This window comes from Spinacia oleracea, chromosome 3, assembly GCF_020520425.1.
Source record: "Spinacia oleracea cultivar Varoflay chromosome 3, BTI_SOV_V1, whole genome shotgun sequence".
Lineage (NCBI taxonomy): Eukaryota > Viridiplantae > Streptophyta > Magnoliopsida > Caryophyllales > Amaranthaceae > Spinacia > Spinacia oleracea.
The window spans coordinates 153,345,217-153,489,395 of NC_079489.1; the positions used below are offsets into that span (position 1 = coordinate 153,345,217).

General features: G+C 36.3%; 8 protein-coding genes and 1 long non-coding RNA gene across 17 annotated transcripts; 3 read left to right on the forward strand and 6 right to left on the reverse strand.

Moving 5' to 3' along the window:
- The first annotated feature begins 2,582 nt into the window (after window positions 1–2,582).
- LOC110788659 (vacuolar sorting protein 39) lies at window positions 2,583–14,613 on the forward strand. Its single transcript, XM_021993303.2, has 13 exons — window positions 2,583–2,905; window positions 3,319–3,761; window positions 4,206–4,417; window positions 4,676–4,807; window positions 4,927–5,070; window positions 5,711–5,823; window positions 9,585–10,017; window positions 10,474–10,803; window positions 10,947–11,168; window positions 11,298–11,540; window positions 12,638–13,090; window positions 13,620–13,718; window positions 13,959–14,613. The coding sequence occupies exons 2-13, from the start codon at window positions 3,323–3,325 to the stop codon at window positions 14,160–14,162; spliced, it is 3,024 nt and encodes a 1,007-aa protein (XP_021848995.1). The 5' UTR covers window positions 2,583–2,905; window positions 3,319–3,322; the 3' UTR covers window positions 14,163–14,613.
- Window positions 14,614–14,931: 318 nt separating this feature from the next.
- Window positions 14,932–16,053, reverse strand: LOC110788623 (uncharacterized). The gene has a single exon (XM_021993257.2). It carries the CDS (start codon window positions 15,911–15,913, stop codon window positions 15,119–15,121), a length of 795 nt encoding a protein of 264 aa, XP_021848949.1. The 5' UTR covers window positions 15,914–16,053; the 3' UTR covers window positions 14,932–15,118.
- A 1,114-nt stretch (window positions 16,054–17,167) lies between these two features.
- On the reverse strand, window positions 17,168–24,933 carry LOC110788658 (60S ribosomal protein L2, mitochondrial). 3 transcript variants are annotated; one of them, XR_008931273.1, is made up of 6 exons: window positions 24,915–24,933; window positions 21,001–21,124; window positions 20,782–20,861; window positions 19,548–20,324; window positions 17,924–18,000; window positions 17,168–17,739 (listed from the first exon to the last, which is right to left on the reverse strand). XR_008931273.1 is itself a non-coding variant. In XM_021993302.2 (5 exons), exons 3-4 carry the CDS (start codon window positions 20,843–20,845, stop codon window positions 19,561–19,563), a joined length of 828 nt encoding a protein of 275 aa, XP_021848994.1. In that variant the 5' UTR covers window positions 20,846–20,861; window positions 21,001–21,124; window positions 24,915–24,932; the 3' UTR covers window positions 17,168–17,739; window positions 19,548–19,560. The 3 variants fall into 3 exon arrangements, 2 of the variants coding, with proteins under 2 accessions (XP_021848994.1, XP_021848993.1); XM_021993302.2 differs by lacking the exon at window positions 17,924–18,000 and having other exon boundaries at window positions 24,915–24,932; XM_021993301.2 differs by lacking the exons at window positions 17,924–18,000; window positions 24,915–24,933 and having other exon boundaries at window positions 17,168–17,733; window positions 21,001–21,130.
- A 2,434-nt stretch (window positions 24,934–27,367) lies between these two features.
- Window positions 27,368–35,031, forward strand: LOC110788657 (AP-3 complex subunit sigma-like). Its single transcript, XM_021993300.2, has 7 exons — window positions 27,368–27,545; window positions 27,654–27,696; window positions 27,791–27,852; window positions 29,536–29,632; window positions 30,110–30,180; window positions 34,643–34,734; window positions 34,844–35,031. The coding sequence occupies exons 1-7, from the start codon at window positions 27,477–27,479 to the stop codon at window positions 34,905–34,907; spliced, it is 498 nt and encodes a 165-aa protein (XP_021848992.1). The 5' UTR covers window positions 27,368–27,476; the 3' UTR covers window positions 34,908–35,031.
- Window positions 35,032–35,116: 85 nt separating this feature from the next.
- On the reverse strand, window positions 35,117–48,522 carry LOC110788655 (uncharacterized). The gene is made up of 16 exons (XM_021993298.2): window positions 48,035–48,522; window positions 47,783–47,944; window positions 46,764–46,943; window positions 46,594–46,651; window positions 46,230–46,280; window positions 46,003–46,085; window positions 45,070–45,157; window positions 43,824–43,865; window positions 43,661–43,735; window positions 43,453–43,521; window positions 42,440–42,552; window positions 41,256–41,368; window positions 37,078–37,157; window positions 36,198–36,318; window positions 35,725–35,791; window positions 35,117–35,637 (listed from the first exon to the last, which is right to left on the reverse strand). Exons 1-16 carry the CDS (start codon window positions 48,289–48,291, stop codon window positions 35,505–35,507), a joined length of 1,692 nt encoding a protein of 563 aa, XP_021848990.1. The 5' UTR covers window positions 48,292–48,522; the 3' UTR covers window positions 35,117–35,504.
- Window positions 48,523–50,849: 2,327 nt separating this feature from the next.
- LOC130470028 (uncharacterized) lies at window positions 50,850–51,695 on the reverse strand. Its single transcript, XM_056839587.1, has 2 exons — window positions 51,208–51,695; window positions 50,850–51,121 (listed from the first exon to the last, which is right to left on the reverse strand). The coding sequence occupies exons 1-2, from the start codon at window positions 51,325–51,327 to the stop codon at window positions 50,885–50,887; spliced, it is 357 nt and encodes a 118-aa protein (XP_056695565.1). The 5' UTR covers window positions 51,328–51,695; the 3' UTR covers window positions 50,850–50,884.
- A 1,782-nt stretch (window positions 51,696–53,477) lies between these two features.
- Window positions 53,478–68,754, reverse strand: LOC110788653 (ADP-ribosylation factor-like protein 2). Of its 6 annotated transcripts, none has more exons than XM_021993294.2 (6): window positions 68,548–68,754; window positions 64,261–64,344; window positions 64,066–64,176; window positions 63,378–63,540; window positions 55,099–55,179; window positions 53,478–53,786 (listed from the first exon to the last, which is right to left on the reverse strand). In XM_021993294.2, exons 2-6 carry the CDS (start codon window positions 64,323–64,325, stop codon window positions 53,649–53,651), a joined length of 558 nt encoding a protein of 185 aa, XP_021848986.1. In that variant the 5' UTR covers window positions 64,326–64,344; window positions 68,548–68,754; the 3' UTR covers window positions 53,478–53,648. The 6 variants fall into 6 exon arrangements, with proteins under 6 accessions (XP_021848986.1, XP_021848989.1, XP_021848988.1 ...); XM_021993297.2 differs by having other exon boundaries at window positions 64,261–64,347; XM_021993296.2 differs by having other exon boundaries at window positions 64,261–64,353.
- LOC130470578 (uncharacterized) lies at window positions 58,578–59,533 on the forward strand. The gene is made up of 3 exons (XR_008931274.1): window positions 58,578–58,696; window positions 58,770–58,841; window positions 59,283–59,533. It is a non-coding gene; the product is annotated as an uncharacterized lncRNA (long non-coding RNA).
- A 2,138-nt stretch (window positions 68,755–70,892) lies between the features above and the next one.
- On the reverse strand, window positions 70,893–86,487 carry LOC110788652 (uncharacterized). Of its 2 annotated transcripts, none has more exons than XM_021993291.2 (26): window positions 86,210–86,487; window positions 85,971–86,132; window positions 84,783–84,948; window positions 84,541–84,648; window positions 84,302–84,435; window positions 84,061–84,220; window positions 82,657–82,724; window positions 80,712–80,819; window positions 80,505–80,620; window positions 79,435–79,609; window positions 79,233–79,343; window positions 79,076–79,154; window positions 78,836–78,979; window positions 78,616–78,729; window positions 75,555–75,676; window positions 75,341–75,423; window positions 75,096–75,220; window positions 74,888–75,002; window positions 74,677–74,814; window positions 73,714–73,810; window positions 73,485–73,610; window positions 72,887–72,979; window positions 72,699–72,804; window positions 72,128–72,270; window positions 71,404–71,490; window positions 70,893–71,297 (listed from the first exon to the last, which is right to left on the reverse strand). In XM_021993291.2, the coding sequence occupies exons 1-26, from the start codon at window positions 86,351–86,353 to the stop codon at window positions 71,178–71,180; spliced, it is 3,144 nt and encodes a 1,047-aa protein (XP_021848983.2). In that variant the 5' UTR covers window positions 86,354–86,487; the 3' UTR covers window positions 70,893–71,177. The 2 variants fall into 2 exon arrangements, with proteins under 2 accessions (XP_021848983.2, XP_021848982.2); XM_021993290.2 differs by having other exon boundaries at window positions 84,541–84,651.
- Window positions 86,488–144,179: the final 57,692 nt, after the last annotated feature.

Below are 144,179 nucleotides of genomic sequence, written 5' to 3' on the forward strand. Positions count from 1 at the left end.
CTTATCTTTTAAATCAAATGTCGATACTTGAAGGATTCGGAAAACCTCTCGGTCAAACATGACAAATGTGGCACTTCCGCTCTCATCTTCTACGGTTACTTTGACAGTCTACCTATCTCTCAATTAAATAGTTTAGGCTTTAAGAAGATATTCATTTGCAAACCACGAAAAATAGCATACATTAGTTATGAATAAAAAATTTCCTTGGTGGTGCAGATTTAACATGTAAATCACATTTTGAGCACCAAAACCTTCCTCTTCCTTCGTACTCAACCTTCTTGTTACAATTTTTACATGAGTTGTAATACCAATTGGTTTTAGTTTCAATATTGACAATGATAGCTAGTGTCACGGAAGCATTCCTAATGAATTTGTAAATAAGAGTTATATTTTTCTTTTCCTAATATAAAAATATCCGACAGTTCTAATTCTTGTTATAATGACGATGATTTTCTTCACCTTACCTTAGTCCTCTCGCATATTTTCTCCAAAAACACCTTTTCAGACATTACTAAAAACTCATCGGATATGGAATGTGAATTTTGACTTGATAAATGAGTAAGTTTTGTGATTGACAATTATCCGCATTGGTGACACTGCCATTAAAATATTAGCAATTGTAATTTAGTCAGAAAGTAATAGAAACTGATCCATGAAAAAATAAAGAACGCGATCTATGTTAAAATTTTCTTCCACCATCGCACAAGCCACAAGGTTATGTTTTTGAGTTTTAAAATGTTAAAATATCACAAAAAAGAAAAAAGTTTATTGCCCATAAATTCCTTTATTTTAGCAAACTGGATTATAGCAATGACACGTTCTTCACTTTTATGATTCTTATATTTTGACATTTACTAGCTCAGCAAACTCCCCAAACAATACGCACTTCAATATGTTATTGCTATCAATGACAAATAAAAATTTAAACATGTGAACAGAATAGTAATACGAATTAGTAATTAAAAATTGAATTTAATGTAATCAACATGGAGAAAATATTATACCTTAAGTCTCTCATTTTCATCTATAACTTCCAGCTTGACTTAGCATCCTAATTTGCTTTATTTTCTTTATCGCCCATTACGATAACCTCACCAATTACATCTGAAGTCAAATATATAGTTATCGCAATAACATGTATTTCAAGATGCCCTTAGTGATGCTAATAAAAATAAAAGAAGTAAACTATACATGCTAAGAACATGTCATTCAACTCCTTCTTCAATATCGTCTCAAAAGGTACAATTTTAAACCCATGTAAGGGGAGTTTATCATCATCACTTACGACTTCGATTGTAGTTTTGTAGAAAAAGTTTATTTTGTAAGTACTGGGCCGGGTGCCGCTCTATGTTTAAATTTATTTCCGACTACTCCAAAATTAGCAATCACCCGAGTAACACCTTCTTTCAACTCTTTTTCAATTTTGTCAATGAGTGTGCTCCTAATACTGGCTAGAATCTTCGATCTCTGTAATCAAAATAAATTCATTATAAAAGATAATATACCAATTCAAAAACCGGCCAATAAAATAAAATTGTTTAAAGGTTTTAATATACCTTTTCGTCTACCAAAACGGTTTCAAGGGATCCAGGTTTTTCCGGTTGGTAATAATATGGTGCCTCCCATTCATACTCCTAATATTCACACTCTAATTTTCAGGGGTGAGATCATTGAGCATGGTTATTGGAAGAGCCATAGAACACAGAGAAATATATTGCAAGTTGCACATTTGTATGATATATGTTGTGTATTGTGTATCCATGTTTAGATTATATATTGAAGAGAATACGTAATTTTATTGCAATGATTTGCATGATATGTATAGTCCGTATGATATTTGCCGTGGTCATAAAACCGTGAGATACAAACTTGGTTAATTTGTCAAAATATGGTAAATCAAATATTTGATTCCTTCTACTATAATTTCAAAAAGAATAAAATCTTAGTCAACCTTTTCATAATTATTACGATAAATTTGTAAGGTTTGATACAATAATGGAAAGTAAAACAAAGATTTGCTATAAGTTGCCAAACTTAATATACTACGGAGTAAACTTTATCAAATCTTTTAAATTTGTCAACTTTGAAACCTTATGTAATCTTTTAGAAGATAATATACATGCTAATTAAATTAAGAAGAATCCGAAAATATATCATATAATTAAACACAACTAATTAAATTATATCACATTATTTTTGTAAGGTTTGATACAATAATGGAAAGTAAAACAAAGATTTGCTATAAGTTGCCAAACATTAATATACTACGGAATAAACGTTATCAAATCTTTTAAATTTGTCAACTTTGAAACCTTATGTAATTTTTTAGAAGATAATATACATGCTAATTAAATTAAGAAGAATCCGAAAATATATCATATAATTAAACACAACTAATTAAATTATATCGGAGAGAGGAACTTTCCTTTTAGTATAGGTATAGAAGATTCTTTAGGATTCGTTAGAGTTGTATTCCTAGTTAGTTTACAAAGTTTGACTGCAATAAGATAATTTTTTGGGGACGGATAATATAAGACATGATAAAGTTCAAAGAGAAGACTATGCTTTTGTGTAATTTTTTTTTTTCACAAAAAAAAAACAAACCTCGCATTTACCATTGTACCCTTGTTTTAATATCCTTGCCAATTTTCCATTCCCCCAATCGGCCATCGCCTTCAATTCGTCCCTTTTCCTCTCCTCAGCTCTCCTGTCCATCATCACCGCCGTCCACCGCCGTTCACCGCCGTCCACCGCCTTCCGTCCGCCCATCTGACTCCAGAAGAACTTCTTTTGGTTGCACCGGTCACTAATTCGCTTCTCTAATCATCCTATTCCTGAAAGGCTAGGTAAAATAAAAGGCTCAATGATCAGCTGCGTTGGAAGTTAATTTCTTCTCCTCAAAAAGGTAAGACTAAATCTTCACCAGATCTTTTATTCCTATCTGATTTCAATTGAATTCCCAATTTTCATTCATTACCTTGTAGAAATTGCCAATTATTTTGGGTTTTCATTAGATTGAACATTTTTTAAAGGAACTTCTTTTTGTCGAATTGTTGGTGTAAAATTTAGATGATTACAATTCTGGGTAGGGAGGAATAAAAACCGCGTTTATAATTGAAATGATGATAAGAAGAAGAGAACTATTGTTTTGCAGAATAATTTAGGTAGTTTAAGATTGTCAATTCTTACTCATTGAGTAGGATTGTAATGTCTTTGTGAAACTAGTTTCTATTGAATTACTGAAATAGTTTGGATTCTATTAAATGATTCCCATGATATTGGACTTTGTATTGTGTAATTGATCTTGTTTTTGTACAGAGAAATGGTCCACAGTGCATATGACTCGTTCGAGTTATTCAATGACTGCCCCACAAAGATTGATGCTGTTGAATCCTATGGTTCAAAGCTTCTCCTCGGCTGCAGTGATGGATCCCTTCGAATCTACGCTCCTGAATCCAGCTCTGATGCATCCCCGCCGTCTGATTATCGTTCCACCCAATTAGAGCTTCTTAAAGAACCCTACTTTCAGGAGAGAATCATAAATGGCTTTGCAAAGAGGCCAATTACTGCAATGGAAGTTTTGAGTTCAAAAGAACTCTTAATTTCTCTCTCTGAATCAATTTCAGTTCATAAGCTCTCCTCTTTTGAGACTGTTGCTGTAATTTCCAAGGCCAAAGGTGCTAATGCTTTTTCATGGGATGATTCTAGGGCCTTTTTGTGCTTTTCCAAGCAGAGAAGGGTCTATATTTTCCGGCATGATGGTACAGTTTCCACTTAGTAATCTTGTGATTGTTTAAGTAATGCATTCGAGTATTTAAATGTACACTGATGTGTTTATTTAAGTTCATAATGTAGTATGGATTTTTTTTTCTTTCTTACAATTGCATGACCAAAATAATTGAAATGCATACTCTAGATTATGGAAAGATGCTTTTTCACTTGACACGATTTTACCCTTCAACGTCAAGTGATCTTAATACTGTTCAATTATTCATGTCTCCTGTTGTTACTTCATACAAAGTAAGATTTCTTTGGCTACAACAGAAAAATTCTTATATGATGATGAACTATATAAAGATTGGAATTTATACGAAAGAACAAAAAAAAAACAGCAATAATCTGGAGGGTTCATTTTGATTATGATTTTTGCTTGTGGGCTTTCACTTGATGGTGAGTACTTGTTGGTTCTCTTTCTATTTGTATAGGAGGCCGGGGTTTTGTCGAGGTGAAAGACTATGGTGTTCCAGATACTGTGAAGTCAATGTCTTGGTGTGGTGAAAATATATGCATTGGATTTCGAAAGGAATACATGATTCTTAATTCTAGTACTGGTGCATCGTCTGAAGTGTTTTCTTCGGGGAGAATCTCCCCACCTTTGGTAGTGCCTCTTCCCTCTGGAGGATTTCTTCTTGGCAAGGTGAAGAGTGTTTCTTTTTATATATATTTTGTTTGGAGTGAACAAGGATCAAGATTTTGGGAAATAATCCTCCTGGCATCATTACTGAAATATAGTTGACATAAATAATTTGTGGGAAGGACTTTTATGTCATGAATTTCTAGAAGATGTTACTCAGTTGACGGAGGAGGATATGCTTTTAGGTGTCAATTACTTTGGTTTAGAATGATTATTGGGTGCTTACATGATTCTTGCATATATGTTGCCTGTTACTTGCAGGATAATATCGGGGTTTTTGTGGACCAACACGGGAAGCTTGGACAAGAAGGCAGGATTTGTTGGTCTGAGGCTCCCAGTCAAATTGTTATTCATGAGCCTTATGCTATAGGTCTCTTGCCTAGACATGTTGAGGTGAGCTAAGCAGCTAACTAAGCAGTGCAAAATTGAAGCTCAAGAGGAAAGCAATTTTTCTGCTTTTTCTTTGACTTATCTAATACATTAACTTATATTATATCCGACTGTTAATGCAGATACGGTCTCTTCAACAACCATTTCCACTTATACAAACTGTTGGCTTGCGGAATGTTCGGCATGTCATTCGCAGCAACGGTGCTATTCTTGTTTCACTAGAAAAATCCATCAATGGCCTTTTCCCAGTTCCTCTTGGTGCGCAGGTACTGTTTGATCCTTCTAGTACCATGCTCTATACTCAGTCTGATTAATTTAGTTTATTTTTAGTGTGATACAATAAGATGTTGATCTTATGGACCTCCCAACTTATCTAACAGTCACATCTATGTTTTAATTAATGTATTTGCCTCACCTGCTTTTAAATTCACCCTGTGCTGGATTTTACTTGAATCCTCCGAGTTTTGAATTGATGTAGTTGATTCACCATGACATACAAGCCTTTACTGCAGTTGCTTATACCAATTTGAATGTAAATCAAGAAACCATTTTCAGAAGAAAAAAAAAAGTAGCTCAAATTTGTTGCGTGCTTGAATGAATTTTAAGCCGTAAAGGAAAGACACGGTATGAATTAATATTAGATAGCATATAAGAATAGATTAAATCCTGGAAGTCACCGTTTCTGCCAGTGACTGTTGGAGTATTGGATCAGATTGCTGTGTGTGACGAGAACATCAAATTAAGGGTAGTATAGAATTTCGGCCACAAGTTCCATTAATTTTATATAGGCCAGGGTTTACCTTTTCTTCATCCTATGCAATTTATATTCAGGTTCTAATCTTATCATGGAGACAAATTTTGTGGGAATTAGCAATTTGTTGACCCACACAACTTTTTCAAATGCAGATAGTGCAATTAACAGCATCTGGCAATTTTGAGGAGGCCTTATCTTTGTGTAAACTTCTTCCACCGGAAGATTCAAGCCTTAGAGCTGCAAAGGAGAGCTCAATTCACATTAGGTAAACATTTTCTTCATGATTGTGCAGCTTATTTATTAATTCAATATCTACATAGTAAATCAGTAATGTAAGCACAGTTCATTCACGCTCCTACGTCATGTCGAGACTCGAGAGTGTGAAATCTGTAGGATAATATAGATGCATAAAGCGGAATTTCAGGAAACAATTTCCTAACATCTATCACAGGATCACATGCATAACAATAGTATAGATCAAATTAAGACGAAAGAATAATCACCTTTGTAGCGTGTTCGCCCGTTCGTATGCAAGCTTCGAAGATCGTAGAGCCCCACTTGTTGCTACTCTACTCAGTCCACAAGCACCAATTGGATCCCACGTATGCTAGTACGGAAGAGAATGATCAAAATCAGTCCCTTGCTTTGTATGGGAAGAACGGTGTTTAGAGAATGAGAGTTAGGGTTTTTGTGTTTTCCTTTTCTTTGTCGGATATTGAATATTGAATGAACTGGCAAAAGGTTTTAGACAAATTCATGGTATTGACTATGATGAAACCTTCTCACCAGTAGCCATGCTGAATTCCATTAGGATAATCCTTGCGATTGCTGTCTTTCATGACTATGAGATTTGGCAGATGGACGTCAAAACCGCTTTCTTGAATGGGTTCTTGAAAGAGGATGTGTACATGACACAACCACAAGGTTTTGAAGATCCAAACAGTCCAAGGAAAGTTTGCAAGCTTAATAAGTCCATTTATGGGCTAAAGCAAGCATCCCGGAGTTGGAACCTCAGATTTGATGAGGCAGTCAAATCTTTTGGCTTCCTCTGAAATGAAGAGGAATCTTGTATATACAAGAAGTTGAGTGGGAGTAGTATTGCTTTCCTGGTCTTGTATATGGATGACATACTTCTCATAGGAAACGACAAGACCGTGCCTGAATCAGTCAAGGAATGACTTAAAAGTTGTTTCTCTATGAAAGACCTAGGAGAAGCTGAGTACATCTTGGGAATAAGGATCCATAGAGATAGATCCTAAAGGCTGATTGGACTTAGCGAAGAGACTTATATTGATAAGGTTCTTGCAAGTTTCAAGTTAGAAAACTCCAAAAGAGGTTTCATTCCCATGCAACATGGCATATCACTTGGCAAAACTCAGTGTCCTTCGACCCCTGATGAGGTCAAGCGTATGAGTAATGTTCCTTATGCCTTTGCAATAGGATTCATTATGTATGCCATGGTACGCACTCGACCGGATGTTGCGTATGCTTTGAGTATGTGCAGCAGATACCAGTCAAACCCAGGAGAGGCGCACCGGATGGCAGCAAAGAATATCCTTAAGTACTTGCGAAGGACTAAGAATAATTTCTTAGTTTACGGTGGAGATAATGAGTTGGTTGCCACTGGATACACCGATGCAAGCTTCCAGAGTGACAAAGATGATTTCCGATCACAATCTGGTTTCATATTTTGTCTCAATGGAGGGGCTGTGAGCCGGAAGAGTTCTAAGCAGAGTACCATCGCAGATTCTACAACAGAGGCTGAGTATATTGCAGCAAGTGATGCAGCAAAAGAAGCTATTTGGATCAAAAAGTTCATTAGTGAACTTGGGTAGTTCCTAACATTGAAAATGGCATTGAGTTGTATTGTGAGAACAATGGTGCCATTTCTCAGTCCAAGGAACCCAGATCACACCAGAAATCCAAACATGTGCTCAGGAGATTCCATCTTATTCGAGAGATCGTTGAAAGAGTAGATTTGAAAGTAAGCAAGGTTCATACGGAGGATAACGTGGCTGATCCTCTGACTAAACCGCTAGCTCAACCTAAGCATGAGAGTCATACTAGGTCTATGGGGCTTAGGCATATGGGAGAATGGCTTTAGGTTGTTTACTTCATGTTTACAATTGTAAAGACATTTATTATTCCTTGAATGTTTATCAATAAAAGTTCATTCTTATTTAATTGCTTGGTTTAGTATCAAATAAAATGTCCAAATAACTTGTGTTTTCAAATAGGATTATCGAAAACGTTTTGATAATAGAACCCTATAAAGTGAACTGAAATCACAATTTATTAAAGTCCCTAGTCTAAATCACTAAATTGGATATAAGTGATTTATGTAAAGACTAGCATGTAATTAATTGATAGCGCAGTTCCATGGGCTATGGAGACATAGAGATGTCTAATTGATTATATGGATGCATATTTGATGCATTGAGACTTGACCTAACTAGATTCTAAAAGTAGAATCAAACTTCTATATTTAGTGGATTCCTTAGACATGAGTATGTCTTAATAACCATGAGACAATTAGTTTAACTTTGACGCTGTTAAACGCCGCGCCGTAAAATGAGGTTATAAAGGCAGTGTTCAGGTGGGCTAAGAATTGAGTGGGAGTTATGGTCATACAAGAGTGAATAAGTCCTCCTATTTGATAGGAATGGTGTCTGGGCCTCTTGATGAGCGAGAACTGAAAAATTGCATGGCCATGCGGAATAGGATTAAAATGTTAATCTTTATTTGAACAGTTCGAACTCGGCAATCAAGAAACAAGAATTTGAGAATAACATTGTGTTATCAAATTTTGGCATTAAGAGACTTAAGGAATTTAGCATTGCGTTCTTGTTTTCGGACAAGTGGGAGATTGAAGGAATTATGTCCTTAGACATTTCCGGCAATTACTAAATATAAATAGGAATTAATTATGAAGATAATAAGTTAATTATTTTAGTAATCATATTTGCTTGCTAGAGAATAAATGTGATTAGTAGGACAATATTGATTGAACCTACAACTAAAATATATTATTCCTATGAGGTCACACATATAAGCACTAATTGGAATGGGCCCAAAAGGCCCTATGGCAACCGGTCTATTAAGGGAAAGCATGTTGGGTTTTGTTTTGTGTTAACCTAAAACTCTCACATTATAATAGTTATGATGTCAGGGATTTAGAATTAACACAAAACAAAGCCCAACATGCTTTCCTTAATAGACCGGTTGCCATAAGGCCTTTTGGGCCCATTCCAATTAGTGCTTATATGTGTGACCTTATAGGATATATTCCAATTAGTGCTTATAGGAATGTGACCTACAATTTTTTTCTTTGCTCTTAAGCTATCTCCAAGGGTTTTTCTTGAGGCCACTATTATCTCTAAGAATCCCATTTTGGAGACTTTAAATTGTGGCACTGAAACTTTTTTAGGGTTCCAACTTCAGAAGAAAATGCTGATGCGAACTTGGGTTAATTCTATTGGACTCGCAGGGTCATATATGACCGTAGACTCTAGGATCATCGACCCAAATAAAGGGATATTCTATGCTTTGAGGCATTATGAACAAGGGTAAAAAGTGCTATGAGTTGGCTACTCGGCTTAGATTGTAATCATCCAAAATGACCTTGTCTGACCTTGTTGAAGGATATAAATCACTCTTTGAGACCCCTTTGAGGCCAAGCGGTAAATGTTGATAAATATCAACCTACTGTAGTTTCCCAATAGTTGTTTATCTTTCTACGCCACCATAATAACTCAAGGATACACACAGTATAAAGTCACTCTGCCTTTATTCGTAGTGCAGAGGGCCTCACTTTGGCTTTGCTGACGATGTCAGATTCACCTTCATTTTCTGGTTTTCTTGACCAGATTGTAACACTCATTCAGAGATTTCCTTTTCTTTTGTCTGGGTAAAAAATGAGCCTTGATAAAGAACTTGGACAACCTTCAACCAGCTTTCTTTGCTGTTAATGTTGAAACTACATGATTTGGATTCTGTTCCCTTTTCTAATATCTTTGTTTAATGCAGATATGCACATTATTTGTTTGAAAATGGTAGCTATGAGGAGGCCATGGAGCATTTTGGGGCTTCTCAAGTCGATATCACATATGTGCTTTCACTGTACCCATCTATTACTGCACCGAAGTCAACTGCGCTTACTGAGCCACAGAAGGTGATAGATTTCGGTTATGATGCTTCAGATCTCTCAAGGTGTTCGTCAGGCATATCAGATGATATGGAAGCTTCACCCAGAGCACAAAGTGACTTGGAGGAAAATGCGACTGTTGAGTCCAAGATAGTTAGCCACAATACTCTGATGGCTCTTATCAAGTTCTTGCAGAAGAAAAGGTACCATGTTATTGAAAAGGCTGCAGCAGAAGGAACAGACGAGGCCGTGTCTGACGCTTTTGGTACTAATTTCAAATCTTATGACTCCAATAGGTCAAAGAAGTCAAATAAGGTAACTCACTGTGTTTACTGTCTTTTGTTTTGAAATGTTAGACAGCATGTGGCTAATTAGGCTGTTGCCTTAAATCACATTTGATGGCTATCACAATCTTCTACAAGGTGATTGTCTTGATAAACACTTAGAGTAGTGGGTTTAGAACTTAAAAGTGCAATAACTGCCATATTAGTGATTTAATACTATCATTTTAAAATTGAAAATTTTATATAATACGAGGAATGCAATCACTTTCTTAATGTTTGTGTTCTATATGTATGCAAGTACAAGGAAAAAGTGGATTGTTCACGGGTGGTTGGAGGCCTTGATTTGATGGAAGAAGTGAATGGTTCTGTTGTTGTTGTAGTCGTAATATTTTTCACATTAGCTTCGCGTAATATCCACTTTCTCTTCTGAGTAATCGTTTTGTTAATTCAGTATTATTTACTGTTTTATTTGTACTTGGTAATTAAGGGCCGTGGCAGCATTCCCATCAGTTCAAGTGGTCGTGAGAGGGCTGCTATTCTGGACACAGCACTTTTGCAAGCTCTTATTCTGACGGGACAGTCTTCTGCTGCTATGGAACTATTGAGAGGTGTGAACTATTGTGACTTGAAGATATCTGAGGAGTTCTTGCATAAAAGAAATCAATATACTGTATTGCTTGAATTATACAAGTGCAATAGTATGCACCGCGAAGCTTTGAAGCTTTTGCTCCAACTAATAGAAGAGTCAAAATCAGAGCATTCACGACCTGAGCTCACCCAGAAGTTCACACCTGAAATGATCATTGACTATCTGAAGGTGATACTTTTATGCGCAGCTAAATATTTTTAAGATTCTTGCTCTATTTTCTCAGTGAAAGTTAATATACATTTTTTTGATGTTAGTTAATCATACACGTTAAGAACACAATTGAATTTGTATTAGAGCTTCTTTTTATGCAGCCTCTTTGTGGGACAGACCCCATGCTCGTGCTGGAATTTGCAATGCTTGTTCTTGAAAGCTGTCCAAGCCAGACTATTGAGCTCTTTCTATCAGGAAATATTCAAGCAGACTTGGTTAATTCCTATTTGAAACAGCATGCCCCAAATATGCAGGCTACTTATTTAGAACATATGCTTTCCATGAATGAAGATGGGATCTCTGGTAATCTACAGAATGAAATGGTGAGATTTTAATTTGATGCATTTGTTGCAAAGAGCTCTGTGTTTACTTTGAATAACTTGTGCTATAAACCTATCTTGGATCCATGGGGGTATGTATGCTTATTGTCCTTGACTCGTCTGCAAATACAGGTGCAAATCTATCTATCAGAGGTACTTGATTGGTATAAAGAACTGAGTTCACAACAGCAATGGGACGAGACAGCTTACTCTCCAACAAGGAAGAAATTATTGTCTGCTTTGGAGAATATTTCAGGGTACAATCCAGAAGGCCTCTTAAAGCGTCTTCCAGCTGATGCCTTGTATGAAGAAAGGGCTATGTTGTTGGGGAAACTGAATCAGCACGAACTTGCCCTTTCTCTCTATGTTCATAAGGTAATGCCATATTCTCCCCCCCTCTCTCTCTCTCTCTCAAACACGATATGCAATATGCAATTACCTTTCTTTTCCCCGACATCTATGTGTGTGTGTGTGTGTGGAAGAAAGGGGGAGGGGGGATGCCAGGGTTATTGTTGTGGGTGGAAGACAAGCACTTACACCATTATGAAGCTGTATTGCTAACTGTCCATAGTATGTGTTGATTTTACAAGTGATTTTGAGAATTTTTGGTTCTTTGAAGTTTATACAACTTTCAAGACGCAAATATTTTAACTGTATGAAAATTTTCTGCTGATATAACCCATAACTATGCATCCAAAATCTTCTAGTAGTGATGTATCAAAAAGTTTATCAGAATGAAGCTACCCACACAGTGTAAATATGTCAATTGCTTCAAGTTGTTTTAGGTGATCCTGCTAAATTTTATTTACTGAAAGGTGTTTTTGGGTGTAATTCTTGTCAGTTTGGGCAGAGCCTAATCCATTGCAGTGCTAGGCAGTAGATACGCTTTAACTATAAAGGCCTTAGGAAGACATTGTGGGCATCATGACTTAGTTTCCACCACTTGCATTATTTAATTATTGAAAACTATGGTTTACACTTGGGCTCCGTTTTGTAGGGCGTAAAACGTTTTCATGGAAAACGATTTTCCCTTTTTCAATCAGTGTACGTTGTTTGATTTGGCAAAGGATGGAAAATAATTTTCCATAACTACCTCAAAGGTGGAAAACCATTTTCCATTTGAAAGAAAAGGAAACCACTTTTCCATCTTTCCTCCCTACCTCCATCTTCCTTCTTCCCTCAATTTTCACCCATCTTCTCCCATTTTCCTTTTTCTATTGTTTCTTGTAAGAAGCAAAACAAAGGAAAACTAGTTTGTAATTGAGTTTTTCCTTGAAAAAAGTTTTCCATGAAAATTCATTTTTCACTGAAAACGTTTTAATCCTTACCCACTGAAAACCAAACGGAACCTTAATCCTTCGACTAGTTTTACATGTATATCATCTTTCTTAACCGTAGTGGTAAGCGATTGGAAAATTTCTCTCGTCCTGTTATACTTATTCACTGTATCTCTATCTTCAATTTCTGCGCAGCTTCATGTTCCTGAACTGGCTCTTTCTTACTGCGATCGAGTGTATGAGTCTCAGCTTAATCAATCTTCCAGAAAGTCTCAGAGCAATATATATCTTACTCTCCTGCAAATCTATTTGAATCCTAGAAGGTCCACAAGAAACTTTGAGAAACAAAACTATAATCTTGTCTCTACCCCTAATGCTGAAATCAAGAGGGTAAATTCCTCTGCTTCAATCAGAAGCAAAGTAGGTCGTTCAACTAGAAAAATTGCTGAAATAGAGGGTGCAGAAGACGTGCGTTTTAGCCCCAGCAATACAGACAGTGGGAAGAGTGATGGTGATGCAGATGAAGCCAACTATGAAGGGGGGTCCAACATAATGCTTGATGAGGCGCTTGATTTGTTGGGACGCAGATGGGAAAGAATCAATGGAGCACAAGCCCTGAAATTGTTACCAAGAGAAACTAAGCTAAAGGTTTGTTATTTTCTTTCAGAGTACGCCAGGAAATCTGGAAAATAGGTGTTTCTGCATATACCATGTAGGTTGCTTGATATTTGTGATGTGGCTACAATGTGTTACTAACAGGATAAGGTGATAAATCATGATGTTCTAATGAGAGCCTTGTTGGATTGTTCATTGTTGTTAGCTGGTTGCAGATAAAAGATTAATTTAGAGCAGCCATGATAGGGAAATGATGGATAATTTAGTAGTTATATTCAAGCATCAATTAAAAACTCATGATAATATTTTTATCTTACATGATGCTTTCTGTTCATGCATCTAACTTACTTTGAATCCGATCTTTTGCCTTTCTTTCCAACACATTTGAGTTGTCATTTATGAACTTCAGTTTTGTGAGATATGCAGAAAAGTAGTTGCATACATGAATTGATGCTGAATCTTTAGGAGTTTGAACAGATTCCAGGAAATGTGCTTACATGTTATGGTTGTGAACTTTATTTTGCTATTTTTCTAATGTCCGCCTCTAAATTTGTTTGTTCAGAATTTGCTTTCTTTTCTTGGACCACTATTGAGGAAATCCAGCGAAGCATATAGGAATTTTGCAGTGATCAAGAGACTCAGAGAGAGTGAGAATCTCCAGGTACGCACTTCCCTTGTACTTTCTTAAATATTCTCCCCTAAAAATTTAAGTTCAGAAAGTTACCAATAAATTCAGGTAAGTTCAACTTTACATCTAAAATAGGTTTAGATTAGTTTGGATAACTGAGAGAAAAGTGCCCTCAAAAAAAAAAAAAAAAAACTGAGAGTAAAGGAAGAATTATTTTTCTACTAATGTTCTTACTTCGTATGTTCCTTTGTAATTTGGGGTCGGTGTAAGCAGGTTAAAGATGAACTCTACAATAAGAGGAAGGCTGTTGTAAAGGTTACTGGTGACAGCATGTGTTCTCTCTGCAACAAGAAGATTGGAACGAGCGTGTTTGCAGTTTATCCGAATGGCACAACTTTAGTCCACTTTGTTTGCTTCAGGGACTCGCAGAGCATGAAGGCTGGTAGAGGCTCCCAACTAAGAAAAATATCACAGTAGAATTCAAATGTTTCTGTTTCCTTTCCTGTATCCTATTCCCCATCACATACCCAGTAATTTCGGGGCGGTTCGGGTCAGGTTTCTAGTCGGGTCGATTTTTGACAGGTCTACTCAGCAACATTCTCCATCAATAGTTCAATACCTGGTTTGAGCTCAAATTTTGTGGTAGTGAGGAATCTGTCATTCGTAATGCGTGGTGTCTTCCACAGCGAGAGATGCATGAGGAGGTATTCTGATTTCTGTTGGTGTATTAATTTTGTTTTGCTGGTTATACATGAAGTATATATGGGTACAGAGTAATTGGTGAATGTTGTTGTACTTGGTTGATTTGAGAATCTCTTAGATTCTGCCATTTTTTATACGATTTTTGTTGTAATTTTGTATAATGTAATACATGATTAAACTCTAAACACTTGATTTTAAAGAATCATGCATTTTGTTTTGCTGGTTATACTTTTGTTGGTTATACATATCACATATGGTACAGAGTAATTGGTGAGTGTTGTACTGCATGTCTGCATCTGCAAATACATGGTTGATTGAAAATCTCTTAGATTCTGCTATTTTTTATACGATTTTTGTTGTAATTTTGTATAATGCAACTCTAAACACTTGATTATGAAGAATCATGCATTTTGTTTTGCTGTTTATACTTTTGCTAGTTATACTTTTCCTGGTTATACTTTTGCTGGTTATATACATGGTACAGAGTAATTGGATACTGCATGTCTGCATCTGCAAAAACTTGGTTGATTGAGAATCTCTTAGATTCTGCTATTTTTTTAATACGATTTTTGTTGTAATTTGTATAATGTAATACATGATTTAACCCCTAAACACTTGATTATGAAGAATCATGCATTTTGGAGTGTGCCCTCTATTTCAAGGTTTACAGTTGAGTGAGGGAGTCCACTTTTGCTGAAGGAAAAACAAGAAAGTTAAACTAAAGCAAACTTTCAAACACCATTTTCCAATTTTTTCTTGGAAATTTGTTTGCCCACGAAACGGTACACGATTACACCGACTCTCTTCCCGTCAGACGGGGTATCACGGTGGATCACATCCACGTCGAAAAACTTCTTCGCCTTCTTGAAAAACGCCGCCTCTTTCTTCCACCGCTTAAGGTGGGCCATCAGAAACACCACCTCTTCCCCCACCAGAAAATACTTCAACGTATCCAACAACACCTCATAAAGGTGATCATGATACACTACATCAGACCCCAGGATAACATCGTACTCTTTCCCAACCACCTTCATTTGATCCACATTCCCCCAGCTCAGCTCCGTCGCGACAACCGCCCCACCACCGGCGGCGATAATCTCCGCATTCGCCAACACATTAAACTCAAGGTTAGGGATCACGTGAGGGAGGTCCGTGACAGTGACGTCAGCGCCAAGGATCGCGGCAGCTGTTATCCCAACAAGGCCAGTACCCGACCCGAGCTCGAGGATACGAAGGCGGCGGCGGTGGAGGATGTGGTGGCAGGGGAGGTGGGGGTGAAGGAGGTGGGTATCGAGGAGAGAAAAAAGCGTGGTGGCTGCAGGCCATAGCTGGAAGGATAGTCCCTCTGAGGGGAGTTGGCGGCTAATGATGTCGGTGTGGAGGGAATTGACATGGTGTCGCCGGAAATGTGGATCCCCGGCGGCGACTGCGGTGGTGATTGGTGGAGGAGGGAGGAGGGAAGTTAAGAGGCGGTTTTCTCCATCACTAGATTCAGTACTAGAGTGTTGAGTTTTGGGGGTTGACATTCTAGAAAATGTAGAAATAAATTTGAAGGAGAAAGTATAAGCCGCCTCCCTCCCTCCTTACTCTTCGCGGTAGTGGTATGTCGTTGTCTGAAATGAATAGATTTTCCTCAAAATAGTAGTTGTACGGATTATTAACTTATCTTATTAGGGTTGCCTCTTCATCCCTCCCTTTTTCTGTTTATGGAATGGAATTATGGAAGCTTCTAGAATTCATTTATTACTGGAGTGATTAGTAAAAGACGTAAATATTACGTGATGTATATTTTTGATTTTTTTTTTGTTATCCATTGATGTTCTTAAAATTGTAACAAGAACGGGCAACAACAATTTTTTTTCCAAAAGCCAATGAAATGTTGGAATAAGGCGGGTTTTGCGGGAACGTTTTTAGTGAAAAATAATTTAATGTATAACATTTCAAAGAAAAAACGCAATATCAAATTAGTTTAATGCAGGAGCCAAATAAACATGGTTCCGATTGATATTGATCGGGTCATTAATAGATTTCAGAATCACTGGGTCGGGTTGAAGCAGACCGAGTTATCGCAAAACGGTTTTTTATCGGGTGTCAGATCTTAATCGGGTAAATATATCCGAGTTAATTTAGGTTGAATATAATCAGATCAAATCGGGTTTTAATTCACGGGTTATTAACGGTTCAGATTCTGGACGATCAGTTTAACCCAGCGAGTTTAACGGTTCGGGTTGGGGGGTTTCACAACCCTACATACATATTGTGTGAAATGTAAAGAGTATCATGCACATTTTGCCAAGGCACACGAATATCATGTGAAAGTTTTCTTGAACATTTTTGTTCAGTTTATAAATACTGATATTTAAAGTTCATTTGAATTTTGAATTTTCTGTATTTTCTAAGAAAAACAATACTACCTCCGTTTGTGAATCAATACATTACATACACTTTTACACCATTCATGCATTGGCAAGTGAAGCAGTCAAACTAATGCTTTTATTCAGAAATAGAGGGAGTACCAAATGCCCTTGAAAGTGGATCTCTCATAGAAATAAAATGTCCAAGAAATACTTGTTGGATTCAATTTTTTACAGAACAGAAAAATCCTGCCCCAAGGAGCCAAGGGGCAGTTCAATATCTCCCTAGAAAAAGGGAGAAAGTGTGTGACAGCTAAATTAAGTCGCAAATTACGATAGTAATCAATAACCAAGTACATGGATGTCAATTAGCTTAGGTGGTAAAGTTTTGAGGGGGTGATACCCAAGACCTGAGATCGAATCAAATAAAGAACCAATAACAAATTACCATAGACCAACAAATTGCTTCAAAGTAAATTGAATCAGTACAAACTAACAGCAAAAACACCACTCTTTTCCACTCAGCTCTCTTCTATACATGATTAAGTTATTCAAGATGGAAGTAAGCAAACAAGCTTCACAAGTTTTCAATGAGTACAATGCAACAAGGCACTGAAGCCTGATGAGCGATGAGATGAGTCCGATGACTATCCTTAAACCAGTCAAAAAAATGCCTCTGAAATGCAAACCAGTCAAATGTGACAAAATTCAATACATGATTTCCTGAGGCGTCAAGTTAAACAAAGGGAGTAACTCAAACAAACAAGTTGGTATATTCTCTCTATTCCACTTTGGATCTAGAATTGGTGTCCGTACAAAAAAAATACTCAACACTGTGAGACAGCATCCACATTTAGTGGTTCTGTTGATGGTATTGCAGAAATTATGGTCTTGTGAAGGCTATTTGCAACACCTACATCACCAAACAGAACTCACAAGACATGCCTTTTCCACCTTCAAATCAGCTTATTCATTCTACCGTCTTCTTGTACCTGTAACTGTAAGATGTCATTTCTAAGATTTTTTAAACCAAATCCAAATCGAATACTTAAGCAGTGTGGGAAGGAAATCTCTCAGGGAAGTAAAAGGGATGTAATGTGGACATTTGAGGAACTACTGAAACCATCTAATGACTATATGGATTCATAATGACTGATGTCAGGTCATAAAATGAACACATACCTAATTACCTATACACACAAATATACGAACACAAATGAGGAAGGCCACGAGTGCATTAGGCGCATTATTTGACTTGCCTAGATTCAAGGAAATCAAGGAAATGTCAGTAAAATGTCTTAAATCCACTCTACACAGTTGTGTTACGAGCATACTATATGATTATTTTGCTTATTTTCTTCACTAATGGTTTGTCCCACGCCAAAAAGTTGAATAACTTTGGACATTAGGCTTGTTGATCGAGTCTTTGGGTTTCCGGAATAGTGTAAAAAGGTCAACTTTAATATGATGAACTTAACATTCACAACATTCTAAACAAGTGTAAATGTTTTGGCAAGTGCAGGTCTTCAACCAGGCCTAGAACTTAAACCGTCGTGACAGACTCTAAAGTGGATCAGATTACCAGTCATTTGATCAGTGTTAATTCAGTAATAAATGTTAATGATTGAAAGTTGCAGGTGATGTGTTCTAAGCTCAAAAGCCATATAAATTTATCCATTTGAACCATATCCATTACTTTTGGATTGTAATAGACTAAAAAAACACTAAGAACAGCGACAACACAGTTTATTTACTATGAAGAGGCAGAAGGTCAAATGCAGGGATATTGTAAGTAGCATATGATATTCTAAATTCTATACTTCTATTGCTAGGGGTAAGGCTGCGGACATCTACCCATCCTTACCCTGCCCAAGGCAAGAATTTCCTCGGAGGCATTCAAATTATGTTGAAAGAAATGCGAGTGTTCACACAAAAATCACAAACTTTCAAGCAAAAGCCAACATATCTGCAGCAACACGGTTTTTTACATAACAGGTTTATCACAATATTAAAATTTTAATTTCATCTTGCCCATGGTTCATCAAGTAAAATGCAGTAAAAAGAAAAAGGCCACCTTGCCAATAAAGAAAGACGCCTCCTGCTAGTATAACACTATAACTACAACACCAGATCAAGTATTGTAGATTTTGACAATACAAGTAAGCAACCAAGACCAAAGGACCCAATATGAAACAAGAAAATGAAGCTATAGTCGGATGGCGGGATGAGGTCACGCACTGACGCACATACAACATAATCACAATACATCCAATTCTTAAGATTCTAACAACCATCTGAATATAAAGAGAGGTGATTGGGCAACTTCCCTCAAAAACATGTCAACCAAATCAATATTTTGTTTCATGCAAAGCTTGCATCGAATAAAATAATTCACAATCCGTAACTAAAAACTGACTGTATTAGCAAAGGAACCCTACTAAGCACAGCTTCAGGCTACAGAGTAGGGGCACGAACATGAACTTATGGAGAACTTGTGAGTTATGACTAAAAATCTATAGAAAAAGCATCAAACACACTCACCAAAATTCATTAAAAGCAAATCAATATTTTGTTTGATGCAAAGCCTACATCGAATAAAATAATTCACCATCCCTAACTTAAAAAACTGAATGTATTATCAAAGGAATTAAGGAACCCTACTAAGAACAGCTACAGGTTACACAGCAGGGCACAAAGATGTATTTCTGGAGAACTTGTAAGTTATAACTAAAAATTTATAGAAAAAAGCATCAAACACACTCATCAAAAAATTCATTAAAAGCACTTTATCATAAGTTAAACTTACAACTTTCGGAACTTCAGCTGCGAGTAGTGCGTGTGGACCAATCATAGTTCATCACAACCTTCCCCGCTTCCAGTTTGTCACTCGCTAATATATAAGTGAGTGGTGCACGATCAACCATGTTCACATTCTTGGACGACTTCCCACCTGACTTGTCATTCAGAAGAGCTGCCTTGGCAAGCCCCACAGGCTCATCATGGACAAAACTCAACCAAGGTACAGCTGCTTTACGCTTGAGTTTATGATCCCAAAGACTACTATCTTTCCTCCACCTTTGTACATCAGAAACAGAAAACTTTCTCTCATCTTCACTGACTTTCTCTCCATTCTTTGAAGAAAACACAGCTGGTTTTGCCCCGGATACAGCTGCTCGGGGGATATTAGTTAAAGACTCTCCTTTTCCACGTTTAGAGGCAAAAGCAGAAACAAACACATCCTTCACACTACTCATTTTTCCCCCAACATTCTTATTGAATACATTACTACGCAGGAGTCCAGGAGCTAAACAAGCTAACGGGAACTGACCAATTACTTTTGTAGTGATAGGTTCAGTGAACTTTTGTGGAGGAGAGAAGTCTTTATCACCATCCCTTTGATTGCTTGGATGCACACCCTCGATCCATCGAACTAAAGCAAGATTAGAGGAGCGATTGGGATCATACTCTATCCTCTCTACCACACCCATAGATGAAGTGCTCCTCTTTAGATCGACTTTACGCTGCAATCTCTTCGCCCCACCCCCTCGGTGGTAGATCGTAATACGGCCCGCAGAATTACGCCCTTGTCGAAATCAAAGCACCCACAATCAATTTAGACATGACCTCACTACTCACAGTAACAACAAGCATTGATCGAACCCAAACATTAAATCAAAGAACAAGACCAACATTACAATGAACATCTTAAATTGATACCCAAATCATTTGAAGAAAATTTGAAGAGGACTAAGCATAAAATTTGAAGGGAAAAAAAACCCAAATAATTCTACCTCAATATAAGATAAAACCAAGATTAAAATGAACATATATAACAAGTCAATAAGCATTGATCGAACCCAACAGTAAATAAAAAGAACAAGACTAGGGTACTAAGCATAAAACTTGAAGGGGAAAAAACTCAAATAATTTCTAACTCATTTAAGATAAAACCGACATTAACATGAACATAAATTAACATCTTTATTGATTAAAAAAATAAATCTAAAACCGCAAAAGTAAGGAGATGGCAAGAAATTTACCAGCAGTTGATCCTCCTTGGGATACTAATAGCTTCTTAAAGGGCTTCATACTGTTCCACTTCATGATTTCTCAATTTTAGCTGAAGAATCAGAATAAACAAAATGGGGGATAATAAGAAAAGTAGAGTTATAGTTGCTATGATGAAGGGTTTAACAAAAACGATGAATTCACGATTTTAAACAAAAACAAATAAATTGTGTAAATGAAATCTATAATACCTGAAGTTTCTGATATAGGATTGATTTCAGGTGTCGCCGACTCGCCGGAGGTTATATCGCCGACGGAATGCAGGACAAGAGAGAGAAGAACCCTGAAACGGGAAGAGTGAGTGGGAAAGAAAACCTATTTACACTAATATAAACCTGGTCCATGCTAACTTAGCGTGGACCAAGGCAACAGAGTAATTTTTATGGGTAACATATGTAACTGTCATGTGACAGTTATTTTGTAATTTTAAATAGTAACTATATCCGTATTACAGTAACTATGTGTTTTAAAGAGTTACTATGTGTTTTGAAGAGTTTTAATGCGATTTGTGTCTAGCCCACTTTATATACGTTTTAAACTTTTTTATTTTTCAAAATTTCAGATCTACATTCTGTTCATTCTCTTTCATTTTCTCTCTCTTCATTTTCTCTCTATGCTTTTCAAAATTTAGCCCAAATTTCTAGGTTTTGTTCGATTTTTTTCGTAATTATCTTATAATTCTTATGATTGGATCTATTTGACGAGGAAAAATTGGAGGAAGTAGTAGATCAAGAAGGAGGTTCGTCGTTGCCGAAATCGAAACGAAGAATTTGCGCTCGCCTACAAATCTTCGCAAGAATTTTTAGAGATCACATCTCGGTTTGTTGTTTTTTAAAGAATTTTAAGTCTATTTTTATTTAAAATTGAAAATATTTGTTGTTTTGAAGAAATTAATGTTTGTGTTTTACCGAAGTATCGTTTTCACTTCGCGAATTCGATCAGTGACTTCACGATTTTAAATAGTAACTATATGAGTAATACAGTAACTATATGGTTTAAAGAGGTACTATGTAATTTTAATGGTTACTATATGTGACAACAGTTACTATATTATTTTAATGGTTACTATATGTGTACAACAGTTACTATATGTGTACAATAGTTATTATTTTGTTGAGTGATTCGAAATGTTTGTTGTTTTGTAAAAATTAGGGTTAGTATATATATGTGTTTCACATAGTTAGTATATAAATGATATAGTCACCTTTAATTTATGTTGCGAATTAGTGTTTTTAATAGTCACTGGAATGTTCGTTGTGTGTTTATGTTAGTAGTAGTTTTTAGAGTAACTATACTTTTTTTTAAAAGTTACTATAACTTTAAAACAGTAACTATGTGTTTAAAATAGTCACTATATTTTTTAGAAAGTTATTATAAGTTTAAAACAGTAACTATGTCTTTAAGATAGTTATTATGTTATGAACAGTTTATAGTGACTTTTTGATAAATAATAGTTACTATACGATTACATTATGTACTATGTTTTTTAGAGAATGTATTTGTCCGCTTCTTAGATAGTGACTATATGATTATAATGGTTACTATATGTGTTCAATAGTTAATACATTTTAATAATAGTCACTATATGTTTTATATAGTTACTATATGGTTTATATAGTTATTATATATTTGATATTTGTATAAGAAAATAATACGAAGTATCAATCACATGTTATTCCAGGTCCTAAAGTTGCACTATCTAGTGACGAATCTCCAAAAATACTTTACAATATCATTTGTATAAGAAGAAATAATGCCTTAAATTTAGAAAAAAAGAGACAAAGGCTGTGAACTTTAAGAATTGATGCAGCAAAGCACAAGAGGTAGAAATAGTGTTTGTTGTTTGGGTGAAATTAGGGTTAGTATTTCATATATATAGTTAGTATATAAATGATATAGTTACCTTTAATTTATGTTGTGAAATAATGTTTTTAATAGTCATTGAAATATTCATTGTGTTTATGTTAGTAGTAGTTTTTAGAGTAACTATATTTTTTTAAAAATTACTATAACTTTAAAACAGTAACTATGTGTTTAAAATAGTTACTATATTTTTTAGAAAGTTATTATAAATTTAAAACAATAACTATGTGTTTAAGATAGTTAATATGTTATGAACAGTTTATAGTGACTTTTTGATAAATAATAGTTACTATACGATTACATTATGTAATATGTTATTTCGAGTATATTTTTGTTTGCTTCTTAGATAGTGACTATATGATTATAATGGTTACTATATTTGTGCAATAGTTACTATATTATAATAATAGTCACTATATGTTAAGGTAGTTGTTGTGTAATTATAATGGTTACTATATGTGTACAATAGTTACTATATTATTATATTAGTTACTATATGATTGAAATAGGTACTATGTTTATTTTATCATAATGTGTTACCATATGTTTATTTTATTCTATAGTTACTATATTATTTATATAGTTACTATATGTTTGAAATAGATATTATGTTTATTTGATCATGACTTGTTACCATATGTTTATTTTCTTTAATAGTTATTGTACGTTTTATATAGTTACTATATTTTTGAAATAAGTACTATGTTAGTTTATTATGTTATGTGCATGTTTTTATGTTATTCTATATTTTTTAATGATATAGTTACTGTATTATGGATAGAGTTACTATATTATTATCATCACATCAACTATGTCTGCAACTCTGTGACTAAATTACCATTAATAATATTTATAGGTATTATATCTTGTATTATAGTAACTATATGTTTGGTATAGTTTTTTGTGTATATTATAATGTTCTTTTTATGTTCTTTGTTGTCTTCTATGTTATTAGTAATAAGAGTTCCTATGTTATGATCACAACAACTATATGATCATAACAATAACTATATCTACAACCTTGCTCGTATATGACTATCATTAATATTAAGAGTTACTATATCATGTATAATAGTAACTATATATTTTTAATAGTTATTATCTTATCATTATGTTCTTTTTATGATCTTTCTTTGTACTCCATGTTATTATTAATAAAAGTGACTATATTATTTTGACAGTAACTATATGACTATAACAATAACAATAACCATATATGCAATTCTGCAAGTATTTTACCATCGTTAATTGTAAGAGTTACTACATGATGCATAATAGAAACTACACGTTTTACATAGTTACTATGTTCTTTTTTCATATTTAAATGTTAAATTATTAACTTAGTTTAAATATTTTTGATTCAGAAATACAAATATGACAGAAATACAAATATGATGCACCTAGAATTGAAATCGTGCAAAGAATAAATTCTGCAAGGAAAACAAAAGCAGGAGGAGAAGAAGAAAATCCTAACAACAATGGAAACCAAGAACGTGGTAGAGGAAGGACATGATGTGTTGGTGGAAAAAAGAGACGTGGTCCACGTGGACGTATCGATTATTATTTTTTAGTTCAAAAAACATTTGAGTTTAACATGGTTTATTTAATAGATGCAAAGAATTAGAATGTCGTAGCTAAAACAACTAACCAAGTAGTTAATGTTTTCTTTATTATTGTTCAAGAGTTATAATTACTGTTACTTTTGATATAGTTACTCTTTTATATTTAAGTAATTATGTGATATATAATAGAAAAAATTACTATATGACCTCTAAACCATCTATATCATATTGTTAATTTTTATAATATAGTAATTGTTTTACAGCTAAAGTTATTTTTCTATATAATATAGTTAATCTTTGGATAGAATAATTGTTCTCATCGAAATTACTATATTATTATTATTATTATTATTATTTATTTCATAGTTACTATTCTGAAAATATAGTTACTTTACGGAACCTATAGTTTCTACTTATAATTTACTCTTTTTGTCTGCAAGAATGAATATATAGTAGTAATTGTTTTACAGTTAAAATTACTTTTCTATATGATATAGTTACTCTTATGATAGAATAGTTATTCTTATCATTATTATGTTTATAGTTATTATTCTGGAGATATAGTTACTTTACAAAACCTACAGTTTCTATAATTTACTCACTGTTAAAATTACCTAATTACCCTGGTCCATGGTAATCTTATGGTGGACCGGGTCCATGCAAGTGGAATTGAAGAAAACCCCTCAATTGACGTCTTGACGACGACATTAAACGCATCGTTTGCTATTTGATGGGCCTTATTCTTTGGTCTCCTTAATTTAACAATTTTTATGGTAGAGCCCATTGTTTTTATGGTAAGAACTCGGTTAGTGTTCGCGCAATTCAAATTTAACCCCACACACAAAAAAAAAAAAACCGTGAGCCATTAAATCGATGGGAACGCCGCGAGTTTTTTTTTTGACAAAAGGACAACAAATGAACGAACAAACAAACTACAAAACCTAAAACCGATAGCTCAGAAGATGACGTCTACGAGCCGAAACAGCCAGATCATGCGCAGGTTGAATCATAGCACGAGAAACCTTCCGAAGAGACCACTGAAGCGAACGAAGAAGCAAACGAAGATCCCTAACCAGCCACAGAACCTGAATAGGGGGAACGCAAGAAGACAAGAGTAACGTAACCAGGAGAGCGAGTCTGAACATAGTAGAATCCATAGAGCATCATGAACATACAACTAAAGTTGTATACTTTGTACGGAGTATAGTTTGAAGGTTGTTAAAATGAGATGAAAATGTATAGTTTATTGTAAGGAAATAACCAGTGAATGTTTTTCTATCGATTTGCTCTTTGCAAGCCCGACCCTAGGCATAGGCGAGGAGTGCGCCCTCCTAGGACCCAAGTCCGAAAGGTTTTCTAACCGAACCACTACAGTTTTGTACATGTAACAAAATACGCGCGTATGTAAATGATATGGTAGCATGGCGTAGTGGTTGTTGCTACAAAGCTGCATGTTTGCATCGTGGGTTCGAGCTTCAATTGCAGATATTTTTTAGCTTTTACTTTCTTTGTGTTTTTTTAAAATGGAAATTTCTTTTTATTTTTTACTCCCTCCGTCCCTGAATACTTGACCTGTTTTCCTTATCCGACCGTCCCTTAACACTTGACCTGTTTCTAAAAATGGAAATATTCTAACAATATTATATTATTTCTCACTCCGCCCCTATTAACACACCTACCCCCTACTCCATACAAAAAATAATTAAAAATTCAACCCCTACTCTCCCCAACCCCACCCCTTTACACATTTTCCACTAACTACATTAAAATAATACCCCACTATCAACTACTACCTATTAAATTAAATAAGTTAATTCAAGTCCCTTAAACTCTGTGCCGGTCAAACCGGGTCGAGTATTCCGGGACGGAGGGAGTATTTTTTTAGCTTTTAATTTCTTTGTGTTTTTTAAATCGAAATTTCTTCGTGTCTCTTATCAAGAAGATAAATGTGTCTCGTTTTTTTTTTTTTTTTTTTTTTTTGTATTTTTCTCTTTTCATGGAAATTTGTTTTGGTTTCTTATCTAGAAGATAAATCCGTCCCATTTTTTATCTGGATATCATCTATTGATCTATATTTTTTTTTCAGTGAGTCGTTTTCAATATTATAAAAATAACAAAAATATCAAAATATATACTAGTAGTAAATATTTGTTTTGAATAAAATATTGTGATTACATTAGTTGTTTATTCAACCTTAATAGGACTGTGTTAATAAAAGAGACTCAAATAGTATAAGATTAGATTGATTGTAGAAGTAAAATACGAAGTATAAATATTTAGCAATACCTTTTTTTTGTACGGAGTAATTAGTACTTCGTACTTCTTCTTTATTTTTTTCTTTGAAGGGAATCTTAATTCCTATTATTTGGTTGATTAACGTAATTATACATAGTATGGAATATGTTTATTGGAAAATAAATTAAAATTTAACGAAATTCACTTTGGTAGCAATGAATTCTAGCAAATTCTTAATAGTAGAATTTTTTAGAGAAGGGGCCTTTTTTTCTTGTTTTGCCTAGGACCTATAAAATGTCAGAACCGGGCCTGACTCTTTGCATTCTCCTCTATTTATAAGATTTACTATGCTCTTAGATATTACAGTAAAAAATTAGAACACCTACCTATCTACATAGGTTAAAGAAAAACTAAGGAAAACATTAAATGAGGGAATATCATGTATTCAAATTTGTGGGCATTCACATTTTATTTCTCAACACTTCCCCTTAAATGTCCACTCTTCATTGGAATATTGATTGCCTCATTAAAACCTCGAATAAGAACAATAGTCATGGAAGAAGAGAAGACGGAGAAAGAGAGGTAGCACATTCGTTGTGGTTCATCCTTACTTTGTCCATTTCATAAATCTTAATTCGTTAAAATTCCACAAACCTTATTTCACAAGACACAATCACACTTGTCATACACTCGTAGGGAAATCCACCCCTACATGGCTACACTATCCAAAACCCAATTTGACTCGCTAAAATCCAATTGGGAATGAAACTGAGATTACCTGAATCCGATAAAAACTTGACCACTTACAAGTCAAATGAACTTATACCCAAACCCGACTTAATTCCAAATGGACCCTACCTAGTTCAATTTGAACATAAACCTGGCTTAAACAGTTTAAACCCAATCCAATCAAGGGTCAACCCAAACTTCACTCATTTTTCCGAATTGAGAGAGAAGCTGTTGATCAAACCAAATCAAATTGGTAACCTGGAAATCAAATAAATAAAATGATAAAGGCAGTGATAGTGATGAACACCCAAGGGAGGCCTCGGCTCACGAAATTCTACGATTTCCAGGTAATTATGTCTTCATAATTGATTATCCAAATTCAATCGATTTTTTTTTTTTTCAATTTTCAACTTCGAACTTAATTTCGCAATTTTGTTCTCCGATCGAAACTAAAGCATCCAGACAAGCAGCAGGAGCTGATTCGTACTCTCTACTCAGGTATTACAATCTCTCTAATTTTTCTCATATTCATCGTCATTGTAATTACTTCAAAATCGAGAAAGTTGTAATTTCTGGTAATTATTTGATGTAGTATTATGCAACAGGCCTGAAAATGTCAGCAATTTCGTGAATGTTGATTCCATTTTTGGTCCGGTGCGTATTTTAGCTTCGATTCAATTTCGCATTAAAACTTATTTGCAAGTTTCTTGAAGTTTGATGTCACATAATTTTTCTTCGTTGTCATTTCTGTAAATTTGTAGTTGATTGTGATCTTCCAGCCAAACCTATGGATTAAGGCTGTGTTTCTGTGTAAATTGACCTAGATCAACGATTTCATGCTGCCGACTTTTTTGTTCTACTGTAATTAATTAATTAATTTTTTCACCAGTTTTTTGTCTCATAAGTCATAAGTGTATAAGATGTTCCTTTTGGTGATGAAACTTGTGCTACAGTTATCATTACAAGTACTTGTATATTTCCCCCCAACTTTTGAGAATAGTTTTGTAAGGAAATTGTGCAGAATTTGCAAAACCTGACTTCTCTTGAGCTTGGGTGCTATGTGACCTATGTCTGAGTAAGATTCTAAGTATTCGAGACGGATGAGTTCAATAAATATAGAAAGGAAAGGATTAAGCCTAACAAGATTTTTAAACTATAAGGAAACAAGGTTAAATAAGCTACCTTTCAATCTTAGCGCAGCTGACGACTCAGGAGCTACCTTTTGAGTTGCAGCTTAGGTCTTGCTATTGACATATCAAACTTTGACCATATCCGAAACCAAACTCTTGCTGATGGGGTTTCAAGGCTGAGTTGAATTTGTTGTAATGCCGCGTAAAGCTTGTGGTGTAGCTGCTGTGTTCAACAACACCTTTCTCAAGCCCAGGGATGCAAACGACATTCCTGGCATGGAGAGCTCTTGACCCTGTGGGGAAGGGGTAATTTAACCGAGACTATGTAGGCAACTAAATCAGTTGAATGAAGTCCTCCATAACCCTTTCTCTGGTTAAACGGTAGCAAATGCAAATGTGCAGGGTCTTTGGTTACGTGCGGGGCTTATTGATTGTCACAGTAACGCTTGAATGGTTTCAATTATTGAACAAGTAAAAATTCTTCAAGCATAACAAGCCATACAACGTTAGATTTAGAAGCAACTTGAGATATGGCTCTGCATTAGCCTCTGATGAGGATTTTGAGATAATAGTTGCCTTTTAGATTTCTAACTGGTAGGAGATTCATCCAACATAACTAAATGATCCGAAATAAATAGTTTCCTATCTGATCAAGAAGCCAAATTAGAATCATTGTATGCTTGCTGAGTAAATCATTTGAGCTAAAAAGTAAATGTCATGACCAATCTGAGAACTTGATATTTAGCATACAGTTGTAGTTCCAAGGAAGCCTGCATATATTGACTTGTCCCATTTTTGTTTTAGCTTGCAGAGTAAAATAATCTGAGCTATTAAGTAAAATGCCGTGACCAGTCCTTCAATTAGCCATCTGATTTGAGCGTAGTGTTCATACCCATCTTGTTACAAATATTTTCTTTCATGATGAAGACCTCTAAGGGCCCAAGTCTCATAACTCTCTGGAGCATTATCTCCTTTTCATAGCTTTCACCCATTCCGGCAGCTTGAGCAATACGATTTTGGTTCCGTGTGTGTAGTCTCTGCTCTTATACTCTTTTTTTTTTTTTTTGGGGGGGGGGGGGGGGGGGGGGATGGGGTATATTTCTGGTTGACCTAACCACCTATTTTGCACTTGATGCATTGAAATATAGCATTACTACTCTATCGCCTGTCTGTACTCTAATCCTAATTGATGTTTTCTCATTTGCAGGATTCTCAACTCGTGTACAAGCATTATGCAACCCTTTACTTCGTATTTGTGTATGACAGTGCTGAAAATGAGCTAGCGATGCTCGATTTAATACAAGGTACGAACTTGCCCTCACCAAAGGAATAAAAAAGGCTTTTTGCTATTTGATCCCTTATACCATTTACCTTTCCTAGGAGTTGTGATTTTACAACATATGGTGATGAATTTTAAGACTTCTTTGCGCTTTTGCTGCATTATACTCCCTCCTTCCCTAAAAGATTGCTCCATAGAGCAAACTTCACTGTATTAATTAATATGTCGGTGTAAAATGCGCACATGGGTCGGTAAAGTGAACCCTTGAGGAGAGAGATAGAGAGAGAGCAAGTGGGAAATGTTACTAAATAAGGTATGGGGCAAACAAATAGGGACATCTAAAAAAGGAATGTGGAGCAATCTTTTAGGGACGGAGGGAGTAGTAAAGTGTCTGCTTGAAATTTTCTTTGCCATTCCTTATTGCTTCTTTTTGCAATAATGTGCTTTTCATTTCAGTCACTATATGAGATTATTGACACATGGTCCTTGTATTGGATTGTAGTTTTTGTAGAAACATTGGACAAATGCTTCAAGAATGTCTGTGAGCTTGACATAGTGTTCAATTATGGCAAGGTAATGCTAATTATACATCAAATATTACCAAACAGATGATTAATATTTCTTTTAGCACTTCAAATTAATTATTTGGAGGTGTTAAGGAGTACTATTATGATGCAGGAGCTTGGAGCTCTCTGCTAGAACATGGAAATGGAGATTAAAAAATAGAATTTTAGAGAAAGAAAGAGAGAAAGAGTTAGAGAGAGAAGTAGATGATTGTATTATTGATTGATTGATCTTACAAACGAGCTGTCTTAGCTATTTATACAATCTTACATCCAAGCTGTAACTAATCAGCAGCTAAAAAGAATAGCTACAAAATTCTGTTACAACAGAATTGTAACAAATTTTGGCGCCAAAAGCTACAGTAAGCAAAAGTCAACAAGTGACATGAAAAAGTCAATGATTTCTAATCCGCCCTTAATAATCCTTTGCCCTTATGAAGAACTTGTCCTCAAGTTTAAAGGACAAAACAAAAGCAGGAAAATTTTCTTCAAACTTGGAAGCAATTTCCCAAGATGACTCATGGTCAGGGAAGCATTCCCCATTGCACCAAGTATTGCACTTGGGCCTGATTCTGAAACTTGACCACCCTCCAGTCCAATGTAGCCATTGGCTTATATAATGCTCTAAAGTCTTGACCATGGAACCATTGAGGAATGTTTGTAGCAATAGGCAACTCTCCACGAGAAGCCTTAAGTTAGGAAACATGAAAGACATCATGTATTTTAGCTTCACTAGGTAACTTGAGCTTTTACCTTGCCAATGACTGCAGCCACCTGGAATGACCCATAATACTTTGGAGAAATCTTCTGACTGCACCTCTGATGTACAACAGATTGTTGTTTGTAAGGTTGAAATTTAAGCTAGACCCAATCACCCACTAGGAATGAACTATCATACCTATGGACCAGCTTGCTGTTTCATTCTAGATTGAGCTCTTAGAGGGTGACACTTATTGATCTGTTTCGTTTTAGATTGAGCTTTTAGAAGGTGAAACTTGATCAAATTGATAGTTTCCTCCCTCCTACGAAGACGTCTATCCACCTCTTCATTAGAGGAGTCACGTGGCAGATAGGGATAGGGAAAATATAGAGGAGATGATTGTCCATAAACAATCTCATGGGGACTGTGTAGCAGAGTGGAAATGAGTATTTTACGATTTGTACCACCATTCAACCAAAGGTAACCAAGCATTCCACTCATTAGGGTGTTCGCTGCACATGCATATGAGATAACTCTCAAGGCATCTGTTAACCACTTCTGTTTGGCCATCAGTTTCTGGATGGTAAGATGATGACAACAGAAATTAAGTGCCATGTAGACTAAACAAGCCTTTCCATAATTGACTTCAGAAAAGGCATCCCTATCACTCACTATACTCCTAGGCCAGCTGTGTAACTTGAACACATTATCCAAGTAAGCTTGAGCCACTTGAGGTACAGAGAATGGGTGCGATAGTGTAATGAAATGGCTGTATTTACTTATTCTGTTAACAACCACGAAAATTACATCCTTCCCTGCAGATTTTTAAACTCCATTGATACATCAATCCAAACAACTTCAGGGATAGGTAATGGTTGTAGTAAACCATGGCTGCATTTACTTTGCACACTCTACACTCTCACAAAGTGTCTGACATCTTTGGTAAGACCGTACCAATAGAACAAACTTTTAGCCCTTTTGAGTGTCACTTCTCTACCTAAATGGCCACTTTCAGGGCGCAAAATGCAACCAATGAATCACCTTTGTTCTCAAGTTATTGTTAGAACCTATAACCAACTTCCTTATTTTTTTTCAACATCCCATCTTGTAAATTGGACCTACTGTATTAGATTGTTCTAGCTGATTCAGAATTCTTACGAGACCATCATCTATGGCATAGCTTGCTTTAATGAGTTCAGTCAAATCAGAAGACAACACTGATATGACAAATTGACCATATACAATATCTTAGATCCCTGCATTCTAGACAAAGGTCACAAAGCATCAACAACAATATTTTCCTTACCACAGTTATATTGTATTTTATAGTCAAATCAGACCATAACAACAACAACAACAACAACAACAACAACAACAACAACAACAACAAAGCCTTAGTCCCAAAATGATTTGGGGTCGGCTAACATGAATCGTCGTAGGAGATCGTCACTGTCACCAATCAAACCGGAAAGGGAGCAGGAAGTAAAAAGAAAAAAGCAAGGAAGAGAAGGTGGAATTAATGAAAGTAAGATAATAGAAAAATGTATATATATTATAAAAGAAATATTGTAAGAGATAGTCAAATCGGACCATATTTAAATAAAAACCATGGTACATAATTTACATTCAAATTTAATGGGATCAGCTGAAAAGGTATTGATACTTTATGCTATAGTAACCATTTTAAGCTTTTTCTCGTCTGTCCTTATAATGAAGTGAGTACTCATGAGATATTAGTCTCACTTTTAAACAACAAAGAAAATAGCTAGAAGTTCTTTCAATTACCTTAACTTTCTGTGGATGTAATCCTTCAAGTACAAACTGGCTTCCATCTTGTTCAAACTCCATGATCAACTTCTTGAAGTTCCAACATATAGTACCTAAAGTGGCTAGCCATTTGTCACGTGCTGCCTATTTAGAAGCTTTATGCACGCTGCCTGCTAGCATCACAGTCCTGTGAGATCACTAGTCAAAGCAACCCGAGGACTTTGCTAGGATAAGTGTGTTACGAAAAATGGCTAAGTAAGGAAAATTGTAAGCAAGTAAGCAAGAGTATTTGGAAAGGTTTTTAGATTGCTTGAGAATGTTTACAATGTGTTGGCTGGCTGTACAAATGTACAAATGAATGCGGTAACCTATTTATAGGCACCCAAGTCCCTAGAGCCTTCTACTCTAGAACATTCTACATTACTCTTTACATACAAGAGCCTACAAGCTCTTAGATTGTTCCCACCTCCAAGGGAACTTCCTACACAAGAAGGTATCTAGAAACATCTTCCTTAATCTGTACAACAAGGTTCTAGACTCACCCTATCTAGAACCTTCAAGAAACAACCAAGCTAGAGTACTAGAACCTTCCGGTGCACAACCGGAATGACCTGCTGCAAAACGGGCCCTTTTGGGCCTCAAACCCAAAATCTGGCCCAACCATTGTCTTCATTGGGCCAAAATACATGGGACCCCCAAGTTTCAGCCCATTTGGATATCGTTTGGTCCCCGAACGGCCCATTATTACGTTACTGTCATGTGGGTGTTCACTAGGAATTCCCCCATTAAAAATAAACCTCTATAGGGGGTGGGTGCTCCACTTGCTGCCAGCGCCCAGGCACACCCCCATGGCCCATGATGTTGTCCGTGCACCCGATGCACTATGTTGCCTTGCTGACCCACACGACCCACTTTCCGATGGAACACCATGTTGCCCGGTGGTGCCCAACGACCTTGCCGCCACCCTTGGCGGTGCACCGCGATGCCTTGCGATACTCGATATCTTGCATGTTGCTGCATGCGATGTGTGGGAGGCCATCCGTGACGCATTGTACACCTAGCACCATTTCACAAACCCCTAATGAAATCAACATAACATCTGCCGTAAAGAACTTCCCTTGCATTTTGCAACTGAAACCTTTACACACATGTTGACAAGCCAGATAGTTACCATCTGCTACAGCTACAGTTGGGATGGTGCTATGGAACAATCAAAATGTTAAGGGCAGATTAACATTGACTAATGTTCTCTCTGATACCAATGATGCAGGAGCTTGGTGTTTTCTGCTAGAACACAGAAATGGAGTTTAAGAAATAGAAGAGAGAATAGAATCTTAGAGGGAGAAAGAGAGCAAGAGTTAGAGAGAGAAGTAGATGATTGTATTATTGATTGAATGATCTTACAAGTGAGCTGTCTTGGTTATTTATACCATCTTATATCCTATCTGTAACTGGTCAGCAGCTAAACAAAATAACTACAACATTCTGTTACAACAGAATTGTAGGCCAATTTTGGCGCCAAAAGCTAAAGTAAGCAAAAGCCAACAATTGACATGAAAAAGTCAATGATTACTAATCTGCCCTAAACATATTATTCTCTCAACGTATCCTTCAAATTTTTAGTCGTGCGACTGATAACATGTTCTCTAACTACATTGAAGTACTGGATTTGTTTTGTTGTTGTCAATTTTGAGTTACTAATCTGCCCTAAACATATTATTCTCTCAACGTATCCTTCAAATTTAGTCGTGCGACTGATAACATGTTCTCTAACTACATTGAAGTACTGGATTTGGTTTTTTGTTGTCAATTTTGAGTTACTAATCTGCCCTAAAGTATCCTTCAAATTTTTAGTCGTGCGACTGATAACATGTTCTCTAACTACATTGAAGTACTGGATTTTTTGTGTTTGTTGATTTTGAGTTACTTTTCCGATTAATTCTGCGCCGTATATGCGATTTATTTGCCATGCATGGTACTAATGTTCTTTTCTTGGACTTTGCAGCTTCATACAATTGTAGATGAGATCATTTTTGGAGGCCAGGTACTAGAAACGAACTCCGCAGAAGTTATCCGGGCTGTTGAGGCAATATCAAAGTAAGCTTCCACACCTCTCATATGAAAAGGAAAATATCAAAGTAAGCTTCCACACATCTGCCTTGAAAAGAAACACAGGAAAATTGATGTGATGTATCAATGTATATAGGTTGGAAGCATCTTCCACCACCAACCGTTTTGTCCCAAAGTCGGTTTCTAGCTGGCGTAGGTGATGGTGTGAAAGCTGTTGACGACCGTTCATTGTTTATGTGCTAATAGATTCTGAATGCCTTGCCACCCTGAATTATGACTGAAAATTGAGATACTCTCTTTGAAATATTATCACAATTTCTTTTAGTTAGCGCGTTCTCTTATATGGAAAACAAGCATAAAATTACAACGTTAGCAAGATGCTCAACTTTTCTGACTTGGATGATATGCATCCACAAAAGGTTAAAATGTTAAATGAAAATATTATTTGTACAGTAGCTTAATGATGCAATAGTCCAGCATGAAACTGTACAATTCTCCATACCCCTTCATGCTAGGGATGGCAACGATTTAGGCTGAATCCTATCCAGATCCAGATGTATTTTTCATGTATTTTTCATGATCTAGATCCACATGTATTTTTCATTAAACATAAGATTTCTTTTAAAACGGATAGACAGGCCGAATCGGGACCGGATCAGAATCTAAAAAATAGGACTCAGATCCTATCTGTCAGAAGCGAATCCGGATCCACAACGTCCAGAATTTGAAGTTCTAGATCCTATATAACTAATCTGAACAGGGTCTAGGATCCATTGCCATCTCTACTCTGTGCCTTCTTATTTTTTCTTCTTAATATCATTGAGAACTGCATGTGCGGCATTGCGCCCAGGTGCGCCCATAACCCCGCCACCAGGGTGAGCTCCACTTCCACACAAATACAATCCTTCTAGTGGTGTCCTATAATTTGACCTGTTAAAAGAATAGTTGAAAGGGTAAAGAAATAATCACCATTAGCAGGCAATATATCTATAAAGTGAATAATCAAGCAGAATTTACCATCCTTTTGCAGGTCTCATAAGAAAGAGAGAATCTAATCCCATAGCACCATGAAAGATATTTCCTCCTGAAAAACCATTTTGAAAGATGTTTATATATTTATATATGCATTCAAGTTAGAACATGATATAATGCAAGGTCATACTAGGTAGTACTCCTTCCGTCCCGAATTACTTGCCCCGCTTTGACTGACATAGTGTTTTGACATAGAGTTTTGAGATTTTTGAGCAATATAGTTAGACTTCATATTTAATTAGGTGGTAGTTGATAGTGGGGTATTTTTTTTAATATAGTTAGTGACAAATAAACCTTTTTAGAGAGTAAGAATATAAGTAGGTCCTTCAAGTAAGAGAGATTATAAAAAATTAGTAAATTCATGCCATTTATAAAAACGAGGCAGGTAAATTGGGACGACTTTATAAGGAAATCATGACGAGTAATTCAGGACGGAGGGAGTAATACAGCACAAGCACCTGTTAAACCAAATTCACTCTCTAGGTCTGGAGGAGTAAGCATGTCATATCCAAGAATTGATGAGCTGAAGCCAGGTGCATATTCATCAATCAAGGAGAAACACCGTTTTGCAAACGACTCCTGCACAAAGTGGAGGTAATTGTAGGGGGCATTTATGACGAGCAAACTAAATCACAAGAAACTAGTTTTTTATCGCACGGGTTTCCTAATTTAAAAATCTGGTTATATTGGCTATGTAATATAGAAGATGATACGAAAATTTTGAAATAATAAATATGATTAATTTGAAGTACAATGCATTTAAATTAAAATATAAAATAGCCAAGATTAATTTTAAGAGAAAAGAACATCTAATTATGGTGGAGATGTGGAAAGGATGAATATAAAATGATGATTTTATAAATAATAAAATAAATTAAATTAAGAGTGACACGTGGCATCATGATATGCAAAACATTCTGTTTTAAAATATTACTCCTCTGTATTTTAAAAAGAGAAACAGTTTGACCGACAGGTAATTTTAGGAGAGTGAGTTGAATTTATTAAAATAAGATGAAAGTGGGGGTAGTGAGTGAATTATTTATTATAGTAAAAAGATAATGTGAGTAAGTATGAGGACCACAAGAAAAAGAGAAATATTAATATAATTAAAAGTGGGGAACAAAACATGTCAAAAAAGGAAAGTCTATCTCCTTTTAAAATACGGCCGTTTAAGAAAAGTATATGTCTTTTTAAAATACGGAGGGAGTAGTATAGATGTACATAAGGACACCATGAACCACAAAAAACCATAAGCTTAAAACATGTAAAATGCATAAGCTATAGCATATTCATACCATGTTGAACTGACATTGGATATGAAACTGAAAGCGAACTCACCCTGTATGCAGTGTCTTGCCAGCTTCCATCTGATGGTTGATAGGGTGTGTATTGTATGAATAAGTTGATTACATGTTTTCCTATAAGAAATAGCATTCTCACCATTACAAGAAAAGGTGGCGAAGAAAAGTAACAGAAAAAACCCTAAGTTAAAACTACAGCCACCCTCCCTCAGAAATATCTCCAGCCACCCACACACTCGAAGAAAAACCCTTTAGATCTACACTTTCTCAGCCTAATTTAAAGAGTTTTCTTAGATTTCTCTGGCTAATAAAGCAATTCTATGAAGAAATCTCGAGAAAAAGCATGTCAACTCGAATTTTGAGAAGTGTCCTCAGTCGGACCAATTCTCAGCCGTACGCCGGCAACATTTCTTTCACTGGTCGTAGCCACCACCGCCAAAGATCCATGTCCGAAATTACCCTAGCCTCCGAACCAGTTCCCGTTTCTTAGATCTGAGTCGCTCACATGAAAGTATCTTCCTCTCTTCGTCCTCAGCCGGACAATCCCTTTCATCCTTAGTCGGATTCTGTTTCGTCATTATCATCTCTTCAATGCTTTACTGCTCAACGTCCTATTGGCCGGTGGTCAATCTCATTTGCCTCAGCCGGCTTCCCTCGAGATCTTTGCCATCTTAATTTCATCATTATCCTCTATTGATTAGTTTGTATATGATTTGTTAATTTCTAATTCTGTTTAGTCCGTATTTGTTGTATATCTTGTACATTATATTTTTAAGTTAATTTTTTTGTTTTCTTAGCTTTAGATCTATTGGTATTTTGTTTTTTCGTAGGGTTTTTTCTTAGTTTGATGTACAGGTTGTTTATAGTTTAGATTCAGTGTAGTTCTAGTGTAACGGTAGTGTCGGGCTTCGGGTTTGTTTTCTTCTGGAGAATGGAGCGTCATCATATACCGTTCGACTATTCGTCTATCTTTGAAGTCTATTCACCAAGTTTACTTGGAATTGGGGCTGGGGTAGTATGAGGTTGGAGCGTAGTTTCATTGTACATTTTGTTCTACAAGAAGTATTTTACTAGCTCGGAGTCATTGTAATTCACCCATTCGAAAGAATGGTGTCAGGTAGTCCGCCTGGGTTTTCTTTCCTTATCAAAAAAAAAAAAAAAACAAGAAAAGGTGGCGAATTAACGTAATTGCTTGGATGTTTCAGCGCATATAGCACATACAACAAATTCTATTTTCCAAATTCTTATATGAGACTGTCCTCACCATCAACTGATGGTGAGACCAGTTCACACTTGCGAATTTAAGTATGTTACTTATATAGTTTAGACATGTTACTTTTTTTATAATTTTAGAGGAGGTACTTTTTTTAGTTTAGGTATGTTACTTCTATAGTTTATACATGTTACTTTTTTTATACGGAGTAGTTTTAGGGGAGATACCTTCTTAGTTTAGGTATGGTACTTTTATAGTTTAGACATGTTACTTTTTTTTTATAATTTTAGAGGAAATACTTTTTTTAGTTTAGGTATGTTACTTCTATAGTTTATACATATTACTTTTTTTTTATACGGAGTAGTTTTGGGGGAGATACCTTCTTAGTTTAGGTATGTTACTTCCATAGTTTAGACATGTTACTTTTTTTTTATAATTTTAGAGGAAATACTTTTTTTAGTTTAGGTATGTTACTTCTATAGTTTATACATGTTACTTTTTTTTATACGGAGTAGTTTTGGGGGAGATACCTTCTTAGTTTAGGTATGTTACTTCTATAGTTTAGACATGTTACTTTTTTTTATATAATTTTAGAGGAAATACTTTTTTTAGTTTAGGTATGTTACTTCTATAGTTTATACATGTTACTTTTTTTTATACGGAGTAGTTTTAGGGGAGATACGTTCTTAGTTTAGGTATGTTACTTCTATAGTTTAGACATGTTACTTTTTTTTTTAATAATTTTAGAGGAGGTATTTTTTTTAGTTTAGGTATGTTACTTCTATAGTTTAGACATGTTACTTTTTCTTATAATTTTAGATGAGGTACTTTTTAGTTTAGGTATGTTACTTCTATAGTTTAGACATGTTACTTTTTTTTTATACGGAATAGTTTTAGGGGAGGTACATTTTTAGTTTAAGTATGTTACTTCTATAGTTTAGACATGTTACTTTTATTTTATATAATTTTAGAGGAGGTACTTTTTTAGTTTAGGTATGTTACTTCTATAGTTTAGATCTGTTACTTTTTTTATATAGTTTTAGGGGAGGTACGCTATTGGTTTCGCGCTGATTCTATTTACACAAATCATTTAGAAACAAGAAAATGCAATTTAGGAAACAGCAGAAAACTTCTGTGGTGCTCCATCAATGTCAGATTAGGTTTTTCCCAACTGAATACTGAGTTTGCAGCTACAATCAATCATTTTACGGATTTTTCATGAAATACCCCCGAGTTTTGGCGGAATTCACCAAATGCCCCTGGACTTTCAGAAATACATAAATTACCCCTGTTTCAAAACATAATACACCAAATACCCTTATTTCAAAACTTAATACAACAAATATCTTTAATGACGTCATCAAACCTATAATCGACCAATTAACGTCTAATTAACCAATCTAATCCCTAATTAACACCCTAATCAACCCACCCATTAACAAACCTAACTAACCCACCCATTAACCCACTAACCCACCCATTTTTTTTCTTTTCTCTCTCTCCTTCCTCTTTCCTCCTTCCTCCTTCCATCAGCTCACCAAGCAAACACCACTTCCATTGAAGCCAAACCAAGCAAAAAAAAAAAAAATCAAAGCAGTTGAACAAATTCGAAGAAATTTGAAGAGAATCAACGAAAATTGAAGAACGAAGAACTTCAAAGAAAGTGAGCCAAAACTCAGCCACTCATCCTCCCTCTTCCCCTGCTTTCGTCGCTCTTCTCCTCTACTCCTCAAGCAGCGTTGCTCCCCACCTTGCAGTTCCCTCCTCTCTCCCGTCCGTCTTCTTGTGCCTCCTCGTTGCACCACCACCAGCCAACACCACTTCCTCCTCCACCAACTTCGATTTCTCTCTCCTCAAATCACCACCACCTTCTTCCCCACCTCTCCTGCCTCCGCCTATGCATAGGGTTACGACTTCTTCGGCTGATTCTTCTTCTATCGGGGGAATCAGCGCAGCGACGGTGGACGCTAGGGAATTTCGCCCAAAAAATTGATTGATTTTGCTTCTATGCGATTCTAGTATTTGATTTTCTTCTATGCGATTTTCGGATCTTAATTTGCATTCTTGGAGAGCTGGTTGTTAATGGAGTTGCTGAGGGAGATGTCGGAGTTGTTGATGGCTATGTCGGAGTTGTTGAGGGAGATGTCGGAGTTGTTGATGGCTATGTCGGAGTTGTTGATGGAGATGTCGGAGTTGCCGAGGGAGATGAGGTTGATGGAGTTGGACTTGTCGCAACAAAAGGAGAGAAAATGAGTTGGTGGTGATGTTGCCAGCCTGCTTCTACCGTCGTTGTTAATGTTGTTAGTGTTGCTTGGCGGCGATGGTGGCGGCTGGCAAGTCAACAATCTTGGTGGAGATGGAGATCCATGGAAGAAACATGAAGAACGAGGGGGGAGAGAGAAGAGAAAAAAGAAAAAGAAAAAAAAAGGGTTAATTAGGAGTTTAGTGGATTAATTGGTAAAACATGGGTTAATGGGTGAGTTAGATTGGTTAATTAGGGTTGATGACGTCATAAGGGTATTTGGTGTATTATGTTTTGAAACAGGGGTAATTTATGTATTTCTGAAAGTCGAGGGGCATTTGGTGAATTCCGCCAAAACTCGGGGGTATTTCATGAAAAATCCGATCATTTTAAGCAAAATTGTGATTTACAATAAAGTTTTAGCAATGCTAATATACCCTGCTTCCTTCAGCCTTGTTTTTTTGTTTTTTTGTTTTTTGTTGTTGTCATTTCATGGAAATCACCATCTTAAGAGAAAATAACTTATGTCGTTGTTGTTACTGTAGAATAGCTGACTAGGTGAGTAAATAGATTTTCCCCAAATAACTTTAGTAATGGCATGTAACAGATTCTTCCTGACCAATGTATATTCCAACGGCTCAAAAGTTCTTTGAAAAAAAGGGAGTAAATGAGAAAATTTAGAGGCGGGGATTCTTTCTATCAGATCAGAGGTGGTTAATATTCTATCTACCCCATCAGAAATCATATATTGAACGAGTACCTGGAGGGGATATCGTTTTATCTAACACAGAAGGGATCGTCATTTCAATAACTGGTCTTCGTGATGGTAAGCCATTCAAACCGTCTTGACAGGCAGAATGAATCTCCTCCATGCTGTAAAAAGCAGCACCAAAACAAGTCAAAAATAATATTTCATCGTGACTTTTTCATCTCGAGATTACAACATTGAACCATATTTACCAGGCTTTCAAGGGTAAGTTCTTAACAGATTTGCATTGAGGCTCCGTTTGGTTGGGTGTAAAACATTTTCAGTGTAAAATGATTTTCATGGAAAACAATTTACAATGGAAAACACAATTCCAACATTGGTTTTCCGTTGTTTGGTTCCATGTAAGAAAAATGAAGAAACAAAAGGAAAATGAAAGGGAATGTAAGCAAGTAGTGAGAAGAGTGTATAAGGGAGATAAGGCAAAAGGAAGGAAACAGTTTTCCCTTCACGTTAAAGGGAAAATGGTTTTACACTCATTCGCAAACCAAACAATGTAAAATTGAAAATAGAGGAAAACAGTTTTCCCGGAAAATGTTTTACGCCCTACCAAACGGAGCATGAGTGTTCTGTGGCTGTTGCATTTTTGGGTCATCTAGATTCCAAGTCCAAAGGTCTTGGTTTTTCTGTGACACTCTAGATTCCAGGAGAAAAAGGTTCTCTTGGGGCAACTCATCAACTGCTAAAATTCACGAGTGAGTTGGTACCTTAGTGATACTAGTAGATATTTTGCTCAACTGCTAGCAGGATTTGCAGTTTCAAATTCAAAGTAGGGTCTTAAGTTTTAACAATACAATCACAGATATCAATATATGATATCTTTCCTACAGCCAGTCATCACAAAAGCTGCTCCTAACTAAACATGTAAACAAAAACATACACATCCTGTTATAGTACTAGCCATTTTAGAAGGAAAACACGATTGATAAACCCTGTATATTGATTTAAAACAAACACTCAATTTCATTCACAAATCATTTGATCTATTTGACAAAAAGCTCCTATTCTCACATGCAGGCAGCCAGTATAAGTTTTAAGCTGGATTCGAGAGATAAACTAGTTGCAAGGCATGGGCAAAAGCTAGTTTACTACAGATATCAGCATGATTACCATACGTAACAATGTGCAACCATGAGAAGCAGTGATAGTTCGTGCACACCATTTAACTGATACCGTACCTTTCTGAACCAATATGAATAGTACCAACATGCTGAGGGCCGGCATCCATTTTGCTATCGCAACAATCAAACTGGGGCAACTTGTCAACTGCTAAATTTATTTTTGTGGTTCCCTGCTCAAGTATGTCCAAAAGCATCTTAAGTTAGTTTGGAACATTAAGTAGAAGCCATGCCAACAATTGTGGGCTAGAAGATCATTCAAAATGAAAATAACAATGAGATACTAGCAAGTTGTACCGTAGTTTCATAGCAGTTGTGCACCCATGTAATTTATCTAGCAGTTCTTTAGCAAATATGTCAAAGCAAAGGCAAATTATATACCAGTACGAAGAATGAGCCACCGCCAAAAGGTGGCCAACAATTGTGGGCTAGAAGATCAAATTCCATCAAAATAAACTTTGATTGATGCTCATCTCCATCGCAAGTCTTACTACCCAATTCAAGACTAATAAGTGTATCCAAAACATAAGCCTCCACCACTTCCACTAAAGAAAATCTACAGTATATTGCCAGAGGTCAAATTACACGAGCCCATCACTAATAAGGGCATCTGAAAATTGAAGGTAAACCTAAAAACACCACCTCCAAGTCTATTCAAATTTCTCCTCCCCATCACAAGGTTCCTAATCTCAGTTACATTACTCATTCTTAGTTAACCACGGTGCCAGAGCAAGAAAGCAACAAAATAGGTGAGTACCACTGTTGCTATTATTTGAGAGAATCGCAGAAAGCAGACGGAAATAAGATGAATCACCCATGAATAATTTAATGATACAGGTGAACAGACCACAAATTTGGACGTAAATATTGCTATATCCAGGCTGGGAAAATACTTCATATTTGGGCTCTTGATTACAAAAAGGACACTGAATCAAGTTTATAGATCCAAAACTGTCTAAACTAGATCAATATTCAATAAGTATATAAAATCTATTCATCAATAACAAGAACAAGAGACATATAAAAACAATAATGATGTTTCCACTTTTATAGATAATCTGAAATATTCTTACAGAACTATAGTCAGAGTTCTTGATGGTGCGGAGAAATTCATCAGGAAGTTTATGATCTGGCACGAAATCCTGCATTCAATAAGACAATTTTTTATAAGAAAGCCAAGATATCCCCTTCTTAAAAATAAATAATCTACAATTAGAGGACACAGTTGATCTTCTGCGATTCATAAAATTGGACAAATGCTTCCACATCGAGGAAGTTTACCACAAAAGTTTTGTAAGGGGTTGCGTTAGATAGCACAATGGAGGAGTGAACCTGCGTTCCATCAGCCAGCAATACCTAGAGTAATAAAATAATATATGTGTCAGTGTATTGATCCACTACTAGCTGCAAAAGAAAGTTTGAATATCAAAATAGCGTAACCAACCCCCTCTACAGCTCCAGAGTCCCCGGTCATCAGCTGTGAAACCTAGAAAAAACCAAGAATTGTTATTAGTTACCACACATAGAACCAGATTACATAAAATAGTAAACATTTACATATTCTGAACCGTAACTTATTTACACTATATAGAGGCTGTTTATAGAAGACCCCTAATCTGAAAGACAACTGACTCTCCTTTTATTTCACGATACCACAATGTGAAAATGGGTTTTCTTCACTTCTTTGTTGTGAGTTATTACACTTTGCTTAGTTTATCTGAAGACTATTTTCTTTGAATTATTGCATCCCACATTAATCCCACATCCTTTTGCTGGATGTCCTAACCAATCTATTCATACTCTTTTAGTAAGCTGTTCCTCTACTTCTTATTAAAGGTTGTCCCCACACCCACAGTTTTTCTCTCTACTGTTTCACTCTTCTTAATCTCCATATTGATTCACTATGTTCATTCATTATAACTGCTCCTTTTTCAAGAATGACAACCCCATTCCTTTCTTTCTATTTTTATAATACATCCTCAAATTCAGTCTCATTGAGAAGACTACTTTCATGCCTCTTAGGGAAATTATTTGACAATAAGTACAAAGTAAATAGGAAAATCTAGGTAGACATTTGATCAAGTCCATTGAAACCCAAAGCTTAAAATGACTCATTAACATTTCAATAGCATGCCAAATGAAAGTTTTCAGACAGCCATTCTGGAGTGCAAGCTCTTGGTATGTCCTAGGAAGAACAAGATGGGAAGTCGGACACAACGGCCAATCTAATTAGTTACTATATATAGCAACTTGCCATATACATTAGAAATAACATGTATGCTCACGTGACACAGAAGAGGGTGCACGTGCCTTTAAAATGTGGAATAATAAAGGCTACTCATTTAAAAATCATTTCCCTGTCGAACAGAAAATGAACCCAAACCAAAGTTGGACAGCACATTTCTAGTGATCCTACGTAGAAAGGAACTTAAAGCATGATCATTCAAAGATTTATTTGACAACCTCTCGGCTGGTTTTCAAGAGATTTTTGTTTCAGTCTTTAGTGCATGTAGAAGCTGAAAAGAAGCCAGACATTAAGCACTCCAACACCAAAATGGATATGAACAGATGATACCAGCCTCTAATTACCAACAAAATAGAGCAAAGGGAGAAATCAAAATCATGATATAATGAAAAGGAATTCAGGTGCAAGATTTATATGAAAGAAACAATAATAATGTAATACTTACTTCAGCACTGGTCACTACGTGTGCTCCAGCTTCTTTTGCTGCATGGTTGATGGCTAAGGAGACAGAACCCATTCCCCCTTCTACATACCTGAAAAATACAGTAAAGAATATGATTGGCAAAGATATGTCGTTTCATGGTCAGCATGATCTATTTGTCTCCACATTTTAAAGCAAGAAGACAAAGGTTCACAGAAAATACTTTCCCCACTATCCTTTCTAATCATTGGCCGTATCATGAATTTCCATATGATTAGAACCAACCTCTATGATGATTTTCCGTGCAATTACACAAGAATTCAAAGATAATGTAGGTGTCATAAGAAATGTGTGATACTGAATCCAACACGGGTAGGATTCACCAAGCACGGGTTGCTCAGCCACCAATAGGGAACTTAAGCTGGCTTTGTAGTGTTAATATCACTATGAAGTAAGAGACACCACTAGCTTTTAAATTTGGAAATTAAGCTTAGATGATAAGCTAACTGTACGAAATAACTCTTGGCTGGAACAGGCTAAAAACAATGAATGTGGTGTCTAACACTCTAACAGGGGCCCTAAGTAAACACGTCGTTAGCATGGATGGAGTTTAAGGACCATTTTACCAAACCATGGGCTTGAATGCTGGATCCTACATTTAGATATGTTGTTTTAAATTTGTAATAATCCCTTCCCACCTTCGTCAATTATATTTAATCCACATAGATGACAGGTCCTAGGAAAAGGCTAAAGCTAGAGTAAAGAAAAGTGTTTCAGAAAAAGCTTCAGTCTCTCTCTTTTCTTTTCTTTTTTCCTTGGTTGTTGCAAGCTTTTCAGTAATAGATGAGCAGTTGGACAACATACACTGTGAAGCCTTCCTATAAAAAAGACAACTTACAGGCATCATGAATCCAAATGTACAAAGATGAAACTCTGAAAAAAAAAATGAATACTTACGACCATACGCCACGTTCTCCGTTTGTTTCTCCCATCACATGATGTAGTAACACATACCCGCTACCTGGCGTGTGCACACTTGCCTATTAGAGTAAACGATAAATCACATTTAATTTTGTTTAAGTAGGTCAGGCACAACCACCACCAAACAACACAGTACCACCACAACTCTTGTCTCAAATATAAAATAATTGTACCACAGACAGTAGCTCAAACAAATTACATACCATGCTTCCTATTACAGCATCTGTTGCAAGTGTTGCTTTTAGAACATCAGACTGCAAAAAATTAAGGACATACGAAGTTACGGACTCAGCAAAATAAGAAACAACATTAGAATTAAAGGGGAGCTAAATACCAGCAACACGAAAAACAATACAGTGTGTGCATTTATTTTTTGGGGTTTAGTGGTTTGCTTCCAGCAGTAAAACTCCAGGTACAGCTAAGGTAGGTTTGTTTATTGGCCTCAAAAGCCTTCAAAAACAAGAATGGCATTTCATAGTAACAAATTTGATTTAGTGATTAGCGGCAGGTGGTAACTACTAAAGATGCTATACATAGTCAGACAGTAGCAGCTGAAGAAGTTATTACCTCAAACCAGTTATTCAGAACCTTTGAGGCTGGGGACAAAAGAAGGTCCATAAAATCCCTGTGATCCAGCAGGACAGTACATTGCAACAATAAATACTTATAGCTCCCGAACTTCAAACTACCCAAAAATTTGTATACTAGTGTCTTGAATCAGAAAAATGAATTCTTACACCATCTCTTTTTGCCCAAGGGAAGCGGCACGATGAAGGCAGGAAGACCAAAAAGTTGACTTGTACAACTTACTCTTCATCTTGTCACCAAAAGATGACGCACCTTTTAAATTCTCAGGAGTCGGTGAATCCAGAATCGGATCCAAGAATTTACAGAACCGTTCAAGCTGACTCTCGTATCTGCAGATGGACATCAAAATAGCTCAAGATAATAAAATCAAACACCATTATATTGTATAAATGTTATACCTCAATGTGAGAATGATTGCAAGTAAAGAGGTGCACATTGCACAAGCATGAGTTCTTATACCTCATCCTGATAGTGATGAACTTCTAATTATTAAACTTTTTGGCTATCATCCACTGACAACATTCAGTATGCTTCAATATAATCAGTAATCAAGACGGCTCAAGTCTTAAAAATATATGTTATCTTCATTCATCACTTCATGTAATTCATGCATATACATAAAAGAATAGCCAGATTAAACCATTATTATCAAATCAAAACTAAGCAGGGAATAAAATCTAGCATTCTGAAGCAACCAACAAGGAGAAACATATTACAGTATACTAGCATCACTCACAAGCCTCTTCAAACCATTTCCTATTCAAGATGCTCATAGATTGGGTCCAAAATTTACACACATAAACACATGGCATGAAGCAGTATTTAAAAAAAAAATAACGCAACAGAACCAGCCTGCTATCAATCATAGCCATATCAGAAGATTCAGAACCAATACTATTTCACCAATCGGCGTATTCCAAGTTGCACATGATCATACAACAATTAGCCCTAACTTTTGAACAAATTGTTCCAACTTTCAAGCTACAAATGCTCATTCTACAACTTTTCCCTATCTGTTGAACAAATCCTAATTCAAGCTACACATGATCATAAAACAAATTATTGCTACAAATTAAATGATCATAAATTCCTATGTTTTGAACAATATCAATCATTGCACACCAAAAGACAACAAAAATTTCTTGCAAAAAGCTAAAAATTAAAATACCTGGGATAAGCATCAGCATCACTTAAGGAGAACTTGGAGATCTCGGAACGATTAAGCTCCTTATCAGGCCCTAACAAAAGATATCTCCCATCCGAACACGGCGTAAACGACGACGGATCTCTCCTCAGTAGCTTCATTCCATGTCTCTCCAATTCCAACTCTCTATAATTCATTCCACCATCATTCATCACATTAAATAAACATAAATTTATAAATTAAGAAAGGCAGAGATAATTAAGAGAGAGAAAGTACTTGATGATGGAAGGACGAAGAAGACTCTGGAGATAACTACAGCGCGAGAACTTAAACCCAGGGATTAACTCCTCCGTAACAGCAGCACCGCCGACAAGGTGACGCCGCTCAAGGACGGCGACGGATAATCCACCGCGAGCTAAGTAAGCCGCCGCCGTCAAACCGTTGTGGCCTCCTCCGATTACTAAGGCGTCCCACTTTTTGTCTTTTAGCGCGGTAATCGCAGTCGCGGTACTGCTGAATTGCCTTCGCCACATTTGAGGAGAGAGAAACTGAGAATTGAGTGGTGGTGGAAGAGTGAGAGAGTTTTGAGTTAGGTGGAGCGGCGGTTGCAGGCGCCTTCAATGGTGAAAATGCAAACAATGGCGAAAAACAGAATTATAATTCCTACTATTATTCCGAAGGTCAGTACATCCATTTTTGTTTTCCCTGTGAATTGTTTTTTCAGAAGTCTGTGTTATCTTCCCTCAGTTTAGAGTGTTGACTTGTTGACTAATGTTATGATAAAGAAGTAAGAACTAGTATGACTGACAGTTTATAGATCACGTGCCTGGCGGTGAATCGGTGACTGTATTCACTTTCCCTCGTTCGGGGCAAATCATTGGATCATGTACCCACTCAAATGTTTGTGTAACTCAACCCACCAAAAGGTAGAGCCGTAGAGTACTGCAGGAACTCTAAAGGCCCGTTCAGTATAACTGTCAGTTTTCAGTTTTTAGTTTTTTGGTTTAATAAGTCATATGCTTTAGATTGTATTATGAACTAAAAGATAGTTATATCTATTGTAAATCATGTTAATTTAGAAAATTGACAATAAAAAACTGAAAACTATTTTTTCTGGTTTTCATATTTTGGTTTTTGGTTTTGTAAAAAACATAAAAGTGGAAACAAAAAATGATACTGAACGAGCCCTAAATTTTTAGTGGCTTGTGTTTATATGGGTATAAGTGACTCTGTATTGGTGTCTATTAATTTGATATTGGTATTAAGATTAGTGTGGTATAGGTACACTAATATATTGATAAGAAGTACCAGTACAACTATACAAGTCATTTACGTTTTTGGTACTGACATATGTTGTGTTTGTAGTAAAAATGGTTGTATTTGGGATCACAAGCCACTTGAGGTTTAGCCTCAAGAGACTAGAGGAGTAGAGGTTTAAGGTGGTTCGTCCTTATGTGTTTCAACTTTTAAAAAACAGACACTTTGTGTTTGGTTCACATAAATCTAGTGGGAGTGAGCAACTGAAATGTTCGTGCCAAATTGTTCGCCAAAACTAGTTTCCGAGTTCATCCAAATTTAGCTTGGTTCTTCCGAATCTAAACTAGGTTCGCTCGTATCTTCAACTGCCCTATTTCCAATTCTGCAAGCAACTAGATATGTGGCTTGATCTTCGTGATTGATTTTCTATTTGAACCTAGACTATTGTTGAAGCAAGTCTTCTCAAACAACAAATGTAACTATGTAAGGGTCCCACCTTAATAAAAATGAGAGACTTAATCACTTAATAAGACTAATGATATTTCCCTTATTGCCTTATGGTTCTAAGGTAAAATCTCCTTTGAACTTGTTAAATGAACTCTCTCTCTATTGAGACAGGTGTAGTACACATCCGTATTTCACAACTATATACTTTTTTTTATGAAGATAAGATGAAGTGCCTTATCGGATCGGAACCCCGCCCGAGTCGCAACTGTATACTTGTTCCTCTCATTTATAGAGGGTATTCACAAAATTAAACACTTTGAACTAATCCCCATTAATTCATCAAAATGTCCACGCCCTCATATGCATGCCACACCATTATATAACCTATAAGGCTATAAATATGGCCCAAAACACTCCTATTTCTTTCCAAACAATAATAGGAGACAGTACACGATCAACAAACTAGAAGATAGATCAAAGTAGCACAATCAAACTTACTGTCTTTCGAGAGAGGAGACACTGAGAACTGAGAAGAGATTCCAAAAGGAAAAAATAGTCAAATTCCTAATACGATAATAGTTGGTCATTAGATTTCCCAATAAGCCACAACTTAAACTAAGTGATGGGAACAGAATATAAATGGCCCGACTATTAATATGGATCTTCATGTAAACTTATGTCAAACCCTTTATTGCTGACTACTCCCTCCGTCCCTTAATACTCGACCTGTTTTGACCGGACACGCTTGTCAATACACAACTTTGACTACCAATTTCTTTGACTACATATTATAAAAACTTATAAAAATTTTAATATTTTGAAAATATATATTAAGATGAAATTAACAATATATTATATACTAACATTTGTTTTCATATACTAGAAAACAAATATGGTCAAAGTGAAATATGTGAATAGTGCAAAAAGTCAAACCGGGTCGAGTATTAAGAGACCGGCAACTTTTGTGTAAGACCGCCTTACCGGAAAGACCACTTTAGTTGCTTAACTAATTGGTTCAATTTCTTAACTAATTGGTTACATATTAACTAATTGGTTCCGTTGCGTAACTTATATGATACGTATAGAAAAATTTGTATTAAGAGACGAAGGGAGTATTAATTAATCATAAGCCGCAAATTGATTATCAAACAATTTATGAACAATTAAGATAAAAAGACACACATATACTGACTGCACTAAACTGAGTACAATTAAGAGTAACACGCATAAGTTAAAACCAAATACTATCAACCTATATTCTACCCAGAATGCAAATAGTTCTGTTTTTATACTCCAAATTAAAACAGAACCCATGAGTTAAGAATATATACAAACAAACTACATAGAGTAACTCAATTTGTAAAATTTGTAATCAATTAAAAACTGGTTACAAAATCAATTAAAAGTACTTATTATTGTATTTCAAAAAATAAACCTAAGTAACCATACTACAAGATTATTAGCTAAAGCAAACATAATCACGACATTCAATAGTTCTAGTCTGAAATCACCAGCTTCACCATCATCGTCGTCGTCATCGTCATCGTCATCATCATCATCATCATCATCAGCATCATCAGCATCATCGACATCATCGACATATTCATCATCATCATCATATTCAGCATCATCATCATCATACTCATCACACATATAGCTCTGTGGACCACCCTTATTGATGCTCAAAAAAAGGTCATCTTCATTATCATACATGGTAATTTGTACATCCAACACAAAAGACTTACCATCAGACTCTTTGTAAGAAGATCTTGCAATGTTAAGAATAGTAGAACAAGCATGTTGAATACAAGTTTGATCAACATCCATAAATTCCAACCAATACTGAATTTTTTCCCATGGATCATCTTCTTCAAAACGAGGTATCAACAATTTATCACAACGTATTCCAAATTTCCCACACATTTTATTTCCAGACTTGACTGATTTTCTTCTGTCTTTCCTCAAGATTTTGATAGTTACTGTTTGGATTTCATGTATGGAATCTTCAAAAGAGACAGTAATAGGACACTCCATATAAACGGGTTGACCTAAAGTATCACTATTTTCTAACATATTCGAGTATTTTGGATTAAGGTTTGAGGTTAATTAAGGTTAAGATTAATTTGAGGTTGTGGTAATTGGAATTAATGAGGTTTATGATTGCAATTTGCAAAGGTAGAGAGATGTGTGGAATTGTGGTTAGGTACTTTGTACGTAGGTCTATATATATAACAAACACAAGACAACAAGATATATATATTAAACCTTATTCGATTTGAATTAGGGTTTATGAAATCATATATTAATAATAATCCTTTTTTTAATTACTTGCTCCCTAAGTTGAAGTACTTGAGTTACACACGGTTTGTTATTCATGAGTTTCCTAATATCAATGAACTTTTATCTCCATATTAATTTAGGAAACAATGTAAATTGGCAACAAACAACAAATCCAGTCAAGTACAGCTGTACAGCTGGTAAATAAATCTTAATTTGCTTCTTCGATTTATTTTTTAATTAACGTATTTTATCATTATATGAGAATTTAAATTATACATGTATGATGTATTGACTCAAATCTAATAATGATACATATTGATTTAGGAAACAATGTAAATTGGCAACAAACAACAAATAAATCCAGTCAAGTATAACTGGTAAATAAATCTTAACTAGATTATACCCCCCATGCACGCACGAATCTTCTAAAATTATTATTTGACCATGTTTTATTCCGTATAAAATATTTCTCCCCTTAAAGCTAATGTATAATTATTAAATCTTGAACATACATATTTAATCAGCTAATATAAAATTTAGGTCCTACTATGTTTACATATTTTATATGCTTAATATGCTAATTTGATCAAATAATGAGTAAATAAATTTTACATAATTTATATACCGATTTGACTAAAATATTTCCAAAATAATATTGAACAAATTATTATATGTGTATCTATTATTGTCATATTCTGTAATCCAATATTTTTTTCCCCATACATGAATCATTTATAATAAATGATAGTAAATAAAGGAGATATATTTTAGGAAATAGATTTTTGACGGGAAAAAATTGCACCAAAAATTGACATGTGTCATTTCCGATGTCCGTTTTACTATAAAGTAATATATTTGCTTCTTCGATTTGTTTTTAATTAACGTGTTTTATCATTAAATGAGATTTTAAATTTTTACATTTATTGACTCAAATCTAATAATGATGTATTGCTTGGTGAGGTGGTAATAGGTAAAGTTTTTTTTTTTTTTTTTTACATAGGCTTAATCATTCGTAATTTAAAGTAGTACGCACTATTACAAACACTAAGGTCTTTAAAGACCAATTCACCTATTACAATAACGCACACGAAATACATATACTTCAAAAGTGCAACAGGCTCTTCTCGATTGAACCCTTGATTGTTGATGCAGTCTTGTTTACACAATCTCATGGTGCCAAGACTACATCCTTGTGATTTTGTTATAGAAAATGTCATTGTTGGGCTGACAACCGCTTGGAGGTGCCTTTGAAAACCTGTAAAACTTAGGAGAAAAAGAAAAGAGAGGACGAAAAACAATGTTATGGAGCAGGTGGGTAGACCTTGTGCATTGCTATGAGTCTATTCTAGGTAAAGATATATTGAAGCCATGTCTACGATAGAACACTGGTTCCAATTGAGTAATTAACTTTTTATTCATCTGTTAGGCTTTGTTATTTGGTAAATTTAGGAGTGACCAACAGAACATCCACACCCACCCATCACCCATAACGAGTACGATTTTTATATTCAGCATCCGCCAAATCTCCCTCCATCCCTGCATATTTAGAGTGCATGCGGGGAGGGTCTTCCATAAAACCCGCCTCACTGACAAACCTTGTGCTAACAATAGGATGGGTTTTTCTCCGGATTCTCAGACTCCCTCTATTTCTTTTCAAACAATATAGAAGGGCCGATCCTCAAAACGTATTTGCTTTAATCATGTCGATTCCCTCCCTGATATTCACTTAAATAAGTAGAGTTGAAGACCTCGAAGTCATTTTTAGTACAAAAACCAGTATAATCATTTACACAAACATCAATCAGTAGACCACACAACAAATATGTGCAAAAGAGCAATAAATCTGGACTGTCAAAACTATAAATTTGTGCTTGTCTACTACTGATCAATTAAGCAGATACTAGAATCAGTCAAGCACATAGATCCTAGAAGCAATATCCTGAACCAACCAATCGAATCCCTCGAGTAACCCGTCTCCAGTATATGCGCTGCAACCTACAATTTTCCAGTGTCTTGTCTTATCAAGGGCTTCCAAGTTCAGTACCTATCAATAAAAAGAGAAGTGATACAATTATAATTTTAACAACATAGAAGTATTTATATGTATCCATGACATAAACAGATGGGAAAACAGAGGGTATCATCCGCAATTCTTATTCTCTGCTAGTGTTTAAAGGCACTAGCAATAAGACGTTTTTCATGTGGTTTGTTTCATGTTTTTGAGGTTTGTATACAAACCTTACTATTGCTAGCCTAAGCTTTTTCAAGAGAGGTTACTGAAAACAAACCTCTTTGCATCACGTAAAGTAAAAAGAACAAAAAAAAATAAAAAAATTATGTGAGTTGAATGACATATGCGTGTGCCCACACATAAATCTTTAAATGGGTTTGTCTATTGTTAGCACAAGGTTTGTTGAAAATGAGGTTTGTAAAATGATGTTGTGTCATAGGAATAAACCTTGATGAGGTTTGCACTATTGTTATTGCCCTTAATGGTAGGGTGAAAGGAGACAATACATGATCAATAAACTAGAAGATAGATCAAAGAAGCACAACCTCTGTTACCTGGACTCTTCATTTTACCTCAAATACCCGTGTCGGATTCTCGACACTCAGACATGGGTATGGACACTTGGACACTTCATTTTGGACCAAAATCATGCAATTTTTTCCCCAAAATAGCCGTGTCGGACATTTGGGCAGATACCTGGGCTGTGTCCGATATGGCTATCCGAGTCCGGTTAACATAGGGCACAACCAAACTTATTGTCCATCTTTTATTATGTATGTTTCACATGCTATTAATGGTAATGAAAGGGAATCTCTTCTCTGTTCTCACTCAAAGAGAGGAGACACTGAGAAGTGAGAAGAGATTCCAGAAAGTGGAGTATACTCTGGAATCTTTTCTGCGTTCTCACTGATATTCCCCTCTGTCAGGAATTAATGGTCACATATACTTCGTACTATTTCAGAATATTTGGAAAAGGTAGTCAAATTCCTAATATGATAATAGTTGGTCATTAGATTTCCCAATAAGCCACAACTTAAACTAAGTAATGTGAACAGAATATAAATGGCCCGACTATTAATATGGGTGTTCGTGTAAACTTGTGTCAAACCCTTAATTGCTAGCGGTTGCGATAGGTGTGCAACTAATTCCAAACAGAGGGAGTGTAGTTTTAGTTTGCAGGATTTCAAAGCCTGCAAGTCAATCAGGCAACTATAATGAAGAAAAATCTCTACAAAATTTGATGGATTTTTCTTGACATATTGGAAACTAGGAAGCGAAGCCCAAAATTAACAAACGCCAGAACTGATACTGCAGTGTCATTCTTTAAACCAAAATGGAACTTTACCTTGGTAATTTCAGCAGGTGAGAGAGCACCTTCTATATCCTGCTTATTCGCAAATATCAATAAAGATGCTCCTGATAGCCTCTGCAGAAGAGCACACAATTAGACCATGTTTGAATGTTTGATAAAGTGAGTGCAAGACACATCAAACAACGCAACATAGAATCCAAAGGCTTTTCCTTAACAACCCAGTTCGAGGGTTCATATATAAACCTTAACGGTCTATTTGGTAGCCGATAATAAATAGTATGAATGGGAACGAATCTTAGTGTGAAAGAGAGGAAGAGATGGATCAATGTATAAAAAGGCTCAAGGCGCAACAAGGCGATTTGGAGTTCCCAGCGCCTTAGGCGCGCCTCGGTGCGCCTCATTGAAGTGAGGCGCCCTAATAAAAAGTGAAAAAAAGTGAAAAAATGGTATGTCTCTTGGTAGGTGCGCCTTTTTTGCGCCTCAAAGTGCGCCTTGGTGCGCCTTTTTGCGCCTCATTGAAGTCGCCTCGCCTAGACAATAAAAGGCGTTGGCTCCAATCGCCTTGCGCCTCAGAGCCTAGGCGCGCCTTAGGCGCGCCTTTTTATACACTGAGATGGATGACATTGTTTTCAAGTGTCAAAGCCCTCTTGCAAGCCCATAATAAACTTGTGTAAATCGGGTTGAATTTGGCAAGGAATGCAACATCGCAATGCAATCTCATCCTAAACTTGTGTTTTTTCTTTATTAATTTTCATTTCCACCCAATACTAAGACAGTATCACTTAAGTGGTAATGATTATAATGAAGATTTACGAAGAAAATATCGTATTTGAGGTGAATTAGCATTACCATGGACATTAGTACATGTCCTCTCACAAATTTACAATACAAAATCATTCTCATTACCACCATTTATCACCGCCAAACAGGGCGTAAGGGAGATGATTGTTTACCGGCATTGTCTCCATACATGGTTCCTTTAGATTACTTATATGAAAACGAAACATATACATACACAAAAGGCAGACAGGGAAATAGTATGGTGGGACAGGGATGGGGACAAGAACAAATTTCCCACAACAATATTATCCACCAGTACCATTACATTCCTAGCACTCCCTAACAGCCACTCAGTCATGTACTAAGTGGTAATGGATGGTAATGGAGATTTATGAAGAAAATGACATATTTGAGGTGAATTAGCATACCTTGGACATTAGTACATGAATTTTCTCACAAATTAACAATACAAATTCATATTCATTACCACAAGGGCACCGGTTATTACGCCTATCAAGCAGGTTTAAAGGGAGATGATTAGTTACAAGCATTGTCTCCAACTCTCCATACATGTTCCTTTAGATTACTTATATGAATTGCCGTATCCGACGAAGTCAGAAGAATGGGTCAAGTGGTAATAACCAACCTTCTCCAACACGTACATACACAAAATGCAGCCAGGGATATACAATGGGACAAGGATGAGGAAAAATTGCCTCAAGCTCCCACTTCCTTAAAAAAGGTTCCAAGTAAGGGTGGCGAGCCTTTTAAAAGTAAAGGGGTTCTTTTACCCTCACCCATACACAACAAGAGAGACTTCTATGTAAGTTCCTTCATCTGATAGACACATTGAGTGACTACTAGTCAATTGACTGTAAAAAAATGTTTTCTAAGTGATGAGAGACATTTGTGTCGCTCATAGCTTAAGATTTTCTTTCCATTTTATCTTTGTTTTGTCCCGTTTTACTTGTTTTGCTAGCCTTTAGCTTTATTATCGTAGCCAGAGGCGGTTTTGGGGCGGTGCGAGGTGAGCGACGGAACAGGGCATGTTCCCCGAATTTTACATATAGGTTATCTATTTTCATTAACATTCAAATGTATAACTAGAGCAATGGTTAAAGCTTTAACTTCCACACGCAAGGAAAAAAAATGAAATATCAATTCACATAAACTCTCCATCGCCCTTTCTTTCTCAAGTTTACGGTTTTTGTCGATTAACTTCTAGTCATTCATCACCCAAAAATAATTTTATTAATCTCCTTTTTAAATAAACTTTAGGATTATTAGATATTCAATCTGCCTTTTCGCCACACTAAAAATTAGATATTCAGTTTACATAATAAATTGAGGGCCTCATTTGAAAAGTTGCATAGGGCCCCGTAGTTGTGGCAATATTGTAGCCCCGGCACGGATCGTAGCCTTGCTTTGTTATTCACGTTTTGGAGTCGTGTAATTGTTTTTATGAATTTTAGAGTCTTTTATGTGTTTTTCTTACTAATTTAATTGTTTAGGTGAGTTTGGGACACAAACGACTTGCATTAAGGAGCAATTCAGCAATATAACAGTTAACTATGTGGGCGCGCACACAGATTTACTCGTGCACACACACAAAACAGCCAAAAAATATGCAATTGCGCGCTGAGATGTGTGTGCATGCACAGAGCAATGTGTGCGCACGCATGGAGCTTTTAGTGCACAAGCACAAATAGACGATTTTATTGTAATTTCTCTTGAAGACCTTGTGCGCACACAAACTTTCAACAAGTGTGCACGCCTCAACCATTATGCGTGCGCACACCATTATGCGTGCGCACACTGCGAAGGATCAATAGGATTTTCTCTGACGGCTTGTGAGCATGCACAAGCATTAGTGAAGCATATAAATAACTCCTTATTTTCATTTTCAAAGGACATTCCATTTTTAGAAGTGGAGAGTCTTAGAGAGTGAAAAACTTAGGTTTTATTGTTCTTAAGCCTTGGATTATTGGTCATAAGTGTTGCTTTGAAGCTTAATAGTAAAATCTCTTTACCTTTTCATTTGAACGCATTGTTCTTAGTTTAATTTCATTTAATTCTTCTTTCATCTTAGTTGCAAACTTGCAATTTTCTCATATTGTTGAAAAACCCAAAAAGAAGTTGTTCATTGATTTTCTTTGATTACTTGCTATTATTGTTTGATTTTGACTATTTTTTGCATTGATGGTGTTATTGGAACTTCACACTACTTTGGTTTAGTGATTTCCTACTTAGCAAATATTGAGAAGTAGAATAGATTTCATGATAGTATTTGTGGTTGTTTTGAGCCTAACTTCGATCTGAATCCTCTTTTGATTGACGATCTTAGTGTCGATTACATGATGAAGTTGATTGTGGAAGTAGGTTATGGAATTGATATGATTAGTGAATAGTCATTCTAGGGGTAGGGGTGTAGGTATGGATGAGTAATCTATTCTAATATTTAATAGCAGGGAAGTTTAAAACCCATATAGAATGCACGTGGCCCTCTTTTGACATTCCACATTTTTTCTTTAATCCTCAAAAACTCAAACGACGCTCTATTGCTCATACGACACTTCGCACCCCGCTGTCGTTTCTCCTTACATACCCACGAATCACACTTTCATGATTTGTTTCATTCCATTATAGATCAAACTTCTCTTTAATTTTCAGATGTCTCTACTTCTAATCCCTTGCCTAATTCAATTTCACTTCTACATTTGACTTCTCTTTTCCCACAATCCTCCAATTCTGAATTTTCGGTCCAGAAAAAGCATTTGAGGTTAATTCATGGTTCTTTTGGCAATAATTTGTGAACAGTTTCGCCAAATTTCTTAATCAATTGGGCTTTATGGTATATTTTTTCCCTTTTCTGAATTTTACATTTTCGAATTTGTGTTTTTTTGTTTAACTAATTTGTGCTCAAGGGTGAAGGATTTATGGTATTCCCCTCTGTTATGGATGTAAAGTTGTAAACAAAATTCGCTACATCTCAATATGTGAGTATTTATGTTCTTTAATCGCTACATTTTTGTTATTTCAAAACTTCAATCTTGGGCTTGAGATGTCAATTTGAATGCTGTATTAGAGTATTGGAAGTTGGGATTAAGAAAGGGACAATTAATGTTAATTTTTTCTCTGCCCATTTACCTCTAAGGCCTGTTATGCATGTTTTAGTTTTGATTAGTATTCTCATGATTGAAGTATTTTCGTTTTCTATTTTTTTCTATTTTCTTCTACCTTTTATTTGTGTTTTATCTGTGTTTCAGTTTTGACTTCTATTCAGATTAATCTCCGTTAGACTGGCGATTGAGGTTATTTACTGTTAAAATGTCAATAATGCTGATTTTATAATCTTTATAATGAGTGATTTGTTGTTTTTGATTGAGTTTTTTTTCTTTTTTTTTCTGTCATTAAAAAAAACTAATCCTAATTTACAGTGAAGGTGACATTCAATTGGATTTTTTTTTATAAAATGGTAACTGCTTAATTGAGGATGAAGGTCGAGGGATTCGTTAAATTTCATTCACTGAGTCTCGCTTTAATCAAGGTATGTTTCTCTGATCAAATTTGCAGTTTTAGTTATTTTTCAATTAAGATTTTTCAATCCCATCAAATTTCAATTACATCTCATATCTTCATAATAAAATCTCTATCACTTTCCCCTTCACTAACCCTTCAAATTCCTTTCTTATCATGCCCTCTCAAAACTTTATCAAGAATCAAAATATATTATTCCAAATCAATACTCTTAAAACGGTTCTTCTATATTTCCGATTGAACTTTATCAACCTGGAAGTAAACATTTGTTGGTACTATTATTTCTGTTTTTTCTCAATTATAAATTCCGCATTTTAAACAGTTTCATATTCTTATCTAATTTATTTATGGTTCAATTCAATTTTCTATCTTATGCAATTCTGTTGATTATTATACAATCCTTTAAACTCTTTCATCTTGATCAAATCCTTTCACAAATTATAGAAATTAAAATATCTTAAATCAAATCAATCCTCAACCAATAAATTGGTTTGTACTATTGAAATGGTTCCTACCATGAAAATGGTTCGTCACTATAAAAACCAGAAGTGAAACAAGTTGGGGAGCCTTCGAAACCTTGCTGGTATGATTAAACAATTTTTTTTTCTCACTTAGTACTATTTTAACTTTTATAGGGTTCATTTTTTTTTTTTAATATTTTTTTCTGCAATTTCTGTTGATCATCTGTAATTTATTTGGTTATTTGATCTACTTTAATTTGAAATTTCTTTTTTCATGTTTTAATTGGGTGTTTGTTCATTTTAGTAGTTTTAAAATGCAAAAGATCTTGCATGCACAAGGTGTACAATAAGTTCATTGTACACCAATATAACTTTTACCCATTTTTCTCTAATTTTTACCCAATTTTCTCTAACTTTTATATTATTAAAAAAAAAAGTTGATAGACAAACATTTCAAAGTGTTAAATGATTAATTTTATACATTATTAGTGATTTTGAAGAAATAATTTTTATTGAAATAAAAAAAATTATCACTAAAAAATAGATAACTTTTACATACATAGGAATAATTTTTAACCATTTTAAGTCAACTCTAAATTCGGTGTACAATATTTATCGTACACCCTATGTAAATAAGAATTTGTGTTCACCATGTTATCATTAATTAACAATTCATACATACAATTTTGGTGTTTGTGGCTTCGTTTTAATGAAATAATAGCGGGTGTCCGGATGGAAATCCGAGTATATAAGATAATGTTTGACAAAACTCTAACTCTTATTATCTGATTGACTTGAAAACAATTGTGTAATCGACAAATTTGGGATTGGATAAATTGGTTGGTATGATCTCACCTGTAATGTTTATGTTTAATCAATTTGGCATTGGATAATTTGATGTAGTTGTTGGTTTGATCTAGAACCTGTAATGTATGTGTTTATATAACTTGGTGACGTTGTTGCATCAATTTAGAGGATATACTATAATTGGGGTATCAATTTTATGAAATTTATGATTTTGTCAAGTTATTAATGGTGGATGAAATGTCGAGGATCTTGGAAATTTCAATATATGGCTTAGTATTGTTAATACCTCTCAGTTGTCCCATTAACTCACTTTCTCCAAATCGATCAATATCTACTTCGTATGTCCAAATCTAATTGGCACTACTTCATATTTCTATTCAACAATACACCTCTCCTATTTCTTTTTCTTTTATATAACTTTTGGGGACAATCTGCAGTTTAACTTAAATTACTCATCTGATACATGTTTTACTTTTATACTATTTGTTTGTGTTTTTTTTTTTCTTTTTTGTGTATTGGATTTAATTTTACCGATTTTTTTTTCTAATTTGCTTTTCTTTTTTTGTTAATGGGTAGTTCTTTGAACCAGGAGAATGAATATGAATGAAATTGTGACACAATTCAATAATATGCTGGGCTTGAAATTTAAGCATCTATTTGTGAAACAGTTTTATCCAAATTTTGCATTTATATTCAATTTCAAGGTATTTTTGTTGTTTCATAGTATTGTCTGGTCTTTGAAGAAAACAATTATTTGTTTATAGAAGTTATATTCACATTACAAACCAACTTTAGTGGACATCAGTTTAGACTATGATGTTTGACTATTGGTGAAAACGTTCTTCTATTTTGCACGATGCATGTGTATTGTTGGTTTGCCGTAGGGAACTAAGGATTTGGTTGTTTATGGTTTATTCATGTTGAAATGGTAATTATTTTAAGATTTTTAGGAATGTTAGCATAAAATGTTAGTAATCACTCTACATTTACTCTTCGCTCAGTCTAAATTTCTTTGTAAAGCAACCCAACCAAATGTTTCTTTTTTATTTATTGGAAAATTTGAACATTTTATTATAATTGATTGATGTCTGAAAAAAGTATTGTGGACTACTTAAATATTTTACTTATCTTGCTCAACAGGTGTGAAAATAGACAATGTCGTTGGAAAAAGAAATTGCCCACCCTCAGTTCTTGCTCAACATGATCAACATCTATAGAGATGTGGAGAATCATGATGGAACAAAGGCAATCAAACATCTCTTCAACTATTTGTATAGAAGAACATACCATGTCATAAAAATAATCAATAAGACGTGAGATAAATTAATTGTAAATGTAATACTCTGTATGATATATAGGTAAAAACAATGTAGGTAAGAAAGTAACTTGTAGTTGATGATTTAATGTAAATATCTTCTGTAAAATGGTGTAATGTTCGTAATTGATGTTTAACAAGGTTACATATTTTATGTAATAATTCCATGTCATAATACTAATAATGATATTAAATCAATTGTTTAGTTTTCATTTTTGTTAATTACTCCCTCGGTCTCTTTTTGTTCTTTACGTTTGGTATTTAACAGACGTTTTAACAACTAATTAATGGCTTTGAGATTTCTCTATTTTTGGGAAATTAGAAAATTTAATGTCCTAATGAAAAAGTGTGAGAGATTAAATGACACAATAAATTTAATATAAAAGGAAATGTAAAGAAAATTTTGATAATATAAAAGGAAATGTAAAGAAAATTTTGGAACATCAAAAAAGGTAAATGTAAAGAATAAAAAGAGACAGAAGGAGTACTAATCTCTTTCTATACCCAAATCCAAATATTAATGTTACTTCCCCTTTTACATTTCCAAGAAAAAAGTGATAAGTAGAATGTCTATCTAATTCAATATTGTAACAACTTATTTAACTATTTTTCCCTTTGTAAAATTCGCAAAAAAATATGGATGTTGGAATAAAAATTAAAAGTCGTCTTAAAAACAAAATAAGAACCGTGCATTGCACGGGTGTAAAACTAGTTAGGGATTATAGAGGGTTGATTCATGCTAGTTGTGTGATTAAATGATTATATTTCTAAGTTAGTAGTTGCAAATGCTAAACTAGTAAGTAGATTGACTGTTATAATTGCTAATGTGTCGAGAAGTTGAGGGTTAGTGATAACATTTGGATTAGCTTGATCTTCATTTGAGTCCTTCTAAGTTCTAGGTGAATCAAAAGATTACTAGGGAAATTAGAGATCTAAAGTTATTTGCCGAAAGATTTTAGATGTTACATTTATGGTTGATATCCTATTCAATCATGTCTTTACATGAACCAGCATGTTTCCTCCTTCGCTTTTCCCCCAATGAATTTCCATATTGAGCCCCAATCCCCTATTTATTAATCATGATACTTACATAGAATCTTTTTAGTTGCTTCTTCTATAATTCAAACTCTTTTCTCTATTCATTAACTAGCTTGTTAGAAGTGTGTTAAGTGAAACCATTCTCTTGGGATGATCCCTACACTTGCTAGTTGCCACTATAGTTAATATAGTTGGTGCATTTAGGTGTTTACAAATTTTGTTTGATTAGGAGTTGATCGCTAACGACAAGAAAAACTCTCATCACTGAGACATTTGAGATTTGACATTTTCAGTCACAATTCGAAGTAATAGCCATGAGCCACCTAAAAAATGTGTACACGCAACATAAAGGAGAGGGCTTAAGACGACAATACCTCTTCTTTCAGCAGATTGTGCAGCTCGTTCTTGCAGTCATCCAGTCGTCTAAGATCCGAACTGTCAACTACCCAAATCAAACCATCTGTCTGCTCAAAGTAGTTCCTCCAATAGGCCCTTATTGTTTTCTGGCCACCCACATCCCATATATTCAGAGTATACCTGTTAATTGTATCCAAGAGACTTCAATGGGGTATGTAAGGAATGTACCAATCTCACTTATAAGTTATAACCAACCTTCAACAGGGTAAAAAAATAATTTCCCCTAGCACCCAAGCCACAGAGACAAACAAATGTCCCAAATATCGAACAAGGTTCGTTATGAGTTTGGAACAATTGGTCTCACATGGCTGTGTTTATAAGGAAATTGATGTGTTGTAAATCAAATTCAACCTGTTTAGGTCTCACCACTAAATTTAGGCACTATAGTGTATGAAATTCACTAAATCACTATTCATAATCAGATGAAACTGACATAAGCTAAAGGTTAATGTGGAACATCATAGCTAATAGAAACAAAATGAAAAATGAAATGCCCATTTACAGAACATCTTCAACAAAAAACAAAATTTCAAAATTCCAGAAAATTGAGACAGAAAACTTAAAGCCATTGAGGTCCCATTTCCATGAAATTCACTGTAAAGTAAAACACAGAAATAAAAATTAGGGAAATGATTAAAAAATTACTTTTGGTAGGAGATGGTCTTGATATTGAAACCCAAAGTGGGACTGATAACGCTAGTGTCTTCACCATTGATTTTGAGAACAATGGTTGTTTTTCCAGAATTGTCGAGCCCACTGCAAATTCATAGCAATAAATTAATAACATTTCAAATTCCAATTTGATTAAATATGAGTGGGGTAGAGAGAACGAAAGCATACACCATTAGAATTCGCATCTCTTTCTCTTTCCTCTTGATTTTGCGAATGATGCTGAGAAGCCCCATTTCTTTAGATTTGCACTCGCTGCTATTGCTGAGATTCAATCAATCTTGAATTTTGTTTGAATTAATCGATCGATCTGAAACTAGAGTGATTCATAGGGTTTGGAGGGAAATTGGAGTATTTTTGGTAAGTGTATTTAAAAGACTTCCGGTGTTTGTCTCACTAAAACATTTTCACTTTTCCGGCAGAGTGTTTTTTTTTTTTTTTTTACAACAACAACAAAGCCTTAGTCATGAAAATAGAAATTAGACTAGCTCCTAAAGTAGGATCAATTTAATTCATCCGTTCGGATAATAGAGGAGAACAAATCGTTACAAGAGTTAAACCAATAGAGCATAGAAGCATGATTATGACCGTAATTACTAATTAGCCATGAAATTTGCTGCCTGATTTGCCTCTCGGAAGCAGTGGTGAAAAGAAACCAGCTCGAACTTCGGATTATCCTTCTCCACATCGGCAATAATGTTGAAAATCGCCCAAGGAACCTTCCATTGTCGCTTGATGGCGTTGATGACACAAAGATTATCGGCTTCAACAATGAGGTGTTTGACCCCAGAAATATCGCTCATTAATTTGATACCTTCTCGGAGTGGCGAAAGCTTCCGCTAACAAGATCCCCGAATTGGATCCTATGAATTTGGCGCCCGCGAGATTAAGGATACCAATATGATCTCTAATAACGAAACCCAAAGCGAGTTCCCATTAGAATGAAGGGAACCATCAAAGTTTGACTTGAAATTACTGGGAGATGGAGGTGGTTTCTAAACAATTTCTTTGTTATAGGCACTCTTGTTTTTAAGTTAGATTTTACGGATTTTTCATGAAATACTCCCGAATTTTCGCGTAATTCACCAAATGCCCCTCGACTTTCAGAAATACATAAAATACCCCTATTTCAATACTTATTACACGGAATACCCTTATGACGTCATCAACCCTAATTAACCCAATTAACCCACCCATTAACCCATTTTTCCCCTAATTACTTTTTCGTTTCTCTCACCCCCTTCCTCTTCCCTTCCCTCCATGGAAGTTACTTTGCTGCTACTCTGCCCTTCGTCTTCGTCGAACCCGCAGCCCAGAAACGACCAAATCACCTCCTCCAAACGATGGCGCCGCCGGTAATTTCGCCGCTAATCAGAACTTCCGTTGAGTTCACCGAGTCGAACTCACAGCAGAGGTGAATCACTCGATTGAACGATTCCGACCATTTTTCTTCAATCCTTTGCATTTTCTTCCAAAAAGAAACCCCACAAACTACCAAATCGTTCGAATTTGATTTTCTGTCAAAACGTAATCCCACAAACTACCAACAAATTCTAAACGAACTTCCCAGCTTTACCCAGAATTCACATTAATTAAAATCCAATTAAACACAAAGCTAACCCAAATTTCAAAATTGCGAAAACAGTAAAGAGGAGAAGAGGATATACTATTGTTCCTATGATTAATCATCTCTAATGATGTTGTCAACAGAGGGTGATGAACTATATATCATCTACCATAACATGATCGACGGAAGAGATTCCTTCCTGCTGTTGTTGTTGGGCTGCTGCTACGGCTGGTTCAAGAGGGTTTCCATGTCCCGCATCCTAGTCCTGGGAACGCAAGTGAGAACAAATATGGAATGAATTAAGAGAAAATTGAAGAGATTCAGAGAAAAAATGAAACGGTGGCAAGGTGGTGGAGGAATCTGGGTTGCTTGATTCGTGAATCGGGGTTGTTTGATGTTTGAGGGGTATTTTAATAGCAGTGGTGGTGGTTGTTACGGTGGCAGGAGGAGGAGATTTTGAGGGGTTAATTGAAGAAGGAAGGGGAAGAGACCAGTGAGTTAATGGAAGAAGGAAGGGAGAGAGAAAAGAAAAAGAAATTGGTGGGTTGGTGGGTTAATGGGTGGGTCAATGGGTGGGTTGTTAGTGGGTGGGTTAATTAGGGGTGTTAATTAGGGATTAGGTACTTTAATTACACGTTAAGGGGTTGATTATGGGGTTGATGACGTCATTAAGTATATTTGGTGTATTTAGTTTTGAAATAGGGGTATTTCGTGTAATAAGTATTGAAACAGGGGTATTTTATGTATTTCTGAAAGTCGAGGGGCATTTGGTGAATTACGCAAAAATTCGGGGGTATTTCATGAAAAATCCGTAGATTTTAAAGGAGGGATAGTTGGCGCGTAGTTATTTAAATCAACAAATTTTGTGTAAGACCAATCTTTATAAGTTCTTTTAATTAATTAAACTCCTTGACTAAGAGTGAAACTTTCATTTCTAAAATTAATGTTGCTTTGTATAACGGATGAAGCATGTGGCCCACCACACGAATGAAATATTCGCAAAGGAATTTAAACCTAACATATCTTTACAATGATCTAAGTTTGAACCAAGTCTAAGGAAATAACAAGGGATAATGACCTTTGCCATTTCTCTTGTTCCTCTAAAATGTCAAAAAGATACATAGTGAAAGGACATGGGAACAATAAATGCAATGTATCTTCTTGCACTACAAGAAAATCGTGATTTTGCGACGGAAAAAGTAGTCGCAAAATTCTGATTTCCCGTCGCAAAAATAGTTTTGCGACTGACGCGACGAAAAATGTTGTGGTCGCAAAAACCCTCGTCGGTGTAGCGACGGCTTAGCGACTACGGTTTTGCGACTGCTATGAATTTTTTTTGCGACTAACACGGTATCCGTCGCATTAATTTTACGACGGCTGTGCGACTGACGAGAATATTTCTTTAGCGACTAATATTTCAGTCGCAAAAATAAGCCTTATGTCTTCTATTTTGTGTTCATTTCTCATTTCTTATGTCTCTGGTTTCAATTTAACAGGGGTTGTATTAGTGGTTTTTCTATAATATAGTCTAGTCCACTCCTCTTCTTTCTCTTTCTATTGCAATTCAATTTCAACTAGTACTATAAAAAAAGAGTCAATTTCAACTAGTATTAGACAATTACAACATTAGTAGGTTGAAGTGTTGAGATGTTATTTACTCTGTAGCTTTTAAATAAAATAGTTCAAATATATATAGAGAGGAAATTACATACTTGGGCTATGAGTTAACAAATACCAAACTGATACGGTAAGAGAACTAATTTGGTTCTCCCCTTCGATAGTAACTACCCCAAATCATAAATTTGCATAACCAGAATGCATTAAAAAGGGTTATCTAGAAATATTACCCAAAATGCTAAAGGTTTCTTATTAAAAATTTGTCTACTTAAATTCGAAATGTACCTAACATGAACTCGTTCCATTGGTACAGCAATATCAGGGGGTCCTTTGCCTTCTTACAATTTTGATTTAATTTCATTTTATTGTTATAACAACAAAGAATTTTTTGTTTTATGAAAAGCTTTCTACAAATAATACTATAAAATTGTGAGTGCATTATATAATTAGTAATGCAAGCTTTTCAATCTTTAATGATTTCCAATCTTGAATACACTGGAAAAGATAATCATACTCTTTAATGATTTCCAATCTTCAATACACTGGAAAAGAGTGACAAATTACCTGATGTTGACATTTACTTTAGTACTTTAATCATAAGGATGAAAGTGTATTAGAACAAATTCACATTTTTCTTGTTAATTAATTGTAATCTAGAATCCAGAAGTCCGATGCAAACGAGCTAATTAATTAGTTTCAAGAAGCTAGCCATAGAACACAAGGATCAATAACAATAATATAGAATTCGAAGTTTCTAACTAATACTTCATCCCAAAATATTTTGATTCAGTGTTGTAAGTCAGAAAGTTCCAGCTCCTCAACTGGTGTGCTTTTCTACCCTAATCTGGCAGTCATACAAGGTCTGGTATTTGGAGCTACACCTTATCTTTGAAACTCCAAAATCCTGCTGCCCTCTTCCTCCTAAATGCTACAGTCCTACTCTTAGTCTGCAACCCCGTAATTTTAAATTTATAATCTGCAGCCTTATACAACTTAGTCATATGCAAGCAGTTCACTAGGAATCAAAGGACTCCACTAATACTACCCGAAATCAATCCGTTTTTTTCTTAGATAGAAAACTACCCGAAATTATAAAATTGCAAATCTAGAAAGCTTTAACAAGGGTTATCTAGGGTTTGTAAATATAATTGGCAAATAAATTAAGCAAATATATCCATAAAAAATCACCCAAACTTAAAAATTGGGAAATGCAGGAAGGACGAGTATGAAAGAAAAGGAAAGAAATCAAAGAAAAATTGATTGTTCACCCTTACCTGGGATGAGGCGCGGTGGCGACACCGACGACAAGAGTCAACGGAGAGTTGGAACAGACGTGTGACTGATGACGAGACTAAGGCGAGATGGAAAAGACGCGCATCTGACCGGCGAGATGGTGGTAGAAGTCAGTCACCCTTTTGGGGTATGGTGTGTCAGAACCGAGAAGGTAGGAAGTTGAGATTTGGACTCTACTTTTTGGGTTTTTTTTAATAGATAAAAATTATAAATATTTTAAATGTATTTGCGATTACCAAGTTAGTCGCACATTCGGTCGCAGAAATATTTTAAAATAATTTTACCTTTAATTTACGATTTGCGACAGCATTTTAGTCGCAAAATTCACAATAGTAGTAGCAAAGTTGCGACTACTTAGCGACCATCACAATAGTAGTCGCCAACACTAATTTTTGCGACTGAAATTTTTTATAGTCGCAAAAACCCGGATTTCTTGTAGTGTTGATGGTGATTGCAAAGGGGGACAATCAAGAGAGACAAAGCAAAAGGTCTTGTGCGCACAAGGTGTACAATAAATTTATTGTACACCAAGATAACTTTAACCTTTTTTTTTTGTAACTTTAACCTAGTTTTGATTAACTTTTATATTAGTAAAAAAAAATTGATAGATAAATATTTTAAAGGTTTAAATGATTAATTTTATACATTATTAGTTAGTTTGAAGAAATAAGTTTTACTAAAATGAAAAAATTTATCACTGAAAAATAGATAACTTTTACATATATATGCTTAACTTTTGAGCATTTTTAGTTAACTTTTACTCCGGTGTACAATATTTATTGTACACCCATTGTAAATAAGAATTTGTGGAGACAAAGACATGTCACATGACTTCTATCCAAACGTCTTTAGAAGGAAGACCTGTCGTTATATATTTTCCAAATGAATATTTACCTAAACTTATGTGAAGAATAAAGGAAATAAGGTCACTCGCTAACATTATGACACCACTACACAAAATTCTTGATAGATATCCGTTCAGTAAAAATTCATTATAGGCTATTTTTGGTTTTGAGTTTTTTTTTTTCCCGGAGCAAAAAGAGTTTTTGTGATAAATTTTAACTTATTGACTTTTTCAAAACGCTATTTTAAGTGTTTGGTTAGAAGTTGTTTGAAGGAGCTTTTTAGCTCATCCTATGAGCTTTTAAAACATTTTTTGCTTTTTGGTTATTTTGTACCGAAACAACTAATGGCTATTAAATAATTTTACAAAAATCACTAAATTGACCCATCAGTCAAACTAGATAACGCAATAACCTAGTTAAACTAGCTAATACAATCGGATAGCAACTCGTAGCCAAACAAGAGCACAACTTTATTGTTTATTTAAGTTATTTAGTATATCCTCTTTTGTTTCTCAAAGTAATTTGATAAAACAAAAACCAATGTACAATGCAAGAGACTTGGGATCAAATTCTCCTTTTCCCTTCCCTTTGTTAAAACTAACTAGTATGTAACCCGGGCGTTGCTCCAGAGTTTGATTTTTATTCGGTTTTTTTTAAAATATATGCACGTAGAGTGGTGTCATCATCAAATTTCGGTGGTGACATAAGATTAATGGCCGATCAACAACCCCCGATTAAACCCCACATCCAAAAATCTAAACAAAGTCGGATCATTTTCTTCAAAGTAATAATTGTACATTTATGAATTAAATAATCATTCCTTTTTTTTGCATTCACTTTTATTCAATGTATTGTTTATTGTAAAAAGAATATATAGGCTTATATGGAAAGATACGCAATTTAGAAGGTGGACTATGGTGCACATAGAGCTACGTGCACCAAAAGAACACAGTATATAATTGAAAGAACATCTGGTTACGAGAAAAGAATATGAGTATTTTTTTTATTTAGGTTTTAATAAATAGTAAAATAATAAATTATTTTTATAATAAAAAAATGAAATATTATATCGCATGTTCTTTTGCCGTAGTGTCGTGTTCTTTTACTTATGCACACATGTTCTTTTGGTGCACGTAGCTCTATGTGCACCACGGTCCATAGTCCACGAATTGGGAAAGATACTACATAAGTAGTAGTTGGTTAAAATGGTAAGAAGTGTAACTTTTAACAAAGAGGTTTGGTGTTCGATCCTAATTAGATGTTTTTTGGTTGTAATGACATGTCATGATGCTAACTAGTGGTGATGTGGCGTAATAAGAAGAGGTTTACGTGACACGTATACGTTCTTCAAAACGTCTTTTAATATATTAGTATAGATAACTAAGTAACTTCTATAGGAATTTCCATAACTCTAATTTACCATTAAACTATCAAGTCCTTTTTTCTCCATCTTCTTTTGAAAGTCCAAATGAAACATCATATCAATGAAAATTAGAACAAAATTGGCATTTACCTGAATAGCAAATACAACTGTGCAAGTGGTAGTTGCTGCTACAAGCCTATAATGCTGTTGGCACAAAATTATACTGTTTTTCAATTGACCTAAACACTAGCTAGTATAACATTCTCCGAGATGGTACAAAATCGCAAGCTATAACCCTAAAGGTTAGGTATATTTATGTAGCTCTAAACCTTTCTCGTATATCACACTCCCATTGTTGAATAAATATCACGATCGATAGGGCCATGAAAGATTAAGAGCTTTCCTAGTTACAAAGCCTAGGAGCCTTGAGAAGATGGACACTCCTCACAAAACCGTTACCAGCTTCACCAACGGCTTTCAAGATGTCTGTAGCATCTTTACTATCTTCATCTCGATCTCGTTTCTGCAATCAGAGAGATATATAACAAAGACATCAACAAACGAGTTCAAAGTTGAACCACACACCAATCAGAGACGTAAATTTTGCAGCATCTAGTGCTAAAACACACCTTTGATGCAGATTTGTTCCATGTTATACCAATAGCATCACCACCCAAAGAATCGTACCACAGATTGAACGAATTCGGGAACCCTCCCTGTATAGATAAAAAATAGGCGATGGGAAAAAGCAAAAAAAGGACAAGAAATTATAAATGCACTAGATTAGGTCCCGTGCACGCACAGATATCTATACTATATATTAAAAGGCGTTTAAAAGAAAGTTTATGTGACATGTGGCGCCCTTCTTATGGGTGGTTCGCTCCATGTAATCTTCATATACATAAAAAAAAATATCAAACATGGTTTGCATAAGGTTTGAACCCTTGACCTTGAGTTTAAACAATAAAACCTTTACTACTAAGTTATTACATATGTTCATGTTATCATTGCAAAAAAAACATATAAGTAAATGTGAATATGATTAATGTAGTAACCCGGGGCATCGCCCGGGCCCAAAAACTAGTTATAAAATTATAATTTGACCATTTTTATAAAATATTTGAGTAAAAAGGAATTGTTTTAAAATAAAGTAGTATGAAGTACAAAAGATTTTCAAAGGATTAATAAAAGTTTAGTCAAATATACAAATCTTTTCCATAAAAAGTTATTGATACAAATAAATGAATAGAAAAATAAAAATAAAGTTTTGGCGGGTATATTTTTGACCAGGAAGTGACACGTGTTATTCATGGTGTCAGCTTTAGTATAATGTAATAGATAAAACCTGCTTACCTGTATATCCATAAGATAGCATTGTAGAGGGTCAAAATCCACCATTATCTTTGTTTTTATAACATCCAAGCCTCCTTTCACATCCTTGGGCCTAAAAATGGGTGAGAAGTAATTGCTAGGATTTCCACGGGCCACATATTTGCCTATGAATATGTTAATCATCAGAATTGCATAGAGGGCAGATAAACGAACCATAGATTGGAGATAACTTCAAAGAACTATGATAGAAAAGGTGGTACTATTGCCCTATACTCCCTCCGTATTTAATTAAAAGATACATTTCCCATAACCGCCGTCTTTAATTAAAATATACACTTCCTATTTTTGGCATGTCATGGTCCACACTTCCAATTATATTAATTTTTTTCTCCCTCTTGTAGTCCTCACACTTACTCGCATCCTCTTCTTACTACAATAAATAATTCATCCACTTTCAATTTCTTACAATAAATAATAACCTAATACCCACTTTCATCTTATATTTTAATAAATTCAATTTACCCTCCTAAAACTACGTGCCGGTCAAACTGTATCTTTTAATTAAATACGGAAGGAGTATAAAACTGGATACCTTCTTTAACCTCAGACGGAAAGAGGAGACGTTGTGGATATGCTAATTTGTCTCTGTGTAGAAGAACTACAGCATCATAGTTGTTTAAAGGAGTCCGGAAAAGACACTGTGATGCAAGAAAGAAAGTGAATAATCCACATTATATAAAGGATTTACGAATTATTGAATCAAGTTAGTATCTTTCTCACCTCCCATCCATGTGAATCATAATGATCTTGCTCTACGAGTTTTGTCAACAGATTAGCACTGCTCCGAGCATAAGCAACCAACCTTTTAAGCCCCTTATACATCAAAACCAATAGCGTGGATAATTTAAACACAGAACTAAGGAACATCATTACTATTTACAAAAATGTTTGGGACAATCAAACAGTGACAGATCCGTAAATTGTACTAAGTGGGGTCACTATTACAAAAATTAATGAAAAATTAACTAGATTAAGTACTTTTTAATACTCCGTACGAATTAAAACTTAACATTATTCAATTTTTTTTGGCCAAGTGACCCCACTTGGTATACATTGGCTCCGCCACTGCAATCAAGACCACCTATACTTTGAGATGTACACAAACAGATCTTGTGTTCTAGAATAGTACGCTAATCATTTCAATCAAAAGCTCCAACTAGATCCTATGGAGAAGAGTTCCTTCAAATTTAGCAAACTTCATTTTGAAAGGGGGTATTTAGGTTGAATTGAAGGTAATAGCGGTTGTGTGGTTATTAAAACTACAGATTTTGTTGCTTAACTTATAAAGTCGTAAGAACGGTTTAGCTGAAATACTCACCAAGGGATTTGGTGACGAAGATGTCCAAGCTTCAGAACACTTATCATAGGTCGTACCTAAAAATATTGCAGGGATTGCTTCACTAACACTGCCTTCATGAGCTTTTCTACTTGACATAAAGTTCTTCTGCAAACAATATATGGTAACAAATCCACGGTCACGTTGTTGAAGGTGAAGAAAATTTTGAGTTTAGACACGGTAAATAAACTACATAATCCACAATCCGTACATTGATCTCTGTCACATTATCAGCAGTCATGTCACCATTTATATCAACGATCAAAGGAGAGAATTTCCAATCATACTCGGACAACAATCTCAAGAACCTGAAAACCAAATATTTATGTCAAATGAAAATCTTCATGGAGAAAAGACAGGATACCTGATAAAAGAAAAAGTTAAAGGAAGCTTCATTTTTTAGTTTGAAGGCGATACATAAATTTGCAAATGACATACTTCCACATTGTCCAGACATTATCAAGCAAACTGACATGCTTAGATAGAATCAGAATTAATGTATTGGCAAGAAAGTTAGGCCATAGAGGAGCTATCAGGATAAGGAAGATTTCCGGCTGTTGTATCTTGTATCCTAATATTAGAGTCTTAGTAGGCTAAAAAACAATCTACAATGCATAACAATGTAGTCATGCGACCTACTGTATTCTACTGACACTAATCCCCCCCCCCCCCCCCCCCCCCCTACAAAAGTTGAAGATATATACAAAAAAGGCTCACCTAACCAACTTTCCCTCCTTTGTCAAAAAAATAACAAACCATACAGACACAAAGTTCAATGTACTTGACAAAGAAGAACAATTAGGACTCTTAAGGAGAAGAATGTTTTGGCTTCTTGCTCGAACTTGAATCATTCAATGAAATTATTTATGCTAACTGATAAAAAAATTAGACCGGTTTTCTTGCTTACGTGGACGGTAGTATGGGAATTAATATAACATGGGGTGACTCGTCTATATAGCACACTCAAAAATTCATGCACATTTGTTTGAGCTACAGTGTTGCATTCTCCACATAATGCAACAGGATATGGTCAACCAAATCAACCAACAGGAATCAAGTTGAAAGTATGCAGACCATTCCAACATCATAACCAATATAGCACCACCCATACAGAACCTGGAGGTAGGTAAAGTTCAAGGTAAAAAATCCATCATGGAAATAGGAGAGATCTAACCTCAAAAAACCTGTAATCCTCGAGTTAGGAGCACAGAATGGTTTGAAATTCAGAAATAAATGAGCTACTAAGAGCTCAATAGCCTCACTTTCCAAGCAAGCAGAAAAGAGGTGTGAAGCTGCCCATCGTTTTGCAAGCCTTCACAAAGAAGTACACATTAGTTTCACTGGAAGATCAAGCAAGAGATATAAATAAAGCCATAAAGGTATACCTGACTACTGGACCATAAACGGGACACCGCCCCTGCAAACCATTGATCATGCTAGAATGCTGACTACGAATGAAAAGTTTCTTGTCTATGGAAGACACGCGCTTGACTTGATTTCCTTCAAGCAAAAAATTAATATCCTTTTTAGTGAACGGTGAACCCCAAAATTATGAAACCACAAATAATGGAGTATCAGATGCTTAACACTCACCCTCTCCTTTCACCAAACTCAGGCCCCTCTCGTGTAAAATCTTTAGCCGGAAAGCATATCCAGAAAGCAACACATCCACATCATCTTCAGTGGCAATGCAGCTGACATCCCACTTTTTTTGAAGACTGACAAAAGGGAAAGTTGTCAATCACTTAGAATATGGTATACAATAATAGTACACTACTCACAATATTACAACCGGGATGCCCGTTTAACTTCTGTATTCATCTCATTCCTCTTATTACCTTTCTCCAATCTTTAGAAGGAAAGCAGATTTAGTCTTTTCAGTGGCCAATTCATCCATTGGCCAATTTCCTGACCCCTCCAACTAACAATAAAAATCAAAAAACGATTAGGAGAAACTATAGCAAAAAAACACAAAAACCATATTTTTCATATGTTAGGAAGCAAAGGAAACGGCGAGATTAGAAAGAAAAGTCTAATCTTTAGATATACTACCTGAATCAAAACTTCCATTGGTTGTACACAGGTTGCAGCAACCTTTACCGATCTTGATATGAAGGTTTTATCTCCAGCCAGAGGATGAGGCTCGGGAGGGAAAACAGCAGTGCACCTGAAAGCTGTAATTACTCATAAGAATAAAATACATCACATTAAATGCTAAACCAATAGCCAGAAAAAACTTGAACTTAGAAGAACAATAAATGCAATAAGTTAGGTGCTTAGATAAAAGCAAGCTATAATAAAGGCGTTGGATGAACAACAAAACTGACCCGAAATAAAATCCCCAGTTCCTCGATCTAAATTTTTTCCTAGGGCATACTTAAACTGCTATCAAATTTCAAATTCAAGAAAACAGAGTTCTTACTCAGTAAGTTCTTCATAGATTCAAAGAGAAATAGACAAAACAAAACATGAGGAATTTTATGGATATTATCAATATCAAGTCCTGCATAAATCATTGAATCAATTAAAAATGGACAGTTCCTAGCAAAGTAAAGAAGGTAACATACTACTATCATCTTGAAGAAAGGGGACATAAGTAATAAACCTTTTCTCTTTAGGGAATTGAACTAATCAAGACATGATATGTCCAACACTAATCCAACATAATAGTAAATGCACAGAGAGTATTACTAGAACACCTTAAGAGAAAAACTACCGTGAAGCAAAGCTTGTTTACAGTGATTAGGCGTCTGTTAGACATTCAACTCATTTCAATCTGCTAAATATTTGATAAAACACACTACAAAGTAACAGAATAATCCTCTCCCGGTATGGAAGAAAGCCCATCGAGCTCAAGGAAAACGGGCCTGGTTTTATACCAACATACCAATGTCGCACCCATCTTTGGAAAATTATTATGAAAAAATACAAGTGAACACCATTCCTCACAAAGTCAGAAGTAGACTTGCCAAAGGGGTCAAAATTAGGCAGGGATAACCAGGACTCAAAGCACCAACCAGGGCCGAGTTGTTATAATATTTCAAGTTTCATCTACAACTAGGACTATTTTTTTCTAGAAAAATATAAATTTGAAATTGTATTTTTTTTTAATGCAAAGTAATGTTTGACGCTTGCGCTTTTTAATATTTATTAATGGAGAAGGGCTGCTCTAAAAAAGAAAAAAAATATCAAAATATTAATGTTAGAAAGGTTCGGAACTGTGACCAAGGAGACAAAGGCTACTTAACTAGACTCACCCCACGGCCCCACCACTGCAACAAGCTTACTTAATCTATAAATTGTGCTGAAACGTGATATCTTAGTTTTAAAAGGTGCACCAAGGCGCACAAGGTCCGTGAAGCCTTGGCGCAAGGCAAAGGCGCGTGCCTTTTGGGTATGAGGCTCCCCTTTTTTGTAATATTATTTCTACTTATCTTATACTAGTTCAAATAAGATCTTATACTAGTTCAAATAAGAGGGGAGGACCACTTAATTACTCACCTGCCACTAAATAAAACAAAAGGGTAAAAAGAAATATAAACTTGACTGAAGCAAAGGCACGTGAAGCTGGATCAGTAAATAAATGTAAAACTAGAAAGTAAAAGAGAAAAATGCAAAAAGTGGCTGATGAAAGAGAGAAAGAAAAGGTCGAGCATAAGAAGAAAGCAAGGGACACAAATCGAGGACGACACAAACCCGAAAATGCTTCACTGGGGTCGGCCACTTGAAGATCCATGCCGGCAACCATCAAAGATCGCTCGCCAACCATCAAAGATCACTCGCCAACATTCTCTGTCATCACCAGTGAGTGACCGACAACATTTGCTACCTAATTTTAATTTTTTTTTTTTAATAATTAAGGGTTTCAGTTTAGGGGTTGAAATTGGAGTAAATATATGCAATTAGTTGAGGGCTTTTACTCGAATTTGCATCATAAAGAAAGGGTAAGAGTTAATTTGGATTTTTTCTTTTTGGTTTTTTTTAAAGTATTTCTAACTCGGTTATCCTCAATCAAACAAAGGAGCACCACCTTGAAGCGTGCGCCTTCTCGAGCCTTCTGGAATGTGTTGCGCCTTGGCGAGAGATGCTCTATGGCCTGCGTCTGGAGGCTAGGCGCGCCTTGGGCGCACTTTTTAAAACTAAGCTTGATATATAAAAAACGCTGTTTGGGCAAGAACTTTAACAAGAAGTTTGGTATAGAGGCCTGGCCCCCTTCGGTCCCGATGGAGCTCCTTCCCTGCAGCCAGGTCGTGTTTGGGTGTAATTAGAGGATTCCAGAATCAAGTCGTTTTTGGGTTAAACAACGTTGGTTCATGACCAAAAGCTTCAGGCTCTAGTTGACCCTTTTAAGACGTCCTTTCTAATTCCATTTTTTAGTATGATATGTATAACTTATGTTACTCGGACACTGGTACATGTCCAAGTGTTAGGTTAAATTGTGAAATATTTCCATGACTTTAACCCAAAATGAAGTGTCGAAGTGTCTGCACCCATGTCCGTGTGTGAGGATCCGACACGGGTTTAGGTAAAATGAAGAGTCCGAGTAACAGTGTATAACAATCTCCCATTAAGATATAAAGAATATATAAGCCAAATAACAAATCATATTAAACAAACATTTATAGCAAAATGGCACAAATAAAATCACATAAATGTTGTCTTATTCCAGTTGAAACCGTGTCAAACCCAAAAGACAGTAACATCCCGGTATTTTGTGACAATTAGTTTTCATCATCTCATTTAACTACTATAAAGACAATGGTTACAAGGCCACTCATGTCAAAAACGGATTGGGTCAAGTTCAACCAAATAATTTCAGGTTGATAGTGGATTGGGTTTGGATAAATCAATCTTGGATCACAAAAATTTAATCAAAACCAACTATTTCAGATTGGGTTAGGGTCGAGTATCAGGTCGGGTCGATTTTTCAGTGCTCCACAAACTGCAGCAAGAATACCAGAGCCTTATCCGAAATGAATGGAGTCAGCTACAAGGACAAAGACATCATGCCCAACTACCCATAAGTCGATCACATAAATCATTCTCCTCGACTCACCCTAAAATAAAGCAATATGACCAACAGACCCAATTGTACTTTAGAAAGAGACAAAACCTGAATCTAAGGGTTGAACGCTAGATATCTTCAAGGGAATATCATCCAAAAGGCGCAAGTGCTTGGCTAAAGCTTCATAGGCTTCAAGTAAGCCTCCGGTATATGATATAGGATCTGGAAAATTAAAGGCACCACACTTTGAAATAGAAGGATAGAAAGGCCGAATTGGAGCCAGAAACAAACAATAAAGTCAAGTTAAAGCCAGAGATAAGTAAAATACCTGCACCACCATGACACAGAGAAAAATCAAGCTGATCTGCACTAACAACTACATTTTCTATCGACAGAGAAAGATGACGTGATAATACATGCTCAACAATTTTCTTTACAATTTGATGCTTCTCCCACTGCTTGTATTTCCACACTGTTCAATAGGATGAAAAGAAGAGTGACAAATAAGCTTGACATGTTAAAAGTCATTGCCAGCAACTAACAGAGTGCATTATGATTCATGACTTACCAACACATTCTCCAATGGTACCATCACTAAATCTCCGAAACTCGGACTTTTCTCCCCAAAACTTCCGAAATTTGGCAACCTATTTGAAAATAAATGTCAATAAAGCAGCAGAAAAACAAAAAAAATGGATTTAAAATCAAAATGGCATATTAATTACCTCCTGTTTATGCTCGGGGTTAGGGCCTTTATCAACTAATCTAAGAGCTTTTTCCAGGTCACTGATAGCAACACCAATAAGCAATGGTTCTTTATCTAGGGATGAGAACCCCTAAACAAAGCATACAAGTAAATAAATACATTGATAAGGAGGAGAAAATTAAGTTGCGAAAATGGCCAAATTTAAAGCCTGGGTTCCTTACATCTTGAATACGACAATTGCTGGACCAGTTTCTCCAGATGACACGAATGAACTTTGCTCTGTCATTCAAACCCTGGCATAAAAGTGAATGCACCTTCTCCTCATACAATCTCCAACATTCATCATCGACACAATAACCTGATGCATGCACGCCACTGTTTCCCTTCAAGTTCAACCTAACAAACAGAAAAAAGGCAAACAATTACAGTCGTGTCCTAAAGTGAAAAATCATTCCCATGCAATAGCTAAACTGCTAAAGGACATGCATGAAGAGCCTTTATTTTATTCGGAGGGAATACGCATGTAATTTTTAGTCACCAGGAAACGAATAGGCCAAATATCACAAGAGCAGTAAATCTTAAACGCAATAATATATGCTAAACCTCTCCGCCCAAAAAAAAAAGATAATTAGAACTTCGAAAAAGTGTTTAAACCATCCTAAAAGCAGCACGTCCAGAAGGGACTGTGTTTAAAAAGTGTTTGATGCAAAAACAAAGTACTTGTTTTAACAACTGCCCAAACCCCTCATTCCAATGTTCTTCAGGTATGCCAATACAAAATGAAATTCATGTCTCAAAAATCAAACTATGTAAGCAAAGAAGGCACAATTAGTTTTGTTAAAAAAAAACACAGTGCAAGTAGAGGCACAGAATTGCAACAAGAGAATACAATGAACAGCTAAACTAGAGGAGTCAATGTTCTGTGAGATAATACGGGTCATGCTGCTATATGTGCTTGTTCATTAGCTTTACACTTATGAATAGGATATTAACATCCAATCAATGTGCACAAACTCTAAGTAAGAACCTAAAACAAGAACTTGAGAAAGTAACTTCCAAGACCATCTAATGACTGGCGAAGCACCTGTGTTATTGCAAAAACTATAACCAGATGGGCAACTGCTGAGTAAATTATTTTGGGTACATGGCAAGATAAGTTGTATGGGAATACAAGTAATAGAGTGTCACAGACATACTAAAAGCATGTTAATCACTTAATCGTCACTTTGATGTCAAGTACGTGGAATTTCATCTAAGTAACTACTTCAGACTAACAAAAAATAATAATTACCTCACACAATAGTCATATTTGGCAGCAAAGTCAGATTTAGTCAAAAAAACTTCTTCAAATCCATTGTCATGACATTTCTGAATACACTCAAGTGTCAAAGCAGCCTCCGCTTGAAGCTGACATGCCAAAACAAAACCATTGTCAAAGAATGCTGACAATCAGAAATTAAGGAAACCACAACAATAAAAGTGAAGACAACCAGAATACCTCAAGAAAGCCGCTCTTTGATATACGGAATGCCAAATTGAAGTTTGCAGAACTATCACATATGACTACTGGAAATGACTTCAAACATTGCTTTTTTTCCTTCAACTCCTACGTCGACAATGTTCAAATTCAATAGGATCGCATCAGAAAAACGTCTATGCAATCTTTTTTTTATGTGTGTGGGTGGGTGTGGGTGGGGGTGTGGGTAGGGGGGGGGGGGGAAACAAAAGTTCAAATATTACACAGAAACAAAACAAATCCAAATTGGAATCGAACACAATGAATCAAGATATTAAAGGTTCTTATTTGTCTATGTCACAAATCAGTTGTTATCCTTGCCAGTGAGAAGTTAACTCTGATACATGGATATACTTCTTCCGTGTTTTTTTAATTGCACCATATGGGTTGGGCACAAACATTAAGGAAAAGAGTAAATCTCAAAAATTTCCTATTGAAAAAAATCAAAAGAGACAGAAAAGGTTAGGTAAGAATATAAAAACGGTTTTTTCATGAAAACCCCTAAGTTTTCACAAAATCCACCAAATGCCCTCACGTTTCCAAAAATCAACAAATGCCCTCCACTTTTTAACAAATACACCAGATACCTTGATGAGTATTTTCTGTCAATTACGTTAGATTTCTGTCAACTTTAACCCCCGATTAACCCAATTAATCCCAAATTAACCCTAATTAATTTCAAAACCAAAAATTCAAATAAAAAACTTCATCTTTTTCTGCTTTTCTCTTCCCATCTTCCATTCTCTTTCCTCCATCGAAACCATGGCAGCCATGGGTAGGTAACCACCATGGTCATCCCCTTTCTCTCTCCTCCTCCCCTTCACTGCCTCACTTCCTCTCTCCTCTTTTCTTCTCTAACATGGGTTCCGTAATACACACAATTTATCCAAACCCAAAATTTCTTGTACATGGGTTCCGTAATACACACAATTGTTACCGGAAAGGGGCTTCGTTTATAGTGTTTAAGGGGTTTAGGGTCCCTGGGCCACTTCTCTCTGTCATAGTTGCCGAAACAACCCAACCAAGATGCTTTATTAGTGATTTTCTATCAATGAGATGTTTATGCTTAGTATAAAATTACAATGAGTTTTTGAGAATTATTGCTGAAAACTCCAAGAAATGTGTATCCCAATTAGCCAAGATTTATTAGTTGAAGTAACTAATGTCATGTATCCATGGGAACCTCAATACTCCCATTGATGTTGGTGTTGACTTATTGGTGTTATTGCAAGGGGTTTATTTATTAGTTTTGTTAGTGCCGCTGCCACTCCTCTCCAACTGCAATTTGAATTGATTTAATTTCCAGAATTTTGGTACTTTCTCCATATGTTCAATGAATTTGTGAATGGTTACTTTGATTTTGATTTTTGATTTTTCAAATTTGAAAGGTAGAGAGAAGAAGGGGAGTAGCAGAGGCAGGCACATGCAAGGTAGGCGGCAGAGGCGTGGGCAAAGAAGGCGGCAGCAGGCGCACCAATGGTGTAGCAGTGGGTGGCAACCCTGGCAGGGGTTGGGCATCCATGGAGGAGAGAGAAAGGGAAGAGAAAAGGGGAGAGGAGGAAGGTTGGTGGTGGTTTTGGCAGTTGATTTTCTTTTTTAGGTCAATTCGGGGGTTATTAGTTTAATGATTCTACGAAATGGAACTCTAATTTAAGAAAAAAATCAAGGAACACCTTCACATACAGAACCAGGCATTTAACATCGAAAATGCTATTAATTACATCATTTCCAAAAGACATCTTGAAAATTTGAACTGATAGTGATCTACCACAAGCTTCTGGCAATCTACTGAATATAAGGTTTGAGGGAGCAGAATACCAGCATCACAAATCATGCTTAGGGAATCAAAGGTTCCATAAAAAATAGCTTATATCACCTATATAGAAAAGCATAACTTAGTTGTTTCTTTTATATTTAATGCATTTACCTCTCTTGAAATGTTGCAGTTCTCTTTGTGATGCATAACTAAGCCTTTCTCCCATGATTTTGAACTGGCTGAAACCAAGATAAGCATGTTCAACTTGAAGTATACAATTAAGCAAGCATGAAACGGAAAAGATATTGCGAAGCAGACGCTAGACCAAGGACAAACTATCATTTTTCGAAACTGCTTAAACGTTGATTTAACCAACTTAGATGTTAATCCACAATTGCATCACATAAACCCCAAAAAGCCCTTATTTGACGTATCTATTTTTTCTATCATCCTATATATGTCAGTTGTCTTGGCACAATAATCAAGTACTCAAGTGTCTACTTGTTATCCGCTAGGTCACAAGTACGATACTCGGAAACAGCCTCCTTATGAATATTAGGGTAAGACTCCAAACATTTAGACCTTCCCCAAACCCTGTGCTGAAAGCGGGAGCCTTGTACAACACGCACAACCTTTATCCTATATATGTCAGTTACAATACTAAACGATACAAAGCTATGATATTAGTCATATTGAACTTTAACATGTCGAAACAATTTCAATAATTCTGTAAGCAACCTCGAGACAAGATCACAAGATATGGTAATATAAGTCTCCCTTTACCATGACACATAAGGTTTTCCATAAATTAGAAAGGCATTTTGCAAAAACCCTAATTACTAACTAAACTGCCATAGTAACATATATTACACTTAGCAATATATACTGAGGCGGGATGATATACTTGCTGTAAGATCTGAAATCCAAAAACTTTCGAGGGCGTTTGGTTCGAATGATTTTGGAATCTGGTATGGGTTTGGATAACCCACAAGGAACAGGGTTCTAATACCTAGGAAGGGAGGTGGGTATGGAGGAAACCCCCACCTCTGAAACCCATGCTTGATACCTTTGGTTGAACCAAACACCCCCTCAAATGGCTCCTTACAGATAATTATACGTCGAGAATATAAAACGCTCACATAAACTTATACACCAGCAATATTTGACACTCAAAAGGGATACAGACTTGCAGAGTTGTTATGGCCACTATAAGAAGCATATGAGTAAGGTCTCCAGGTATTTTCTTTATAATGTATACCTCCATTGGGATAAATACCAGGTTGCTGTCTTTTGTACACAAAACTCCATAACTGAGAAAATGCAAATATGCTATGAAAATAGAAAGTTTGTTCGCATCAGGATAAATAAACCATTTATGCATGAATCATGGATCATAGACCACAAGACTACCATACGGCATACACAAGCTACAGCCTATGCCGCCACGTGTAAACCCACAAATATACGCAAAGCTTGAAAGAGGGAAAGAGACTACGAACAGGGTAATTATCGTATATAAAAAAAACGGTATGAGGAGCAACAGTTTCCATTTACTTCTACATAGGAGTAGCATACCAATGAAGCCCAGAGTGACACGAAAAATTTGCATGGCATTCATCGACTTGTTAAAAAATCCACCAACTCTATTTGCAGCAAGATAGGACATTATGGCAGCCATTAAGAAACCATTCAAGCAATCATAACTATATATTGAACTTCTTTGGCGTGCCCAGACCTGCACAACCACGCCAGATTCTTCAACTTCAAACTTATAAAAACATTAGGGACAAAAGAGAACGACATTCCAATCACACACCTTCATTAAAACCAAAGCTTTACGAAGTTCCTCCCAGTCATGAAACTTCTCTTTAATTAATTCTGCAAACTCTTCAATGAACATATCTTCCAAAATGCTGCTGTTATACTTCGGTGTAGGTAACGAAACTCCATCTGATGAAATAACAAACAAAAGTAACTTCCTCTGGAGGACAAACAAGCTGTACTCTGTGATGTCTACTGTTCCTGAAATAAACAAGGGACAAAAATTCTGCTTACCTTGGTTCAGTGCCCGCACATTATTTCGGGTTGCATTCAGCTTGGTGATGTTGAATAAGGATGAGGCGGTAGGTATTATTCTAACAGAAAACCCGGGAAGGTTGGCACCTTCTGAAGCAAAATGGACAAAATAATTGGAGTGTCACAAAATCAGTGAACAAAACATCTCACTGAAGAGTAGGGATCCAATTTCTAATAATCAAGATTATTGGCATTCCTTAAGACATGAGCAGCAGATAAACCTGGATATATGATCATTATAGGTTTGCACGCCTCATTTTGGAGACAGGACCATTCAATCTTGCATACTATTTCAGAAGACTCCAGGTACCTCTTGATAACAGAAAGGTAAAGGAACCTTTTGGCATGATACCTGTGATTTAAGTAATCTTTCTCATGAAAACAATCCTGCCAAGAGAAAGAATATTTTACTCGTTGGTTTTATTTTCTAGTAAGCCATCAAATTTTGACTAGAATCTAAGGTGCATTTGCCAGTTTGCTAGGGTAAAATCCAACTTCAACAACAATTAAGAAATCGTGAGATGATGAAGAAAATAACTCAACTTAAACATCAATCTTAAGCACTAGCTTCAGGCATATCAATATTTGCATAAATAACAGTCAAGGCGAGAAAATCATATTAAGAACCCGTTTCAGATATTAAGTTGGAGACTTGAGAATAGGAAAGTGAAATGACAACTTAAATCGAACCTACTTCATGCATCATAATAGCAATAGTTACCAACTTATCATCATCAAGTTATTTCTACAATAAAAAATTTAACAATTGCATACATAAATCAACAATCAATGCTCTTCAAAACAATATAGATCAACATGTTTTGACCAATTTATTTGTTCCTGTTAGGCAAAGAACATTTCACTATTAAGACGGTTGGAGTGATTTTCATTGTCAAACCTCTAGTACTTTGGTAACAGACTAATCGGTTCAATCCTCTGATTTTAAAATTCTAAGAATTAAATATTCCTCATAAGACGTGATTGCAAGTTGGAGACTAGAAAGACAAGTTTATCCAAAACTCGGCCAAATTTATTCAAATAGACACTTGAAAATAACTAGTGTCTGTGTCCATAACTCCATATATATCATACTATGTCAATATACAATCAGTAGCTAACAGTCTAACACTTACTTAGCTATCAGCAAGATCATACAAAACAATTTTGTACAATCAACTAATAATCAGCTAATCACATTCCAGAAACAGTAAAGAGGTTTATAAATTCATAATCAACTAATCACATTCCAGAAAGGTGAAGAGGTTTATATATTCATAATCAGCTAATCACATTCCAGAAAGGTAAAGAGGTTTACAAATTCATAATCAGCTAATTAAGGGTAAAGAGGTTTACAAATTTCATAATCAGCTAACTGCAACTGTAAATTGAAATGCAAAAATCAAAATTACCTTAGGCAAACGCATTAGAAGATCAATATTAACATCTGGCTTCACAATGCAGCCAATTGAATAACTTCCCCCAATTTCAACGAATTGGGGCTTCTTGAATTTAAAATCAACTTTATCAGCACCAACGTCTCTCACGAACCCTGGAGCCTCGTCCGCAGTAACCTGAAGTCATTAAGAGGGTTTAGGGTTTAAGAAATTGAAGTGTGACAGTGTTTATAAAAGAGGAAGAGAGAGAAAACCTGGAAATCTTCAGGAATATTGGCGATGACATTCTTAATGGAAGAAATAGTTTTATCAACGAGCTTAGTAAGTGAAGGTGAGAGCTCCAAGTTTACTTCCTTTATGAGGTCGCTTACTCTGTGTCCTAGTGGCTCTATCGCCATCTTCACCGGAGGTAGCGGTGGAGGTGGAAGTGGCGGTGGCGGTGGCGGTGGCGACGGAGAGGGAAATGAAATTCAGTTGCAGGGTAAAGAGAGGCGGGAGAAGGGAAAGAGAGACAAAGAATGTTTTCTGAGGTTGAAGGGAAGGGCAATGAGAGAAAATTATTATTGATTCGGAAAAAATGGGCCGGGCCAAAATTATGCGAGAAAGCCAATTTTTCAAGCCCAGTAAAGAATTCGAACGGGGCAAAAATTATGGGAGAAAGCCCATTTTTCAAGGCCGGGAAATCATTCGAGTTTGTACATGTGGGTTGGGTTTTGCCTATGCTGGCCCAGTGGCTAACACAATGTTGTCAACATTTTTCTTTTTGTCAATAAAATGTTAACATTAACATTTTTCCATGTAAGACGAAGGCCAAATGATGCGTCTGGTAGGAAAGACCAAAGCATAGACGGAAGAGACTGATTGAGAGTGTTATAAGTTTACTGGGGATTGAGGAAAATGTGGCGTTAGATAGATTGGAGTGGAAGGAGTTAAAACATGCCGACGATTCAACTTGACTTTTTTCCATTCTTTCTCAATTTTCTAAATTCTTTGCAAATTTCGCTCGTGACCTTATTTTTATTTTATTATTTTCAAAACATATTTTTGTCTTTTCTCTAAACCGACCTTTGTCTTGTTTTCGTGTTCCCTCTTTTTCTGGTCTCGTGTTTACTCTCTTTACCATAACCTTTTATTTTTCTTTTATTTCTCTTACTTCACGTTTCGTTGACGGCTCTTTATAAGGGTTCATGTTAGTCGATCCAACTCATTTGAGACTAAGCTTTGGTTGTTGTTGCGGTAAGCAAGTAAGAATTATATAGATCAATCGGGAAAAAAACAAATTTAATCTAATATCGTTTGTAATCATTGTTAATGTTAAGTTTTTGGTTTTACGAATCAGAAAGTAAAGTAATGTAAGTGTAATTATGAACTTAAAAATTAGGCACATCCGTGATAATCATGTTGGTTTTGAATATTGAAAACAAAAAACTGAAAATAACATTTTTTCACATTTTTGTATTTAGTCTTATAAATAAAAGAAATCTGAAAAGAAAAAAAAATAGCAAACGAGGCCTAACGAATTTGAGTAGAGAATTAGAGATAACCCTTAAAACACGTTTATCAAACACCAAAATTTTGAACTTCAAACTAATAAAAATAATATTTTATCTTTTCTCTCCCCTCAACACTAACAATATTTATCAATCACCAAAAATGTCATCAAACAAGGTGGTACTTGTCACTAATCTGATGCTCCTCATAATTTTACAAATATGCATTGTTTTTCCACCATCTCTAAAGTGTCACTTTGCAATTAAAAAAAAACAATATTGTTTGGTCCCCCATATGCCATATATCAAGTTCTCCGTGCATGAAATTACTTTTTTACTTGGTGTTCATGAATACAAATTGCCAGAGCAAACAAAAAAAATTGACAACAGACTAATTATCAACATTTTATATCAAGATTGAAATCATTATTATTCATCTACATATTTGAAGACCATCTTCATACCGTTTCACCTTTCTAGAATTAGGAAGATTGAAGTATTAATACGAGTTGTACCAATTTCTTACATAGTTAAAGCAATAGATAATTAAATAAAATAAATTATCCAATTAACCACTTTGAAATGCAAAACTTTAACACATACTCAATTGTTAAGTAGTACGTAATTTCATAACAGTCAAGAAAAAAAAAACATCTACGCAAGTATTAGTTTTATAGGTGAAATATTAGATAAAATTGTAGTACGTAGTATGTGGTATATATAAAAAATAAATATCATTATATAATCTAATATATATATATATAAAGGGGAGTTTTTTGGAGAACGTTTAGAGCGTCCACGTAGGATTTCCACGTCATCACATGTTATTAACTTATTAATTAATTAAATAAAGAATATTAGAGTCTTGCCATGATTGACCACTTAATAAGATAAGATGATAGATAATATGATAAGATAGATTCCAACTAAAATTTATCCTACTTCTCTTCAATCTTTTTATATATATACATATAAGCTTTTGATGGGAATTTATCCTACTTCCTTTCTACGTTTTTGTGATAAAATATGCAATGTGACGCAATGTGGTGTTAATTATACCCCGGGGACAGATGAGATTATTATCCAGTGTTGTTATTTTTGGGTGTCTGTTTATTGTTTCAGAACATGAGAGGATGAAGCTTAAGGTGTGAATTCTGATTCGTGGGAAACAGTTGATATGTTGTGTTGTTTCTTTGATGGTTTTTCTGTGACACATCTTGCTAACCATGTCGTCTAAGTTTATATGCTTTGTTCTCATAAATCTCTTTATGGGCTATTGGCATATCACACATTTTTGGTCAATCATGATTTTGGTATGTCTATAAACTTAAATGCCTATGTCTTGAGTAGTTATCGTATTTGTGTTTTGTATTAGGTTCATATGTATTAGAAAGCGTTGTTTAGTTTTGATACGTAGTATAGCGGACTATTTTGGATGGGCATGCGTTATTTCCATGTCATCAAATCTCTGAATAATATATTTCAGATTATTAAAATAAAAATAGATAAATAAGCACCTAATAAAAGATAATAAGAGATAAATTTTACTAAGAATAAAAAAGATAAATAAGTACTAAGTAAATAACAGAAAAAATACAATTATCCTATTTAAAAAAATAAGATAGAATTACAAATTTTGAATTTTCACAAAGACAAAATACCATTGAGAGTGGATAGAATAGTCAACGAAGAAAAGTAGATATAATTACAATTCTTCATTCTATACAATTGCATACGTATGCATATCCTTAATAGAGTTTATGTGACCATTCTATACAATTCTTCATTCTATACCATTACATACTTATGCATATTCGTTATAGAGATTATGCATATTCGTAATACTATAAAACACTCTATGCCTAGATAATTATCAAATATGTAATAGAGTTTTATTTATATTAAACCTTCAATATTTGGATTAATTCATATCATAAATTTAAATCATAATAACTATTATTAAGCATACAATAGAATTCTACTTTCTATTATACTTATAATTTATAAAATACCTATTTCTATACGATGATATGTATGAAAATTGACAAACCCGTGCATCGCACGGGCTTCAATACTAGTATATAATATATACGTAGTAATATTTTTCTTGGATTAGTTTATACTTATATGTTAAATTATCTTTTACCACCTACAAAATTTGACAAATTATTTTTTACCACCTAAAAAAATCAAATTTATTTTTACCTCTTAAAAATAAAATAAAAATTGTCTTTTACCACATCTTAAGTACAAAATGAACGAAAATATTATGTGAATTAATGAGTAAGGAAAAATGATAGTTTATATACATGAAAATCTCGGGAGAAGAGAAGGAGATAAAAAAATATAGTAGGTGAAATGGGTCCGCATAACATTTCCGTCCATCTTTCTGGTTAAGAGGTGGTAAAAAACAATTTTTATTTTATTTGTAGTTGGTAAAAGATATTTTTATCTTTTTAGGTATCAATTTTTTTAAGTGGTAAAAAACAATCACCCCTTAGTTATATATATTTTTTCATTTTATCAAGTATATATAACTTTTACTATTAGATAATTAGAGATATTAATAGTTAAATTTGTGTGTTGGCAAATTTGCCAGTCATATTCATCAAATAAAATAACAACATAAAACATGCGTAATACTTTAATTTGTATTACATTGATTTTACTCTAGTTTGGGTACAAAAGAAAGATCATGGGAATGGAGAAAATGGCAAATTGGAGTCCTCGAGTTGACTCCAAGTGCCTTGAATTCGATATATCTAGCACTTCACACAGAAGTTTCCATATGGCAAACCGTTATAGCCTTTAAGTCATATCCAAGTCGAGCCAACTGAATGGAAATGCCTTGGTCGACGTTGCCTGATGACAATAAACATCGCGTATGGGAAGCCATACCGGTGACAAAGAAGTACTTCTGATTTGGCGGCTAGAAATTTAACTCCGTAGACTTCACAACGACGAGGGTAATTCGCGAATGGGTGATAGCGATGAGATAGCCTCTGAACTCTTTAGCCCCAATGTGTCATTAGCAAATATGAAATGTGAGAAGATCCCACAACGAAGTGACAAAAAACTGCCACTTGTCATTGATCGAATTTCGATTCTCACATTTGTTCACTATGAGGTTCATCACAAAAACCTTACCCGAATCTCGTCAAACTAAAACTTCTAAAACCAACAGAAGACATGCTGACAAAAGAAACAAACAGATTATTTAACAATAACTTAATTACAAAAATGTTTATTGAAATCATTTATATTTATCTACATATTTGATGACCATCTTCCATGTCCGATCTTAACATTTGAAGGAGGTGGATGCGGATATACAAACAAATTCACCCTTGTAGTTCTGAACTTTTCAAGATTTAGCAGACCTCTCATCTTGTTTGAAAACAACGGTTGAGCTGGTCTATCCACCATAAACTTATCATCCCCGCCACAAATAGCGATGATGCGATCTGCATGCTCCATTCCGCTTCTCTTATAGGGATCTTGCGTGCACTTGACCCCTTATGACCCACCTTCCCACATTTCTTACAAAATACAAAGAGACCTTCATACCTAATGAACACCCATTTGAACAAATTAGGCTTGACTTCATAGAAAAACCCAGGAATGAGCGGTAAATTGATCGGAATACCCATTTTTGCTCTAGGAAATTCCTTTAGACCATCACTTCATAGACTGACTGTCGAATTGATAGAGCTTCCCAATTTTATCTAAAGCTCGTTTCACCATCATGCACTTGCTCGCCGCCATCAACATACCTTCAACTCTGACCCACATATATAGCTGCTTCATCGAACTCAAAGCTCTCAAAAGACGCCCCCGAAACCCATGATTTGAAAATTAAAAGAGCTCCATTAAGGCATGAAGACCCTAATGCCATGAGATTATCCCGATCCTTGTATCTACAAGGTGGCAGAAGAAAGGAAACAATTTTCCATCTTTCTCCACCTTGATTGGATCATTAGTGATCGAAATAGTATCCACCCATTGTTGAACTTGCCGATCAGTGAATTGGCAAAAATCGCAAAACTTCCGCACCACACACGTGAAATACTTCCTATCTTCGGGAGATTGATCTTCATGCCTAGCTTTAATTTTTAATCTCATACGCGAGTAACCAGCCGACTTTCTCACTAAATCCGCCATTTGGAACGTTAAAATTTAAAAAGAAAGGGATAGAGGAGAGAGATATAAAAGAAAGAGAAAATAAAGAGAGAGATGGTGAAACTTTTGTAGAAGACTGTAGAAACAGGTAGATGAATATAGGGGTGAATGGAAATAATTAGGAGTGGGCGGTGCAACGAATTTGATTGGGGGATATGAAGGGTTTACGTCTTCCTCTAAAAAAGATTGGAGTGTTGATAATACGAGTTGTACTAATTTCTACGTGGATAAAACAATAGATAATTAAAAAAATTATCCAATGGGCCAAAACTTAAACGCATACTCAATTTTTATGTTAGAGGGACGTAATTTCATAATAGGTCAAGTTGAAAGAAACATTTACGCAGTACGTACTACGTAGTAGTAGTTCTGTACGTAAAGTATTAGATAAAACTGTAGGATGTAGTACGTGATATATAAAAAATAAATATTATTATATAATTTATAATATATTATTGTATTAGTTATAATATATTTTTTCATTTTATCAATTATATATAACTTTTACTATTAGATAATTAGAGATATTAATAGTTAAATTTGTGTGTTGGCAAATTTTCCAGTCATATTCATCAAATAAAATAACAACATAAAACATGCATAGTACTTTAATTCGTATTACATTGATTTTACTCTAGTTTGGGTACAAAAGAAAGATCATGGGAATGGAGAAAATGGCAAATTGGAGTCCTCGAGTTGACTCCAAGTGACTTGAATTCGACATATCTAGCACTTCACGCAGAAGTTTCCATATGGCATACCGTTATAGCCTTTAATTCATATCCAAGTCGAGCCAACTGAATGGAAATGCCTTGGTCGACATTGCCTGATGACAATAAACATTGCGTATGGAAGCCATACCGGTAACAAAGAAGTACTTCTGATTCGGCGGCTAGAAATATAACTCCGGAGACTTCACAACGACGAGGATAATTCGCGAATGGGTGATAGCGATGAGATAGCCCCTGAACGCTTTAGCCCCAATGTGTCATTAGCAAATGTGAAATGTGAGAAGATCCCACAACGAAGTGACAAAAAACTGCCACTTGTCATTGATCGAATTTCGATTCTCACATTTGTTCACTGTGAGGTTCATCACAAAAACCTTACTCGAATCTCGTCAAACTAAAACTTCTAAAACCAACAGAAGACATGCTGACAAAAGAAACAATTAAACAGATTAATTAACAATAACTTAATTACAAAAATGTTGATTGAAATCATTATTATTTATCTACATATTTGATGACCATCTTCCATGTCCGATCTTAACATTTGATGGAGGTGGATGTGGGTATACAAACAAATTCACCCTTGTAGTTCTGAACTTTTCAAGATTTAGCAGACCTCTAATCTTGTTTGAAAACAACGGTTGAGTTGGTCTATCCACCATAAACTTATCATCCCCGCCACAATTAGCGATGATGCGATCTGCATGCTCCATTCCGCTTCTCTTATAGGGATCTTGCGTGCACTTGACCCCTTATGACCCACCTTCCCACATTTCTTACAAAATACAAAGAGACCTCCATACCTAATGAACACCCATTTGAACAAATTAGGCTTGACTTCATAGAAAAACCTAGGAATGAGCGGTAAGTTGATCAGAATAGCCATTTTTGCTCTGGGAAATTCCTTTAGACCATCACTTAATAGACTGACTGTCGAATTGATAGAGCTTCCCAATTTTATCTAAAGCTCGTTTCACCAACATGCACTTGCTCACCACCATCGACATACCTTCAACTCTGACCAACATAGCTGCTTCATCGAACTCAGACCTCTCAAAAGACGCCCCTGAAACCCATGATCTGAAGATTAAAAGAGCTCCATTAAGGCATGAAGACCCCAATGCCATGAGATTATCCCAATCATCTACATGATCACAGAAAAAAAAAACAATTTTCCCAGCTTTGTCCACCTTGAATGGACCATTAGTGATCCAAATAGTATCTACCCATTGTTGAACTTGTGGATTAGTGAATTGACGAAAATCGCAAAACTTCCCCACCACACACTTGAAATACTTCCTATCTTCGGGAGATTGATCTTCTAGTCTAGCTTTAATTTTGAATCCCATACGCGAGTAACCCACCGACTTTCTCACTAAATCTGCCATTTGAAACTGCAATTTAAAAGAAGGGAGAGAGGAGAGATATATAAAAGAGAGAGAAAATAAAGAGAGATAGTGAAATATTTGTAGAGGAGTGTAGAAACAGGTAGATGAATATAGGGGTGAATTGCAATAATTAGGGGTGGGCGGTGCAACAAATTTGATTGGGATATGATGGGTTTACGCCTTCCTCGAAAAAGATTGGAGTGTTGATAATACGAGTTGCACTAATTTTCTACGTGGATAAAACAATAGATAATTAAAAAAAATATCCAATGGGCCAAAACATTAACGCATACTCAATTTTTATGTTAGAGGGACGTAATTTCATAAAAGGTCAAGTTGAAAGAAACATTTACGCAGTACGGAGTAGTAGTTTTGTATATAAAGTATTAGATAAAACTGTAGTATGCAGTACGTACGTGATATATAAAAAATAAATATTATTATATAATATATATAATATATTATTGTATTAGTTATAATATATTTATTTTATTTTATCAACTATACTGACTTTTACTATTATATAATACTTCCTCCGACTTTAATACTCGTAACGTTTGTGTATTTAACACTATTCACATGTTCTATTTTGACTATTGTTGGTAATTTAAATTTAAGATAAAACATAATCATGTAGGATCTTGTTAGATTCGTTTCAATCTGTATTTTCAAAATATTAACTTTTTATAATTATTGCTTAAAGAGAATTAAAGATGTTAATGAGCAAAGTTTTGCATAGGCATGCGTGGAAGTTACCAACGTTGTGAATATTAAAAATCGGAGGAAATAAGAGATAGTAACAGTTAAATTTATGTGTTGGAAAGTTTATCAGTTATTTTATTCATCAAGGAGAATAACAACAAACATAATTCGTGTTACATTGATTTTACTCTAGTTTGAGTACAAAAGAAGATCGCGGGAATGGAGAAAATGGCAAATTGAAGTCCCCGGTTGGGCTCCAAGTCATGGTCAATCCCCAAGTTGTTAGCCATATTATCTTGTAAATTGTATTTACAAACTTTTAGGAAAGACGGTCTAACCTTTAGACCACTATCCATCAAAAGGTGTCTCGCGGGTCAAACTTAATTTCGCGGGTCGAAATTATTTCGTGGGCTGTTTATCGGGTCGCGTATAAATAATGTTTTCCGACCTATTTTTCTCATTTTGAAATCACTATTCATCTGGAAGAGAGAGAAACCATTTATGTCTCTCTCGCTTCAGATGCAACTTTCTATCTCCTTCCTCACACGGCGTCCGACAAACTTCAATCATTTTTCTCCCCCGCATCTCTGTCACGATCTACACCATCTACGGTACTCTCTCTTTTCTAGCTCTTCTAAAATCTTTACATTTTTTCAATTTTGATTCCAAAACCCTAATTGTTGATTTTTGTAACAGGCGGCGATCTTCTTCTTTTGTAGCTCGGAGAAACAATCGATGTTATCTCGCAGCGGTAGGCCACCGCGAGATCCACCGCGACCATGGAAGTGCGGCTGGAGGATCATGACAGGGAATGCTAGTTCAGGACGGCGGCGGGGAAAGGGAGGCGACTAGGCGAGGCGGTTATGCATGAGGTGAGAAACTTATCGCCTCGAAGCCGCCATATGATGCTGGAGGTTGCGGTGCTCGGGCTTGCGTTCCCCGATTTGACGACTGCGACACTGAACTCCGATGTGAGACTTGTGCAACTAATGGAAATACTCGGAAAAGATGTTCACGGTTACAACCAAATATTTGGTTTGGAGTGTTTATTAGTTGAATTTGTATATTGCTTCAAATGATTTGGTGCACCGGCCATGTAATTTGTACAGTTGTTGTTCATTTAATTAGTTTTAATTTGGAATAATTTTTTTGTTAGTTATTATTGATTTTTCTTTAGTTAAGAATAATATTGATTTAGTTATGGTTTATTTCTCTTTAGTTATTATAAATTTGTTTTAATTATGATAATTTTGTTTTAGTTAAGAATTATTGTTTTTAAGTTATATAATTGTTATATTTAGTTATGAAATATAATGATTTAGTTAGATTTTTTTTTTTGTATTTATGTTAATTTTTGTTTTAGTTATACTTTTGCATGTAAGTTATTTTTTGTGGTTTAGTTAAGTTTATATGAGTTTTAGTTAAGGTTTTTGGAGGTTTAGTTAAGAATTTTTGTATTTTATTGTCTGGGTTTAAGTGGTTATTTCAAAAGTTTTAGTTAACAATAACTTTGTTTTACCAATGATGTCTTGGCCTAGTGGTTAAGACTGAGGGCCTGTGTACAATAGGTCTCAGGTTAGAATCCCCCCGCCCCCATTTGTAATTTATATTGCCCTTATGGCTCATTCGCACCAAACAAAAAAAACAATAACTTTGTTTTAGTTGAGCATTGAAACCAATTAGTTAAATAATGGAACCAATTAGTTAGTCAAAGAAAATATTAAGTTTACGAATGTATAAAAAATGTTAAGCATGAAATTCAATTAGTTAAAAATGGAAATAATGAGCTAAGCACGGAAATCAATTAGTTAAACAATGTAACCAATTAGTTAAACAACGAAACCAATTAGTTAAGCAATTAAATCAATTAGTTAAGCACTGCAACTAATTAGTCAATCATAAAACCAATAAGTTAACAGATATAAAGAAAATATTTGTTAAGCCTGAAATTCAATTGATTAACCAATGGGACCAAATAGTTAAGCAATTGAACCAATTAGTTAGGCACTTAAATCAATTAGTTAAGCAATTGAACCAATTAGTTAAGCAATGAACCAATTAGTTAAGCAACAAAACCAATTGGTTAATCACTGTAACTAGTTAGTTAAGCAATTGAACCAATTATTTAAACACTGGAACCAATTAGTTAAGCCTGAAATTCAATTAGTTAAGCACTGAAACTAATTAGTTAAGCATTGTAACTAATTAGTTAAGATTTTGTGAGTTTCAGTTATGATTTTAGAAGTTTTAGTTAAGATTTTTGGAGTTTTAGTTATGATTTTAGAAGTTTTAGTTAAGATTTTCGGAGTTTAGTTGTGATTTTAGAAGTTTTAGTTGAAACCAATTAGTTAAGCAATGTAACCAATTAGTTAAACACTAGAATTAATTTGTTAAGCGATGAAACAAATTAGTTAAGCAATGTAACCAATTAGTTAAACACTGAAATTAATTTGTTAAACAATGAAACCAATTAGTTATGCAATGAAATTAATTGGTTAAGCACAGGAACCAATTAGTTAAGCAATGAACTAATTAGTTAGGTTTGAAATTTAATTAGTTAAGCAATGAAACCAATTAGTTAAGCTTATATCATTCGATAGAGATGAAAGAATAGTTGGGAGAATTATAGGTCAGAACTAATTAGTTAAGAAATCGAACCAATTAGTTAAGCACTGGAACTAATTAGTTAAGCAATGAAATTAATAAGTTTACATATATAAATGAAGTATTTGTTAAGCATGAAATTCAATTAGTTAAGTAATGAAGACAATTAGTTAAGTACTGGAATAAATCTGTTAAGCAGTGCAACCATTCAGTTAAGTACTAAAACTAATTAGTTAATCAATTGAACCAATTAGTTAAACACTAAAACTAATTAGTTAAGATTTTGCTGAGTTTTAATTTAAGATTTCTTAGTTTTATTTATTATTTCAGAAGTTTTAGTTGAAAATAGTTATGTTTTAGTAAAGATTATATTTGTTTAGATGAAAATCATTTCGTTTTAGTTAAGAATAATTTCATTTTTATTTTATTTAATAATAAATTAATAAATGACTTAAATGCATAAAGAATATAAGTAAACCATTTTATTTTATAACTACATATAACAAAAGTTTAACTAAAAATAATTTATTAACAAATTTACACTTAATCATAAGTTTAATGTAGCAAAGTTGAGATTCGTCGTTGTACAGCACAATAACAAAAGATTTTCTGTCCCTGTTGCGCTACATTTATTGCAGATCAGAAAAACAGGATGCAACGATTCAAGATAAGCCATCATTAACAACGTCAAATTACATAAATTTAGTAATTAACCATACATACCATGCAATTAGCAGATGAAACCATAACTAAACCAACAACAATTCTAGTTGTTTTTGTCACTTTGATTTGATATTCTGAACTGTACAGAAATATTTGGATGGTCTTGTTGCCTTTTGGTGCTGCTTCATACATTAAATCATGCATTATTTCAGCTTGGTTAGAGAAAGTCCTCCCATATTTCGAATTTCAGACTCCTTCAACCTATCTCACCCTGTGTCCGCAGTTGCTTGGCCTATAATCACTCGCTCTGTAATTGCTTGGCTCATAATCACTCGGTCTGTGGCCAAATATAGCTCGATCACAAACACTGTAACGCTGTCCATGTCGGGGCTGCAATGTGGAAGGATCATTATCCATCTTCCTGCCTTGTACACCAAATTGACAGCAACAATGCGTGTAGTTGCAGAATTCGGGGAGTTTGAAGGTGTATTATCAGTTACCAGATTGATAAAACAAATCTAATTGCAACTAAAGCAAATTTAATCCTACCTAAACATACATTATTCTTAACTAACATGATATTATTCTTAACTAAGTATAACAAAAATATAACTAAAACAAACAAAAACGAATTATTAGTACAACCTCTGAATTTTACCAGTTCACTAGGTTAGAACCAGTCAATATCTTCTTGTTGACATTAGTCCACGTTCATGTCTGTCCCAAAATCATTGAGAAATCCCACAACTTCCACAAAGTTTAACTAAACAAATCAAATTCTTAACTAAGTATGACCATGACTTAACTAATTCATACTGAAAACTAAACACAACAAAAACATAACTAAATATGAGAAATCTCTTTGATAGCACGGTGGAGGCGACGAATACACCGGTGGTGGTTGGCGGGACTGAAGAAACAATAGCAACAACAAATTAATCATGGATCCAAACTCATCAAGAATTCAGATGATAAACCACCACCACAACCGCAACTAATCAGAGGCAAAAAATCCTAAAATCAAAAACCTAAATTCACCTAAATTAATTAAAAAAATTAATTTGAAAAATCAAAACCTAAAATAACTGAAGAATAGAGGAGAGATGAAGGAGACAGATGAAAGAGTTACCTCATTCCGAGACAACGCCGTCTCCGTCCTTGCCATTTTCTCGAGAATACAAAATAGATGTCGGTTGAATCGAAATACGGCTGAGCAAATTGTGTTGAGCTTGAGGAGGGAGAGAGGTCGGCGGCGAGATCGATGTAGCTGTAGCACCTCCACCGCCGCACCTCCACCGTAGCACCTTCACCGTCGCACCTCATTTGGATTTTGATCAGAGACCCTAGCTTTGCAACTATTCCATGGAAGGAGGAAGCAAAGCTTCCATGGAAGCTAACGACTTTGAGGAGAGCGGGAGAGAGCCCGAGTTGTTGACGAAAGAGGCAAGGGTTTGAGGAGTGTTGAAGCAGGACAAAGGAGAGGGGAAGGGAGAGAGAAGAGGGGAGAGAAGAGAGAGAATGAATCAATCAGAAGAGAGAGAATGAGAAGAGAGAGGAAAAATGCTTTTATAGTGCGCGTGATCTCACGCGCGCGTGGGGGAAGTCGTCCGTCTGACAAGCGCGTCACTGTTAGTCCGTCTGACACAAAAGATTTTGAATTGTGTTTACGTATTTCATAATTAGTTGTTCTTATCTTTGTAACCAACTCCTAGTTGTATGTAGTCTCATACTTCGTATATCCTATAAATATCGTCATCTATGGAATGATAAAACACAACTTCTCTTCATCTCTTATACCTTGAATTCGATATAGCTAGCACTGCACGCATAAGTTTTCAAATCTTTATTCTATAAGTCAACTCTTAAGATTGACTTTTCTAGTGTCCCCCTATAAAATTCCTAAACCACCCCTTTAATTAATGTCTATTAATATTTATAAATATAATATTATTTTAACGAATATTTTATTGTTCCTATATTTAATAGTATAAAATTACAATATGTCACTATAAGAATTTGAATCTTTAATGACAACCTAATAACGACGGATCAACAATCTCGTCGCAAAAGCCTTTTATGACGGGATAACAATCAAACAAAGACGGGAACAACCGTCGCAAATGTATCTTACGGCGGGCAAACAATGGGATTTTCCATTAATGATGACCTCCTTTTATGACGAGTTCGCGACAGGAAATCCCGTCGTTAATCAACGATTATTGGCCTTAAGCGACGGGATTTTCCGTCGTTAATGGACATTTTCTTGTAACGTGTGTAGTATAAAATTTTACGCACGCATCACGTGCATAACACTAATGTTATGCTGTTATATCCTTTAATTTATCCCCAAGCCGAGCGAAATGAATGGAAAATTCCTTGGTCGACGTTGGCTGATAACAATAAAACATCGTGTATGGGTAGCTATATAGGTGGAAAATAAGTACTTTCGACTTGGTGGTTAGAGATTCAAGTCCAGCAACTTTGTAACAACGTCATTAGTGGAGGGTGATGGCGGTGAGATAGCCTTTGAGCGCTTTAGCCCCAATGTGTCGTCAATAAATGTGAGAAGATCCCTCAAGGAAGTGGCACAAACTACCACTTGTCATTGATGGGATTTCGATTCTCACATTTGTTCATTGTGAGGTTTATCACAAAAGCCTCGCTCGGATCCCCTCAAACTCAAACTTCTAAAATCAACAAAAGATACGCTCACAAAAGAAATAATAAATTAACAACAACTGTAATACCTCGTATTTTTATATAATTATAAATATATTTTATTATAATTATAAAGTATTTCGTTGTATTTTTATAAATCTATTTCATTTAATGAAATTAAATGCGCTTTTATTTTTAATTAATTTAAATATTAATTATTTCGAAAACCGTATTTATTAAATAAATTCAAAGAATTTATTTAATCGGGAATTGTTGGGTCGCATTTTAGAAACGAATTTAATAAACTTAAAGCCCGGTTGTTTTGTTTTAATCAAACACAACAAAGCTTGCTAGGAGTAAACTTAAATGAGCCCGGTAATAAGCCCAACTCAAAATTACCCTAACCTAGCCCACAAGGGAGAGAAAACTTATAAATAGACCTCATATCAAACCCCTAAAATCAAAAATTCAGAAATCTCTCTCTCTCCTCTTTTTCTTTCCTTGCGGCACACTCCACCCACGCCCCTCTCTCTCTTCGTGCCTCGCCCGCAGCGCAGCCCATCGCTGCTGTTGTGTTGCGTGTGTCGCGTCCCCCCAGCAGCCTCGCGAGCCTCGTGCTGCTCGTTGCTGTGTCGCGCCCAGCGCCCCTGTCTCCTTGCTCTCCCCTCACCTCGCGTCGCTTCGCAGCACAACAGCAGTGCTGTGTGTGCGCGCGCTGTTGCCCTCGCCGAGCACTCGCGTGCGTTCCTCTCGTCGCCCCTCGCTGCGCGCTGCACTATTGCGGTGCGTGTTGCGTGTGGTTGTTGTTGCGTTGTTTCTTCGACGCACACACACACAACACAATTAATTGTTGTGTGTGTGTGTTGTTAATTGGAAAGATCAAATTATGTTTTCAAAAATATTATTTTCAGTTTTAAATTGATTTAATTATTGTGATTAGTTTAAATATTTAGGTTGTTTAGATTAATTAAAACGGCTATGAACACCGTATTGGGTTAGTATTGTGTTTTAATTAAAGAGATTGGTTTTGATGATTGAATTTATAATTTTCAGATTTAATAAGTTTATAAAGGGTTGATTTTTGAAGTCAAAACATGTTTTCGGATTAAACTATTGTTAGGGTTTTGGTTTCAAATTGATTGAGCGATTGATTCACATAATTTAATGACAATTTAAATTATGGGGATCAACTTAAATTTTCAGAATGTTTATAAGCTTTAAAAAGTTGGTTTTTAAGGGTTTTAAAGCTAAAAAGTCAATGTTTTTATGTTAGGGCTTGAGTTGACTATTTGAGACTATTAAATTACCAATTAACGAATGATTTCTAATTAAACTAAGAGTTTTAGAATCTTAAATAGTTGCTGGAAATTTAGTAAACATGGATAATAATTTAGTTCTCTTGTTTTGTTTATAGGAGTTGATTTCTAGTGAGTCGTGATTCGCACAGTGGCCCCCGTACTTAGGTATTCCAGGTACGTACAAGACTAGGGTGACCACCCATCCCTTGAGGACTTTGTGAAGTGTTGAATGCGAATCATGTGAACTTATACGTTGTTGTGAATTCATGTTTGATGATTAGGAATTAATGTGTTATCATGAATTCATGTTTAATGTTGAGAACAAGCATGTTATTATTATTGTTGAATCTATGTGAACGAGCATGTTATGAATTGAATTATGCTTTATAGATTCTATTGAACTATCATGTTATGGACTTTTATAATCGTTGAATTATGTCAAGCATGTTGTTCAAGTTGGTTTGCATGTATGAGTAGTGCGCATGCAAGCTATTGTTATTATGCTATAGCACGGAATGTCTAGCATATATATTGAGCATGTCGAATATTGCCAGTGAGCAATATATATTCTACCAAGGGGTAGAATATGTTGGAGAGTCTATGTGAATTGAATTAAGGACAATTCGTGCTAAGGGAACACCCCGCTTGTTAATAGGCAATGTCGGGTTATCTCAAATAGTGTTTTTGAGAAGGAACAATGGGAGTAATTTCACTTGAGTCTATGTTTGATTACAAGTCCTAAAGAAGTAAAATAATGAAGAGTCATTGTTGAATTGTTTAACTGTTTAATTGTTTGTATGTTGTGTTTTGAGTAGTGTCTTGAGTCGCCTTGAACATAATATATTAATTAACGTAAAGCGTAACCCAAAAGAGCTTCAAAACTCTTGGAACGTATATACCTTGAGTATGAACAACGGGGGGAGTCTTGCCGGAAAACTTGTACTCCTTGAATGATACAAGACGTTGTTTTATTCTTTCTTTTTAGGCCGTTGTGCATTGGAATTCCGTCGGTAGGATCCGACTGTCGGTAGGAGTCCGACTTATTATTATTTGGTGTATGGTGGGCTCCCATCACCCTTTTCTTTCCTTTTGAGGATACTTTACTTTACCCGTTCGAAGCTATCTTTTTATTAAACTGTGAGTCAAGAGTCGTGTCATGTGTCGAGTCTTGTCTCCATGTTTAATTGTTTATTATATGGCTTTTGCATGTGGATTATTTAATTTGTCGAGTGAAGCATGTTAGGATAGAATGTTATTCTAGCTTGTTTGTACTCAGCTTTTGTTGACTTCGTGCTTCATGTCTTCTGGTCATGGCCTTCGCCTTAATGACCCTATGATGATCCATCAACTGCATTTGCGTTGTTGGGGAGTAGATTTTTAATAAAGCAGGTTTGTAAAGATAACTTGCGGGAGAAGTTATCATGGGATTCGAGTTGAGAGTTTATTCTTCCGTATTTTATAAACTCTATTTTTATTTAAAGTCATGACTACTATTTTCAGTTAATGGATTTCAAATGGTTTATTAATTTGGACTTGGGCCTCAACGGTTCCAACTTTCTTAATGACCATTAACTATTTATTTATCATGTTTTGAAAGTTAGTTAATTCCGCTGCGTAATTCTGGTAAATAGCCTTAGCCGTTATCACGGTGGCGGTAATATCTTGGTAATTCCTGTGTTTTAAGTTGGAAAATGTTATATTAAAAGCAAGGAATTATTAGGGTGTTACAACGTGGTATTTGCAGAGCTCTAGTTTGAGAGCTGCTTTGCATTAATTAATAGTGCAAGGTGGTAAATCCTTAAACTACGATTGCGGAACTTTAGGATTTTCGAAAACTATTTTCCTAAAGTCAAAATGTTGTTTTTGAGTACTCAAAACTTTGAAAAGCCAAATACCAATTATTTCAAGAATTTGAAAATCGTTTTAATTACTCGATTTTTTTTCGAATTAATTATTTTGAGTCCGAAATAATTTCGGATTTTTCAAAAAAAAAAAAATTCTAATTAAAAATTGTATTTTCAGAATTTCAAAAAAAAAAAAAAAAAATTTTTTTTTTCGTAATTCAGACTTAATTATTTATTTCTTTTAATTATTTTTGAAAATGATCGAATTAATTAATTAAATTTTTGATTAATTATTTTAAATTTTCGATTTTAATTTTTAATAATTTCGTGAATATCTGAAGTTATTTATTTAAATTAAATTCGAATTTTTTATTTTTTTTTTCCAAGTGAGGAAATGGTAGAATAAGAAGGGTACAATTAGACTAAGTATGTGTTTGATTTAAGTATGCCTTTCTAATCAAGTGTTTATTTGATTATGCCTTGATTTTGTGATCTTTTAATTCAAGTCTGATCATGTTTTGTTTTGCTTTATGTGATTAATTGCATTACGATTCATGATTAAGCATGTACTTGTGCATTGAAATTGTATGGCTCAACGAACTTACTTTGTTTTTGGAACACTTTAGTAAGACTTTGTAGTTGTTAACTTTCAGGGTTAAGATGTTGATTTCAAAGTACGCAAATCTAGGAAACCTAGAGAAGCTAGATTGTGAAACCCCACACATTTATGTGAAGAAGATCGAGTTTGCCTGCAATTACTTTGCTACAGTGAAGAACCTACCTGAACTAAGGAAGAAATATGTTATGGCAGAGATGGTTATTCATTGCTTACCTTCCAAGAACCCATACATAGAGCTTAAGAACCGATTTCGTGATATGCATATGGAGAATGGCATTCCTAATTACTACAAGTATGGTACTCCGGATGGTAGATGGAGATATGATTTGGAGATTATGACTACGATTATAGAGCTTACGGAGGAATGTTTTGATGATGGTAAGACAGTGGAGAATATCAACCTTACAGGATTAGACCATGATACAGAAACTCAGATGGATGAGGATAGTGATGATGATGTTGTTGAGATTGAAAACCCTAATCCTATCATTCCTGAACCCACTATTGAGATCTCCAGTGACACAAAAATTGAGCCTGAAACCAACAATGAGGAAGTAAACAGTGTGCTACAACAGAACAATGTGGATATGGGGTATGAGTCTGATCCAGAGGAAGACTTTGATGACTTTGAAGACCATGAGCACTCTTCACCAGTTTGTAGAGGTGGTTGGATAGTAGAGTAGCATTCTAAAAGACTTTTCTATTGTAATAGCTAGTGCTAAAATTTAGTGAAGCAATGAAGTAGTACACTACTATTTATGGTTTTAGTAGTTCAGTTTTGTGGTTTTCCGAATAAAGTACGATACAAAGGATGTATTATTTTCCATTGAAGTAATAAAGTTTCGAATTCCTTCTTTTACCTTTAATTCAAAGTTTATGTTTTCTTTGAGCGATTATCGCAAAGGAATTTCATGTATTTCTTCAATGAAATTATACTTGCAAGGTGGTCCAATTTTCACCACTTGAACTTTGTGATGCGGACTAAGGGGAAAAGCGGCCCATAATAGGCGCCTATCTTGCTTAGGGTTCGAAATATTTTCATGTATGTGTATCAATTGAATGATTAGTTAGTGCAATGTTTTAGTAAGGCAGTGTCCAACCTCAGTTGTTAAAGTTAGTCTTTTGTTTTATTCAGGAGAAGGGAAATGACTACCCAAGGAATTGCCGACGTGGTTAGGCAACTAGCTGAAGGAGTGCAGAATTTAGCACAGAATAGGAATAACCAGGGAGTTGATCCAAGATGTTTAAGAAGGTGGCCCAGAGTAAGCCTCCTTTGTATCAAGGGGAGATAGACCCAACTGTACTCGAGAACTGGCTAAGGGAGTTCGATAAGCTTATCGTAGCTGTAAATTGCCCAGAGGACCTTAGGGTTAATAGTGCTGTTTATTACCTTAGGGGAGAAGCCGATTTATGGTGGCAGAGATGTGAGAATGCTTTGAGAGCTACACCTGGATTTGGATGGGAATCATTCAAGGCAGCCTTAAGGGACAAGTTTTACCCACCATACCTGAAGAAGCAGAAAGCTCAAGAGTTCATCGAATTGAAAATGGATGGTATGTCTGTGACAGAGTACTATTCTAAGTTTATAGAGTTGTCTAGGTTTTCACCGGAAGTGGTGGCAACGGAGGAGCTTAGAGCCCAAAGATTTGAGAGTGGATTGACTATGAACTTGCAACTAATGCTTGCTGGAGAGACCTTTGCATATCTTGACACCCTATATGGAAAAGCTGCCCATTTGTATGGTCTGCAGCAAAGGAAAAATGGAATTGGTGAAAAGAGGAAGGATGTTGGTAACCATAACCAAGGTGGTGGCCAGCAGAATCAGGGGAACTTTAAGAAAAACAAAGGAAACAACCATTTCTAGTTCAGGGGAAACCAGGGAGGAAACAGGAACAACTTCCACAATAACAATGGAGATAAGAATCAGTCTGCAGGGAATGGAACGAGAGTCTATGAGTGTAGACGTTGCCATACTAGTCACCCAGGTCGAGACTGTAATGGAAACCAAGTTGTCTATAGGTTTTGTGAGAAGCTAGGCCATAGAGAATTTAAGTGTTGGGCCAAGAATGGGAAACCCAACCAAGTCAACCAAGGCCACCACCAAAACAACAACCGGAATAACCAAAACCGGAATGGAGGGAACAATGGTGGAAACCAAAGAGGTAACCAGAATGGTAATAAAGGCAATAATGGCCAGGGTAATGGAAAGCCCGGAGGGAACTATCAGCAGAATGGGAACCGAAAAAGCCAATGGAGGTGGTTATAACAAGGGAGTTGCCCAAGGAAAGCTGAATGTGATCACTAGGCAGGAAGCCGAAAACTCGTCTGACGTCATAGCTGGTACTTTTTCTATTAACTCCATTTTAGTTAAAGTACTATTTGATTCTGGTGCGACTTATTCATTTATATCAAAGGGTATCTTAGAGAAGTTAGGATTGAAAGAACCTGAAGAGATAGAAGTACCCAGAGTGATACCAACCGGTGAGATTGTGAAATGCACTAAGATCCATAGGGATGTACCTTTAACCATAGCCAACACCATATTCTTGTCTAGCCTAATTGAGTTTGAGTTAGGAGATTTAGATGTGATTTTGGGAATGGACTAGTTGGCCATGTTCAAAGCTAAGATTGACTGTGAGAAGCAGATGATCTACTTGAAGTCTAGTCTAGGAAAGGTTGTATCGTATCGCCGTTTTGGGAAGCCTAGGAGTGTAAGGATCGTCACGGCAACGGAACTCGTGAAGTTAATACACAAAGGAAACCCTGTTTTCTTATGCAATGTAAGAGACCTAGACCATGTAATGAAAGAGAAACCAGGGGATATTGCAGTGGTGAGTGAATTCCTGGACGTGTTTCCGGAAGAGACCCCGGGAACGCCGCCCAATCGACCAATCGATTTGACCATAGATTTAGCACCCAAAACTGCACCTATCTCGAAAGCCCCATACCGGATGGCTCCAGCAGAAATGAGTGAGTTAAAGGGTCAACTTGAGGAATTGCTAGGGAAAGGTTATATTAGACCAAGTGCATCGCCTTGGGGAGCGCCAGTCTTGTTTGTGAAGAAGAAGGACGGTAGTATGAGACTCTGTATAGACTACAGGGAGCTCAATAAGGTCACAATCAAGAATAAGTATCCTTTACCTAGGATAGATGATCTATTTGACCAGTTGAAAGGAGCGGGAATGTTTTCAAAGATTGACTTGAGGTCAGGTTATCATCAGTTGAGAATCGCAGAGCACGATATACCAAAGACTGCATTTAGGACTAGATACGGTCATTATGAGTTCACAGTTATGCCTTTTGGGTTAACCAATGCACCTGAAATCTTTATGGACTTAATGAACCGAGTATTCCATGCATTCTTGGACAAGTTTGTAGTGGTTTTCATAGATGATATTCTGGTCTACTCTAAGAATGAGGAGGATCATGCGGAACACTTAAGGTCAGTGTTGAGTACCCTAAGAGACAATCAGTTGTATGCCAAATTCTCGAAGTGTGAATTCTGGCTGGAAAGAGTTGCGTTCTTAGGACATTTTGTATCCAAGGAAGGAGTTGCAGTGGATCCTGCAAAGATAAAAGTTGTTAGTGAGTGGCCTACACCTAAGAGTGTCACCGATATTTGGAGTTTTCTTGGTTTAGCGGGTTATTATAGACGCTTTGTGCAAGACTTTTCTAGAATCGCCAAACCAATGACAACCTTGATGAAGAAAGAAGCGAAGTTTGAGTGGAATGACCAGTGTGAGGAAGCGTTCCAAGCCTTAAAGACGCAATTGACAACCGCGCCGGTGTTAACTTTGCAAGATGAGAGCGATATTTATGATGTATATAGTGATGCCTCTAAGAATGGTTTAGGGTGTGTGTTGATGCAGAACGAGAAAGTGATTGCGTATGCATCGAGGCAGTTGAAGCCATATGAATCCAATTACCCTACCCACGATTTAGTTTTAGCCGCTATAGTGTTTGCATTAAAGATATGGATGTTAGGTTATGATACATATGACAATTCATAAATCATGCGGAAAAAACCATTAAGCCAGGAATACATATTATTTACACATAATCATATAGCATAATTTAGATGCATACTCTTTGTTGCGTGCCTTCCCTAGTTGCGCCCGAACCGAACAAGAACAAGTCTTTAGGACTCCAAGTGTCGTCCCTCCGTAGATAGTCCACAGCACGTCCGGATCCGCCTTAAGATTGACCAACTAGAATCGCCCTTAAGGTACTATTATTTTCGGCTAAATGGGCAAGAGTTATGGCTGATTTTTCTGCTTAAAAATCCTAGTTTTGAATACTTGAAAACTTATATATAAATAATGACCCCTAGGCCCTTATTTATAGAGGTATGGAAAAGGAATTGTAATCCTACTAGGATGTGGATTTGTTAATTAGAACTTTATTAGGACTCTAAATAACAAAGCAATTCTAATAAGATTAGGATTTTAATCTTCGCACGAATCCCAATAGAATTAGGATTTCCGGCATACGCATCGCACAAGCCGTGCACCCGCGCAGGCCTTGCGGCCCACGACAAGCGCACAACCCATGTGCGGTGCTGCGTGCGCGCGCGCGCCCTTGGCTGGGCCTGGCCTTGCGCTGGGCCTGGTCGAGGCGTGCGTTGCGTGCGGCTCGCTGGGCGATGGCCTGGCTTCGTGCTGGGCCTTCGTCTAGCGGGCCTCGTCCGATGCTAATTCGTACAATACGCTTCCGATTAAATTCCCGATTCCGGAATTCATTTCCGATACGAACAACATTTAATATTTCCGATTCCGGAATTAATTTCCGTTTCGAACAAATATTTAATATTTCCGTTTCCGGAATTATTTTCCGATTCCGATAATATTTCCGTTTCTGACAATATTTCCGTTTCCGGCAATATTTCCGATTCCGGCAATATTTCCATTTCCGATAATATTTTCCGATACGTACCATGTTTCCGTTTCCGGCAACATCTACGACTTGGATAATATTTATATTTCCGATACGATCCATATTTCCGTTTCCGGCAATATCATCGTTTCCGGAGTATTCATTTCTTGCCTGTGACGATCTCAGCTCCCACTGAAACCAAGATCCGTCGATTCCGAATATCCATAGATGGAGTATTTAATGCCATTAAATACTTGATCCGTTTACGTACTATTTGTGTGACCCTACGGGTTCAGTCAAGAGTAAGCTGTGGATTAATATCATTAATTCCACTTGAACTGAAGCGACCTCTAGCTAGGCATTCAGCTCACTTGATCTCACTGAATTATTAACTTGTTAATTAATACTGAACCACATTTATTAGACTTAACATAGAATGCATACTTGGACCAAGGGCATTATTTCCTTCAATGGAGACACTATATGTTGGTGTGAAATGTAGGATATTCACGGATAATAAGAGTTTGAAGTACATTTTCACACAGAAGGACCTAAATATGCGCCAACGAAGGTGGTTGGAGTTAATCAAGGACTATGATCTAGATATTCAATACCATGAGGGAAAAGACAATGTAGTTGCAGATGCCTTGAGTAGGAAATCAAGTCATGGTGTGAATGCGTTAGTAGTTGCTAACGAGCTGTGTAAGGACATGCATCGATTGAATCTAGAAATAGTGAGTGGAGAATGCCTTGAGGGTATGATGAATGCCTTAACCATCCAGTCGTAAGTATTTGATGAAATTAGGGAGAATCAGGTTGGTGATGTTAAGTTGGAGCGAATCAAGGAAAAGATTTCGCAAGGGAAGGAGATTGATTTTAAGATCCACGAGGATGGAATTTTGAGGTATAAAGGACGATGGTGCGTACCTCAAAAGTGTGGTGAACTTAAGGAAAAGTTGATGAGAGAAGGTCACAATACACCATATTCTGTTCACCCGGGAGGTGACAAGCTGTATAAGGATCTGAAGAAGGTCTATTGGTGGCCAAGGATGAAAAACGAAGTGGCTGAATTCATGGCAAGGTGTTTGACTTGTCAGAAGGTTAATATTGAGCATAAGAGACCTCAGGGAAAGGTCCAACCTTTAGAGATTCCGAGTTGGAAGTGGGACTGTATCTCAATGGACTTTGTCACTTGTTTACCCAAGTCGAAAAGTGGAAATGACACCATTTGGGTAGTGGTCGATAGGTTGACTAAGTCGGCAGTGTTCATACCAATGAAAGAAACCTGGAAAATGGAACAACTTGCCAAAGACTACATCAAGCATGTAGTGAGATTACATGAAGTTCCTAAGGATATCGTATCAGATAGAGATTATAGGTTCCTTTCGAATTTCTGGAACAGTGTGCAGAGGAACTTTGGTACAACATTGAAAATGAGTACAGCGTTCCACCCAGCCACAGATGGAAAAACCGAAAGAACTATTCAAACCTTAGAGGATATGCTAAGAGCTTGTGTGATTGATTTTCAAGATAGATGGGAGGATAGCCTAGATCTAATTGAATTTTCATACAACAATAGCTATCATGCCAGTATTGGAATGGCACCATTCAAAGCCTTGTATGGACGAAAATGCAGAAGTCCACTATGTTGGAGTGATATTAGTGAAACCGTCGTATTAGGTCCCCAATTGATAGAGGACACTATGAATCAGGTTAGGACTATTCAATCCAAAATTCAAGCCGCGCAAGATCTCCAAAAGAGCTACGCAGATTTAAAGCGTAGGGATTAGGAGTTCCAAATAGGTGACAAGGTGTTGCTGAAGGTTTCACCAATGAAAGGTGTGATGAGATTTTGGAAGAAGGGAAAGCTTAGCCCAAAGTATATAGGCCCATATGAGATCCTAGAACGGATAGGGAAGGTAGCGTATAGATTAGCCTTTCCCATGGACTTGCATTGTAACACCCCGATAATTCTCTCTTTTCTAAAATAATCTTCTAATATAAAACGTAGAGAATTATCAAAGCATTATCGCCCGTGTGAAAACGTAACGGCTTATTTAGAATTTTGCAGCGGAAAACATAAAACTAACTTTAGGTTTATAAATAATCGATTACAGGTTTATTCCAAAAAACCAATAAAAGAAAATAAGGAAATATAAATAGTCGACAAGTTTATAGTCAAATTAAACAAACTCAAGTCAACTTAGCAAATTAAAACTAAATACAAGCTCTCTATTCCCGATCCCAATGATGCAACATCTTCAAACCTGCAGATGGACAATGCTTATTGATCCTTAAAGACTGCTCACCAAAGATTGGGTCATCACAGGATCAATAAGGCATAGCCATGATCAACATGCACAAGCAAAAGCACGTAATCAGCAAAGCTGAGTACTACATACTAAATCAATAATAATTCTAACATGATTCTATTAAACGAACAATCCTAACATGGTACTAACTAAAACATAAGCAAGGATAATCAAATTATATTGACTTGAAGACTATATTTGACTGAACTAGACCTTTGTATCATTAACATTATTTTAATTGAAATAGTCAATGGACTGAGTTGTCTACTAGAAACTTCTTCTTCTTCACTAAGGAAGACGAGGTACGGGCGCGACTCCGTAAACCCCAATGACCTGCGATATCGAGGGACTTTTGAATAAAATAGAACCGGTGATCAATCCGGCCCCAGAAAAAGCCATAGGCGACCCATGACCCCAACTCCTGATTGTCCGACACTTTAGACGTGCACAGTCTAAAGCTATTACTACTCATTTTCACTTTACATGACTTAACTTTTAATACTTGGTTATGACTCATCAAACATAAATATATATTCAACAAGTAAACGCAACTTCTTTTATCTTTGAATTAAACAAGTGATCACAGAGACGTCACACAAGACTTATTCCAATTAATTCAACCTTTCCTTTAATACTGATAAACCCCTCTATATGGGTATAAGGTTTCAACTTACTAAACAAGGTCCTCGGCCCTTATAAAGTAGTGAAAAGCTAAAAGGGAACAATGAACAATCGATCTGAATCAACAGATATAATAATTTAATGTTCCCAACCAACATGTTCGCATCAATCATCCATACCAACATGCTATAATTCTCATAACGAAATATATATGCTTAACATGTCCATCCAACAATATTAAACATGCACTTTCAACATAATCTAGTTCATCAACAATTTCAACATAACCAAGTTCCTTAATCATTTCAACATAACGAAGTTCATGAATCATTTCAACATGGTTTCCACAAATCACACACATTCCAAGCACACAGGTATGTACGTACCTTGTGTAAACAAACTGATAGGCCACTTTAACGAATTCAAAAGTCGCCCACAAAGAATTCTCCGCCTAAAATAATCAAGAAACGTACCCAAATCAATTCCTAATAATTTACAGCAACACTAACGTATTCTAAATACATCTTAAACCTATTTAGAACATTCCCCAATATCGAAACTTAATTAAATAATCTCCAAGCATAATAACTATTAAACTAATGATCCCAAAACGTTCTAAACTCCAATAAAACATCCCTTTTAAAATTTCCAGCAATATAGAATAATTTCAAACGTCCACAAAACATAATCAACGTTCTTAAAATCGTAAAAATAATAGCTTTAATAATATATAGTCATTCTATTATGATTTAATCATTAAAAACCTTAAAAATTCACACTTTAATAATTAAAAACTCTTTTTTCAATTCAATTATGTAATCTGAAAATTAAATTATTAATTAAGCATAGTATGTAATATGAAAATCTAACTTAATCATAAAAGCTTATAATTTATATTCAAGAAACATGAATTAAATTATTAAAACTCCATTAAAACCCTAACTTAACGTAATTAACAAATCTGAAAATAATTAAATTAGTTTCAACAACATATAATCTGAAATTTCATAACTTAATCATAAAAATCATAAATTTAATTCAAGAAACATAAATTAATTTAATAAACAAAATTAAAATAATTAGTTACTTAGGGATTTAAGAAATAACCAAAAAGAGAAGAGGGAAGGGTTGGTCGGCGGACAGATCACGGCGGCGGCAAGGCGGCGGCTTGCGGAGGTTGTCAGGCCTGGTGGTGCGTGCGGTGGTGGTGGCTGCCGCAAACAAACCGAAACAAGAGAATGATGTGCTTGCGTGGAGGAGGAAGGAGGGACGAGCAAGCCGAATGGGCAGGGCCACGACGAAGGTGCAGGTGGCGCGGCGCGGTTGGCTTGGTGGTCGCAGCTGGGCCGCGGCGGCTGTGCAAGGAAAAACAGAAGCTTGAGGAGGGGAGAAAAACGGGGATGAAGAAGAAACAGAGAAGGAGAGGAAGGAGAAGGACGACGAAGAAGAAGGAGGTTACCAGCGACGGAGGCGGCGTCCGACGGTGGTGAGGTGGTGGCTGCGCAAGGAGGAGCAAACGAACGTGAAGGAGGAAGAACAGAGAAGGAGGTTTTTGCTTTGTTTTAGTTTTCACGTGAAGTTGAATGAGAGGAAGGGAGTATGGGTTTATTGGTTTATACTATTGGGCTTTACCCATTTGGGCTAGACTTAGGATATTAGTTTTAGGATTTGAATTTAAAACCGAATGGGATCGTTTTCTAAATTCAATCGATTTTCGTAATTCGAATTCTTTTCAACTTAAAATTCAAACATTATTTTTGATTGCACAAACCGTTAAAATATTTAGAATATATTTAAATAAAATTAAATATACATTTGATATATAAATATAATAAAGTTCAAAAATCGTTAAATATTTAGAACGTACTTAAAATAAAAAAAAATATACGTTAATTATATATTTATTACTTAAAATTCATAAATTCTATTTAAATATAAATAATATACGTTAAAATATATTAATAAAATTTATAAATTTACGGGGGATTACATGCATAGAGTGCATAATGTGTTTCATATATCTCAGTTGAGAAAGTATATCCCGGATAAGTCTCATGTACTGCAACCGGAGACCATAGAGTTAGACCAAAGTTTGACATTTGAGGAAAGACCTGTCAAGATACTTGATAGCAAAGTGCGTAGTACACGAACGAAGGATGTTAAGATCGTTAAAGTGTTGTGGTCTAAGCAAGAGTATGAGGAAGCAACCTGGGAAGCGGAGGAGGAAATGAGAAAGAAATATACCGAGCTTTTTCCCAAGGTTAGTTGAGTTACGGGGCCGTAACTCGTTTTCTTTAAGGGGGGTAGAGTGCGGTAGAATTTTGCGCTTTTTACCTTATTCACCCAATTTATCCTTTAGGACATGCTTGAATCGTTGTTTCCAATGAAGTTTCACTGTTTATTGTCATGTTGAATTACTTAAAGAGTACAACAACTGAAACTTTTTGCAAAGAAAACGCACTAAAGTCTCACAATAGTCTCAAGTCTAGTTTTAAAGTTGTGATTTCCGTGCCCAAGTTTCGGGACAAAACTTCTTTTAAGGAGGGTAGACTGTAATACCTCGTATTTTTCTATAATTATAAATATATTTTATTATAATTATAAAGTATTTCGTTGTATTTTTATAAATTTATTTCATTTAATGAAATTAAATGCACTTTTATTTTTAATTAATTTAAATATTAATTATTTCGAAAACCGTATTTTTATTAAATAAATTCAATGAATTTATTTAATCGAGATTTGTTGGGTCGTATTTCAGAAACGAATTTAATAAACTTAAAGCCCGGTTGTTTTGTTTTAATCAAACCCAACAAAGCTTGCATGGAGTAAACTTAAATGAGCCCGGTAATAAGCCCAACTCAAAATTACCCTAACCTAGCCCACAAGACAAAACCTATAAATAGACCTCATATCAAACCCCCAAAATCAAAAATTCAGAAATCTCTCTCTCTCTCTCCTCTTTTTCTCTCCTTGCGGCACACTCCACCCACGCCCCTCTCTCTTTTCGTGCCTCGCCGGCAGCGCAGCCCATCGCTGCTGTTGTGTTGCGTGTGTCGCGTCCCGCCCAGCAGCCTCGCGAGCCTCGTGCCGCTCGTTGCTGTGTCGCGCCCAGCGCCCCTGTCTCCTTGCTCTCCCCTCACCTCGTGTCGCGTCGCAGCACAACAAGAGTGTTGTGTGTGCGCGCGTTGTTGCCCTCGCCGAGCACTCGCGTGCGTTCCTCTCGTCGCCCCTCGTTGCGCGCTGCACTGTTGCGGTGCGTGTTGCGTGTGGTTGTTGTTGCATTGTTTGTTCGACACACACACACACACACACAACACAATTAATTGTTGTGTGTGTGTGTGTGTGTGTGTTGTTAATTGGAAAGATCAAATTATGTTTTCAAAAATATTAATTTTCAGTTTTAAATTGATTTAATTATTGTGATTAGTTTAAATATTTGGGTTGTTTAGATTAATTAAAACGGTTATGAACACCGTATTGGGTTAGTATTGTGTTTTAATCAAAGAGATGGGTTTTGATGATTGAATTTTTAATTTTCAGATTTAATAAGTTTATAAAGGGTTGATTTTTGAAGTCAAAACATGTTTTCGGATTAAACTATTGTTAGGGTTTTGGTTTCAAATTGATTGAGCGATTGATTCACATAATTTAATGACAATTTAAATTATGGGGATCAACTTAAATTTTCAGAATGTTTATAAGCTTTAAAAAGTTGGTTTTTAAGGGTTTTAAAGCTAAAAAGTCAATGTTTTTATGTTAGGACTTGAGTTGACTATTTGAGACTATTAAATTACCAATTAATGAATGATTTCTAATTAAACTAAGAGATTTAGAATCTTAAATAGTTGCTGGAAATTTAGTAAACATGGATAATAATTTAGTTCTCTTGTTTTGTTTATAGGAGTTGATTTCTAGTGAGTCGTGATTCGCACAGTGGCCCCCGTACTTAGGTATTCCAGGTACGTACAAGACTAGGGTGACCACCCATCCCTTGAGGACTTTGTGAAGTGTTGAATGCGAATCATGTGAACTTATACGTTGTTGTGAATTCATGTTTGATGATTAGGAATTAATGTGTTATCATGAATTCATGTTTAATGTTGAGAACAAGCATGTTATTATTATTGTTGAATCTATGTGAACGAGCATGTTATGAATTGAATTATGCTTTATAGATTCTATTGAACTATCATGTTATGGACTTTTATAATCGTTGAATTATGTCAAGCATGTTGTTCAAGTTGGTTTGCATGTATGAGTAGTGCGCATGCAAGTTATTGTTATTATTCTATAGCACGGAATGTCTAGCATATATATTGAGCATGTCGAATATTGCCAGTGAGCAATATATATTCTACCAAGGGGTAGAATATGTTGGAGAGTCTATGTGAATTGAATTAAGGACAATTCGTGCTAAGGGCACACCCCGCTTGTTAATAGGCAATGTCGGGTTATCTCAAACAGTGTTTTTGAGAAGGAACAATGGGAGTAATTTCACTTGAGTCTATGTTTGATCACAAGTCCTAAAGAAGTAAAATAATGAAGAATCATTGTTGAATTGTTTAACTGTTTAATTGTTTGTATGTTGTGTTTTGAGTAGTGTCTTGAGTCGCCTTGAACATAATATATTAATTAACGTAAAGCGTAACCCAAAAGAGCTTCAAAACTCTTGGAACGTATATACCTTGAGTATGAACAATGGGGGGAGTCTTGCCGGAAAACTTGTACTCCTTGAATGATACAAGACGTTGTTTCATTCTTTCTTTTTAGGCCGTTGTGCATTGGAATTCCGTCGGTAGGATCCGACTGTCGGTAGGAGTCCGACTTATTATTATTTGGTGTATGGTGGGCTCCCATCACCCTTTTCTTTCCTTTTGAGGATACTTTACTTTACCCGTTCGAAGCTATCTTTTTATTAAACTGTGAGTCAAGATTCGTGTCATGTGTCGAGTCTTGTCTGCATTTTTAATTGTTTATTATATGGCTTTTGCATGTGGATTATTTAATTTGTCAAGTGAAGCATGTTAGGATAGAATGTTATTCTAGCTTGTTCGTACTCAGCTTTTGTTGACTTCGTGCTTCATGTCTTCTGGCCATGGCCTTCGCCTTAATGACCCTCTGATGACCCATCAACTGCATTTGCGTTGTTGGGGAGTAGATTTTTAATAAAGCAGGTTTGTAGAGATAACTTGCGGGAGAAGTTATCATGGGATTCGAGTTGAGAGTTTATTCTTCCGTATTTTATAAACTCTATTTTTATTTAAAGTCATGACTACTATTTTCAGTTAATGGATTTCAAATGGTTTATTACTTTGGACTTGGGCCTCAACGGTTCCAACTTGCTTAGTGACCATTAACTATTTATTTATTATGTTTTGAAAGTTAGTTAATTCCGCTGCGTAATTCTGGTAAACAGCCTTAGCCGTTATCACGGTGGCGGTAATATCTTGGTAATTCCTGTGTTTTAAGTTGAAAAATATTTTATAAAAAGCAAGGAATTATTAGGGTGTTACAACAACCTAATTACAAAAATGTTGATTGAAATCGTTATTATTCATCTATCTACATATTTGATGACCATCTTTCATGTCCGATCTTACCATTATAGGGAGATTGAAGTATCTGTATAGTTAGTGTTATCGAATATTGAGAATATAATTACAAATTTAGTGGCTCTAGCTACCGTTTTTTTGAAAAGATAAGGAGATATACTTAGGAGCCCCTCCGCACGAATGTAAATCCTAAGCAGTCGATCACTGTTTATAATGGACTCTAATGGAGGGTTGTTACAAATATTAATATGCATAGGATCTATAATGAGATGACTAACATTTGCTACCCGATTTGCTGCTCTATTTGCTTCACTGAAGACGTGCTGGATGTGAAAACTCTGGAAGTGATGGAGAAGAATCTTGATACAATTTACAATATTGTGAAGCTTCCAAGGGGTTTTCCAAATCCCCTTAACTGTAGACACCTACTTTTGTCCCCATTCCCGAAAGGGAAGGTTCGATGATGAAAGCATAAATCTCCACTTGACAACGCATCTCCTATAAAATAACGAATCTCAATTCCCCTTTTCATTTCACCCGAAACCTGCTATTTATGGAAACCTGCTAAAAATAGTAACTACCGTAATGGGTAGTTGTTAAAAGTGGCAAGTCATAAAAGATAGAAACCTGTCAGAATTAGGTGTTGCACTCCAACATAAATCCTAAATGAGATAGAAATTGCGAGAGAATCCTATTCCTAATACGATTCGAAAATAAGAGTCACGTATTGATTGACATCCTAACAAACCTAGAGTTCGTAACGGGCCCAGACGCATTCCGTCATAAAATTAATACGCACTAAAAGACTCGATTAAGTCTCATGCACTCTGGATTCAAAGAGTCCGAATCTGACAAAGAAAACAGCCCAAACATCAATTACAACGCCCAGCCCTGGGCGCTGAAATTGCCTGGATCATATTTTCAACGCCCAGAGCTAGGCGCCGAAATCTTTGACGCCCAACCCTGGGCGCTGAAAATACTTGGGACGTGTTTTTTTCCTAATTCTTTGTGGATTAGAACTCTGCAATTCTATCTTTCCACAAACTCTTCCCTATAAATACAGCCCCAAATTCGACGTGAAAGGAACACAACACACAATTATATTCTGAGTATTGACTCCAACCCTTAGCCTAAGCCTCACGCTGCGAAACTGTTCACGCGTTCTGTCGCAATCGATCCATAAATCGAACAGAACGTATCCTGTCCCATAATTTGAGATTCGTTAAATAAAAAGGAGAAATAGCAAAGTCAAAGTGGTTAGTTTTCTGAGAACCGTGACGCACCTCTCAAGGGTGCGTCGTAATGTGTCCCTTTTCGATGATTTAATTGCTTTCCTCGCCCCTTTTATGAACTGTTAAACTAACTAAATCTGATTGTTCTATCACGCCTAACAAATATAATATTTTTGGGAAATTGGATTATCATGCTAGGTCCCTTAATGCTATTTAAATCAGATAATCGCGATCGATCTAGTATTATATGTTGCATATTGCTAAAATCAACTCAGATTAGTTTAATAGTTAACGCATGTCCCTTCAATTATTTATGCTGAGCTAGTAAGGATATCCTGCCTCTGGAGTTATCGACGAGCAAAGTACTCCTCTCGTTAGTTACAGTCCCCCGAACCCTCAATCTCTACCTTGCGGGTGTATGTTGAGAGATCCCCACACCAGGGATCACAAGGGAACCTACGGCCGTCGTGGTCAAACATAATTGCACTCCCTTTATGTCACGATAACCGGGTTTTGTCAGTTTTTCTCATTGTTGTTAAAAACTGAATGGCGACTCCTGTATTACTAGTCAATTGGGTGTAAACTCACAGGAAATCCAATTACACTTGATTGAATAAAAAAGAATCGTCACACCCACGAGGGACGAGGTCACGCATTAGCCTCGTGCTTTTTCGACCCCCTCACAGTGGCGACTCCGCTGGGGATAGTGAAGGAAATACTCGTGCTTGTAGGTAATCAAAATAGCCGAAGGGTGAAACGATCCTACCCCGCGTTTATTTCCCCATCAAGTTGGGACGACCTGAAAATCAGCATATTAATGTGAACGGGCAGAACCGCATAACGAATCTCGGCTCCCTCGGGAGTTGGGACTAAGGATACCTTTTTTCGCCAATAGGGGGGTGCATACGCCGCACATGTTGCTCACTCGGTACTTGTGCAGGTAGTACACCTATCCCGAACCCAATCGCTCGCACATTAGGTCCCTCTCGCCTGCATGCCCCCTTGGCTTGCACTTGCGGGTTGGCCTCTTGAGCGAAATTCGTCTGCTGAAGACACTACCTCGACCGGGGCATGTGTTGGATCTACGATAGAAGCGGTACCAAGCCAGGCGCAAATACTACCCATAGAAGCCTATCATAAACTACGTGACATATTTAATTTTCATATCCATGTTTGTAATGTAGTTATGTGTAGCGAACTATGTGACTATGTTATGATTGTGCGTACGAATAATGCTAGACAAACAATGTTAGAAAACCAACGACCTTAAAAAAAAAATTACCCAAACATTCATAAACCAATTGGCCAAAGAGTTATACCAAAATACGTGTTCCACAAACCCGAACGATCGCCACAATAATAAGCGACGCTCGGGATGGCCTGTAACGAATCCCACAAACGCTGCACAACGCGTAAAGGACGTTATAAGGCAAGCACGCAAAATTAAAGTCGCAAAAAAAAAAGTATATGCAAACAGAAAACGAGAACCAGCCAGGGACGCATTTTCAACGCCCCTGGCTGGGCGCCAAAATTTCTCACGCCCACTGCTGGGCGCTGAAGTTGTTGCCTGGCCTTTTGGTCAGGCACAGCAGCCTCAGTGCCCGCGAATGAAAAAAATATACGTAGCAAAAAAAAAAAACTTTTCGAATTTTTTTTTGCTGCGAATGCGTATGAAAAGGCACTCGATTCTAAAAGCGACTTGTAAAAAATAAAATAACTCTTTGTGTCGTTGTTAGGCCTCCTATGACGACAATGCCCGGCACCAAAACCGAGCATGCTAATTAAACGACCTTGAATGTCACATGGGCAAAGTATTCAAAAAATAATGTTCAAATGGAGTCTTCAAGGAAAAATAATGTTCAATAAATCCGAGTCTAGACTAGGTTATGCCGAAGTACAATCTAAATCCTAAGTCTTAGTTGTCTTATCCATAGAATCGGTCCTAATACTTGGTGTCTTTCTGCAAGCTAAAAGGTTAAACCATATTGAGTCTCCCTTCCTAACATTTAAATCAATGAGCACCCATATGTAATTGTCATCCCTTGCTAGGAATCCACGGCCTCAATACTCTCTCTCACCAATAAAAAGAATATATTATAGTATTTGCAAAATGGAAACGGTCACATTCTGGAAATCATTCCCCCATAGTCGACCAACCCCCAAAGTGAACCTTAGGTGTTAATACCATTGGCAAAGAGTCACTCGCTCCTTGAAATACTACTAAGTACGGACTAAAAGATTTTCCATTATTGCAACATGACCAACCATGAAAATACCAAAATCGGTATGCCATAAGACTACCATTGGGGTAAAAGCAATACACACTAAGAGAGAAGCCGCACTAATGATTCTAGTCTTGCAAAAATAAAAATTCGATCTTGTAGACACCTACTTTTGTCCCCGTTCCCGAAAGGGAAGGTTCGATGAGGAAAGCGTAAAAACTCCACTTGACAACGCATCTCCTATAAAATAAACGAATCTCGATTCCCCATTTCATTTCACCCGAAACCTGCTATTTATGGAAACCTGCTAAAAATAGTAACTGCCGTAAAAGGTAGCTTCTAAAAGTGGTAAATCATAAAAGATAGAAACCTGTCAGAATTAGGTGTTGCATTCCAACATAAATCCTAAATGAGATAGAAAACTGCGAGAATCCTATTCCTAATATGATTCACAAATAAGAGTTACGTATTAATTAAAATCCTAACGAGCCTAGAGTTCGTAACGGGCCCAGACGCATTCCGTCATAAAATTGATACGCGCTAAAAGACTCGAATTAATCTCAAACTCTACGGATTTCAGGAATCCGAATCTGACAAAGAAACGGCCCAAACAGCAATTTCAACGCCCAGCCCTGGGCGCTGAAATTGCCTAGATCATATTTTCAACGCCCAGAGCTGGGCGCCGAAATCTTTGACGCCCAGGCCTGGGCGCTGAAAATACCTGGGTACGTCTTTTTTCCTAATTCTTTGTGGATTAGAACTCTGCAATTCTATCTTTCCACGAACTCTTCCCTATAAATAGGCCCCTAAATTCGACGTGAAGAAAGACACAACAACACACAATTATATTCTGAGTATTGACTCCAAACCTTAGCCTAAGCCTCTCGCTGCGAAATTGTTCACGCGTTCTGTCGCAATCGATCCATAAATCGAACAGAACGTATCCTGTCCCATAATTGAGATTCGTTAAATAAAAAGGAGAAATAGCAAAGTCAAAGTGGTTAGTTTTCTGAGAACCGTGACGCACCTCTCAAGGGTGCGTCGTAATGTGTCCCTTTTCGATGATTTAACTGCTTTCCTCGCCCTTTTTATGAACTATTAAACTAACCTAATCTGATTGTTCTATCACGCCTAACAAATATAATATTTTTGGGAAATCGGATTATCATGCTAGGTCTCTTAATGCCATTTAAATAAGATGATCACCATCGAATTAGTGTTATATGTTGCATATTGCTAAAATTAACTCAGATTAGTTTAATAGTTAATGCATGTCCCTTCAATTATTTATGCTGAGCTAGTAAGGATATCCTGCCTCTGGAGTTATCGACGAGCGAAGTACTCCTCTCGGTAGTTACAGTCCCCCGAACCCTCCATCTCTACGTTGCGGGTGTATATTGAGAGATCCCCACACCAGGGATCACAAGGGAACCTACGGCCGTCGTAGTCAAACATAATTGCACTCCCTTTATGTCACGATAACCGGGTTTTGTCAGTTTTTCTCATTGTCGTTAAAAACTGAATGGCGACTCCTATATTACTAGTCAATTGGGTGTATACTCACAGGAAATCCAATTACACTTGATTGAATAAAAAGAATCGTCACACCCACGAGGGACAAGGTCAAGCATTAGCCTCGCGCTTTTTCGACCTCCTCACAGATCTCCCCAATTAACTACCTTGCCAACATTAAGCAAAATGGCGCATGACAAATGAACACCCAAGGGTTAAAATCTAAAGTGTCAACCAACGAAAGTTATGGTCCAATTAGCCTAAGTTTGAGAGTCGCTTGGTCAAGTATTATAGGCTTATGCCACGTCATTATTTTGAGTCTAGGCCACCTCCTTGTATTCATATACGGGTTATAATCAGAAAGATTAATGAAAGTTTGAGTCTAAATCACAACTTCCAATTAAATCCCGAAAACTGGAATCTGAAAAGAAGCAAAAAAAAGATTATTTTCGATGTAATTCTTTCGTTAAATTTCAATAAGGTAAAAACATCATTTTGAATCTACGCTATTTGCACATTTTAAGAAACGACTAAATACGCTTGCAAAGTAAGACAATTTAAAAGGTCCACCCTAGGCCCACTAAAGCTAAAAGTCCACCCTAGGCCTACTAAAGTTAAAGGTCCACTATAGGCCTACAAGACGAGGCTCACTCAGTTTCGCCTCGTGACTCAAAGACCACAACCATCTACCTTTTAGCCCAAACAAAAAATTGATTGAAGGATTTATGTTGGGGAGAAATCCCAAGCGAAAAGAAAAAAGAGAAAGAGAAAAGGGAGAGCGAAAAGAGCCATGAAATACTTAGCCCGTACCTCCCAAAGTGCGAAATTAACCCAAGTAAACAAAGGGAAAGAATTGAGTTAGCCCGTACCTCCCAAAGTGCGGAATTTACCCAAGCAAACGAAGAAAAGAATTGAGTCAACCAATCCAAATCATAAAATTCTACGACGTCTACCCTTTCCAATCCTTATGTTCTTAGACGCCTTCGCTCTGGGGTCCCTGTTCAACTCATTTAACCCATCCATGTTCTCACCGCCATAACCCAAGAAACCATTACCTCAACTCTTATTTTTGAACTTGTTATCAACCTCAAACCACGCACGGCCATTGACACGTGCGTCATGCCCATCATTTCCAAAGTCCAAACCTGCTCTTACACCACCATTAGCATAATGACCATATAACTTGTTTGGATACATCCTGTTGATATACCCTTGAGCCGTCCCTATGCTACTCATTGGCCTTGATTGATGTAAACTCATGACACTAGCTTGAGGCTGCAAATTGTGAGTCCTAGCAGATATAATCCTCGTGCTTACCTATACGAATTATCCTATCTCATTCAACCCATCTTTCAAACCGTCTTGAGTCACGAATAAAAAAGAAGACAAAAGAAAAGTACAAAAAATAAATAAATAATAAAAAAGCAAACTTTGCATAACACCTTTAAAAGTTAGTCTAGAAAGAAAAGAAGCATTTAGCGCAACAAAAAAAGATCCGCCCAGAAATCTTTTTCAGCGCCCAGAGCTGGGCGCCGAAATCTTTAGCGCCCCAGCCTGGGCGCTGAATCTCTCTGCTTGCTAAAATTTGTCCAGAAGTGCTCGTCATTTTATCCGCACATACACGGAAAAATAACGAACACTTAGGGGGGTACAGCACGTATTCAGATATACGTACCACCAAAAAATACATGTACTCAAAAGTAAATAAAACAAATTTTTGGCAGCAGATTTAAATAATAATAAACTTCACTTATTCTACCGTTTCAAATAATATGTTTCCACCTCAGAACATACTTGTTTAAAATCGGCATTCTAAGAAACCATTTTCTAGGCTAAGAACTATGCAAGACCTGATTCCAAATTAAATCTATTTAAGGCGGATACGTAGGCAATCCATGATTCGGTCCAACCAATTTGCAAAAATATTAAAGCCTATAGAAAAAACAAGAATAAGAAATAGAGTCCCTTATTGAAATTTAATTACTTAGAATCCAAGTCATCAAGATGCCAAAACAAGCACACATCGAAAAATAATAAGGGCACGTACCCTTGCCAGAAGGAGCACTCACACTCCTATGCACTTAGCCAAGACTCAAAAAGATCGCTTTGCCTCAATTGAATGGGGGCTAGCGCAAGCGTCTATGACCTCTAAAGTACTCAACTTGACCCTCCCTAAAGCGAACTAACTCACTTAAAGACTTTCTTTCACCACTAGACATAGTCACTCACTTAAAAACCTTCTTTCACCACTAGACACAGTCATAATCGCCAACAAGTAGTAAAGGCAGTAAAGCTTGCAATAAAGAGGACTATTCTACGGCATCGCCCCATCGTTCCTTCGAACTTAGGGCACCCGTTCATGGTAACTCAAATGCTTGCGAATCCCCTTTGAAAAAAAATCAGACATTATCAATAGGGCTTGGCACTTAACCAAGGCTCACCCTACTCAGACATATGACACGGGCATCTAAAGTCGAAATCTAAAAGCGTCATTAATGGGAAGTCATAACATCAACTGGGGGCTAAAAATTGAAATGAAAGAGCTAGGGAAAGAACTAAGTATACCTTGACCTTTTGTACAGACATACACCAAGTAAATCTAGGTCTATTTGAAAACGGTTTATATTCCCGCAATTTTGGAAAAGATGGCCCTAAAAGCCTAAAGCATATGCCAAACGGGCACAAGTAATATCTTGACGCCTGCACCCTGGCTTCCAGCAAATCCTTAGACAGCATTCCAAAAATCGTAACAGTATTTTGATTCACTCATGTAATCCTGTACGAACCCTTCTATAAGTCAACCTACTTAGGACACCTCGGGTTGTACACAGTAGGACTCGGATTTTAAATAATTTTCAAATAATTTTCAAAAACTTCTTCGAACATAATAAAGTGTCGTTGGTTTAAGCTAAGTATGCGTTTATCTCAATGTTGCAAGTGAGTCAAAAGATTTCTAAATATGATTATGGGTAAAGAAAGGCACCTAGCTTCTGGTCAAGGCACACTTCAACATGTGACTACCTTGACCATGGCAATGTCGCACAAATACGACATTTACAAGAGAAATAGCAGGTCACTACTCGAACGTACCTCGCACTAAACGAGTCTGGTTCAAACTATTCATGATCCATATCGCCATGAATGCATAAAGACGTATGCAAAGCATTATAGCACCAAGCCAATCCCGTAGCTACAATTGGGAGCTTGAGAAAAACACTCTAAAAATCCTCGAAATGACGATTTCATCGCAAATTCTCGACGCTAGTGCTATACATACATCACAGGGGCACAATCCTAAGCTTTAATCGTGTAAAACGAACCTTAGAATGGCTGCAACCCCTCCCAAATTCTAAGCATTACTTAGAGTATATAAAGTCGCCCCACTAACAAGGGTAACTGAAAATCGCGAGTCACCAAAACTCCGATCAAACCACTGCACATAACGCTCGCCCTATAAAGCGCCCGTTACACAGTCTACATTGTTCCAAAGAAAAAGCGAAAGAAAAAAAAAGAGAATAAAAAAAAACTGTCAAAATTCTGCCCAGGAATCATTTTCAACGCCCAGAGCTGGGCGCCGATATCTTTAACGCCCCAGCCTGGGCGCTGAATCTTTCTGCTAGCCAAGTTTTTCCCAGATATAAAAATAAGAAAGAAACACCTATGAATCATCGCATCGAACGAAGTAATAAGCCGTGTAAACCCACGCAGAAGGTGCTACACTTGTTCGAGCACCTGAACGATTCAGCACGATGAAGTACTCCAATGCAAAAAATAATAATGATATCCCAACACTTGGAGGAATGTTCTAAGACACGCCGTTAGGCCACACAAGCCTGCGTTGCACCATAATCCCACAGTACAAGTCTAAAAAAGGTAAGGCACATTGCACTAATGCAAGCACGGCCAAGAGTAAGAGGCAAAGACTACTTATCGCCCAAATGCAAGCCACACGACTTCTACATTAAGGATTAAAGGTAGCAAAACATTACCTACCACGGAAGGGATAGCTCGCACCTAAACGAGCGAAACCCAAGGCATCTTTCTCGAAAGAACCTACAAAAATCGTACGCCAAAAGGAAGCATCCCAACATGCATACTTGGGGGCTCCAAGCTACGAAACAACCATAAAAAAATAAAAAATCTCGAAGCAAATGTTTGAACAATCGAAAGGGCACGATGTTTGAGCCCACTTCATGAATGGGCCTGACCCCTATCAAGCTTCTAAGCAAACTATTCAAAATCAGTCATTGCTCAAAAAAAAAAAATTGATTCAAGCGAACTGATTAATGGACCGCACACAACGGCCATTCTATGAACGCTCGTTCGCACATACATATCATCATTCACGAACACGTTCAAAAAATATAAGAGCGATCAAAGTCTTACACCTCAAGGTATGTTCCTCGGGCCATATAGACTCGCCCGACTATTGCAATAACTGTACACCTTAAGAGCAACAGTTCCTTTAAATAATCGCCCCAAAGAGATAAACACCGTAGTCCACCAATCGGCTACGGCTTCTCAAGAAAATCATCACATTCTAATAACAAAGAAAAAACAAAAGAAGAGAGAATACATAGAACTTCCAAGTGAAATAAACGAATGAACAAGAGGCCAACTATGTCATCAAAAGACCAGCCCAAACAACACTTTCAACGCCCCACCTGGGCGTGAATTATTTCAATGCCCAGGCCTGGGCGCCGAAAATGAACCCAGGCTCAAAACAGGCCCTAATTTCCGATTTCCTTACTGAAAGTCGCACCTCACGACTTTGTCAAGAGTAGCACACCACTACAAAGATCGCTCGCACTTACGAGTACAATCCCAAACATGATCAAGGACATCACAAGTTGCGTATCGCCAAGGAACCCCTTTGACAAAAAATGACCGTCAAAGCACGAATGCTTGGGGGATCGAAAGAAAATGTATATTTCAAAAGAGAGTATGAAAAGTTAAAACAATATTCCCAGACTACGCTGTACGAAGTCCCGTGTTTGGATGTCTCAAAAAAATAAAACCAGTTTACGACCTCAAGACAAAGGTCGTCGTTGATACTTATACATAGTCCCATGATCAAGGACCCAGGTGGTGGCAAAATTGAGCCGAAAAGACTAGCTCAAAACCATGAAAGATGATGACCACAAGACAATGGTCCGTCTAAGCACGTTATCAACCCACATTCAGGTTACAACTAAACCCGAGCATCCCTCGAAAGAATTCGCTCCTGCGAGAATGAATAAGAAAAGAAATTCTCAAAGAAATCACAAGAACAAATGAAATAGGGACTTGCCCACCTCAATCGGGCAAGATCGCGCCACGAACCGCGCGAGTTCCAATTAGAAAAACGAATTCAGGGATGTCCACCCTTAGCGGACAGGGCTTGCCCACCTTCAGCGGGCGGGGTCTGCGTCACTAGCCGCGCAGATCCTCGGTTTTCGAAAAATAGAATCTTCAAAAAACACAATGAAATAGGCTCGCCATCTTCAGCCGGCGGGGTCTACGTCACAAACCACGTAGGTCCTTATTTTCAAAAAATAAACACAAAACAAATTTCAAAACAGATTCGTCCACTTCTATCGGACGGGGTGTCAACCCTTAGCGGACAGGTTCGCCATCTTTAGCCGGCGGGGTCTACGTCACAAGTCGCGTAGGTCCTTATTTTCAAATATTCAAAAAACAAGATTCGTCCACTTTTTCGGACGGGGCGTCCACCCTTAGCGGACAGGCTCGCCATCTTTAGCTGGCGGGGTCTGCGTCACTAACCGCGCAGGTCCTTAGTCGCTGCAGCGATAACTTTTTCTGGTTTTCCCTTTTCCAAAAATTAAAAGGATTGGTTTTCCGTTTTTTCCAAAAAAGAGCGATGTGCTGGATTTTCCTTCGTTTTACGTCCCATAAAAACAAGGGGGTTTTCTCGTTTAGCTAGCCCTGAAAATGAGAATCTTTAAAAAACATTTTTACCTCGTGGTTGGGCTTGGCCAGGCCCAATTACACTTTATAGCTTTGATTTCGAAAACATCTGTAGCTACTCCCAATGACAAAGTGAGGGAGTTTCTACGCCTCTTTAGATACTTCCAATGACAAAGTGAGGGAGTATTCTATACTATCCATTGACAAATCCCAATGACACGTGAGAGATATGTCGACATTTCAAGTGATGACCCTTAAGTCAAATGTTATCACTCGGGGGCTCCCGAGACCCTCGCCAAAACAGGTCACCATGGCTTGTGCGACGCACTCCGTCTAATACTTTGACCATCGTCTTACTCCAAGACTCAGTCAAAGTGGGGGCTAACTGTAGACACCTACTTTTTTCCCCATTCCCGAAAGGGAAGGTTCGATGATGAAAGCATAAATCTCCACTTGACAACGCATCTCCTATAAAATAACGAATCTCAATTCCCCTTTTCATTTCACCCGAAACCTGCTATTTATGGAAACCTGCTAAATATAGTAACTGCCGTAATGGGTAGTTGTTAAAAGTGGCAAGTCATAAAAGATAGAAACCTGTCAGAATTAGGTGTTGCACTCCAACATAAATCCTAAATGAGATAGAAATTGCAAGAGAATCCTATTCCTAATACGATTCGAAAATAAGAGTCACGTATTGATTGAAATCCTAACGCACCTAGAGTTCGTAACGGGCCCAGACGCATTCCTTCATAAAATTAATACGCACTAAAAGACTCGATTAAGTCTCATGCACTCCGGATTCTAAGAGTCCGAATCTGACAAAGAAAACATCCCAAACATCAATTTCAACGCCCAGCCCTGGGCGCTGAAATTGCCTGGGTCATAATTTCAACGCCCAGAGCTAGGCGCCGAAATCTTTGACGCCCATCCCTGGGCGCTGAAAATACTTGAGACGTGTTTTTTTCCTAATTCTTTGTGGATTAGAACTCTGCAATTCTATCTTTCCACAAACTCTTCCCTATAAATACAGCCCCAAATTCGACGTGAAAGGAACACAACACACAATTATATTCTGAGTATTGACTCCAACCCTTAGCCTAAGCCTCACGCTGCGAAACTGTTCACGCGTTCTGTCGCAATCGACCCATAAATCGAACAGAACGTATCCTGTCCCATAATTTGAGATTCGTTAAATAAAAAGGAGAAATAGCAAAGTCAAAGTGGTTAGTTTTCTGAGAACCGTGACGCACCTCTCAAGGGTGCGTCGTAATGTGTCCCTTTTCGATGATTTAATTGCTTTCCTCGCCCCTTTTATGAACTGTTAAACTAACTAAATCTGATTGTTCTATCACGCCTAACAAATATAATATTTTTGGGAAATTGGATTATCATGCTAGGTCACTTAATGCTATTTAAATCAGATAATCGCGATCGATCTAGTATTATATGTTGCATATTGCTAAAATCAACTCAGATTAGTTTAATAGTTAATGCATGTCCCTTCAATTATTTATGCTGAGCTAGTAAGGATATCCTGGCTCTGGAGTTATCGACGAGCAAAGTACTCCTCTCGGTAGTTACAGTCCCCCGAACCCTCAATCTCTACCTTGCGGGTGTATGTTGAGAGATCCCCACACCAGGGATCACAAGGGAACCTACGGCCGTCGTGGTCAAACATAATTGCACTCCCTTTATGTCACGATAACCGGGTTTTGTCAGTTTTTCTCATTGTTGTTAAAAACTGAATGGCGACTCCTGTATTACTAGTCAATTGGGTGTAAACTCACAGGAAATCCAATTACACTTGATTGAATAAAAAAGAATCGTCACACCCACGAGGGACGAGGTCACGCATTAGCCTCGTACTTTTTCGACCCCCTCAGAGTGGCGACTCCGCTGGGGATAGTGAAGGAAATACTCGTGCTTGTAGGTAATCAAAATAGCCGAAGGGTGAAACGATCCTACCCCGCGTTTATTTCCCCATCAAGTTGGGACGACCTGAAAATCAGCATATTAATGTGAACGGGCAGAACCGCATAACGAATCTCGGCTCCCTCGGGAGTTGGGACTAAGGATACCTTTTTTCTCCAATAGGGGGGTGCATACGCCGCGCATGTTGCCCACTCGGTACTTGAGTGTTCCTAAATTGAAGGAAACTGCTGAAATTGTTTTGCAGTTGTTGTCTCTTTAATGATTCCTGCTGCTGCTGAAGTAGATTTGCACGAACCGTCGAAATTAAGTTTGAAAGCACCCGTGGGGGCGGAAACCATCTCACTATGATGGGTGGGGAGGTGGTTGGAGGTATGGAGGAGTGGGTGTTAGTGGATCTAGCTACTTGATCACCAAAATATTTATTAAGTGACTACAACAATAGATATTTTAAAAATAAACTATTCATGAGACACATCAAAATGCAAAAATATTATACTTAATGTTAGGTTATGACCAATATAAAACATATATTTCATGCGGGAAAACCATAAAGCCAGGAATCCAAATTAATTGCCACATAACAATTAGCATAATTTAGGATGCATACATTTGTAGCGTGCCCTCCCTAGCTGCTCCCGAACCGAACAAGAACAAGTTTAGGACTCCAAGTGTAGTCCCTCCATAGATAGTCCACAGCACGTTCGTATCCGCCTTAGATTCAATTAACTAGAATTTAGCCTAAGGTTTTATGTTTATTCGATTATAATTTGTGGCAAATTATTAACTTTAGTTTTAGCTTAAAACTATATGAATACTTGAATTGATGTATGATAAATTGTGATTGCCATCACCTATTTATAGGGTAGGATCATCGGAACTAGAAACCTACTAGGATTCAATTTACCTAATCTTATTAGAATAAGATATTAATTAAATCTATTAAGTTAGTGTTTATTTCAACAACTAACTCTAGCAGTTTTAGGAAAATAATCTTTAATCGAACTAATCCTAAACGCTTAAGGATTTGATGCATGCACGAACTCAACTCACACACACGCACAGCCCACGAAGGGCAGTGGGCGCGCGCGCGCGGTGCTCGGCCCAGCAGCGCTGCAACCCATTCCTTGGGCGCGCCAGCCTGCTGGCCATCACTGCTCGCTGGGCCTGGCCTTGCGTGTTGCTTGGCTGGGCCTGCGTGCCTTTGCGGGCTGTTGGCTCGTCTTGCTGTGCTCGGGCTTCGCTAGGCGCAGGCCTGGCTTCGTGTTGGGCCTTGCGTCTAGCAAGCTCGTCCGATGTTTATTTCGTACGACGCGCATCCGATTAATTTTCCGATTCCGGAATTCATTTTCGATTCGAAAAATATTTAATATTTCCGATTTCAGAATTAATTTCCGTTTCGAACAAATATTTCATATTTCCGACTCCGGAATTATTTTCCGATTCCGATAATATTTCCGATTCCGACAATATTTCCATTTCCGACAATATTTCCGATTCCGGCAATATTTCCATTTCCGATAATATTTTCCGATACGTACCATGTTTCCGTTTCCGGCAACATCTACGACTTGGATAATATTTATGTTTCCGATACGATCCATATTTCCGTTTCCGGCAATATCATCGTTTCCGGAGTATTCATAATTTGCCTTTTGACGATTTCAGCTCCCGCTGGAACCGAGATCGGTAGATTCCGAATATCCATAAATGGAGTATTTAATTCACTTAAATACTTGATCCGTTCACGTACTATTTCTAACCGTTTTCGGCCGAACCCAGAATTCTCAAATTCGAAGCCTAACTATGATTTTTCGGAGGTTTTAGTTTTTTGAACGCAAAATTTTGTAAATTTAAGATGTTAAATTAAATATTTGCGATTCTTGTTGATAAATCTTGAATTTTTGATTGACCTAATGTATATGTTTAACAAGTTTGAATGCCTAGCCTTGTTAATTATGCAATCTAATTTGTAATTATGATTAATTTGTTGAAAATTGGAATAATTTAGAATTAATTTGATTTTCATAATTAGTTAGTAATTTAATTAGATACCTATGATTAAAAACCACCATAAAAATTGTAAATTTGTGTTAAATTTTAAATTTTTATGACCTAGACTTGAATCCATGTTAATCGGAAATCAATTAATTAATAAATTTTCGATTTTTCGCCCTAAAATTATGAAATTAATATGATTTATTAATTTGTCATTAATTTTGAAAATAAAATTTTAATTTTTATGCGATTCGCTCATATAACTTGCACGCACAAAGCAATGGACGCTACGTGTTACCATTAAGGGGTGTTGTATAGTGCGGGCATGCGACGACGAGCAAAGGAGCTCGTCGCCCATGCGGTACGAATGCAATGAGCAAGGCTATGGTGCACGAGCAAAAGGCAGCAGCCTTGCCTTGTGTCATGTGCTGTATGCGATGAGCGAGTGGGCAAGGGCGAGAGCAAGGTAGCGACAGTCGCGTGTGGGCAGCAGGCGAGCTGCGCCACGACGCAACTGCCGCGCGCAACGTGCGAAGCCTCGCGCGCAGCGAGAGCAAGCTCGTGTGCGACGAGCGCTACGCCCAGCGATGGTGAGCAGCGAGCGTGTTGCGACGAGCGCTGGCGCGCGCCTTGCGATAGTGAGCAAAAGCAGATGCGACGCAGCACATAGGTTGCGCGCACATGGCCAGCGATGGCTGCGTGCGTGTGGCCTATGGCTGTGCGTTGCGTGGTGATGGTGCGTGCCTTAAGTTACGATTAGATCGTTTTCAAATTTTAATTTGAAATTTCCAGTTTACGTAATTTAAATTATTTTCATGGATTTTAATTTTGAATATTATAATTATAATAAATTTCATTTATTCTAATTATTTTACTAAAATTAAAATCATGAATGAATTTAAATACGACTGAAAATAAATTAAATATGTGGATTCAATTAAATTTGTATGTTTCCGGTTAGACTAGAAATACATTTTTATGTTTAAAATTGGTAAAGCATTTGAATTTATTGGTTTAAGTGGGAGCCCTTTTAATCATAAACTCTTGATTAGGTCTACAAATCCTTAAGGTTAAAACAACTTGATTAGAATTAATAAGGACTGAATAATTTGTAGATTATTGGTGCCCTTGATTAATTGCTGCAAATATTTATGTGATGCATAACGTGTTTTACTAACCAGCTATGTGGGCCATTCATGATAATGAATGGGTGAATGGTATATATTTTATATGTACTGTTTTGCAGGTTATGAAGTGACTAGTATGGCCCAAATAGGATAGAAAATATGGTCTGCGTACCATTAATTTGAATGTAATTGGTCTAAAGTACCAAAATTGTTTTTCAATTCAAATATGGTCTGCGTACCATCAAATAGTTGTAATTAGTTTAATTATAGCTTATCCTATTTGAAGAAAATGGTGCCTCCCACAGAGATTTTCGAGACGGACTTTGAAGTTGAAGCTTCAAGATGAAGTCGGGCCATACTAGATCACATTTATCTTATGCATGCTTTAAGTTATTTATTGCTTTAAATATGTCTTAATTATGCATGAGATTGTGGCTTATGTTGCATGATTAAGGATTTTAGTTAACTTAAAATCTAACCAACATAGTAAGAGCCTTAAGTTCCAAACTTAAAAATTGAGTTAAAAGGTGCCATGCCAAAATATACACTTGCTTGGATATCCTTTACATCAATCTAGTAATAGTTTTCGCTCAGCGAGGTGTTACTTATTGGTCCTAAAGGGGCAAGGTACACAAATAATTGTGAGTACATGTTAGTTTTGGTGAAACTCAACGATATAAGTAAGGAGTCCTTTTATGTCGTGGCAAAATCGATAGGTTTACCTAATAAGTTCTTAGACGTGCCTATCAACCAAGAATAGTTTCTAGACTATAAGCAAAATGTTTTTGCTTACCTAAAATATTTTAGGATAAAGTCGACAAACTGTGCTTAATTCTTCAATGGATTTTAGGATCTTGGAATCATTTTATTCACACCTGCCGGAACACATAACTTGAATAAAATGCTTAATGAACATTGAATTATGCATGTATGCTAGAATTTAAGTTTATTAAGAGAAACTGTGAATGGTTATTTATTTGTTTATTCTTTTCAATTGTAGTTTTAATTATGGAAAACAACAATTCATTCAACATTCGATCAATTCTCGAAAAGGAGAAGTTGAGCGGGAAAAACTTCCTTGACTGGCAAAGGAACTTGCAAATAGTTCTTATGCAGGAAGAAAAGGAGTATGTCCTGGAAGAGGCGATGCCCGAAGCCGCAGGCGACGGGGTCACTCAGGCAGCCCTCAATCGTTGGATTGATGCCAACAAGGATGTGAAATGTCTAATGCTCGCCACCATGAGTGCAGATCTGCAGAAAACGTTCATCAACTCAGATGCTTTCACGATCATCAATGAGTTAAAGAACATGTTCCAAGATCTGGCTCAAGTCGAAAGATTCGAGACTCATAGGCAAATTCTTGAGACCAAGCTTAAGAAAGGCGAGCCCGTAAGTCCACATGTTCTCAAAATGATTGGACTCATTGAGAATATGAGTCGGCTGGATCAGCAATTCTCTCAGGAAATGGCTGTAGACACCATCCTCCATTCTCTTCATAACGGGTATGATCAGTTCAAACTGAACTACAGTATGAATAGTCTGGACAAAACGCTCACTGAGCTTCACGGTATGTTGAAAACCGCTGAAAAGACGCTCAAAAGTGATAGGCAAGATGTGCTTCTGGTGCGTGGGGGCAAGTTCAAGAAATCTGGAAAGAAGAGGAATGCTAAGAAAGGTGGCAACAAGGCCAGCCCAACTAAGCAAACTGGCGCCAAGTCTGAAAAGAGGAAGGTCAGTCAACCCACTTCTGAATCCGAATGCTTCTACTGCAAGAAGAAGGGGCATTGGAAGAGAGATTGCTTGAAGCTAAAGGAGAATCAGAAGAACGGAACAGTCGTTCCATCTTCAGGTATTTTCGTTATAGACTGTATACTTGCTAATTCAACTTCTTGGGTATTAGATACAGGTTGTGGCTCACACTTATGTTCCAATCCACAGGGACTAAGAAGAAGTAGAAAGTTAAGCAAGGGTGAAGTCGACCTACGAGTGGAAAATGGAGCACGGATTGCTGCATTAGCTGTAGGAACTTATTATTTGTCGTTGCCCTCTGGGCTAGTTTTGGAACTGGAAGAATGTTTCCATGTTCCAAGCCTTACTAAAAACATCATTTCAGTTTCTTGCTTAGATGCTAAGGGATTTTCCTTTTTAATAAAAGACAATAGTTGTTCGTTTTATTTTAAAGAGATGTTTTATGGATCTGCTAGATTAGTCAATGGACTTTATTTATTAGACCACGACAAACAAGTTTATAACATAAATACCAAAAAGGCCAAAAAGGATGATTCAGATCTCACCTATCTGTGGCATTGTCGATTAAGCCATATAAACTTGAAACGCTTAGAAAGACTTCAAAAGGAAGGAATTCTAGAACCATTTGACTTAGAGGATTATGGTAAATGCGAATCATGTTTACTTGGCAAAATGACAAAGCAACCTTTCTCTAAAGTTGGAGAAAGAGCAACTGAACTATTGGGTTTAATCCATACAGATGTATGTGGACCAATGAGTTACAAATGCTAGAGGTGGTTTCAGCTACTTTATCACTTTCATTGATGACTTCAGTAGATATGGTTATGTCTACCTAATGAAGCATAAGTCTGAATCCTTTGACAAATTCAAGGAATTTCAGAGTGAAGTAGAGAATCAATTAGGCAAGAAGATTAAGGCACTGCGGTCTGATAGAGGCGGTGAATATCTGAGCTATGAATTTGATGACCATCTGAAAGAATGTGGAATTCTGTCAGAATTGACTCCTCCTGGAACACCACAATGGAATGGTGTGTCGGAACGGAGGAACAGAACCTTGCTAGACATGGTCAGGTCAATGATGGGTCAGGCCGAACTTCCAATAGAATTTTGGGGACATGCACTAAATACAGCTGCACTCACTATAAATAGAGCTCCGTCTAAAGCTGTCGAAAAGACTCCATATGAGTTATGGTTTGGAAAGCCTCCAAATGTGTCTTTCCTTAAGATTTGGCGATGTGAAGTATACGTCAAACGATTAATTTCAGACAAACTTCATCCGAAATCTGACAAATGTATCCTTGTGGGCTATCCAAAGGAAACAAAGGGGTATTACTTCTACAATACATCTGAGAACAAGTTGTTTGTTGCTCGAGATGGTGTCTTTTTGGAGAAAGATCACATTTCCAAAATGACAAGTGGGAGAAAAGTAGACCTCGAAGAAATTTGAGTCGAACAACAAACTCTAGAGAATGCTCAAGATGACGATCAGGATGAAACTCAGAGATCTTTAGAAGAATCTGGTGAGAATCATGGTCAATCTAGAAATGTTACCCCGCGTAGATCGCAAAGATATAGATCTCAACCGGAAAGGTACTTAGGTATTTTGACGAACGAGAGCTATGACGTTCTATTACTTGAAAGTGGTGAACCTGCGACTTACAAACAAGCTATGACGAGCCCTAGCTCCAAACAATGGCAAGAAGCCATGCAATCTGAATTAGACTACATGTCTGAAAACCAAGTATGGGATTTGGTCGATTTGCCAGATAGCTACCAAGCCACTGGAAGCAAATGGGTTTTCAAACTGAAAAGGACAAGGATGGGAAACTTGAAGTTTTCAAAGCTAGATTGGTTGCAAAAGGTTACAGGCAAGTCCACGGTGTGGATTACGATGAAACCTTTTCACCAGTTGCAATGCTTCGGATAATGTTAGCAATCGCTGCATATTACGATTACGAAATATGGCAGATGGATGTCAAAACCGCTTTCTTAAACGGCGTTTTAACGGAAACTGTGTTCATGACACAGCCTGAAGGTTTTGAGGATCCAAAGAATGCTAAAAAGGTATGCAAGCTAAAGAAATCAATCTACGGATTGAAGCAGGCATCCAGGAGCTGGAATATACGTTTTGATGAAGCAGTCAGTGACTTTGGTTTCATCAAGAACGCAGACGAATCTTGTGTATACAAGAAGGTCAGTGGGAGCAAAATTGCTTTCCTAGTATTATATGTCGACGACATATTACTTATCGGAAATGACATTCATATGTTGAACTCTGTCAAGATTTGGCTTGGGAAATGTTTTTCGATGAAGGATCTAGGAGAAGCACAGTACATATTGGGCATCAAGATTTACAGAGATAGATCTAAAAATATGATTGGACTTAGTCAAAGCACTTATATCAATAAGGTGCTTGATAGGTTCAAGATGGCAGACTCCAAGCGAGGCTACCTACCCATGTCTCATGGAATAACTCTAAGCAAGACTCAGTGCCCAAAAACACTTGATGAGCGTAGACGAATGAATGGGATTCCATATGCATCATTGATTGGTTCAATAATGTATGCTATGATATGTACACGCCCGGATGTTGCGTACGCACTCAGTGCTACGAGCAGATACCAGTCAGACCCAGGAGAGGCACATTGGACTGCTACCAAGAATATTCTAAAGTACCTGAAAAGGCACAAAGATGACTTCCTGGTCTATGGTGGAGATGATGAATTAATTGTTAAAGGCTATACGGACGCAAGTTTCCAAACCGACAAAGATGATTTCAGATCACAGTCTGGGTTTGTCTTCTGCCTCAACGGAGGTGCAGTAAGCTGGAAAAGTGCTAAGCAAAGCACCATTGCGGATTCTACAACTGAAGCGGAGTACATTGCTGCACATGAAGCAGAAAATGAAGCTATATGGCTAAGGAAGTTCATAGGTGAACTAGGTGTAGTCCCCTCCATTAAAGGACCAATAGCCCTGTATTGTGATAATAACGAAGCTATTGCACAGACAAAGGATCCTAGACACCACCAAAGAGTCAAGCATGTACTTCGTAGATTTCACCTTCTACGAGAGTTCGTTGAAAGAAAAGAAGTCGAGATAAGAAAGATTGGAACTGATGACAACATATCAGATCCACTAACTAAACCTCTGCCGCAGGCGAAGCACAACTCGCACACTGCAGCTATGGGAATCAAGCATATTGGAGAATGGCTTTGATGTCCTTATTTAATGTTCTAAAGTTTTAGAGTTTAGATCTTTGTAAAACATTATTGGTTAACCATTCACAATAAATGAATAGAATTCATTTTTCCATTTAATTTGTGGTTTATTAAATGATGAGTCCCTTCAATTTGACGATATATTCAAGATAGACTGTCAGGACCAGTCCTGTGACTAAGAAATGTCTATCAAGTGAACTTGAATGTCAAAAGTTGAAAATGGTCCCTGGTCGGAGTTTTCTATAAAATTAGACGCATAGAAAACGTTAGACGACTAGAATGCAAGATGACTAGTAGTTCTGTTTCTTGAACTATGTGGACATGGCAATGTCATAATCATTTGCATAGATGCTATCTATTGTGATTACCCGAATAGTACGTAAACGGATCAAGTATTTAATGGCATTAAATACTCTATCTATGGATATTTGGAATCGACAGATCTTGGTTTCAGTGGGAGCTGAGATCGTCACAAGCAAGTGAATACTCCGGAAACGATGATATTGCCGGAAACGGAAATATGGATCGTATCGGAAATATAAATATTATCCAAGTCGTAGATGTTGCCGGAAACGGAAACATGGTACGTATCGGAAAATATTATTGGAAATGGAAATATTGCCGGAATCGGAAATATTGCCGGAAACGGAAATATTGTTCGAATCGGAAATATTATCGGAATCGGAAAATAGTTCCGGAAACGGAAATATTAAATATTTGTTCGAAACGGAAATTAATTCCGGAATCGGAAATATTAAATATTGTTCGTATCGGAAATGAATTCCGGAACCGGGAATTTAATCGGAAGCGTATCGTACGAATAAGCATCGGACGAGGCCTGCCGGACGAAGGCCCAGCACGAAGCCAGGCCATCGCCCAGCAAGAAAGACGCGCGCCAACGCCCAGCCCAAGGCAGGCCCAGCGCGCCAAGGCGAGGCTGCGTAGTGTGGGCTGCGTGGGCCGAGCGCACGCGTGCGGGCGCCCTCGTGGATCCGTGCGTGTGTGTGTTTGTGTCCATGCACAATTCCTAAATCTATTAGGATTTGGTGTATGTATAAATTCCTATTCCTATTAGGATTATTTAATTAGAGTCCTTGTAGGATTCTAAGTTTAATTAAATCGTATCCTACTAGGATTACAATTCCCTTTCCAAACCTCTATAAATAAGGGCCTAGGGTCATAATTTATAAACACGATTGAAGTATTCAAATGGGTAAGTTTTGAAAGAAAATTCAGCCACACTCTTGCACAATAATAGCCGAAAATTCCTAAGCACCTTAAGGGCGATTCTAGTTGGTCAATCTTGAGGCGGATCCGGACGTACTGTGGACTATCTACGGAGGGACGACACTTGGAGTCCTAAAGACTTGTTCTTGTTCGGTTCGGGCGCAGCTAGGGAAGGCACGCTAAAAAGTGTATGCATCTATACTATGCTAAATGATTATGTGTAAATAATATGCTTTCCTGGCTTTATGGTTTTTCCGCATGATTTATGTATTGTCATATGTATCATAACCTAACAGGGTTCAGTCAAGAGTAAGTTGTGGATATGATTAATATTATTCATTCCACTTGAACTGAAGCGGCCTCTAGCTAGGCATACAGTTCACTTGATCTCACTGAATTATTAACTTGTATAATTAATTAATACCGAACCGCATTTATTAGACTTAGCATTGAATTCATACTTGGACCAAGGGCATTATTTCCTTCAGTCTCCCACTTGTCCTTAGGGACAAGTGTGCATTTCCTAATTCCTTTGTCGCTTGATGCTTGCTCATGAACATAAGGTAAGAGTTGTCATCCTTATTATGTCCAGAGGTATTTGCTGGTTTCAGAGTTCAACTGATCAAATAAACAGATAATCATAGCCTATGATTCATCTGAGCACGGCCATGCATTTTACAGTTTCTAGCTCTCCGAGTGGCCTTGTACAACTTTCAGCATCTCATCCCGATTTATGGGAAGACAATCCCAATCTTGCGATCTTGAGATTAGACTTCGTTTGATAGGTGATTACCCGAGCGTTGCCGTTATAGCCTCCTTTTACGGTGCGACGGTTGACAACGTCAAAGTAACCAGTTCTCAAACAAGTAATCTCAAATCACTCAGGTGTTGAGGATTACCGTCTAATAATTTTAATGAAATTTACTTATGACAGATTTTCATCTCTTACAGTAAAGTTTCATAGGTCTGTCCGATACTAGTCTTCTCAAAGTAAGTATCTATGCAAATGATTGCGACATTGCCATGTCCACATAGTTCAAGAAACAGAACTACTAGTCATCTTGCATTCTAGTCGTCTAGCGTTTTCTATGCGTCCACCTTTATAGAAAACTTCCGACCATGGACCATTTTCATCTTTTGACATTCAAGTTCACTTGATAGACATTTCTTAGTCACAGGACTGGTCCTAACAGTCTGTCTTGAATATATCGTCAAATTGAAGGACTCATCATTTAAAACTAAACCAAGATTAAATGGAATATGAAAATACATTTCATATATGATAAATGTTCAACCCTAATGTTTTACAACCATGGGCCTCAAACCATCTTTAAAACAGTTCATGGAATTCAAAGAAATGCTTGATTTCCAGTGCTACAATATGAGTGTTGCTTCTCACTTGTTCATAGGTTTAGTTATCATGCTTTTCCAATCTTAATATCCTTTTCATCGTATGTTCTTCGAGATAGGATGATAAGATCTTTTGAGTATGTTTATTTTGTGGTCTAGTCTTTCTTGCTACAATAGTGGTTCTACGCATTTTGCAATGAAAAACCATCTAGTCAGCAGACATGTGATCCACCCAAGTTCAGTGAAGAACTCATTAACATCAACAACTTTGTTTCATTGCTTCTTAGGCAATAATTACTTTTACTTCAACTGTTTAGGTTGCTGGTGATGCTTTGTTTGGATTTACTTATCCAAGCAGTTCACGGATATGTGGAAGACTTCCCAGCTGAATCTTAGAACATAAAAATTAATATTTAATTTCCCTCGCAACAACTCATTGTCTTTAATCCATGTTGCCATTACAAAACACGATGCGTGTAGCTCGTTCTTGCCAATGGTTAACTCCAAACGGATCTTTCTTGATCCTTTGCCAGTGTTTATGCGTGTAGCATCAATATTTAGCATATCTTTATTTCCTTGAATCAAGAACTAATCCTATGTACCTTTTCAAGTACCATAAGTTTTTCTTGATCTCAATCTAGTTGATCTTTACTTAGACCAATAGAGATTGGTATGTGTTCGTCATCCCTAAAGCCATACGATACATTTTTGGAGATCCTCGTATTATATCATACACGATAAATTCTTTTGCAGAATAATTCCCAATTGAATTCTATTCATGTAACTTTAGCTCATTCAGTTTCAGTAGATACTGAATCCAGCTAAATTCTTTGACATATAATATAGGTTAAGAATCTCATTTAGACTCTTTGATGTTTAACTTTAGTAAATGCTTATACATAGTTCAAACATTCTTTACTTAGATTTATTCATATGGGTCGAGTATTTCCAATGGAGTCTTTCGTGTTTGATTTAGTAAATGTCATTACTTAATCCAAAACAATATTCTAAGATCTTTGTAAATAGATCTTAATACCCAATATGTACTAAGTTTCGCCTTGGTCCAGCTTTGATAAATAATTTTCAAATCTAAGTCATTAGCATTTGAATGTCATTTCACAATAGAGAGATATGTGTGTGATAACATAGGACCAATTAAGTTTTACTTACTCCCACTAAACTTCTTATATATTTATAAGAATTATGTACTTTTTATGGAATTAATATACTTATTAGCTTCACTAAAAAACAGTTTCAATTCCCAATCGCTTGCTTAAATCTGTACTTAGATTTCATAAGCTAGCTTTCCTTTTCAAGTATTTTATTTGGATCCACAAATCCTATGACATGTCATGTACATAGTTTCTTCCAACATTTAATTGAGGAAGGTGTTTTGTCATCAAATTGCCATATGTACCAATATGCAATCATTGCTTGATTTATAGACTTGAGCATTACGATTATGCATGAGGTTTCAACAGAATCCACATCGTGAATTTGCTTGTAACCTTTAGAAACTAATCTAGTTTTGTGCGTGAACACAATTCCATGTTTGATGGTTTTTATCCTTAAAACCAATTTGCAACCAATAGGTGTTAACCTATTCTTGCAAATCAACAAAATTTCAATTTTGTCATCAAAACATTGGTTATGTTTTATGGCCTTTAACCATCTAAAATATTTGAGTCTATATATTGCCTCTAAACATTTTAGGGAATCTAGGTTTCGTCATAGTTTTCTTACAAGTCACAAACTCATTAATCTATATGATAATAGTTTGACTGCAAGTTGTAGGTTTCTTCACTATCTAATAGAAGAATCTCATAGCTTCAATGACCTGAACTCCATGTTTCTTCACTATCTAATAGAAGAATATCATAGTTTCAGTGACTTGAACTCTATGCCTACTTGGGTATAGAACATCAAACAATAGAATATCAACAGACACTTGAAAGTCTTTTGAATATTCTGTTCTCCTTGAAGCACTTGTAAAGTCTTCTAAGAGACGTCTATTCTTTAAAGCCACTTCTAAAGTCCTTAAAGAATAAGTGTTCGGGTTTTCTGAAGAACTTCGAAAAGCCTCCGGAATGTCCGTTTATGTTTGTTGTTCGCCTCGGAGACTTTCGAGGTCTATTTTCTCCCACTTGTCATTTTGGAAACGAATCCCAAAAGGACACTATTTCGAGCAAACAAACATTATGTTCTCAAAAATTCGTGGTAGAAACAATACCCTTGTGTATCATTTGAATAAATCACAATGAAACATATATCTGTACTTGGGCCTTAGTTTGTCAAATAACAAACACTAAGCTCCCACTGAGTTTAGAAACTCTTTAGATATATATTATTGAAAAGATATTCTGAAATTACTTTTCAATAGCTTTGACGAATTTGGTTTAGTTTGGTGGTAGTTGAGCATTTTGTTTTTAGAAATTAAAGGAAAAGTCTTTATGATTCATCATTGATCGAACCAAGTACTAATTGACTTCGATCATTCCAACTTAGATATGTCATATCTTATGGAGGTAGTTCGTGAAATTACAACACACAATCATTGATGATCATTTTTGGTCTTAAAGTAATCATCGTCATGATCTAACCTAGATCTTTATGATTTCTTGCCATGTGGATTTTATACTTCTAAATCTTTGAACTAGCCAAACAGATTCAAACTTATATCACTTTGAGTAAATAAAACAATATTCACTCAAATCTAGGTGAAATAATAAAGTCATAAAATATTTCTTTAGCTTTGAACTCTATTGTCTAGGGGTTCTAACAATAGTTCATATCTTTTGTTACTTTCAACAAGTAAGACGAACTTGTCTTGAATGATCTAGAAATCAATCAACTTTCAAAAGTCCATCAAAGTAGAGCTTTAGAACGTTAACTTGTTGATATGGCCTAAGCAACAATGCCAAAGATTAGTGGAACTCAAATCAAGGGGTTGATTTGAACCTAGTAAAGTTCTTATTGTTAAAGAGTTGTTTGTTTTAATCAAGCATATTGACTCAACCCGTAAATGACCATTTCATTCAAATAACAAACAAACATTGTTTTTGTCTTTCTTGAATGTGAGTCTTTCTGTGTTTGAAACAGAAATTCAGATATGCTGATTATGGAACAAAATATCCATTAAGTTCCAGCCTTGAAATGACTTAAAACAAACTAGATGACCCTACAACTAATGTAGCAATGTCATGCTTCATTTCCC

Bases quoted from the DNA above. Each gene is read 5' to 3' on its own strand.
- LOC110788657 (XM_021993300.2), top strand. From the start codon at position 27,477: ATGATAAAGGCAGTGATAGTGATGAACACCCAAGGGAGGCCTCGGCTC. The intron at 30,181-34,642 runs GTAATGCTAATT...TGGACTTTGCAG, and splicing joins TAGTGTTCAATTATGGCAAG to CTTCATACAATTGTAGATGA. The intron at 34,735-34,843 runs GTAAGCTTCCAC...CAATGTATATAG, and splicing joins GCTGTTGAGGCAATATCAAA to GTTGGAAGCATCTTCCACCA.
- LOC110788655 (XM_021993298.2), bottom strand. From the start codon at position 48,291: ATGTGGCGAAGGCAATTCAGCAGTACCGCGACTGCGATTACCGCGCTA. The intron at 46,652-46,763 runs GTAAGAATTCAT...GCTGGATCACAG, and splicing joins CTTGGGCAAAAAGAGATGGT to GGATTTTATGGACCTTCTTT. The intron at 37,158-41,255 runs GTACTCGTTCAA...TATTTCTTATAG, and splicing joins TAAAACGATATCCCCTCCAG to GAAAACATGTAATCAACTTA.
- LOC110788659 (XM_021993303.2), top strand. From the start codon at position 3,323: ATGGTCCACAGTGCATATGACTCGTTCGAGTTATTCAATGACTGCCCC. The intron at 3,762-4,205 runs GTACAGTTTCCA...CTATTTGTATAG, and splicing joins CTATATTTTCCGGCATGATG to GAGGCCGGGGTTTTGTCGAG. The intron at 11,541-12,637 runs GTAATGCCATAT...ATTTCTGCGCAG, and splicing joins TTTCTCTCTATGTTCATAAG to CTTCATGTTCCTGAACTGGC.
- LOC130470028 (XM_056839587.1), bottom strand. From the start codon at position 51,327: ATGATCCATGGGAAAAAATTCAGTATTGGTTGGAATTTATGGATGTTG. The intron at 51,122-51,207 runs GTAAGTCTTTTG...GGTGGTCCACAG, and splicing joins TTCTTACAAAGAGTCTGATG to AGCTATATGTGTGATGAGTA.
- LOC110788658 (XM_021993302.2), bottom strand. From the start codon at position 20,845: ATGAAGTGGAACAGTATGAAGCCCTTTAAGAAGCTATTAGTATCCCAA. The intron at 20,325-20,781 runs GTAAATTTCTTG...GATTTCGACAAG, and splicing joins CCAAGGAGGATCAACTGCTG to GGCGTAATTCTGCGGGCCGT.
- LOC110788652 (XM_021993290.2), bottom strand. From the start codon at position 86,353: ATGGCGATAGAGCCACTAGGACACAGAGTAAGCGACCTCATAAAGGAA. The intron at 75,221-75,340 runs GTAATAAGAGGA...CCCTTTTGTCAG, and splicing joins CTTCTAAAGATTGGAGAAAG to TCTTCAAAAAAAGTGGGATG. The intron at 73,611-73,713 runs GTACGGATTGTG...TATTGTTTGCAG, and splicing joins ATAATGTGACAGAGATCAAT to AAGAACTTTATGTCAAGTAG.
- LOC110788653 (XM_021993294.2), bottom strand. From the start codon at position 64,325: ATGGGGCTTCTCAGCATCATTCGCAAAATCAAGAGGAAAGAGAAAGAG. The intron at 64,177-64,260 runs GTATGCTTTCGT...ATGAATTTGCAG, and splicing joins GAGATGCGAATTCTAATGGT to TGGGCTCGACAATTCTGGAA. The intron at 63,541-64,065 runs GTAATTTTTTAA...TACAATTAACAG, and splicing joins AAGACCATCTCCTACCAAAA to GTATACTCTGAATATATGGG.
- LOC110788623 (XM_021993257.2), bottom strand. From the start codon at position 15,913: ATGTCAACCCCCAAAACTCAACACTCTAGTACTGAATCTAGTGATGGA.